Source organism: Salvia hispanica, chromosome 2 (assembly GCF_029641045.1).
Source record: "Salvia hispanica isolate PSC_SH4W2 chromosome 2, Shi_PSC_v1, whole genome shotgun sequence".
Classification (NCBI taxonomy): Eukaryota; Viridiplantae; Streptophyta; class Magnoliopsida; order Lamiales; family Lamiaceae; genus Salvia; species Salvia hispanica.
Window position 1 is genome coordinate 32,597,940 of NC_142693.1, and position 121,896 is coordinate 32,719,835.

The 121,896-nt window shown below is 37.4% G+C and overlaps 12 protein-coding genes and 2 pseudogenes across 18 annotated transcripts in view; 4 read left to right on the forward strand and 10 right to left on the reverse strand.

Moving 5' to 3' along the window:
• The window catches only part of BGAL10 (beta-galactosidase 10), a 6,701-nt gene extending 6,025 nt beyond the window's left edge, over positions 1-676 (forward strand). The window contains exons 18-19 of the mRNA XM_048122346.2: positions 1-328; positions 410-676. The exon at positions 1-328 is cut by the window's left edge and continues 9 nt beyond it. Of these exons, the coding sequence (XP_047978303.1) occupies positions 1-328; positions 410-520 (439 nt within the window). The 3' untranslated portion in view covers positions 521-676. The remainder of the gene's footprint in view (positions 329-409) is intronic.
• Positions 677-750: 74 nt separating this feature from the next.
• On the reverse strand, positions 751-3,398 carry LOC125220219 (Quinone reductase family protein). The gene is made up of 2 exons (XM_048122385.2): positions 2,724-3,398; positions 751-1,285 (listed from the first exon to the last, which is right to left on the reverse strand). Exons 1-2 carry the CDS (start codon positions 3,245-3,247, stop codon positions 1,057-1,059), a joined length of 753 nt encoding a protein of 250 aa, XP_047978342.1. The 5' UTR covers positions 3,248-3,398; the 3' UTR covers positions 751-1,056.
• A 9,888-nt stretch (positions 3,399-13,286) lies between these two features.
• On the forward strand, positions 13,287-14,402 carry LOC125201614 (homeobox-leucine zipper protein ATHB-40-like). Its single transcript, XM_048099798.2, has 3 exons — positions 13,287-13,422; positions 13,522-13,853; positions 13,996-14,402. Exons 1-3 carry the CDS (start codon positions 13,350-13,352, stop codon positions 14,203-14,205), a joined length of 615 nt encoding a protein of 204 aa, XP_047955755.1. The 5' UTR covers positions 13,287-13,349; the 3' UTR covers positions 14,206-14,402.
• Positions 14,403-44,955: 30,553 nt separating this feature from the next.
• LOC125201476 (G-box-binding factor 1-like) lies at positions 44,956-49,888 on the forward strand. Of its 4 annotated transcripts, XM_048099609.2 has the most exons (13): positions 44,962-45,267; positions 46,434-46,585; positions 46,974-47,030; positions 47,147-47,233; positions 47,347-47,436; positions 47,589-47,761; positions 47,898-47,955; positions 48,093-48,141; positions 48,216-48,236; positions 48,339-48,418; positions 49,094-49,174; positions 49,266-49,391; positions 49,541-49,888. In XM_048099609.2, the coding sequence occupies exons 2-13, from the start codon at positions 46,526-46,528 to the stop codon at positions 49,640-49,642; spliced, it is 984 nt and encodes a 327-aa protein (XP_047955566.1). In that variant the 5' UTR covers positions 44,962-45,267; positions 46,434-46,525; the 3' UTR covers positions 49,643-49,888. The 4 variants fall into 4 exon arrangements, 3 of the variants coding, with proteins under 3 accessions (XP_047955566.1, XP_047955564.1, XP_047955568.1); XM_048099607.2 differs by having other exon boundaries at positions 48,216-48,418; XM_048099611.2 differs by lacking the exon at positions 48,216-48,236.
• A 618-nt stretch (positions 49,889-50,506) lies between these two features.
• Positions 50,507-52,352, reverse strand: LOC125216138 (scarecrow-like protein 15 pseudogene; annotated as a pseudogene).
• Positions 52,353-62,376: 10,024 nt separating this feature from the next.
• On the reverse strand, positions 62,377-65,184 carry LOC125202466 (zinc finger protein GAI-ASSOCIATED FACTOR 1-like). The gene is made up of 4 exons (XM_048100863.2): positions 64,552-65,184; positions 64,057-64,453; positions 63,786-63,982; positions 62,377-63,464 (listed from the first exon to the last, which is right to left on the reverse strand). Exons 1-4 carry the CDS (start codon positions 64,652-64,654, stop codon positions 62,773-62,775), a joined length of 1,389 nt encoding a protein of 462 aa, XP_047956820.1. The 5' UTR covers positions 64,655-65,184; the 3' UTR covers positions 62,377-62,772.
• A 3,491-nt stretch (positions 65,185-68,675) lies between these two features.
• On the reverse strand, positions 68,676-71,259 carry LOC125201279 (zinc finger protein ENHYDROUS-like; annotated as a pseudogene). Its single transcript, XR_016135382.1, has 4 exons — positions 70,716-71,259; positions 70,220-70,616; positions 69,896-70,140; positions 68,676-69,578 (listed from the first exon to the last, which is right to left on the reverse strand). The product of XR_016135382.1 is annotated as a zinc finger protein ENHYDROUS-like (transcript).
• Positions 71,260-77,492: 6,233 nt separating this feature from the next.
• On the reverse strand, positions 77,493-82,549 carry PHIP1 (phragmoplastin interacting protein 1). The gene is made up of 5 exons (XM_089066097.1): positions 82,433-82,549; positions 80,878-81,570; positions 80,046-80,214; positions 79,094-79,140; positions 77,493-79,017 (listed from the first exon to the last, which is right to left on the reverse strand). The coding sequence occupies exons 2-5, from the start codon at positions 81,528-81,530 to the stop codon at positions 77,742-77,744; spliced, it is 2,145 nt and encodes a 714-aa protein (XP_088922223.1). The 5' UTR covers positions 81,531-81,570; positions 82,433-82,549; the 3' UTR covers positions 77,493-77,741.
• Positions 82,550-82,716: 167 nt separating this feature from the next.
• Positions 82,717-87,653, forward strand: LOC125192958 (uncharacterized). Its single transcript, XM_089063837.1, has 10 exons — positions 82,717-82,862; positions 83,410-83,458; positions 83,577-83,665; positions 83,756-83,812; positions 83,955-84,017; positions 84,166-84,231; positions 84,862-84,948; positions 86,074-86,167; positions 86,265-86,773; positions 87,357-87,653. Exons 1-9 carry the CDS (start codon positions 82,758-82,760, stop codon positions 86,732-86,734), a joined length of 1,080 nt encoding a protein of 359 aa, XP_088919963.1. The 5' UTR covers positions 82,717-82,757; the 3' UTR covers positions 86,735-86,773; positions 87,357-87,653.
• Positions 87,654-96,565: 8,912 nt separating this feature from the next.
• On the reverse strand, positions 96,566-97,433 carry LOC125192968 (transcription repressor OFP7-like). Its single transcript, XM_048090656.2, has one exon. The coding sequence runs from the start codon at positions 97,431-97,433 to the stop codon at positions 96,645-96,647; it is 789 nt and encodes a 262-aa protein (XP_047946613.2). The 3' UTR covers positions 96,566-96,644.
• Positions 97,434-100,701: 3,268 nt separating this feature from the next.
• On the reverse strand, positions 100,702-102,884 carry LOC125202082 (uncharacterized). The gene is made up of 5 exons (XM_048100406.2): positions 102,650-102,884; positions 102,108-102,286; positions 101,586-101,660; positions 101,304-101,355; positions 100,702-101,123 (listed from the first exon to the last, which is right to left on the reverse strand). The coding sequence occupies exons 1-5, from the start codon at positions 102,798-102,800 to the stop codon at positions 101,026-101,028; spliced, it is 555 nt and encodes a 184-aa protein (XP_047956363.1). The 5' UTR covers positions 102,801-102,884; the 3' UTR covers positions 100,702-101,025.
• A 1,124-nt stretch (positions 102,885-104,008) lies between these two features.
• Positions 104,009-106,271, reverse strand: LOC125201684 (uncharacterized). Its single transcript, XM_089064430.1, has 6 exons — positions 105,947-106,271; positions 105,462-105,633; positions 105,282-105,362; positions 104,753-104,824; positions 104,458-104,509; positions 104,009-104,281 (listed from the first exon to the last, which is right to left on the reverse strand). The coding sequence occupies exons 1-6, from the start codon at positions 106,090-106,092 to the stop codon at positions 104,166-104,168; spliced, it is 639 nt and encodes a 212-aa protein (XP_088920556.1). The 5' UTR covers positions 106,093-106,271; the 3' UTR covers positions 104,009-104,165.
• Positions 106,272-111,029: 4,758 nt separating this feature from the next.
• Positions 111,030-113,491, reverse strand: LOC125201771 (uncharacterized). 3 transcript variants are annotated; one of them, XM_048100016.2, is made up of 5 exons: positions 113,240-113,491; positions 112,505-112,686; positions 111,913-111,984; positions 111,573-111,624; positions 111,030-111,315 (listed from the first exon to the last, which is right to left on the reverse strand). In XM_048100016.2, exons 1-5 carry the CDS (start codon positions 113,370-113,372, stop codon positions 111,293-111,295), a joined length of 462 nt encoding a protein of 153 aa, XP_047955973.1. In that variant the 5' UTR covers positions 113,373-113,491; the 3' UTR covers positions 111,030-111,292. The 3 variants fall into 3 exon arrangements, with proteins under 3 accessions (XP_047955973.1, XP_047955972.1, XP_047955974.1); XM_048100015.2 differs by having other exon boundaries at positions 111,030-111,388; positions 113,240-113,486; XM_048100017.2 differs by having other exon boundaries at positions 111,269-111,388; positions 111,545-111,624.
• Positions 113,492-117,704: 4,213 nt separating this feature from the next.
• On the reverse strand, positions 117,705-119,965 carry LOC125201766 (uncharacterized). Its single transcript, XM_089064518.1, has 6 exons — positions 119,733-119,965; positions 119,262-119,436; positions 119,077-119,163; positions 118,508-118,570; positions 118,196-118,247; positions 117,705-118,018 (listed from the first exon to the last, which is right to left on the reverse strand). Exons 1-6 carry the CDS (start codon positions 119,870-119,872, stop codon positions 117,927-117,929), a joined length of 609 nt encoding a protein of 202 aa, XP_088920644.1. The 5' UTR covers positions 119,873-119,965; the 3' UTR covers positions 117,705-117,926.
• Positions 119,966-121,896: the final 1,931 nt, after the last annotated feature.

Sequence of the window (121,896 nt, forward strand, 5' to 3'; positions counted from 1 at the left end):
GCCAAGATCTTGGTTCAAACCATCAGGTAATGTGTTGGTGATCTTTGAGGAAAAAGGCGGAGACCCTTCAAAGATTCGTTTCTCAACAAGAAAAGTCTCAAGTCTGTGCTCGCATATTGCTGAAGATCATCCTTCGTTCGACATGGAACACTTGCAGATAAGCTCAATGGAGGAGTACAAAAAGAAAGCAACTGTCAGTTTGAAATGCCCGACGAGCACAAAAATCTCTGTTGTGAAATTCGCAAGTTTTGGAGATCCAGTAGGAAGCTGTGGAACATATGCTGTGGGAGGATGCCATGATCCTAATTCTGAATCCGTCGTGCAGAGGGTAAAATCGGTTCACCCCACACCGTCTGTATCTGTGCTATAGTATGTTATATGACGATAAGTGCATCGATGATTTTTGCAGGTTTGCTTGAACAAGGAGGAGTGCGAATTGGAATTAAGCCAAAAGAATTTTGATGTCAACTTATGTCCCAATGTGGCTAAGAGGCTTGCTGTTGAGGTGCTCTGTAGCTGATGATGGAATCTTTTATTTACTAAATTTATCAAAGATTCCATAATCAAACAATGTTATTTCTTACAATCTTGTTGAAAGGAAATGAAATGCAAAGGTTTCAAAAACATTAAAATTTTCAAATTTTGTTGGTAGAATAAATTTTTGATGTTGCTTCGAGATATTTGATATTTCCTCTTAATGCTCTTCATGATATATGCAATATCATACATCTCCATTAAACACATCACACCTAATTCAACAAATTATCTCAATTAAAAGAGGAAGAAAATATCTAGTATATATACGATATTATACACTACGAAGAAATCCAAACGCACCACACCTTATTACACAGCAATCGACCAGAAATGTAAACACATATACACTTCATAACCATTCACCAAAAATAATTGAATTGGCAAACAAATCTTAAATGAAGACGACAAAAAAAAAACAATGGATAATGGGGCAGGAACTTCAATAGTTCACAATCAAGAATTGAATGAGCAATACCTATCATGAAACACGATACTCAAGGACTGAAAATTTTGATGCTGTCAGGGATTAGCTAGCCGCTTGACTATGCCAGCCATGTAGTTGCCTTGGTGCTCTGCGAGAGCCAGCTCCGTTTCACTTGGCTCCCTTGTGCCATCACCTGCGAAAACCCCAGCTCCATATGGAGTACCCCCTCTAATGGAATCCATTCTGAACATGCCCGCACCAAATGTGTATCCAATCGGAACAAATAGCATCCCATGATGAGCTAATTGGGTGATCGCTGTCCACCTGCCAATTTGGACAACCTCCATCAAGCACACTTTCTTGTTTCTCTATGAAGTCTTAACATATTATTTACTACAAACAGAATACAAATTTCTACAAAATTATAACAAGATACTACTCCAGATTAATTCAACTGAATCACCCTCACCCAACAATTTTACTGTCAGTCAACTTCGTTTCCAGATTAATTCAATAAAATCACATAAGCAAACAAAAATGCAGTCAAACTAAGAAATGAAAGAGGAATCTAATACAGACGCAGTTGCAGCCAGCTGATAAATGCACTAAAAGTAATACTACTATTATAGTTCAAAAATGAAGAACAGTACCAAATTTCTATATGCAATGGTAAGGACTTCAGATATTTTTTATAAGATTCCAGACTTTCCATCATTTCTTTTTGTGGAAGCAACAAAATCCCATTTTATTCTAGCATTAAGCCAAGTGGCAGTCAGACCTTCTTCCATGTTTTAGAACTTAATGGCCGGACATCATTATGTTAGCATTAAGAGCAAACACAGCAGCAGTCAAGTTGCTAATGCATGTGCCAGTTTTTTAAAAAGCAACTTACTATGTTGCCAATCCAGTTAATTATACGAGATGTTGCACAGATTTGAGTTATGATACAATGTTACAGGATAAAACAATCCTGGCATCATTGATCATAGTAGCCACGATATGTCCCTACTTCTGGGATTTGCCCCAAATTTAGCATCGGTTTAATAACACAATGTTGTCAGGACTTCTGACAATGAAAAGAACTTAATACACAAAATTGCAGTTTCTATATCAGAACATTCGAAATTAACTTTTCAGCTACAATACTACTCCGTGCTTGGTGCATCTCTAAACTCTCACTTTTTCAAAAAGAGAGATTTTTCCATAAAGTTCCTACGAATATACACATTTGTGATTTGTCAAGTTCCAACACACCAAGTGAGAGTTTTATGTCACAGAGTTCACTTGTGTCTAAAGTGATCTTCCTAAGTAGAATTTTTCTAAGAAAACTGATTCATGAATCATGATTGGCTGTCTTGTTCTTCTAGAACTTAACCTCACATACCACACATGGAGTCAGGAATTTTTCAGTCAATTTTCAGACAGAAGCTAGTCAGCACTATTGTTCCGAAATTTCACGAACACAGATACGAGAAGTACTCCAAAAGTTCCATCCAATAATTCAGTAACTACAAGTGAACAAAGATCTAATGAATCAAACACCACCATTAATCTGCATTTTGTTAGAGTAAGGCAACATTTTCAAAATTGCAGTATACATAAGTAAAACAAACAATTGCATACGCATTTCCACATCAATTTGAAAAATCCAAAGCATCAAAAACAAGCAATTCGATCCCTGTCCATCAAAATATCTTCCAACATCATTGAAACAAGCCACATTATCATAATAAATGAATACAAGAGTAAAATTGAAGCTTACGCAGTGGTCTCTTGTCCGCCTCCTTGAGTCCCGGTGCTGACAAAGAATCCGGCAGGCTTCCCAGCCAGCTTCTGCTCCTTCCACAATTGAGAAGTCGAATCGAAGAACGCCTTCATCTGCGCCGCCATTGAGCCGTATCTCGTGGGGAAACCGAACAAAAATCCATCGGCGGCTGCCAAATCGGCGGGCGATCCGATCTCTGGGATCGAATCGTCCTTGGGCGGGGCCTGCATTTTGGCGAGGACGTCGTCGGTCAAGGTCTCCGGGACTCTGTAGAGCTCGGCCTCGACGCCGGCGACGGAGTCGGCGCCCTGCTTCATCCGGCGCGCGAGGCCCTCCACGTGGCCGTACATCGAGTAGTAGACTATGAAGAGCCTCAGATTCCGCGGAGGGATGGCGGATTCGTCGGCGGCGATTTCGGTGGGGGTGGACTCGGGGAGTTCATGGTCGTCCTCGGCGGCGGCGGCGGTGGTGTGATTGGGGAACTTTTTCTTGCTAGGGACACAGCCCCCGCCTTTTCCCATCGAGAAATCAAGGAAATGGAAGAGGCGGCGGCGGCGGCGGAGGGGAGATGGGGAGGCGAAGTGAGGCGGAGCTGACTAAACGGTGGCGTTTTGTTCTACCAACTATCTTGGTCAATAAAGCCACTATTCTTTATTCGGAATAATACATGAAATTTTTTGTTTCTTTTCTTATTTTATTATACCTTATGAGTTATGAGATTATATCCCAAGTCGATTAGTGACATGGCTTCATTTAATTGAAAAACTAATCTAAATAGAATAACACCACTTTACTATTTTAGAATATTAACAAAAATAGTCTCGTTTTTAAATTAATTGAATATACTAAAATTTAACTAATTTTAGGTTATTTAGTAATTTGATCCAATTAACCGATGCGCAAATATAATATACTTTTCTAATAGGGAATTTCATCACTGCAACGCATTAATTGAAAAAGTTCAAAACCAAAAAAGCTAAGAAGAAGACTTGATTATTTTGTGAGACCTAATTAATAAACATCTACTATTGGGGAGTATATTTTTATTCTTCATCTTGGCAAAAATCACACCATTTGGGCCTCTTAATAACACAATTTATTCAACAAGACTAAAAGTTTGTTTTAATACCCACCAAAATGAAATTGCATGCAGCCCATTTAACTTTAACCAAATGTAGTCTCATTATTCAGATTACCAGCCCAACTTCAAAAGTGTTTAACTTGAAAATGAGTTTCTTAATTATTTGAGGGAATGGGATTATGGAAGTGGTGGGAAATCTTGAGACTTGTTTTCCTTTTTTAGATTGAATCAAAAAAATTAAAGTGACTTTAATGGTTCCAAATATCTTGATTTTATGGTTTAAATTAATAACTAATTCTCATCCGATAAGTTTAGTCATTATATGAATTGTGATATTTATGATGCCGAGGCACATATATGTATTACTCCTACATAACATTGAATTATTTATTTATTTTGTCATTCTCTCATATTAATGAAAAAAGATTAGGATGTAGTCTATATCATGGTGAGAAATGTCGAATAATGCACTTTAGTGTTATGATTTAGTTTATAGTAGTATAGTTGGTTGTTTATGTGTTTTGTTTTTGTATTGTTTTCTTACTTTTAATTTGCTTGGCTATGTGTTTTATGAATGTCGCGATTGGTACTTTTATTTCAATTTAGAGTTTGTCCAAGTACTTTATTTCTTTTATGATTTTGGCTATAGAGTTCACTTTTAACTATATGATTATTTGTACTCTAATTTTTATTGTTTGTTTCTATTTTGTACAACTACTTTGCTAGTCATCATCTTTTTAAATTAAGAATTTTGCAACATATTAAGAAACTATTGCCATGAACAAAAGCAAATACTGTCATAGTAAGTAGGGTAGCCAAAATATTTATATGATTATTAGAGAGATTCCCTTCAAATCCACCTTATATCATCCCATATCTTCATCAATGGTTGGATCTCAAGACACCTGAAAGATTCTTGACCACTTGTCTCTATTTATATCCTAATCACACACACAAAAATACACAATTAGTGGTATTCATGTGCCTTCGTACAACTTTCTATAATTTTACTTGGAAAACTTGTTGCGTGTCTGATTTTGATATCAAATGGATATAACATTCATTAAGCAAGATTAAGTAATCATTCATACCCCACCCTTTGTGCAATCAACATATATATAGTGTAGAAGTGATTGTAACGGCTAAATAGTCTTTTATTGGAACCAAATTTTGAATTAATAAATTTATACTACTTTTTTTGCTTGCAATCGAATGTTGATATGTTTTGACAATATTTACATAACAATTACACATAAGTAGTAGTTTTAATTCGATATATATACTATATTCGTCCACATATAATAGTTCTATTTTTCTTCTATTTTAGCTTTCTATTTTTAATAATTTTTTGTGGTAATTGGTCCCATTTTTTTATTGACAGACATGCTTAGTTACTTTTTCTCAATATCTCCTTTCTATTTATTAATTTTATACTTCCCATCGCCTAAAAATAGAAACATTTAAAATGATACGAGTTTTAATGCAAAATTGGTAAGTAAGAGATAAAAGAAACGCGTGTTAGCAGAAAATGGGTCTCACCTTAATAGAGAGTAAGAAATTTTCTAAAAAGCAAGTACTAGTATCTATTTTTAAGGGACTAATCAAAAGGAAAGAATTTTTATTTTAGAGGAAGGATAGAGTAGACATGCCCACGGTTCGTAAACCAACCGCCGGTTCCGGTTCGGAACCGCCGGTTTCGGTTTCGAGAAATGTGGAATCGGAACTGAACCGTGAGGCTATTCCACGGTTCCGGTTTCGGTTCAAAAACCGGCAGTTCCGGTTTGGAACCGCCGATTTTCGGGCGATTTTTTACGGTTTTTCACGGTTCCGAACCGCTGGTTTCCGGCGGTTTTTCGCGATTCCGACTCGGTTTCACGATTTTTCGACGATTTTTCACGGTTCCGGCATGGTTTCGGTTCGTAAAATTTGAAACCGGAACCGGCCCACGGTTCAAAATATGACGGTTCCGGTTCAAGAAAAAAGTCATGGTTCTGGTTCGGAACCGGAACCGGCGGTTACGATTCCGCGGTTAACTGCCGGAGCCGAAAACCTTGGGCATCTCTAGGATAGAGGGGCGATAGAGTACTAAATTTACACGAGTCCACTATCACTAGTTCAACACTATGGGTAATATAAGTTGACGAAATACTTTGACTATTAATTACAATGTGTAGGAGTATTAATTACATATTATATCACTAGAGTTAGAACCTCAACCTTAAAGTAAGAGCTTTATCGGAGCTCTTAGTATAAAATAATTACCTAGGCTAATCCCTAACTTAAGGCGTAAATTGAGGGTTATATATTGAACTATAAAATTAGTGGTGGTAATTTTTAATTTAAAACATCGAAAAATGTGAATATTTCTATTGTAAGGGAAGCGGGAAACATGGAACTATTATGTCTATATTAATCATATATTATCTGAATTAGTCACAATAAGTTGAAAATTAATCGGATTTTCAATAACTTGATTTTCCATAACCACAATTTGATCAGCAGTATTTATTTATGGTGACGCCTATATGCGTGTCATTTTGTATGTGACACGTTTGAATGTATAGATTCAAATCATTGTCCTAACTCTTAAGATAATACTAGTATTATTGAAGGTAGTGTTCTTTTCCAAAAATTATAGGTATTTTGGTTACATTAAATACTTTTCAGTTGCTCCAAAATGAGAAAACTAATTAACACAAAGTAGCCTTGATTTTGTTTATAATCAACAACATATATAGTATGGATATGGAAGCCACTTTAATTGATTATATTTTACTTGATAAGTGAAGCTCTATCTAATCAAGGAATTTAGAGTAAACAAAATATTATCAAATCTGTCACTAAATAAGGAATAATTAACCTTTTGTAGTAACCATTTACCCTGCATATCCACTATATATGGTCCACAAATAATTATTGCTAAAACATTGGAAAATCATTCATCTATCTTTAGAGAAAAGACATTTACTTTGAGTAATATGATTAATTAATAAAAATAATCTAAGTTAATTTATTATTTACTTTAGTATGCATGTATTGATTAATCCTTTAAATACTCAATTCATTTTTTTTTTTATCATATATTTGAAGTCGCTATATATAATACCAAGATTAGTGAGAAGATTATTAGTCTTATCCAATCACAACAAGTACAAATTGGTTTAGCTAAGAAATAATGATGACCACGTGTAATATAACTGATGCAGGACCACTCCCAATTGCGATTAGTACTAATACACCAATATAAAATACAATTAATAAAGTTAATGACACTATGCCCAATCAATGTGCTTTAAAAAGATGAAAATAACAATTAGATAAGCATAAACAATTCAGGAATATTCGGAAAGATTCAATGTGATTAGCCACTAATCATCTCTTAATTAAACACCTCGGAATCTGGGATGTGATTAGCTGTTAAGCATGTAGCCGGTAAGTTGGGAGATGGGAAGCAAGAGCTAAGGCTGTCGGGATAAACATAACAGTGGATTAAATATTAATTACTTTAGTTAATCAAGGATTAAGAGTTGAATAAATCCAAATTAAGCCCATTGAGAAACAAGTCATGCACAATCAAAAGCAAAAAGGAATCATCTAGCCTCTCCTTTTTTGCATTTTCAATGGGAAAAGATGGGCGATTAGTTGCCTAATTTGTCAGCTTTTGGAGAATCTCTCTTTGATTAGTTGCTAAGATATTGATTAAAAGAGGAACCTTCGTATTAAAGAGTGAATTATTGAAGAGTTTTGTTAATTTCACTTTCTAATAAGTATTATATTTTTATTTTCATGATTTATATTTTACAACTAGAAAAAAAAAACAAAAAGTCATGTATTTATCCGTTTTTTTAATAACCACATTTAATACCTAAAATGACCATTTGTGAGTTTTAGTTGATTTTTTTTTCATGATTTATGTTTTTCATTTATTTATATATATTTTTTTCATATAACCACAATAAAAATATCTAATATGAGCATTTATTGAAAATTAACTTATATATATAGTCATTCAGATTTAAATTGAAAAAGGTGATTCCATCACCTCAGGGCCTTTACACCCTAGCTCGATAAGAGTAGTGAGGAAATAAATTACGATAAATCTCAGCTTGTTTTTCAAGAAAAAGACCATGTTATCAGAGCGCACAAGAAGCTATCACAATGGATGAAACTTGCCGTCTTCCGTGAATTGAACCTAATTAATATCTTAATTTATAGATAAAAATGCAACCAAAGTTTTAACTATTGTATACGCCGTCCATACTAGTAATTACTTGCTCGGAATCAACAATTACGGTGCCTAAGAACATTATACTATAAGATTTAAAAATGGTTTAATTGTTAAAGAAAATGCCATCTTTATATTTGCTCCATCTTAAGTTATAGTCCAAATCTTACTATTAGTTTAAGTTTTCTTAGCTCCAACTTCTAGTGTAAAACAAAAGCTATACACTAAATAAAGAATTGGGTTTCATCCTTATCCATTCCTACCACCTTTGACTACATTCATCTTCTCTTGTCCTTGTAGTAAATCCCTAGAAATAATGCAGTCTTATCCCACTTTGATTATGATGCTTTCCATAAATATAGCTCGCTATATTGCTAAAAATGGAAATAAATAAAGAGAAAAATAAAGACATGAGAAATAGTCGGTAAAATGTCGACCTAGTCACAAAGACTTATATTGAGCCCACATGTCATTTGCCAAATATCATATCGCAAAATTTATTTATTTTTTTCGACTAGTAATGGAAAAAGTTCATTTACATGTCATGCTACACAAAATAATGTCTGTCGAAAGTAGTATTACTTTTTAAGATTTATAGCCTAATTGTAAATGATTCTTGATATCTTTACTTAAGTAATTACGTTCAGGTTGAGTAAGATATAGTAATAGGAATAGATTGGTGCTATACATATCTAATCATATTTACAAGTTTTTAATTGAGTTAACGGAAAAATAGTTGTGACATATGATACTATGTTATGAAATAAGATATATACCACTACTAGAATATAGTTGAAGTGGCTAAGTATAGTACATATTCAAATAATTTGAATATATTCTACGTATACTACATTTTTAGTTATGGAGACCATCCCGAACTTCTAGATAGTACTTCGCTTTCCGTCTTGTTTTTCGTCGGTTGTTGTTGATGCTTGGTTGGATGTTTTGTTTGTGCTGTTGTTTTTTTATAAAATTTCTTTATTTCCTTTTGTGAGAGTATATTATTGTTCTGTTACAATAGACACTCTTGTTGTATTTAGTGATCTTTGATGATTGCAAACTCGCATAGTCACATGTAATATAAATATTTTTCTCTCTTATAAAAAAAGCAGGTGCATTGTCCCAACTTACAGGGCTTAATTTGAAGTTTGAATCTATTGATTCTTTGTTTCATTTCTTTTTTAATATTCATATATCTAATGAAAATTATCCACCACTATCTGGTTGAAGGTTCACTATCCAGTCTAGAGGGGCTGAATATGGTACAAAATTTCCTTTATTTGAAAAATGCCATTTAGATTTTAGACAATGTCACATATCTCTTTCCCTAACTCACTCACACTTGCCCTTTATTGCCTACAATTTCAGGATTCATGAACTGAATTCTGGGCCTACTATATTCCAAAGTTATTTCCAAAATTAGGATTCTTCTAGAAGAGTATAAGTGAATACTTTCATTTCAAGAAGCAAATAGCGCCTACCATGCATGTGGAATTTACTTATAACAAACACGCAATATGTTACATAAAAACAAAGCTAAAATATTGCATCCATACATGTTATTCATTTCTATGAAACAAAACAGATTACTTACTTACTTGGAAAACTGCATGCCCCCTTTTTCTTGTATATCATGATCATGTGTCTAATTACTACATCATACGATGTTTGTAAGTCTATACCACTTTTAAAATTTCATTAATTGAACTAGTTTGAAATTCCCATTGAGAGTTTGAAAGATTTGTTTCAAAGATTAGTGACGGTCGCACAAGTGGGGTCGTCTTCTTGCATTCGTGCAACAGTTCAATTTATTAAAGTACTGTTGCATGAATGAAATTTATAGTACTAGTTGTGTAAGAAACTAAGAACACATTTGATGTATGATTATATGATTTTAATATGCTCAGAGTTTTTTTTCAAGATGCAACAATACATATTGTGTGAAATATAAGTATTTAAAACAAAGAATTATACTCGAGTATATCCTTCTTTGTTTTCTTTTTCATGCACACTTAGTACTTTATTTAATAAGCACACAACCTATAGCTAGGTCGTATCAACAAAGCTACCTCGAGTTAGAGAAAGGGATTCATTTGCTTTTGGTTTTGTTAGTATTTAAATTTAATGCTCGTCCAATAAAACTCTGAGTGGAGTTTGGGATTCCTTTTATTAAATAAAAAAAAGAACATAAAAACCAAAAAAGCTGCAACAATAAATTTCTTTTAATTATTACCAATATAACAATTTTTAAGATTTAATTTTCAGTGTAAAAATATACTTATCATGTGTTTCGCTTAATATAAAAAAATACTAGTACTAATAAACATCATTCCAAACAGCTTATCTTGTGTAACTTATCCAAAGAAAGCAACGTGAGTATTAGAAATATGATTTGACTTACTTTAAAAGTCGAGTTTACTTTTAAAACAACATATCATATAATACAAAAACAGTAATATTTGGATTAAAAGAATAGTGGCACCATATGAAATATTTTCTCTCTGTCTCTCTCACACACAAATAGTTTCAAACTGCAAAATCAATTGATGGAAAATAAAAATAAAATAAAACAAAACTACTTGGTCAAACACTCATGTGTAAAAGATATTTAATTGTGTTAAAAGATGATATATAACAAGACAACTATCTCTATATTATATAAATGTGTTAACAAAGAATATGTTAATTATATCTATATGGGCATGATTAAGCGTGATTAAGTATAACTGGTGACGCCAGAGCTTACGCATTGTTTTTTCGTCCTATTATCGTTAGCCAAGTCTTGTTGAGCTCGAGTCTTTTGCTCGATTCCTTTTTGTTTTTGTTTTTTCTCACAAAAAGCAAATTTAATATTATACTTTATTCCAATCCTACCAACTCAAATGAGGTGTTTTTTTTAAGAAATAACGTTATATTGTGACCACTAACTATTATCACGACTCCAATAGGTACCTTAGGAATGTGCAACATATGCCAAATTAAAACACAATAATAATTTATTTGTGAATTACAATCTTAGAATATTTTTGCAAAAGTTTGACGGACGTCACCGCGAGCACATTGTTTTTACTAGTACTCCACTATTTAAACAACCTAGTTTTGTTGGATAAAAAAAATTGGGAATGTTTCAATGGCAAAAAAAAGAAAAAGAAAAATAAATGTTATGCCTTTTGGGATTATGTATTCTTTTATTTACGACAGCTAAACTGAAATTATCATGCATTTGTTATTACTATTAGCAATAAATCATTTTTCATGATATATTACGTTAAGTCGTTAACAAACAATTTGAGATTAAACAACTCAAAATGAAATGCAAAGTGTCTATAAACATGTCACAAGCAATCTCATTTCCTCATTGATTTATTAAATGATTGCTGAGTTTTCATCAATTTTTGGATTGTCGTATTATTTGATGTGATAGGAAAAGGCAAGTGAAGTATGAAATGCGTCTGACTTATTCTCGAATTTTCTTTAAGACAGTATTTATATGTTTCATTGAACAAGAGATTTCTTTGTCAAGAAAAAGATAGTGAGAAAATGGATTCCTCTTATTTTACTCCGTGCGCTTTACAAATTGAAATTAAGTAGGTCTAACTGTTGTATGCATGTTGCCTAATATTAGAGTGGTTAATATCTGAGGCTAAAGGTCTCAAATTCAAAATTTATCACCTCGTCAGTTCATCGTCGGAGAAATTTCTTCAACAATATTTATATTTAGAAAGATTTATAATTGTTTAGTGTAGAATAGTAATCTCCCTTCCACGATTAAATGCCCCAAATTTCTTTTTTTCATTGGTCCATGATTAAATGCCTCATTTACTTTTACTACTTTTAGTAATAAACTTTATATTTTACTAACTTATCCCACTCACGTTGTATTATAAAAATAATAGCCATATAAATCCGAGTCGGATAAATTTATGTCACTTAATAGCGAACAAAGAGTAATTAAATTGATGGAGTACTTAGGTTAGTTAGAATCCCAACTTTATCCAAAGATGTTGGGCATAAGATGACAAATAACGTTGAGTCACAAAAATAAAATTTTCATACACTAATTTGTTCGTTGTCATCCACTTGGCCTAATTTGAGGTATCTTAGTTGGGTCTTGTTGGTTGGTGAGAGAAATTAAGCCAAAAATACACGTGTTAATGAAAAAAGTGTTTAAGAAACTAGTATGCTTATAAAAAAAAATTCAAGTGGCAAATTAATTAAAAAAAATTAAACAACACAATATTGTTTTAATTAATTGAAATTAAATACCCGAAGTAAGATTTAAAGTATGATAGTAATTAAATGATACACAAATATATTTTAATTTATATAAGAAAGTAGCATACTTTGATTTGAGTGGATAACTTTTATTCACATGATGGCCAATCCCATTCTATTGCCTTCATTCAATGTGGTTTCCAAATATGGCGAAACGTACTATAATGGGATTCTTCACCAAAGGCGCAACTAGTTTTTTTAGAAACCAATAGTCATGTTATTATTATGTATTTATTATAAAATATTTGTACGTAGTACTTATCATAACATAATATCTTTATCCAAATCCAAATTTTAATCCATAATATGAACATCGTTATAATGGCTAATATCTAACGCGTGAGAGCTGGTCTCGCACAAAATTCACGTTTATATAATTATAATTGAAGTAAATTGTCAGAAAAATTTTGATATTTGATCAATTTTTAGTCTTTCGTGTCCCACAATTTTAAAAATTAGTCGAAAAATCATGAAATTTCGATATGCTTGTAGTCGTCTGACGACGAACTTTTTTGATGACATTGTATTTGAGAGGCAAACTAACATAAATTTTGGTAGAAATTTGTTATGTCTCGCAACCAAAAAAACCAGTTGATAAAACAAGTTGAGATTTGTCGCATTATGTCACTATCGATGAGTTATATGATATTGTCTATTTATAAATAAAACAAAATCATTTGGTTAATTCCATCCATAATATATTATAGTGACTGAATTTTTTCTACTACATATAATTGCGAACAAATCCCAACAAATTTTAACCATAAGTATGATTTTTTGCCTCTTATATTTATTTATAATGTTAATAGACTCGTAGATCATGCCATCAAAGGAAGTGCTAAAGAAATCACTCTTAAGATTAGTTTATGTCTTAATGATTAAGAGCAAAAGGGGCATTCTTGTAAATTCGCGTAAAGAGGATGTCCAATTAGAAGATTTAGCAGTATAAATACAAGTTGAAGAGTGAGCAACATGCTTAGCAAAAAAAAAGAAAAAGAAAGAACTCTATCTCTTCTTCCTTAACCAATCAGTCAGAGTTAGAATGAGCCACGAATTCAGTGACATGTCTGAATACTATCCTGTCGGAATAATCAGCCAGTTTGCCCCAGATCAAGGTAACCAGCCACTTGTTATCACTATTAATTAGAATTAAACACCAACGTTTAATTAAATTATAATTTGAATTTGAAAAAAAATGTTTGATCTCTGTGTAGGGATGGTGGTGGAGAAGGCAAAGACACGGCGGAGGCGGAGGAAAGGGAAAGGCGGCGACAACGACAACGAGGGAGATGTGATGATGAGGAAGAGGAAGCTGAGCGAGGAGCAGCTGAGCATGCTCGAGCTGAGCTTCGGCAGCGAGCACAAGCTTGAGACGGAGAGGAAGGAGAAGCTCGCGGCCGAGCTGGGCCTGGACCCGCGCCAGGTGGCGGTGTGGTTCCAGAACCGCCGCGCTCGGTGGAAGACCAAGAAGCTCGAGGAGGAGTTCTCCAAGCTCCGCTCCCACCACGACTCCACTCTTGTAGAGAAATGCCGCCTTCAGACTGAGGTCGCTCACTTCTCTCTTATTTTATTAATTAGTATCCTCGATTGCATATTAGTCTGATATTATTATTTGCTTATATTTAGTTTGACTGCATATTAATTTGATATTGTGTGGTTATATAATTTTGGATGATTGATGGATGCAGGTGTTGAGAATGAAGGAGCTGCTGAGTGAAGCGGAGACGGAGATCGGGAGGCTGCGGGAGAGGGTGAGGAGCAGCGACAGCCCGGCGGGCTCGTCGGGTCAGTCGATGGAACAGGGCTTTGTTGGCGGTGGTGAATTTGGGATGGAGGGTTTAGAGAGCGTGTTTTGCGGCCACGCTTTTCAGTGGGAGGATCATGTTTATTATATGTAGTTGGTTGATGTTGATTAATTAGGGTCTCATCTAATGTAGATAATCACGATTAGTGTAATATGTATGTAAATTACTTCTCCATTTATGGGTAGTTGTGTTGTGTTTATTGCTGACCAGCAGCCAAGATTAGTGCAATGTAAATTGATTTCCAAAGCCCCACTTGGTTTAGTAATACGGCTCTCCGATTTATAGTACTACCTCCGTCCCCCAAAATTTGCTACACTTTGACCCGACACGGGTTTTAATAAATATAATGGAAAGTGAGTTGAAAAAGTTGGTGGGATGTGGGTCCTACTTTTAAAGTATTAGTTTTATAATAAAATGTGAGTAGGAATGAGTTAGTGGAATATGGGGTCCACTACCAAAAATGGTAAAAGTGAAGTGTATCAAATTTTCAGGGACGGACCAAAATGGTAATATGTATCAAATTTTCAGGAACAGAGGTAGTATAAATTAATCTCGTTTTAGGCCACGAGATATCGAGGTGCGAAAACATCATTTTACGGTTTTCAATTTAACAAATTTAATTTCTTTGAACTATTGTATCGTTAGATCATTCTTGAGTTTTAATTGAGATTAATCTAAATTGCAAATAAATTTCCATGTACATATAATATATGCATACATAAATTAAACTGATTCAATTTTAACTTATTTATCTTTATCTGTCTAATACGTAGTAGTATATTTTTATGTGTGTAATAAATGGTTATCAACTTTTCATATACATTTCTGATTCTTTACATTCAATATTTTGTTTCAATTCAGTTATTTAATTGAAAGTGTGAAATTAGTGCAAAGAAAATAAAATCGGTTGTGCGTCGCACGGAGTTAGCACTAGATTTAAAAGTCAAATTTCAAACTATTTTATTGGCAATAACCAAATAACTAGAGAAATTCAAACAATACACTATCTACCCGCGTGTGATGCACCATGCACAATCCAAATTACTTTTCGAGTACTAACTAGAACAAGGAATAATATCATAGCTATAATCTCAGCTCAATTTAATCCAATGAAGTGATGATTTAAAGTATGGACCCCAGTGTAAAAATTAATAAGAGACCCGTGTGTTGTTATACTAAATGAGTGAATAGGGTGTCTGTGAGTAGCCAAGTGGTAGAGAGGTTAATAATGTCTGAAGTTAAATGTCTTTGGTTCGAGTTCTCCGTAGCGCGATCTTTAAATTTATATTCATTTAACCATAAAAAAGGTGAATAGAATGCTAATCTTCATATTCAAACTAAATAATAGGATTATAATTTTTATGTATTTTTTTTGTTATCAAACTAAGAGTATCATTAGTGGGTCTAGTTACTATTCCCGTGCTGATTTAGACATCTCGAAGGATAGGATAGCTGGTCCAAGTTACTTCATATCCAAAGACAGAGATCAATCCTTGATAAGGCTAATTTCATGCATCGGTTATATAGTGAAAAACATTACATTTTGCTGGGTCTAACACGTTTTTTGAGCCAGGTGTGTGACAGAATCGCTAGATCCAGGAGATGCTGAAGGAAACAGTCTAACGAAGGAATGAAGTACAAGTGAGCAGAATCTAAGGAAAAAGAAGGCTTGAAGAAGGGAGTCAATAGCTGAGGGCAACAAAGTCTATCTATACCTCGCTGGGCCCCACTTCAACGCCTATAAATAGAGGAGCATGCAACACACAAGATATCACTCTTTTTTCGCTCACTCTTAGCTCACACACAACACACACTTGAGAAATGGGAGTTCTGGGGTAGTTTTCGGTTTCAAGGGGTAAATTCTTCAGAAAATTTCAGTCGTAACACAGTCCGCGTGAGGGCGAAGATACAATCTCTTTATTTTCAGTTTGTTTTGCACTCTTTCGTTTGAACTTCACTTTTGGAAGTCGATTTGGTTGTTGATGCTACTGATTATCTATGCACTTCTTTTAGTCTTCGTATTATTTGTGTTATTTCAAGTTGATTTACGTTGATCCTGCTGTTGAGAGTTTTTATTTCGGCAAGTTGTATGTTGATCTCTGTTTTTGTTACTTTGGTGCTCGATCTGGGAATTTGGCTGTAGATCTGCGGTGTTATGGTTGATCGGAGGTTGTTGGTTAAATCTGAAGTTATGAAATGTTTCTTTGGGCTGGAGTTTGTGTCGGACGTCTGGATCCGGAGTGGATTTAGCGTTCGAGGTTGGATCTGAACAGGGGAAGTCGAGTTATGCATGGATTTTGAGTTTTCTGCTTGCTTTCTGTTTTACTTCGTCTAGCATCCGTAGATCTGTTTAGTTCTTAATTGTTACTCATTAAAATTGTTTAAATCCAGCCTGCTCTGTTCCGATTCCGCTCATGCTGCTTTCTTCTGAGTTTTTTTTATGCAATTTGGTTTGGAGAAGATGATGTCGCTGTTAGTTAGTACCTTAGTTAGTTGTTTTTCCAGCTTTTCGTCCGTACTCTGTTTTTTTTCAGTTATGGTCCCCACCGTCAGTTTGCTTCCCAGATCTAGGTAATTAGAGTAGTTTCTTAGATCTAGTGATTGTTCGGTTTAGTTTCCGTGCATGCTTTTGTTGTTCCGCCTAGATCTAGCTATTAGCGTAGCAGTTTAAAATCCCAAGTTAAGTTTAATTTTCCTCAACCCAAAAAATGCGTGGCTGCAGCCAACCCAAAAACAATTCCCAAATCCTTGAGCATGATTATTACGCATCCATCTCTGTGGGATCGATCCCTACTTCCCTGTGCTAGGTTTTAGTAAAGTGGTTGAGGGTTTTCTTGAAGGAGTGCTCTGTGTGTCCGACGACCAGGATTTTCCGACGACCAACAAGTTCCTAGACCGTGTGATCTAGCGGATTTGTTGGACCTAAGAAACATGTTATTTTCTTTCTGTACACACAGTGACTACCCCCATCTACTAGTGTGTCTAGTAGATCTTGAAATGGCGCCGTTGCCGGGGAAGGATGGCGTTTATTGTTATTGCGTTTAAGGATTTGGTGTAAATATTTTAATTTCTGTTATTTTCTTTCTCCTTGACAGTTTATGAACGCATGCTTCCACTCTGGAAGTTGGGCGAGCTCATCTGGGTCAGAGAGTGGCCAATACAAGTGGCGAGTCAAGGAATCTACGTCTACCATCACCACCAGGTCAGGTTTAAGGACGAGAGACCCATTTCCGTTCGAATCAGAAAGTGAGAAGGAGTGGAACTCATCAGGAGAAGAGGACCCGAAATCGTCCACCGAAACAGAGCAATCCGAGACTGAGGAAGATGAGGACGTGAATATGGCACACGTAGTGGACCCCGATCCGAAAATAGGTTCGCTCACCGCGCATCTAGACGGCGAGCCGGCCCATGACATAGTCTCAAACCCGCGTAGGAGGTCTATTGATATCAAGACAAATGTGCTCGGAGTTTTGCCCACATTCTTTGGACGAAGGAACGAATGTCCTTACGAATTCCTAAACGAGTTCAGTAAGTTGTGCAGCATTCAAAAGAGACCTAACGAGGCGACTGAGGAGGACTACCGTTTACGTGCAGTCCCGTTTGCCCTAAAAGGGGAAGCCAATACTTGGTTACTAAGGCTTCCACCAGACTCGATTAACACATGGAAAGATTTCAAGCTGGAATTCTTGGATTATTTTTTCCCTTCCAACAAGACGAATGCCTTGAAGAAGGAGATTCAGGAGTGCAAACAGGAATATGATGAGTCTCTGAGTTCTTATTGGTCCCGGTTCAAGGGGTTGCTGGATGCTTGTCCGAACCACAGGATGATAGAAGCGGAGACCTACTATCTGTTCTACGAAGGTGCAAATCCTGAATCAAAGGACTTGATGAATTCCTCGAGCGGGGGAAACTTTACCAAGAACAAAGCAAGTGAAGCCAGAGAAACTTTGGGAAGGCTGATCGAGGCGAAGAAGGCCTATGATAACCCGCGAAGCATATTGAGGAGAGGGTCAGCCAATGCAATGGCGGAACAAGATGACAAGAAGGTGGAAGATAGGATCGATAAACTGGAGAAAGCATTGCTGAATGCAATTGAGAAATACAATCCGCATGCTCCAGTAGAAATTGAGAAACCCCCTGGTCCAGAGGAAAGACAACTTCAGCCGTATTACAGTCAGCCCTGTGAAGGGGAGTGCCAAGCTCAGGCAAATTCGATGGGAAGTTGGAATCCCGATGGAAGTTGGAATCAAGGAAGACAGAGGGATGCTCCATGGAGGACTCACCCAAACTTTAGGTGGACTGACCATGATCAAGGCCAGCCACCCCCACTTTATCTCACGAATTATGCACTTTGATAAGGCTAATTTCATGCATCGGTTATATGTGAAAAATGTTATAATTTGTTGGGTCTAACACGTTTCCTAAGCCAGGTGTGTGAAGAAAAATCGCTAGATCGAGGAAATGCTGAAGGAGATGGTCTAGCGAAGGAAAGGAACGAAGTGAGCAGGATTTAAAAGTAAAGAAGGCGTGACGGAGGAGTCAATAGCTGAGGGCAACAAAGTCTTATCTATACCTCGCTGGGCCCCACTCCAACGCCTATATATAGAAGAGCATGCAACGCACATCATATCACTTTTTTTCACTCTTCTTAGCTCACACACATTACACACACTTGGGAATGGGAGATCTGGGGTAGTCGGGTACGAAGGGTTATTTTCTTTAGAAGTTTCGCATTTGCAACACCGTCCGAGTGTGGACGAAGATACAATTTCTCTTAATTTCAGCTGTTTACTCGTTTTTGCTGTCGAACTTCACTTTTGGGAGTCGACTTGGTTGTTGAAGATACTTATTACCTTTTCGCTTTGGTTGATTTGCGCTCAGTAGTTGAAATTCAAGTTGATTTACGTAGATCTCTCTGCTGGAAGTTTATTTTTACAAGTATTATGTCGATCTCTGTTTTATTTTGATATTGTGGTGTTTGATATGGGAATTTGGTGATAGATCTGTGGTTTATTGACCTTTTGGAGGTTGTTGCTTGAATCTGAAGTGATGAAGTGTTTCTGTTGGTTGGAGTTCGTGTTGGACGCTTGGATCCAGAGTGGATTTAGCGTCTGAGGTTGGATTCGTAGTGAGAAAAGGAAGTTGTTAGATGGATTTGAGTTTTCTTCTTGTTTTCTGTTTTGCTTCGTCTAGTGTCTGCAGATCTGTCAGTTCTTCGTTGTTTATGCATTTATTTGATTTAGAATTAGTTTACTCGGTTTTGATTTCGTTCATGTTGATTTTCTTATGAGTTTTACGCAATTTGGTTGTAGAAGATGATGTCGCTGTTAGTTAGTACGAGAGTTAGTTATTTTACCAGCTTTTCGTTCGTACTCTGCTTTTTCAATCATGGTCCCCACAGTCAGTTTGTTTCCTAGGTCTAGTAAGTAAAGTAGTTTTCTTAGATCAAGTGTTGAGCAGTTTATTTCCTTGCAACGTTCTCTTATAATTTCACCTAGGTCTAGCTGTTAGCTTAGGAGTTTTAAAGATTCCCAAGTCAAGTTTAATTTTTTTTTCCTCAACCCAAAAAATGCGTGGCAGCAGCCAACAACAAAAACACACCCAAATCTTTGAACATGAGTATTACGCATCCTTCTCTGTGGGATCGATCCCTACTTCCCTATACTAGGTTTAGTAAAGTGGTTAAGGGTTTTTGAAAGAAGTGCTCTGTGTGTCCGACGACCGGGATTTCCTGCGACCAACGAGTTCCTAGACCGCGTGATCTAATGGATTTGCTGGACCGAGGGAACCTGTTATTTCCTTTTGAACACACTGTAGAAACTAAAGACCTTTCAAATGGCGCCGTTGCCGGGGATGGATGGCGTTTGTTGTTATTTCGTTTAAGGATTTGGAGTAAATATTTTAATTTCTGTTATTTCCTTTCTCCTTGACAGTTTATGAAAGCAGGCTTCCAATCTGGAAATTGGGCAAGCTCATCTGGATCAGGGAGTGGCCAATACAAGTGCCGAATCAAGGAATCTACATCTATCATCACCACCAGATCAGGATTGAGGACGGAGGATCCATTCCCGTTCGATTCAGAAAGTGAAAAGGAGTGGAATTCGTCGACAGAGGAGAACCCAGGGTCGTCAACAGAACCAGAGCATTCCGAGACCGAGGAGGAGGAGGACCCAAATATGGCTCATCTGCTAGATCCCGATCCGGAAATAGGGTCGCTCACCGCACATCTTGACGGTGAACCCGCTCATGCTATAGTCTCGAACCCACGACGGAGGTCGATCGACATCAAGACGAATGTACTTGGAGTTCTACCTACTTTCTCTGGGCGTAGGAACGAATGCCCATATGAATTTTTGAACGAGTTCAGTAAACTATGCAGCATTCAAAAGCGACCCAATGAGGCAACAGAGGAGGACTACCGTCTTCGAGCAATTCCGTTTGCTCTCAAAGGGGAGGCGAACACTTGGCTGCTAAGGCTTCCACCGGACTCGATCAACACGTGGAAGGATTTTAAACTGGAATTTCTGGATTACTTTTTTCCATCCAACAAGACGAATGCCTTGAAGAAGGAGATTCAGGAGTGCAAACAAGAATACGATGAGTCTCTGAGTTCTTATTGGTCCCGTTTCAAGGGGCTGCTGGATGCTTGTCCGAACCACAGGATGATAGAAGCGGAGACTTACTATCTGTTCTACGAAGGTGCAAACCCTGAATCAAAGGACTTGATGAACTCCTCGAGCGGGGGAAATTTTACCAAGAATAAGGCAAGTGAAGCTCGGAAAACCTTGGGAAGACTGATCGAGGCAAAGAAGGCCTATGATAACCCACGAAGCATATTGAGGAGAGGATCAGCTAATGCAGTAATGGAACAAGAAGACAAGAAGGTGGAAGATAGGATCGATAAACTGGAAAAGGCCTTGCTAAATGCAATTGAGAAATACAATCCGCATGCTCCAGCGGAAATTGAGAAACCCCCTGGTCAAGAGGAAAGACAACTTCAACCATACTACAGTCAGCCCTGCGAAGGGGAGTGTCAAGCTCAGGCAAATTCAATGGGAAGTTGGAATCCCGATGGAAGTTGGAATCAAGGAAGACAGAGGGACCCTCCATGGAGGACTCACCCAAACTTCAGATGGACTGACCATGATCAAGGCCAGCCACCCCCACTTTAGCTCACGAATTATGCACACCCTCCGGAGAGGCAGTCCAACTGGTTAGGGAAAGGTTAAGAGGGACAGTTGCAGCTGGGGTACAGGAATCAAGATCAGACTAATTGGGGAAACAGAAATCAGAACAATTCAGAGAGTTCCTATGTGCCACCTCATCAGATAAATAATCAAGGAAACTACCAGAATTCCCAACCAAATCATCAAGGGAATCAAGGGTCTGGTAGCCAGTACAATAATCATCAGGGAAATCAAGGGTCGAATAACCAATACAACAATCATCAAGGCAACTATCGTCAGAACCAAGGTCAAGGATCAAATTCTGGCCAATTCAACTCTAGACCACAGCGGAGTTTGGATGACATGGTCCATGATCTAATGAATTCACAGCAGTTCATGCAAGAAATATGGTGTTCACCATAGAGTGTCGACTCCGTACCACCCTCAGTCTAATGGCCAGACAGAGATTTCTAATCGCGAGATCAAGGCGATATTGGAGAAAACAGTTAATCCGTCAAGGAAGGACTGGAGCAAGAGACTCGGGGACGCATTGTGGGCCTACAGAACTGCTTTTAAAACGCCTATTGGAATGTCGCCTTACAGACTTGTGTTTGGCAAGATGTGTCACTTACCTGTTGGTATTGAGCACAAGGCGTACTGGGCAGTGAAAGAAATGAACATGAAGCCGATAGCTTGCGAAGAAGAAAGGAAATTACAATTGCAAGAATTGGAGGAACTTCGGCTGGAGTCGTTTGAGTCTGCCATGTGGTACAAAGAAAGAACGAAGTTATGGCATGATAAGAATCTCCGGGTCAAGGAACTTCATGTGGGACAGAAGGTGCTCCTTTTTCAGTCTCGGCTCAAGCTAATGCCAGGGAAACTGAAGTCTAAATGGATCGGCCCATATACCATCGTCGGCATCCGAGCAAACGGAGCAGTGGAGGTCCAGGGAAGTGCTCCAAACTCTGTTCCTTTCCTTGTAAATGGTCATAGAGTGAAAGTCTATAGGGATAATTCCGAGTTGTGTGTTGTGGACGAAGTTCCACTACATGCACTCCCTACAATCGCCTAAACGGACGGGGGATATTTCCGATGAATTCCTGGGTCAAGGAGTAAGTTGACAACTTTGAAAATACAAACTGAACCAGGGAATCTCGGAAATACAAAAGTGTGTAAATAGTTTAATTGCTTTTAAACTTAGAAAAATCCAAAAATATTTTTGAAGCACCAGACTCCAAAGGGAACCGATATTTTATACTCTAACCTTGACCTAGGAGTCTGGAACCTTCATTTCTTTGTTATGTAGAACATGGTCGAGGGAATTAGCTAGAGAAGAACCTGAGGGAAGAAGTCAAGGGAAGTCTGGAGGAAGGAATCGAGGAGGGAAAAAAGGTATTTTGAATTTTAAAATCTGGCCGATAATTATGGAAGTTGTACGGTTGCTTACATCATGCCTGCAACCGCACCATCTTTTCATCAGAAAAGCAACCGTCGTCCTTCTCTCTCCAATTATCCCCAAATCGACGAAAATCTGATTCACTCTCCCTTCTCTCTACTCTTGCTCTCTCTCTCTAGAAACTAAACCCTAACCAAATTCGACCAGTTTTTCTCTCATTTTTCAGATCTGCACCGATGGATTCTACCCAAAGCACTGTGTACGACCCAACCTTGCTGGCAGAATTGACGCAGAAAGTGGGGAGCGTCGAGAAAGCAAAGGAGGTGTATGCCCTATTCGCCGCTAGCCTGATGCCGTCTGCGCCGGTCGTACCACCGCTGACGATTCCGGCAGACTCGGCTGCACAACCGGCGAATCTTCCTGAAGAAGGACCGCGAGATTCTACATCTCAACATGCAGAAACCGCTTCACAAAAAGCGGAGGAAGAGGGGGCACCACACGAACGGCCGGAGGGTGATGAACAGACTCACAACGAGACCATGGTGGAGACAGGAAAGCAAGAAACTGGGAACCCTAATCTTGAGGGTAGGGAAGTTTGTGAGGGGGAAACCCCTATTTCTGATGAAGTTCGTAATGGGGAAACCCCTGTGTTAGATGAAATTGCGGAAGGGGTAACCCCTATGGCGGATAGTGTGATTGAGGGGGAAACCCCTGTGTTAGAGAAAGTTGCTGAGGGGAAAACCCCTATTTCAGAGAAAGTTGCTGAGGGGGAAACCCCCTATGGAGACGGGGGATGAGACCACGGTTGATTTCAGGGGTGCGACCCCTGAGTTCGTGGAAGAGGGGGCAACCCCAGGAGATGTCAGGGGGGAGAACCCCATTTATATTGAGGGGGCAACCCCGATGTTGGTTGGTGAGGGGGAACCCCGGAAAAACTTTTAGAGGAATCAGATCTACCTACGACTGGAGTACCGGAGCCCGAGGGAGGGCTGAAACTGATAGTGGACCTGGTTGATGACCAGGAGGAAAATGTGCCAAAGGTTGATGAGAGGGCAGAAAGGAGGCGCACTAGGAGGAGCCTCTTTGATGAAGTCGATGACTTAGTTCCCGACGCAACAGAGACAGAGGAGCGCCGCTTGGCCAAGGAGAAGGCGAGGAAAGAAAAGGCGGCGACGACCTCATCCACCCGGTCTAGGAAAGCTCCCTCCATCCAGGAGGTCGAGGAGATCCTTTCCCCTGTAACCGAGGAACCCTCTGTCGAGGAACAAGACGAGACCATCCCTGAACCCAGCTATGACTCTGAGGAAGCTGAAGAAGAGCCGATTCCAGGACGTCCGGAAATCTGGCTGACTAAAAAATTGCTAGAGGAGATGAGGCAGTTCGACGACCAAAAGAGGATTGCAGTGTACAAGGAGAGGTGTAGCGCCGGGAAGATGGCCAAGTCAGGAAAGCAGTATAGCTCGAGGGAGCTTAAAATGATTGCATGTGATAAGGAATTCCGCGCCTGTATCCAAGCGATAGGATTTGAGTGGCTGTTGCAGCACAGTCAGGAGAGGGTGCCAGTGGATCTAGCAAGGGAGTTTTTCTCCACTTTTCGTTTACAGAATACCACTGATCTCGACGCGGATTCTATCACGTTCAGGCTTTTTAATCAAGAGTATGAGATGAGCATTAGGGAGTGGTCTCTGCGGATGGGGTTGTTTACCCAGGCCGAGGATGAAGAGGGGGCGTGGAATGATAGGATGGTTGGAGTGCCGAAGAACACGCCTGGTTTCAAAGTACAGACGGCATGGGAACTGGTCACGCACCCCAAGTCGGGGACGTTTAAGTCCAGCTACTCCAAGGCCTCCCACATTGAAGACCGGATTCTCCGCTTTGCTCAAACGTTTGTCAGCTATAATTTGATGGGTAGCGCGAATTCAGCTCTCACCACTACCGACCTCTACTTCACATGGTGCATGGCGAAGGGTGTAAAGGTGCACCTCGGATATTGGCTGGCGCAGGCGTGCCACCAAATGACGAGCAACCCTGGGCGTCATATGTACACCTGCCACCTTATCGGCGCTTACCTCCAGAGAAACATAGAAATGAAAATTGCCAAGACCGCTCTGTTGGTAGTCATGTGCGAACCCCCAGAGGTGTTTAGTGTTGATTATTTCTTCAACAAGGGGTTGCTGCAGACTCAAGGCACCAAGACTCTCTTCTATTCGTTGGGAGACAAGGTGAAGGCAGAGCCGGAGGAAGCCGATGAAGCCATGCCAAGTGAAGAGTTTGAAGAGCTACGCAAGGAAGTCCAGGACGTGAAGAAGGAAATGCAGTTGATGAGGAGAGAAATGATCAAGGAGCTTGGTGGGATAAGGAATGAATTGATGGGGAATCAGGAGGAAGTACAGAACCTGAGGGGCAACATTGCTGATTTGGCGGTGAAGTGCACCAAACAGAATGAGCGAATGACAGAAGCGGTGGAGCTTTCATTGAAGATGTTAAAGTGGATGCAACAGACGCTCCCCTTGACCCAGTCGAGGACAACTCCTGGGTCCAACAGTGAAGTCAGGCAGCCCACTCAGAGCAGTCCCTCCGTCAGGCAGTCGCAACAATCGCTCAAGCAGTTGATCCCCCCGGCCGTTCCCATGCAAGTTCCAGTCCCACCTAAACCGAAGTCTATAGTGAGGAAGCCAGTACCCGAACAAGCAGCACAGGAGGAAGAAGAGCTGGAGCAGCTAGCAAAGAAGAAAGTAAAAGTGACCCGACCCGGAATCCCGCCCCAGTCTGGCTCTCGAGGGAGCCAGCCCCAGAAGTGAACCACCATCTCTTGACCAAGTAACTTTTATTTTTCGTTCCTTTAGTTTTTTTATTTTATTTTATTTTATTTTTATTCATGTTATCTACGTGTGTCTTATAATTGTTGTGTCTTCTCCCACTTAGCCCACTTCGTGGTCTAAGTGTGAGAAGTTTGTATTTTCTGTTTTGTTGTGTTTTTCTTGAGTTTTCTGTTTTATTGTGTTTCTTCTTCCACTTAGCCCATCGCTTGGTCTAAGTGTGAGAAGTTTGTGTTTTATAATCTGTTTTGTTATTTTGCATTGATCTCTCTGTTCCCCCCTTCACGACGATGGCTTGGGGACAAGCTTGAGTGAAGTGGGAGGGGGAGAGGAGTCAATGCATTACCTTTGTTTGCATGTTAAGAGTCTGTAAGTCTTAAGTGTTGTCGCATGAGCCAGTGGATACAATACGGCATGATTCCCTTAGTGAAAGTAATTGAAGATAGGAGGCATTTCAACTTAGAAGCTTTTTCTCTAAATAAACCTAGTTAATCTAAGTGAAGCGAGAACGATGGAGTATGCCTCTACTTACTTAGTTGTGAAGCCCTACTATAATAGTGAGTTATAAGCCTTAATTAACTTCGAGCTAACACATGATTAAGGGCCACCACTGAATGCTTAGGGAGAAGAGCTGTGAAGGAGAAAAAAAAATGGGAATTGGGTTATGAAGGTATAAGCTGGACGAAGTCCAGGGTAAGGCGTTATAAGCTGGACGAAGTCCAGAAGAGAGGAGAAATGGAGGAATAAGCTGGACGAAGTCCAGAGAGAAAAAAAAAAAAAAAAAAAAGAGAAAAAAAATGTGTATAAAAAGGAAAAAATATATAAAAGAGGAGGAATAAGCTGGACGAAGTCCAGGGGGAAATGGTCTAGAAGGCAGGAATGATAATAGCCTGACCCAGGAAGGAGGAACTCTCATAACCCGACGCTTCAATGGTGTAGCATTAACCTAAGAGAGAATCGATCCTAACATCCCCGGTGAGGAATGAGTGATCGAGTGAATCCAACAATCGGGTAAGTAGAAGGCTATCTTGACAAGCTGATAGATTGGCTAGGTAAAGGAAGGGGAAAGGGCCTATTTGGAGGAGTGCAACCTATTGAATTGACCTTAATCTTGTGGGGACGGATGCCTAAAAGTTGAAGCTAGCTCATGTATATGTGTTTATATATTTGTATGTTTTTCTTAAATTTTTTTTAGTGTTTCTTTGTCTAGGTCTAGGAGTCGGTCAAGAGATAACCTTGCTTGAAATTCGCCTTATTCTTTTTCTTTTCTTGTCTTTATACTTGAGGACAAGTATGGTTTAAGTGTGAGCAGTTTGATAAGGCTAATTTCATGCATCGGTTATATGTGAAAAATGTTATAATTTGTTGGGTCTAACACGTTTCCTAAGCCAGGTGTGTGAAGAAAAATCGCTAGATCGAGGAAATGCTGAAGGAGATGGTCTAGCGAAGGAAAGGAACGAAGTAAGCAGGATTTAAAAGTAAAGAAGGCGTGACGGAGGAGTCAATAGCTAAGGGCAACAAAGTCTTATCTATACCTCGCTGGGCCCCACTCCAACGCCTATATATACAAGAGCATGCAACGCACATCATATCACTTTTTTCACTCTCTTCTTAGCTCACACACATTACACACACTTGGGAATGGGAGATCTGGGGTAGTCGGGTACGAAAGGTTATTTTCTTTAGAAGTTTCGCGTTTGCAACACCGTCCGAGTGTGGACGAAGATACAATTTCTCTTAATTTCAGTTGTTTACTCGTTTTTGCTGTCGAACTTCACTTTTGGGAGTCGACTTGGTTGTTGAAGATACTTATTACCTTTTCGCTTTGGTTGATTTGCGCTCAGTAGTTGAAATTCAAGTTGATTTACGTAGATCTCTCTGCTGGAAGTTTATTTTTACAAGTATTATGTCGATCTCTGTTTTATTTTGATATTGTGGTGTTTGATATGGGAATTTGGTGATAGATCTGTGGTTTATTGACTTTTTGGAGGTTGTTGCTTGAATCTGAAGTTATGAAGTGTTTCTGTTGGTTGGAGTTCGTGTTGGACGCTTGGATCCGGAGTGGATTTAGCGTCTGAGGTTGGATTCGAAGTGAGAAAAGGAAGTTGTTAGATGGATTTGAGTTTTCTTCTTGTTTTCTGTTTTGCTTCGTCTAGTGTCTGCAGATCTGTTCAGTTCTTCGTTGTTTATGCATTTATTTGATTTAGAATTAGTTTGCTCTATTTTGATTTCGTTCATGTTGATTTTCTTGTGAGTTTTACGCAATTTGGTTGTAGAAGATGATGTCGCAATTTGGTTGCTCTATTTTGCCAGCTTTTCGTTCGTACTCTGCTTTTTCAGTCATGGTCCCCACAGTCAGTTTGTTTCCTAGGTCTAGTAAGTAAAGTAGTTTTCTTAGATCAAGTGTTGAGCAGTTTATTTCCTTGCAACGTTCTCTTATAATTTCACCTAGGTCTAGCTGTTAGCTTAGGAGTTTTAAAGATTCCCAAGTCAAGTTTAATTTGTTTTTCCTCAACCCAAAAAATGCGTGGCAGCAGCCAACAACAAAAACACACCCAAATCTTTGAACATGAGTATTACGCATCCTTCTCTGTGGGATCGATCCCTACTTCCCTATACTAGGTTTAGTAAAGTGATTGAGGGTTTTTGAAAGAAGTGCTCTGTGTGTCCGACGACCGGGATTTCCTGCGACCAACGAGTTCCTAGACCGCGTGATCTAGTGGATTTGCTGGACCGAGGGAACCTGTTATTTCCTTTTGAACACACTGTAGAAACTAAAGACCTTTCACACACCCTCCGGAGAGGCAGTCCAACTGGTCAGGGAAAAGTCAAGATGGGCAATTGCAACTGGGGTACAGGAATCAGGACCATACCAATTGGGGAAATAGGAATCAGAACAATCCAGGGAGCTCCTATGTGCCACCCCATCAGAGATATAACTAGGGGAACTACCAGAATTCCCAACCGAATCATCAAGGGAATCAAGGGTCTAGTAACCAGTACAACAACCATCAGGGGAATCAAGGGTCTAGCAACCAATACAACAATCATCAAGGGAACTATCGTCAGAACCAAGGTCAATCACCAAATTCTAATCAATTCAACTCCAGGCCACAGAGGAGTTTGGACGACATGGTTCATGACCTAGTGAATTCACAACAGTTCATGCAGAATAACCTGCACTCCAACAATGACGTGGTGCACAAATTGCAAGACGCTCAGTCTGAACATAAAGCCGCCATGGATATGATGGCAAAGCAACTGTCCCAGATTGCAGTTTCCTTGAATGAGATGCGGGGAAATGAAGGGAAACTTCCTGCCACAGTCAAACCACCGGACCGAGCAAACATTAGTCAAATCACCTTGAGATCTGGGCGGGGTTATGAAGGACCGACTTTGGAAATTGACGAGGAAGTACCTATGCAAGTTAGTGAAGAAAAAAAAAGTCAGATGCATCAAGGGGATAGCCCTAGACCCAGGGAAATCTTTGTTCAGAATGACCTCCAGAGGGGAGATTTAGAGGGATCCCTACCTCGACCGAGCGACCCATTCTTCCTAGACTCAGAACCTGAAGAAGTAAGCAAGGAAGGAAACAGGGGAGTTGATGAAATCCAGGCTAGGACTTCCACAAATGCAGTAAAGCGAACAAAGCCATTTCCATACCGAGGGGAAGCAAAGAAAAAGAAGAATGATACAGAGGATCTCATGGAGATTTTTAGCAAGTTGGAAATCAACCTGCCATTCTTGCAAGCCCTGAAAATGCCTACTTTCAGCAAGTTCATCAAGGAATTCATTGCAGGGAAGACCAAGCCAGACGGGAAGATTGTTATCGGGGAGAATGTGTCTGTTGTAATACAAAAGAGAAGGATGCCCTCAAAATGCACCGACCCAGGTATGTTCACATTACCCATCTCTCTAGGGAACATCAGGGTCGAGCATGCTATGTGTGATCTAGGGGCGTCCATTAATGTTTTACCGCTTTCGATCTATAAGAAATTGACTGGAGTAAGGATGGTTGCTACCAAGGTAGTGATCCAGTTAGCAGATAGAACTTGCATTTGTCCTGAAGGGGTGTTGGAAAATGTCATAGTCAAAGTGCATGATTTTCTATATCCTGCTGATTTTTATGTGATCAAGATGAATGATAATGAGTCTGCTGAGTCTAGTGGCGTGCTTTTAGGGAGACCTTTTCTGCGTACTGCCAAGACCATTATCGATGTCTTCGATGGAACAATTTGCTTGGATTATAATGGGGAAAAATATACTTTTAGCATAGATGAGGGGATGAAAAGGCCTTTAGATGTTGAGAATCTCTATGCTATTGATGTTATTAACCCCCTGGTCCAAGAATATCTTGAGACGGAATTGATACAGGAACAAATTGACAATTCAGAGTTGAGCCATTCAATTGACAGAGAAGTTGTAGGATGGTGTGCAGTAATGAACACAACAGAATTGACAGATGAGGAACTCACGGAGGCCATCATGGAGTTTTGCAGAAGTCCCGAGTCAGCCAAATCTAAGGGATCGACTCACGTGGCTAGTCTGGAGAATTCTCCTGGGTCTGGGAAGGAGGCATTACCAGAAATTGCAGATAAAAATCCCTTGCCCCAGGAGACGAATGGAGCAAAGAAGGAACTGAAGACACTTCCACCAGGCCTCAAGTACGCTTAATGGGAGGAGAATGAGACATTCCCGGTAATAGTCAACAGTAACCTGACCAAGGAGCAAGAGAAGGGATTGTTGGAAGTCATCAAAAGAAACAAGAAAGCAATAGGGTGGACTCTCTCGGATTTGGTAGGAATAAGTCCGGATCTTTGTATGCACCACATTCGTCTGGAAGAAGGCGCGAAGGCTCATCGAGATGCACAACGGAAATTGAATCCGAACATGCGAGAGGAGGTCCTAAAGGAGGTGTTAAAATTGCTTGCTCTAGGAATCATCTACTCCATTCCGGACAGCGAGTGGGTCAGTCCTGTCCATATGGTACCCAAAAAATCTGGAATACAGGTTGTTAAGAATGAAAAGAATGAGTTGGTGCCCACTAGACTAGTAACGGGGTGGAGGATGTGCATCGACTACAGGAAGCTGAACGAAGCCACGAAGAAGGATCATTTCCCCTACTTTTCATTGATCAGATGCTAGAAAGACTGGCTGGCAAGCAGTACTTTTGTTTCCTTGATGGATACAGTGGCTATTTCCAAATCTACGTTAACCCAGAGGACCAAGGGAAAACCACGTTCACGTGCCCCTTTGGTACCTATGCATACCGAAGAATGTCGTTCGGATTGTGTAATGCACCAGGAACTTTCCAGCGGTGTATGATGAGCATTTTTTTGGATCTGCTTTCCAGCGGTGACTGAAGGCATTGTCCTGGGTCACGTGGTTTCTGAGAGAGGGATACAAGTAGACAAAGCGAAGGTAGATGTGATATCAAAGTTACCGTACCCTACGAATCAAAAAGAGGTGAGAGGCTTCCTAGGTCATGCAGGGTTTTATAGGAGGTTTATCAAGGATTTCGCAAAAATCGCGCAACCACTCACTTGTTTGTTACACAATGATGTGGAATTCGTCTTTTACGAAGGATGCAAAAAGGCATTTCAGTTGCTCAAGGACAGGTTAGTGTCAGCACCAATTATCAGGGCGCCAGACTGGAATCATCCTTTTGAGATAATGTGCGACGCGAGTGATTTTGCTGTGGGAGCTGTCCTAGGACAGAAAATTGATGGAAAAAGCTATGTGATCTTCTATGCTTCCAAGACGCTGAATCAGGCTCAGAAGAATTATGACACCACGGAGAAGGAAATGTTGGCTGTCGTATACTCGTTTGAAAATTTCCGACCCTACCTCCTTGGGTCGAGGGTTATAGTCTTCACGGATCACGCAGCAATAAAGTACTTACTGGCTAAAAAGGAGTCTAAGCCAAGATTAATCCGTTGGGTGTTACTCTTGCAAGAGTTTGATTGGGAAGTAAGAGACAAAAGAGGAACGGAGAATAGAGTAGCCGATCACTTGAGCAGAATATATCAAGGGGAAACAGAAGAGGCCATACCCGATGCCTTCCCTGAGGAGCATTTGTACTTTCTGGAGAAATTTCCTAGACCAATTAACTGGGAAGCAGTTTTGGCTTTAACCGGTCTAGGGGAATCGGATAAAGGGAAGCGCACACTGAACGCAGAACCGTGGTTTGCGGACTTAGCCAACTACTTGGTCACGGGAGAGGTGCCAAGTTCAGACGAAGTTTCCCGGGCCCAGAGGATGAAAATTAAAAGCGAAGCCAAATATTACTTTTGGGACGACCCCTACCTGTGGAAAATGTGCTCAGATCAAGTGATTAGACGCTGCATTCCCGAATGGGAACAAAAAGATGTGTTAATTCATTGTCACACTTTGGCATGTGGAGGTCACTTTGGACCAAGGAAGACAGCAAGGAAGGTTCTGGACAGCGGTTTTTATTGGCCGACGTTAAATAGGGATGCCTTTGAGTTTTGTCAATGTTGCGAGAGGTGCCAACAGACGGGGGGAATTTCAAGGAGAGACGAGATGCCTCAGGTCCCGGTGTTCGTGTACGAAATTTTTGATGTGTGGGGAATGGACTTTATGGGACCATTCCCATCATCCCGTGGGAATACTTATATATTGGTTGCAGTAGACTATGTGTCTAAGTGGATAGAAGCTAAGGCCATCACAACATGTGAATCAAAGGAGGTGGCAAAATTTTTGAAGGCCAATATTTTCAACAAATATGGAGTTCCCCGGGCCATCGTCTCAGATCAGGGAACTCATTTATGTAATCGCACCATCGAGGCTCTGATGAAGAAATATGGTGTTCACCATAGAGTGTCGACTCCGTACCACCCTCAGTCTAATGGCCAAGCGGAGATTTCTAACCGCGAGATCAAGGCGATATTGGAGAAGACAGTTAATCCGTCAAGGAAGGACTGGAGCAAGAGGCTCGGTGACGCATTGTGGGCCTACAGAACTGCTTTCAAAATGCCTATTGGAATGTCGCACTACAGGATTGTGTTTGGCAAAATGTGCCACTTACCTGTGGGTATTGAGCACAAGGCGTACTGGGCAGTGAAAGAGTTGAACATGAAACCTATAGCTTGCGAAGAAGAGAGGAAGTTACAATTACAAGAACTGGAGGAACTTAGGCTGGAGTCTTTTGAGTCTGCCATGTGGTACAAAGAAAGGACGAAGTTATGGCATGACAAGAATCTCCGGGTCAAGGAACTTCATGTGGGACAGAAGGTGCTCCTTTTCCAATCCCGGCTCAAGCTAATGCTAGGGAAATTGAAGTCTAAATGGATCGGCCCATATACCATCGTCGGCATCCGCGCAAACGGAGCAGTGGAGATCCAGGGAAGTGCTTCTAACTCTGTCCCTTTTCTTGTCAATGGTCATAGAGTGAAAGTCTATAGGGATAATTCCGAGTTGTGTGTGGTGGACGAAGTTCCACTACACGCACTCTATACTATCACCTAGACGGACGAGGAGGTATTCTCGATGAATTCCTGGGTCAGGTAGTAGGTTGACATTTTTGAAAATACGAACTGAACCAGGGAATCTCGGGAATACTCTTAAGAAATGTGTAAATAGTTTAATTATTTTTCAAACTAAAGAAAATTCAAAAATATTTTCGAAGCACCAGACTCTGAAGGAAACCGATGCTTTATACTCTAACCTTGAATTGGGAGTTTGGAACCTTCAGTTTTTTTTAAGTATAGGGTCATGGTCAGGGAAATCAGCTAGAGAAGAATCTGAAGAAAGAAGTCAAGGAAAGCTTGGAGGAAGAGGTCAAGGAAGGATGGAGATAATTTGAATTTCAAAATCTGGCCGATATTTATGAGAGTTGTACGGTTGCTTACATCATGCCTGCAACCGCACCATCCTTTCATTAGAAAAGCAACCGTCGCTTCTCTCTCTCCAATAATCCCAAATCAACGGAAAAACCGAATTTACTCTCCCTTCTCTCTACCTTCGTTCTCTCTCTAGAATACAAACCCTAACCAAAATTCGGCCCAGTTTTTTTTTTGTCTAATTTCAGATCTGCAATGATGGATTCGACCCAACTCACCGGAAGTTCGCAGCAAACGGTGTACGACCCAGCCATGTTGGCAGAATTGACGCAGAAATTGGGGAGCGTCGAGAAAGCAAAGGCAGTATACGCCCTGTTCTTCGCTAGCCTAATGACGTCCGCGCCGGTCATACCACCACTGACGATTCCGGCAGATTCGGCGGCACAACCGGCAGTTCTTCGTGAAGAAAGGCCGTGAGACTCTGGATCTCAACATGCAGAAACCGCTTCACAGGAGGCGGAGAAAGAAGAGGCGGTGCACGAACGGCCGAAGGATGGTGGACCGACGAACAGCGGAACAGAGGTGGAGACCGAGAAGCAAGGTGACGAAAACCCTAGTTCTGAGGGTAAGGAAGATGGTGAGGGGGAAACCCTTGTTATGGATGACGTTGTGGAGGGGGAAACCCCTATTGTAGACAGTACGATTGAGGGGAAAACTCATGTTGTGAAAGATGTTGCTGAGGGGGAAGCCCCTATGGAAACTGGGGATGAGACCCCAACTGATTTTAGGGGTGCGAACCCTCAACCCATGGAAGAGGGGGCGACCCCAAGTGGTGTCTGGGGGAAGAACCCCATTTATATTGAGGGGGCAACCCCGATAGTGGACAACGAGGGGGAAACCCCGGAAAATTTGATGGAAGAAACAGATCTACCTGCGACTGGAGTACCGGAGCCCGCCAAAGGAGGGCTGAACTTGATTGTGGACCTGGTGGATGACCAGGAGAAAGACGAACCCCAGATAGACGAGAGGGCAGAGAGGAGACGAACCAGGAGGAGTCTGCTCGATGAAGTTGATGACTTAGTTCCTGATGCTGCAGAGGCAGAGGAACGTCGCCTGGCCAAGGAAAGGACGAGGAAAGGAAAGGCGGCGGCGACCTCATCTACTCGGTCAAGGAAAGCTCCCTCCGTCAAGGAGGTTGAGGAGACCCTTTCCCCAGTGACCGAGGATCCCTCTGCCGAGGAACAAGACGAGCCTACCCCTGAGCCCGACTACGAATCTGAAGAAGCTGAAGAAGAGCCTATTCCAGGACGTCCGGAAGTCTGGCTGACTAAAGAGCTGCTAGAGGAGATGAGGCAGTTCGACGATCAGAAGAGGACCACGGTGTACAAGGAAAGATGTAGCGCCGGGAAGATGGCTAAATCTGGGAAGCAGTACAGCCCCAAAGAGCTTAAAATGATTGCATGTGACAAGGACTTCCGTGCTTGTATCTATTCGATCAGATTTGAGTGGTTACTGAAGCACAGCCAGGAGAGGGTGCCGGTGGACCTAGCAAGGGAGTTTTTCTCCACTTTTTTGATTGGAAAACACCACTGATCTTGACGCGGACTCCATAACGTTCCGGCTTTTTAATGAAGAATATGAGATGAGCATCCGGGAATGGTCTTTGCGAATGGGATTGTTCGCCCAAGCCGAGGATGATGAGGGGGTATGGAATGAGAGGATGATCGGTGTGCCGAAGAATACGCCGGGTTTCAAAGTGCAAACTGCATGCGAACTGATCACCCACTCCAAGGCGGGAACGTTTAAGTCCAGCTACTCCAAAGCCTCTCACATCGAAGACCGAATCCTCCGCTTTGCTCAGACGTTTATCAGCTACAACTTGATGGGAACCGCTAATTCAGCTCTTACAACTACCGACCTTTACTTCACTTGGTGCATGGCGAATGGCGTGAAGGTGCACCTAGGTTATTGGCTGGCTCAGGCATGCCACCAAATGGCTAGCAACCCTGCGCGTCATATGTATACCTGCCACCTCCTCAGCGCCTACCTCCAACAGAACATAGAAATGAAGATTGCCAAGGCCGCTCCTTTGGTAGTCATGTGCGACCCCCCGGAGGTTTTCAGTGTTGATTATTTTTTCAACAAGGGGTTGCTACAGACTCATGGCGCCAAGACCCTCTTCTACTCGTTAGGAGACAAGGTAAAAGCAGAGCCTGGAGAAGCCGAGGAAGCCATGCCAAGTGAAGATGTTGAAGAGCTACGTAAGGATGTCCAGGATATGAGAAAGGAGATGCAATTGTTAAGGAAGGAAATGGTGAAGAAACTTGGTGGGATCAGAAAGGAATTGAACGGGAATCGGGAGGAAGTGAAGACCCTGAGGGGCAATATTGCAGATTTGGTGGTGAAGTGCGCCAAACAATATGAGCGGATGACGGAAGCGGTGGAGCTTTCAATGAAGATGTTGAAGTGGTTGCAGCAGACACTCCCCTTGACCCAGTCGAAGGTAACTCCTGGGTCCAGCAGTGAGGTCAAGCAGCCCATCCAGAGCAGTCCCTCCGTCCAGCTACTGCAGCAATCGCTCAAGCAGTTGATCTCCCCACCCGTTCCCAAGCAAGTTTCAGCCCCAACCAAATCAAAGTCTCTAATGAAGAAGCCAGTACCCGAACAGGAAGAAGAAGAGCTGGAGCAGCCAGCAAAGAAGAAAGTGAAGATGAACCGACCCGGAATCCCACCCCACTCTGGCTCTCGAGGGAGCCAGCCCCAGAAGTGAATAACCTCCATGACCAAGTAACTTTTATTTTTTCTTGCTTTCAGTTATTTGTTTTTGTTTTTGTTGCTTATTTGTGTTTTGTATTTGTATGTGTTTTCTCCCACTTAGCCCACTGCTTGGTCTAAGTGTGAGAAGTTTGTACTTTCTGTTTTGTTGTGTTTTTCACCCACTTAGTCCAATGCTTGGTCTAAGTGTGAGAAGTTTTTGTTTTTATATAAACTGTTGTTGTTGTTGCATTGATCTCTCTGTTTCCCCCCTTCACGACGATGGCTTGGGGACAAGCTTAAGTGAAGTGGGAGGGGAAGAGGAGTCAATGCATGAATTTGTCTGCATGATAAGAGTTTTTTTTAGGTCTAGTTTTGTTGTGTCCCATGAGCCAGTGAATATAATACGGCATGATCCCCTTAGTGAAAGTAATTGAAAATAGGAGGTATTTCAACTTAGAAGCCTTTTCTTTTAATAAGCCAAGTCAATCTGAGTGAAGCGAGAACGATAGAGGATGCCTTTACTTACTTAGTTGTGAAGCCCTACTATAATAGCGAGTTATAAGCCTTAAATAACTTCGAGCTAACACATGTTAAAGGGCCGCCACTGAATGCTTAGGGAGAAGAGTTGTGAAGAAGAAAAAATAGGGGAATTGGATTATGAAGGTATAAGCTGGACGAAGTCCAGAGAAATATATATATATATATATAGAGTCCCATTATTCACAAATCCAGTCTTAAAGACCGAACTAGAGATCAAATTTGGGCCCTTAGATCTAGTTTTTAATGGATGAGATTAGACAATGCTTTATTAATTTCGCTCCTTCATTAGGTAGACAAATTACTTCAACATAGGGGTATTTATGTCATTTTATAATTAGGGTAAAAAATTAGAATTCAATATCTCAAAAAATTCACTCATTCACATTCTCGTCTCTCTGTCTCTTCTTCTCTCAAAACCTCTCTGAAATACTAGCTGAAAAATCATCGATCATCTCTAGCTAATTCAACTGAAATCGACGACAATCATCCATCATTCAGCATTTCCATTGGTCAATTCAGCATCACCATCGGTCGCTCAGCATCTCCATCGATCATCTCCAGCCGATTCAATTGAAATCGATGACAACCATCCCCGATTCAAAATCTCCATCAGCCGATTCGGCATCTCCATCTGCCTAGTTCGACAACTCTTCAGCCTAACCCGAAATCGGACGTTAATTCGTAATGGTTGACACTCACAAATAGTCCACCGAAGGTGAACGACACCTATTGCTTTATTGTTTTTACTTTTATTGTTTTTCCATTCTCATCCATCATTACTTGTTTGGTACCAGCCACAAAGTGCGAATATTCCTTCAATTTGCTCTAACAAATGTGGGCGTATGTATGTATAGATAAGTGATTAAATTCGTTGCAGTATCTGTGGGGTTTCAATTGTGATTCAAGCATAAAGAGACATAGTAGAGGAGGAAAACAGTTTGAGGTGAGAGATGGTTGCTTGGAGTTGTGCCTTTGATGTGTTTGTAGAAATGTTTCAAAGAATATAGAGGTTTGATGATTAAGTTGTGTGTTTTTTTGTTATTTATGTCGGTCGTTCTAACTCTCCAATATAATGAAAAAATAGCTAAATATTAAGCCTAAAGTTTATGTTTTTGGTGATAATAAAGTGGACACAGAGAGTGAAGAAGATGATATAGCCTATCAATCATGTTTCTTGCTTCATCACTTTGTGAGCTTAGCTTTTGTTTCTGACTTGACTACTGTTTTGGAAAGCTTGCACTTGTAAAGATGAATATATTATGCTTGATGATAATGTCGACTCGATTAGGGGATTTGAATATGCTTGCTCAACCAAAACTACAGATGGTCTAATTTTAAACTGATCATTATTAATTAATTCATAGATAGTGAAAACGTACGGAAACTTTGCTTTACGAATGTATATAGCATTTGTTTGATCAAATGCTGGAATGAAGTAAACCCGTAGTCCAATGAAGTAATAATGGTTTTGAATGAAGTAAAATCCTACTGGAATGAAGTAAATATCTATTCATTCTCAATATTACATATTTGTGTTTATTATGATTTTTGACTAACAATATTTAGTTTTTATGTTTTATACCAGTGTCTTGTTTTATTTTCTAAATAGAGTATATGTCCAAGCCTGGTCGTAGATATGCCATATGAAGAAATAAAGAATTTGTCCAAGCTTGGTCGTAGATGTGCCAAATGCCACATAGGTGGTTGGCATGATTCAAGGAATTGCGACAAAACATATGAGAAGAAGCAAATATAAGTGAAGAGTTGTTTTAGTGATATTCTTTTGTTAGCATTTTGATTTTCTGAAAATGTTGTGATACATTTATTTGATTGTATTTATTACTTCATTCCAATAGATTTGATACTTCATTCCAGTAGTTAATCATTTCGGTACTTTATTACTTCATTCCACTTTGAATTTGAACCTGTTTAAACTTTTTGCAAACTTTAAAGTGAATAGACTGTATGAATTATTTTAACAATGAAGTACTTTATCTTTATTATAATGTATTCATATGTTCATGCTGAACCTATTCATTTAAAGATAACTATATGTGCATGCATTATTAAGGTATTTCCACATCCTCGTTATTTATTATGATATATTCATTTAGTTTGTTGTCGTTTAAATTTTTGGAGGTAAAATAAAATCTCATTTCAAAAGCACATAATTCTACTAATGAAATACTTTTTTTTGCGTTTCGTTTTATTATTTATTAACCTTTCAATCTCTTACCAAACAAAATATATAACATATGATTAAGATTATCGTGATAAATGTTCTGTTGGACAATCACTTATCAATAGTTATTGTCTTGTTTTATGTTGATTCAAAGTAATTAACGAACGAAATGAACTAGTAAATCATTTACGTGATGAAGTTTACGAAAGAGTGATCACTACTTCATACGTACGCGCATTTACTTCATTCAACAAATATATCACTTCATTACAATAGCTTTTTACTTCATCAAACTTCAAGTGAGTTATTACTTCAGTTCACTACCTTATTAAATACAATTAAGTCCATATTACTTTATTACATGTGGTTATAACTTTATCGAGTATGTTATTTAGTTTATTACAATTATAATTCTTCGCAAACTATGCATACAACACAATTCAGTTCATATTATTTCATTACTTAAGGTTATAACTTCATCAAGTGCGTTATTTAGTTCATTACAATTATAATTCTTCGTAATCTATGCATACGATACAGTTCAGTTTATATTAGTTCATTCTTTGAGGTTATAACTTCATCATGTGTGTTATTTGGTTCATTACAAAATTAATTCTTCGCAAACTATACATATAACACAGTCTCTATCTGTTCTTTTCCACTCTGAAAAATTCCTTCAATCTACCACGACGATTTCCCCCAGAAATCCTTCAAAATCAAACTTGATGACTACAAATTATTCTCGAAGCTTCTCTAGCCCGAATGAAGCAATATATGCATTTCTTTTTGTGAAGTTTATTTATTATCATAGACCCACTATTGTTGGTATATATGTACGAGTTTATGACTTTCTTCATTTCTTAAAAATGAAGTTATGACCTAGTCATAATGAAATTGTAAATTCATACGATGAAGTTAACTGTGTTGTATGCATTTTGGTGAAGAAATAACAATTGAATGAACTAAATAACCTACGTGATGAAGTAATAACCTCATGAAATGAAGAATATAAACTGACCTGCTTTGTATGCATATTTTGTTAGAAATTACATTGAATGAACAAACTAACCTACTTGATGAAGTAACAATCTCATGAAATGAAGTAATATAAATTCACTGCTTTGTATGCATATTTTGCTAGAAATTACATTGAATGAACAAACTAACCTACTTGATGAAGTAACGATCTCATGAAATGAAGTAATATAAATTCACTGTTTTGTATGCATATTTTGCTAAGAAATTACATTGAATGAACTAAATAACTTAATTAGTGAAGTAATAACCTCATGGAATGAAGTAATATAAATTGACCTGTTTTGTATGCATATTTTGATGTAAAGTATGTTTGTAATGAACTAAAGAACCTAAATGATGAAGTTACAAACTATTTTACTGAGGTAATATAAACTATGTTTCAAATGTTGAATTGTTGTTATGTGTTTCTTGTATATAGGTGAACAAAATGTTGGGGAAAATCCTCTAGCTCACAGCTGAATGAGAAATCAAATCGGGGGAGGGGATGAACAGTTTCTGGAGATGTAGTTGAGGCATTATTGATGAGGACATTTGTGCAGTCGCTGAATGGGCTATCCCCAAGCCTAACAAAGGGGCGATGGCCATAATCATGGCTCATCCTATTGAGATGCGTTGGTGTTTCATTTTTGGATGATTTATTGTATTGGAAAAGTTTGTGTTTTTCTTTTTTGTAATTGAGATTTTGTATTTGGTTATGGGATTTATATAGTGAGCATGGCGTGGTTTACCAACTTTCTCCTACTGTGGAAATAGTTGGCTATTTTGGAGAAAATTCAAATAATTTTAGTTCACGCACACTATTAAATTACTGGAATGAAGTAATAAACTAATGGAATGAAGTAATAAACTACGACAATGAAGTATTGAACATATAAGCATGATTAATAGGCAGGTGCAGTCTTAGCATACAAATACATCATTATAAAGAATAAATACTTCATTAATAAAACACTTCATATAGTCTATTTGATTTAATGTGTGCCAAAATTTAAATAAATGCAAATTCAAAGTATAGTGAAGTAATAAACAATTAGAATGAAGTAATAAACAACTGGAATGAAGTAAATAACTACATGAATGAAGTACGAAACCTACTGGAATGAATAATTTACTATAAGGAAATAAACTCATCAGTTCTTCTTCTTCTTCTTCTTCTTCTTCTTCTTCTTCTTCTTCTTCTTCTTCTTCTTCTCCTTCTTCTCCTCCTCCTCCTCCTTCTTCTCCTCCTCACTATCTTGTCGCAATTCCTTGAATCAAGCCGACCAACCTCGCCACATTTGACACATTAACAGTCAGGCTTGGACATATTCTTTATTTCTTTCTCAAGTCGTGAAACTTTCTGACTACTTCAAAATGAAGTAATAACCTAGTCAAATGAAGTAATAACCTAGGTGAATGAAGTAATAATCTAACTGAAAGAAGTTATAACCTATGTGTTTGAAGTAATATATAAATCTAAATAATGACAATTTCCATACTTTCTTCTCCACTCAGAAATGCATCCAATCAATCGCAACGACTGAAGTAGGTGACGCTGCTCTGCAGCTTCTTCCTCTTCTCAACCACTGACGACAACTCGTCCAGCATCCCCTCCTGCCCATTCTCCTAACCTCATCAATTATCTTCTTATGCACCACCTACACTATGCTGAACAGCAAGTGCAACACCATGTTATCTACCATCCTCCCCATCACCACCACCCATTACGCCGACATCATCATATTCAGATCGTACGCTACTTGCACCACATCCGTGTTCACGCCCCATAGATGTGTGATGCAGCGAGAAACTAGCGCGAATCTGTTCCATGAATCGGTTCTGCTCCGCCATTAGCTTGTTCCACGACGCTATATGCCTCGTTCCATGTGTAGTCGGTGAGCTTTTCCATCTCCACCAGATCGAAGATCCACTCCGCAGAGTGGTGTTTCTTCCTCAACTCGGATGCGGTGGGGCGGGGGAGGCCATGGAGGTAGTTGCGCCGGGGATAGGTGAGAGAGAAACATAGAGAGAGAGAAGTGGATTGGATTTAGAGAGAGAGAAGTGGATTGGATTTGGGAAGGGAAGAGGTGTATACACGTAGCTGCATCATTTTGGTTCTTCCAAAACTACCCTTGTGTCAATTTAACAAAATAAAAAAATCAGCTAATGTGTAATTATTAATAACCATTAGATGTGATTAATGGATGGATGAGATTTGGTCTCTAGTTCGGTCTTTAAGAATGGTTCGACATTGATCACAACTCTATATATATATATATATATATATATATATATAAAGAAGGAGGTATAAGTTGGACGAAGTCCAGGGGGAAGGTGTTTTAAGGGCAGAAGCAATAATAACCTGACCCAGGAAAATGAGGAACTCTCATAACCCGACGCTTCAGTGGTGTGGCAATGACTTAAGAGAGAATCGATCCTAACATCCCTGGTGAGGAATGAGTGATCGAGTGAATCCAACAATTGGGTAAGTGAAAGGCTATCTTGACGAACTGACAGATTGGCTAGGTAGAGGAAGGGGAAGGGCCTATTTGGAGGAGTGCAGCCTGTTGGATTGACTTTAATCTTGTGGGGACGGTTGCCTAAAAGTTGAAGCTGCTCATTCATATGTGTTTATGTGTTTGTATGTTTTTCTTTAATTGTTTAGTTTCAAATTATGTCTAGGTCTAGGAGTCTGTCTAGAGTCTAAAGAGTCGGTTAGGGGATAACCTTGCTTGAAAATCGCCTTATTCTTTTTTTTTTCTTGTCTTTTTACTTGAGGACAAGTATGGTTTAAGTGTGAGCAGTTTGATAAGGCTAATTTCATGCATCGGTTATATAGTGAAAAACATTACATTTTGCTGGGTCTAACACGTTTTTTAAACCAGGTGTGTGACAGAATCGCTAGATCCAGGAGATGCTGAAGGAAACAGTCTAGCGAAGGAATGAAGTAGAAGTGAGCAGAATCTAAGGAAAAAGAAGGCTTGAAGAAGGGAGTCAATAGCTGAGGGCAACAAAGTCTATCTATACCTCGCTGGGCCCCACTTCAACGCCTATAAATAGAGATGCATGCAACACACAAGATATCACTCTTTTTCGCTCACTCTTAGCTCACACACAACACACACTTGGGAAATGGGAGTTCTGGGGTAGTTTTCGGTTTCAAGGGGTAAATTCTTCAGAAAATTTCAGTCGTAACACAGTCCGCGTGAGGGCGAAGATACAATCTCTTTATTTTCAGTTTGTTTTGCACTCTTTCGTTCGAACTTCACTTTTGGAAGTCGATTTGGTTGTTGATGCTACTGATTATCTATGCACTTCTTTTAGTCTTCTTATTATTTGTGTTATTTCAAGTTGATTTACGTTGATCCTGCTGTTGAGAGTTTTTATTTCGGCAAGTTGTATGTTAATCTCTGTTTTTGTTACTTTGGTGCTCGATCTGGGAATTTTGGCTGTAGATCTGCGGTGTTATGGTTGATCGGAGGTTGTTGGTTAAATCTGAAGTTATGAAATGTTTCTTTGGGCTGGAGTTTGTGTCGGACGCTTGGATCCGGAGTGGATTTAGCGTTCGAGGTTGGATCTGAACAGGGGAAGTCGAGTTATGCATGGATTTTGAGTTTTCTGCTTGCTTTCTGTTTTACTTCGTCTAGCATCCGTAGATCTGTTTAGTTCTTAATTGTTACTCATTAAAATTGTTTAAATCCAGCCTGCTCTGTTCCGATTCCGCTCATGCTGCTTTCTTCTGAGTTTTTTTTACGCAATTTGGTTGGAGAAGATGATGTCGCTGTTAGTTAGTACCTTAGTTAGTTGTTTTTCCAGCTTTTCGTCCGTACTCTGTTTTTTTTCAGTTATGGTCCCCACCGTCAGTTTGCTTCCCAGATCTAGGTAATTAGAGTAGTTTCTTAGATCTAGTGATTGTTCGGTTTAGTTTCCGTGCATGCTTTTGTTGTTCCGCCTAGATCTAGCTATTAGCGTAGCAGTTTAAAATCCCAAGTTAAGTTTAATTTTCCTCAACCCAAAAAATGCGTGGCAGCAGCCAACCCAAAAACAATTCCCAAATCCTTGAGCATGATTATTACGCATCCATCTATGTGGAATCGATCCCTACTTCCCTGTGCTAGGTTTTAGTAAAGTGGTTGAGGGTTTTTTTGAAGGAGTGCTCTGTGTGTCCGACGACCAACAAGTTCCTAGACCGTGTGATCTAGCGGATTTGCTGGACCTAGGAAACCTGTTATTTTCTTTCTGTGCACACAGTGACTACCCCCATCTACTAGTGTGTCTAGTAGATCTTCAATCCTCAAATCAATTGATTAATTAAAGATGAACGAGATTTATGCCATTCAAGTTCAACCACACCCATTAAGTTAATTTTTATGTAATTTATTAAAGTAATGTGAATAATAGTTTGTACTATCATAGTCTAACTTGTTAAATTTCAAGCTGGGGCCATACTTACAAATCGTCTCACGAATTTTTAAAAGTTTCATATTCAATTTTCCTTCTATGCAAACTTTTATTTTGTTTTATTTTCTGAAATCATTATATCCTTCTCATCTTTCAGAGATAGCTACCATACCCTCACTCTTGGGCCATCTAGGCAGGTGGAATTGGGCCTTTACCAACACTCTCGAATGGGCTTTATAATTTATTGCCCCCCACAGATATACTACCTCACAAAAATGAGATAATGGTGAAAATTCAATAAAAAATTATAAACATAATAGTACTTCATTATAACTAGTCGTCACTAAATAAATATAAATGTCACTTTAAGAACATTGTTTCAAAGTTGAAAATTAAAACATAAATTGGAAATTTTTTCGTTGCATTGAAAGCTATTATAATTATTAAAAAGTAAGTAAATTAAACATAAGACTTGATATGTACTTATTTTGCCTCTAAAATTACAAAAAGATAAAGAATAAAAGAAAACTGAAATAGGAGAGATAATTTGCTTAAATAAGGAGAAAAATCTTACGGTAAAATATATAGATATATATGTGAATAAAAATATCCGTAAATAGGAGAATAAAAAAAGGAAAACAAAAACAAAAAGGTGGGCATGAGTCATCGCCAACACATCATGTTTATCCAATCAGTTTCCACCACGTGGCCCCTCACGTGTCACCCTCCAAAACCCTACTCTACCCACCCATTCCGCAACCGTGCTCCACCACCTCCACCCACCACCACCAGTTAGTTACTTGACTACCTGATTTCATTACTCTTCGATTCTTCCGCGATACTTTAATTTTTCACTGCTTCGTCAATTGCGCAGCAACAGAGTTTTTTCGGAATTTTCCACATCTCTTATTTTTTTTAGGGGGGTTTTGGTGGTACAATCTTAATTTTGCTACCGTTGGATCTCAGGGAGATTCACAGCTGTCTTTCTGGTGTATTTTTTTTTCGTTTTTTTGACAACAGCAACCAACAACAGAAGTTGAGCTTTTCGCGCGCCCGAATTGGACCTCCATACAAGGTAAATCGCCTCGTCTTGTTTCTCTTTATTGCTATTTTTTCAATAGATTCATACTAGCTAGATGTCCGCTGTCGAATTCAGTTAAGGGAATTGGAATATGACTTTGAATTTGATGCGTTTAATTGGAATTTGATTTTATCTTGACGAAGTTCAGTTTGAAGTGCCTGCTTGAGATCAATCTTTTTAGTGCAAGTGCTCAATAAGTTGTGGAGTTACCACTATGTTTGCATAATCATAGGGTTCGATTAACTCATACAGCTTATTATCATTGTTGAGTACTGTGCATTATTAATTTGGATCATTATAGTCAACTGCACTGTGTTCTTCTCATGAGCTCAATTGTGAACTTATTTTTGTTCCCTATGCATCCGGAAGATCTTTTGATCGTGATTACTATCTTATTTCCTGACATTCTGCCATTCTGAGGCTTTTTAAAACTTAGAAAATGATTTCTTATTTGCTTTGATCAGATTGGTTCTAGATTGCATTATCCATATTTACAAAATTTTCACTGAGCTACAACGATATTTCCATAAGCTAGAAACATATAGGGATGGATGTTTGCAGTCTACATTGATTTGTGATGGTAGTGGCAAGAATATTTGCATACTCTCATAGGGTATGTAGCACAATGTATTGATGTAAGACAGTTAGAAACTTAGAGAAGTTGGCTATATTTCTGTGTTAGTCATTATCCAAGTTTTTGTGCATTAGTGTGGGACAACTTACTAAACTACCCTTCATCTGCTAAAGGAAAGAAAGACTTGTGAAAACTTAGAATATGTATGGACTGATCACTTCTGTTGAGTATAATATTTACTGATTTATGTGAATGAATTTTGGCATCTAGGTCTAAGATGCATTAATGGTTTCATGTGATAGCCAACAACTAGATTTAAAAATATTGTTATGCTATATATTAAGTTTCTCGCAGGTTTTTTATTAAATGAAGTTCCTACAAGATGCTAAACTGTAGGTCAGAATATCTATATGCATTTGGTACTAGGTGCTCAGACAGCTTTGCTGGATGCCCATTGTGGTATCTTATCCGTTCTATTTCTTGAAATCTACAATCAAGAATGTTGGCTTCTTTCATTCATTGCCTTGCCACCCTGTGTCAAGATTTTGACTATTTTTACCTTAATGCAAATATGCAATTTCTCCAGGTTCTATTTTTGATTGAAAAATACCAAGATCCTTTAAAAGAATCACCAGAACTCAGGTTTAGAAATTTTGGGCACAATTTGCTGCTGCTCTAATGGAGACTGGGGAAGAAAGCACTCCATCAAAATCATCCAAACCTGCATCGTCAGCGCAGGTCCTAAATTGTCCCACCTTTAAATATGGAGTATATGTATTCCTTTTGGGTTTATTGCCACAAATAAAACAACATTACAGTTTTAACACGTTTTCTAAACTGCTGCAAATGCAACATTCGCTTATGACCTTTTGCATTTATGACATTCTCAATTTTTTATAAGTTTGTGCACTACTACCCCTGATTAATTAAGGATATTGCAATTCAAAAAACTGAAAGTGGTGTTGTAATTGCAACTTCTCAAAATTATGTAAAAGTTGAAAATTTGGGGAAAGGGTGTGCATTAGCAGCAAGTAACCTTGTGCTCTCTCTTATTTTTTTGGTATTAATAAATACTAGCTAAACTTTTCCTAAATTAATATCACTGTGCTTGGTGATTGAATTCCAGGAAGCACCTGTTACACCAACAACGCCTGTGTATCCTGATTGGCCAAGTTCTATGCAGGTCTAATATATCTGTCTTGTCTTTCATTTCTTATGATGTTTTAAGTTTTTTCTTTTGTTAGATTGAAGAAATACCATCCTCTTTTTAAAGCGCATTTGGGATTTTCTTCTTTCCAGGGTTTTTATGGTGCTGGAGCAGCTCAACCTTTCTTTGCTTCAACGGTGGCTTCTCCCACAACCCATCCTTACATGTGGGGAGGCCAGGTGAGGATTCTGGAATTTCTAGCTTCATCTATTACCATGGTTTATAAAAATTACGTTTCAGATCGGCAATCCTCATGTTTTTTTCTTTTATTTTCTTTCACTCGCTTTTTCAGCATCCTATGATGCCGCCTTATGGGAACCCAGTTCCATATCCAGCTTTATATCCTCCTGGGGGAATGTATGCTCATCCTAATATGGCTATGGTAATATAAATATCTCAGCCTTAGTGTCTAATAGATTTGAGGGAACTCTAACACCTTTTTCTTAAGGTTTTCTACCATATTGTTTGTCAATATAATTTCACAGGTCTTTCAAAAGCATCACATGACCTCTTTCTTCATTGTTGATCTTACAGCCACCAGGTTTTGTACATGGAACTGCAGAATCAGAAAGGAAAGGAACTGAAGGGAAGGATCGTCCGTCAAGCAAAAAGTCCAAGGGGCCTTCAGCCAATCATGGAATGATCGGTGGGAAGAGCAGAGGTGGTGGGAAAACAGCCTCTGGCTCTGGAAACGATGGTACCCACAGGTGATCTGACGCATATTTGATGCTGCAACATTCATTATGCATATTCTGTAAATTTTGTCTTCTATGATCAAAAGCATGTAGACATGTAGTACCATTTGATGTTCTGTTTCTGATTGTTAAATTTGTCCATGAGTAGTGCTGAAAGCAGTAGTGATGAAGGTTCATCAGATGCTAGCCATGAAAACAACAACCAGGTCAATGTTTCAACCTGTACGGAGTATAGATGTTCTATCCTATGTATATATTCTAGAGTTCAATGGCTACATTAAAATTCTTTGGCATATGTAGTGAACGTTTGTTATTGAAGCATACATTTTTACACATTTTCTAGGACTTCTCTGCATCCAAGAAAGGAAGCTTTAACCAGATGCTTGCTGATGGTTAGGATTCTCAAATGCCCATCAACATTATTTTGCAACTTCTTTGGATTGATGAGATTATGCTTTTATATCAGGGGCTAACGCACAGAACAATGGTGTCCCTACTAATTTCCCTAATTCTGTACCTGGCAATCCTGTAGTATCTGTCCCTGCAACTAACTTGAATATTGGCATGGATTTGTGGAATACTACTGCAGCTGGTTCAGGGCCCATGAAACTGCGACCAAATTCAGCTGGTGTTGCTCCATCTGGCATGATGAATGATCAGTGGATTCAAGTATACATACTTTCCTTTGAATTGCTACTAGTCTTGTTTGATTTCATTTATCCAGGCTTCCACGTTGTTGTGGCGACTTTGTTAAGTCCTATATAGGTAGGTTATGCACTTGCTTTTCTGATAATTTGTTCCTTAAAACACCTTTGTGGCACATCATCCATTTGCTTTAATGACTTCACCTTCATGGTGGGAGATTTCTATCCTACATATCCCCTATATGCTTACATAGATAACTGGGTTGACTAATTTTCTAAGCTCGTACCAGTTTCTTCATTAGCATGAAGTTTGAGCAGGATAAAAGTACATGTAGAACAGCGTAGCTCTATCCCTGATATGGATCTTTACTCCCAAGCAAAGAAAATTATGTTTTGTTTTAACCACTAATCTTTTTCTAAAGAAATTCTAGCGGATCTCTACTTAGGAATTGTAATAACTAGGACTATGATACAATAGTGGCTTTAAGGTTATTTACTTTTCTTTCTTTCTTGAGTTTTATATGCTTCTCTTTGTCTCTAGTTTGTCTTAGAAGTACTAACAGTTGTGTGTTTTTATATTTTTCGTTGTTCAAGAACTGGCTCTCATTCTCATCCTTCAAACAAAAGTAACAATGACAGAGAAAGAATGCCCTTAAAATTAGTCATCCATACTGAGAAAAAAAATTTGAATTCTTTCCAGCAGGAAGAACGTGAAATAAAAAAGCAGAAGAGAAAGCAATCTAATCGTGAGTCTGCTCGGAGGTCAAGATTACGTAAGCAGGTATGTCCATTTCTTTTGTTCAATGCGCCTTTTGCTACTGCATAGCGAACCTTTTGTGGTCCTGAAAATCCTCTTGTATTTTTATTGGTAGGCTGAGTGTGAAGATCTACAACACAGGGTGGACTTATTAAATGGTGAGAATCGTGGTCTCACAGACGAGTTGCAAAGGCTCTCTGAGGAATGCGGGAAACTTGTATCAGAGAATAACTCTATAAAGGTGCATTCTCGTTTTCCCCCGTGTTTTACCAGGGTCGTGTAACGTTTTTGTGTTACATATTTACAATAATATAGAGCTATAGGTGTGATGTTTGAGTTATATGATGATGAAACTTGGAGATGAGTGTCTGTTATTCTGGTGGTGAACAGGACGAGTTGATTAAGATGTTTGGGGCCGATGCCGTAAGTGAACTAGAGAATGGCAATTCCAATATGCATGAGGGTGGCGGAGACGAAGAAGGTGACTGTTAGGGATAAATTGACAATCTGTGTAGGATTTTCTTTTGTTAGTTTGTAGTCAATACAGTTGTTTTGTAATACTCAGTTTACTTCAGTTATACCAGAGGTGTAAGGATCCCATGTTTTTGAAGTTAGTATTGGACTAGTTTTTTGCTTCAAACCAAATGTATTACTTACTGTATTTCTTTTTCTTGAGCATCCACGATGTAATTCTTTTTTTTTGGGATTGTTAAATAAACAGAAATTTTAAAGACGTGACACACTGGTCTCGGGCATTATCAATTCTACCACTAGATCAAAGCATGCATACGGCGATGTAATTCTTTCTTCCCTTCTTGGAGACGTAATATCTACGAAAGTCTAACTATCGTCATAAATTTTATTCTCAATTCTCTTTCCCATTAAATCTTTAAAAATAATAATGGTTCGTCGTAAATTTAACTAGTTCAATATAGTATTATTTTTAAAGTGATAATAATCATTGGAATTAAGCGATAATAATCATTTGAATTAAGAAATTTAATCAAATTATTGCCAGTGTTCTAAAATTTGGTAATATAATATTCTAGTAAATCGAAAAAGTAATTTTTCTTTGTTGTTCCGTCCGAATAAAATGATATCCTATATGATGTTCTAAACGCCGATATATGTCTTTAAAATTGTAATTTAAAATACATCTTCTAAATTTAAATTTATGTCTTTAAAATTGTAATTTAAAATACATCTTCTAAATTTAAATTTGGTACGAAAACTTTGTGATTCAAAGTAATTGTCATTCATTTTTTAACTTTGAACACGGTTAATCGTCTATGTAGCAAACACCATCCGGTGTACATGTAATTGAAGGCAAAGAGGGAAGGTTTCGCGAGACTCTACTTGGCAAACAGGTCGATTATTCAGGGCGTTCCGTCATTGGCACGTAAATTCCTCAATTTCATCAAATGTTAATGCATTTAATTAATTTATTTACAAGATTTTGGAATATCACAACACTAGTGATCTGCTTAGCGAAATTGGATAAAAGAAAATGGCAGAGCAAAGTAATAGTGTACCACATGCTGTTATTAATTAGCATAGACAGGATAAGGCATGTGGATTGATTAACTTCCTAATCTGTGATTAAATTAAAACCTCCAGGCTGACGTGGCAACAAGCACCCTGTCATGCCAGCAAAGCATCATCTCCCCCTGTGTCTTGCTGACGTGGAACCCTCTCACTTGCACTCTCCTCACCAAACACTCCGCCTGAAACTCGGCAAACTGACTCATCCCCACCTTCCTCAGCCCCGCCCCCTCCATCGCCTCCCTCCACCCCATTCCCCCCATCCTCCCCACCACCCCCTCCTCTATCTTCGGGTACACCACACACTCCTCTATCTTCCTCATCCACTCCCCTCCTCCTCCGCCCGCCTCCAACGACTCCATCACCGTCGAGTAAAACTCCAGCCCCTCGATCACCGCCTGCCTATACGACACCCCCCCCAACCCCTCTCCGTCCACCTGCACCACCACCTGCGGCGCCAACCGCCGCAGATCGCTCAGAAACCCCGTCCCCACTCGCCGGAATATCGCCGGCGACAAAACCACCGCCACCTTCTCCCCATCGCGGAACTTCACGGACTTGAAATACAAGCACTCGAAATTCCTGATTGGCACGAAATCAATCTCGAAAACGACGTTCAGTTCGCGCGCGAACTGAGTTAGGTTTTCCCTAACCAGAGTCGACTCGCCGGAAAATTCCTCCGTCACCAGAGCGGAAATCCGAAGCGCGGGCTTTGCCCGTGCTTCGGACATCTCTCTGATGAAGGAGGCCCAGTGGCCGCCGAGTCCGATCTCGAAGTCGACGACGTGGACGGCGGCTGCTGCGCAGCCGTCCACGGCGTCGAGCACGGCCTGGGTGGCCGTGAACCCCGAGAACATCGGGATCGGCGATATGGCGGAGAATGTCTTCTGGGCCTTGATGGTCTGGATTAGGTCGGGGGACCGAGTCGACCCGGTGAGTAGGGTTTCGAGGGCTTCCTTGAAGTAGAAGGCGGCTCGCTGCAGCGGCTTCCCGGACGGGGACTGGAGGCGTTGGTCGAGGCGCGCCGCAATGACGTGGCCGAGTTGGAGCGAGTTCATCTCGAGGCACTCGGCGAGTCGGATCAACTCGTCCACGTAGTCGAATCCTGGGTTCCAGTCGCTGACGTCGGCCGTGTTAGGGTTTTGAGTGTAGTTGGGGATGTCGGAGAGGAGGCCGGAGTCGGTGGAGACGAAGGGAGACGAGTCGAAGGCGTTGGTGGCCGGAGGGAAGTTGGGGAGATTAGGGTTTGAGTTAGGGTTAGGGTTAGGGTTAGGGTTTGGGTCATCTTGCAAGCCCAACTCTCTCATCAAAGAATCCCACTCCTCCAATTGTGGGGTGATCAGCACATGATTCTCCAGCTCCGCAGCCGGACTAGGGCTACCTCGGAGATCGAGGACGGATTTGGGCTCGTAGGGCGGGCTGGTGGCGTAGACGGTGGCGGCGATCGATGTTGCTTTAGGGCTGTGGTTGTTTGTTGGGAAGGGTAGTTTCATTTCTTGAAAGTTGAAACAAAAGGTAAAGAAGATGAAGATGAAGATGAAGAATGAAAAAGGGGGTTTGGTTTTGATCTTTTCTTGTCTTGTTTTCTTGCAAATGTAAACTCTTTCCCAATACTCATATAGGTTTTTTTTGTTTCTTGAAAATTGGGAGTTGAGAAATGTAAGATGAGGGCTTTTTGTGGGTGATCATTGTTGCCTTTATAACTTTGCGTGCATGGGGATGGCATGGTGGTAGGACCCAGTGGGGATGAAAAAAAACAAAAACAAAATAATATTATTCCAAAGGCCAATTTCTTAGACAATACGTGATTTTATAAAGAATTGTTTCATGTGTTAAATGGAGAGAGGTAAAATAAAAATAGAAGTATTTCTATTTATAAAATAGGTCGTCTTCGTATTCGTGAGATGTATCAAAAGGGAAAATTGGTCATTTTCGTCCCGGCATAGAGAAAGAAGATTAAATTAGATGTATTTATTTGAAGCTTGTTGAAAAAGCAACAAGTAATAACGCTTTATTGTGGTGCCTTTACTTTGTTGGATTCTCATCTTTCCTTCACTAATTATTGTAGCTATTTTTCCAGCCACTTTTCACTTGTTTTAATTTCACGTTTTTGACACTTGTTCTTTAGTTAGTTTCTTAATTTATTTATACAGTAGTTTAATTTTCTCATGAAACATGGTAGAATAGATATTGTTGGAATCAAAGAAAGTTGCTTTCACATATCTTTCTCTTGAGATTAGTATAGACTATAGAGGTTGGTAGACTAATTAGATGCAAATGAATTAGTTCGTTGTACTGACATTGAATCCTTGGAATTGGTATAAAAGCATTTTGAATTCTTTTTTTCTTTTTTCTATTTCCCAATATTCAAATTCTTTATTTGACTACATCATAAAAAAAAATTGGTCGTTATGACTATGCGTGTGGATAAATGATTGAAAAGAGATGTAAGAGATTTGGAGAAATATATATGAGATTTGCTTTTGTAATTTTTAAGTTTTATCGTGAACCACGCTGGATTAATATATGTTCCGATTAATATTACTACGTATTTTGTAAGGTATTGATGCACAAGGGAGGGAGTTACAAGTTAACTTTTAGCATTGTGGTTAAATTTAGATAGGGGTTAGGTTAGATAAATTAACCAATATAATGTTAGGATGATCTATATATCATGTAATTTTGGGATCCATTGATTAACTTTAAATTTATTTTACATTTGAAAAATATAATTAAATATAAATAATTATATCTATTTAATTTTTTAGAAAATAAGAGTTGCATTATAAAATTTAATTTTAGCATTACAAAAGTCAATTAGATTTCAATATAATAGGTTTTATGAATATAATTTTAGCTCAAATGAAATTTTGTTGGGATATATGCTGATTTCTTCATGACATAGCTCAAAGAATATAGAATATGAAGAACTATATTTATATGGTTAAAAAACCTTTTGCCTAAAGGTCAAACACATATTTCAAGTCGTGCACACGAGTATCTAAGTATATACCAGTATTTTTTTTCGCATTTTGATGCTGAAATACATAAATAAAAAAAATTCCAGTTTTGTACTTGGCCAAAGTATCAAATGACATCAAAATCAATGCTAATAACTAATTATTCATCAATTTTCTATGGTGACAAATATTTTTATCAAGCTTCTTAACTAAGATGAAAATAGTATAAACATTAATCTTTTCGGTAACGATCAGCGAATAAAGGTGAATAAATCTTTTTGCATGTTACATAAATAAAACAATTGTCTCTAAATTCTTGATCACATAGTACTGAGAAAAGGTAGAAATGCTTCCTGATCAGAATCAAAGTATTTAGGAGTTAGGACAATGGGTTAAAGGTGAAGTCACCATCTATTTCATTTCCAATGCATACAAATTTCTTTATACTTTATTATAAAATAAAGTAAGGACAAATTGCAAGAAAAATCATGAATTATTCTCAAATTTAGTTGTCTCCACAATTTTAAAATTCAACAGTCAAAACCATGAATTTCTAAACATTTTTCTCAATTTTCGTACGAACCAACTGATTTTAAAAATTCATGATTTTTACAGCTGATTTTTAAAGTTACACGACGTATCAGAATTTGTATAAAAAGCATGACATTTACTAATAAAATTTACACTAGGACATATATGTCATCTTACTCAATCATTAATAAAAATGACATTCTCAATGATTTCCATCAATTCATGAAATGATATTGGTAGTCATATATACATATTTATCTTAACTAAAAATGCACTTGTGATTAACCTAAAAACTATAAACCACTTGATGGATAAAGTAACTAATAATAACGTCATTGAGTAATCATGGTCTTGTGTTCTAATCCCATAGAGCCCAATTCACAATAATTTATAAAACTATGAAAGTGCAATTTTACTTTATATATACGTTAATTGCAATTACTTTATATATATGTCAAACAGAATTTCAACGGTAGTCAATGATTGATGTTGTGTTGACATTAAAATCTTGAAATTTTACACTGTATTGAAATTGTGTGTAATTATTTAATTTTTTTTTTATTAAAAAGTGGCTCAAAATTAGTTATCTCATGGTACAATTTAGCTTTTATTCCATCCGTCCGCCATTAGGAGTCCTGGTCACTTTTGCGCACTCGCTTTGTAAAAATTTCATGGAAATCCCTAGAAGAAACATCTGTGGAAAAGCTAAGATTCAAGAAATTGATTGGATGATCAAGATGCATAGACAGACAGCATCCCAAAATTTTCATCTTTTCAAGATGAGAGAAGATATAGTTTGTGATATATACTCAATCATCATAAGGATTCTAATATTCGAACAAGGCAATTCCACTACTATTACAAAAAAAATTTTATTGATCGATAATTCTTTTGTGCTACATTTTAAAAAATGTTTAGAAAAAATACTACTTCATCCATATCAAAAAAATAGATCTAAATCCATATATCATAACGCATAAAATTAAATTTCCAAAACTCAAATTATGTCGTTTTTAAAAATTTAAAATGTACTCCGTATATATATTTCCATAAAGCTCGGAACACTATGTTAACATGCATGCATGATGAGGACCACAAATTGATTGAGAAGAAAAGGGCTATATTTTGATAACATAACATCATTTTTATGAAATTTGGAATCTATTTTTCAAAAATGTTTGGAACTTTTAACGTGTGATTTTAGCTATAGGTCAACTATTAAAACAAAGTGATAGTAATTGAGTGGAGGAGGTGGGTGCATTGCATGGTTTTATCACTTTCACTAGGACCACTTTAAGTATAAAGATATATTATTATAATACATATACATGCCTATATCACAATATAATATGGCTTTAAAAAACATTTCAATGTAGAAATTTACAATCAACTTTATTGGGAAAAAATTTCTTCCACTCAATTATACACCGTCCATAATGGTTCAAAATCTTCCCCAAAGTCGTTACTTTCGTTGGTAACTTTTAACATGTTGGAGTGGACTATACAAATTTATTACAAGATCAAAAGGGAAATACAAAAAAAGATTATGCTTTCAAGTTTCATATGATTGATTATTTATATACATAAAATTATTTTTATAAATTGAATTAATTTCGGTTCATCTTTAACAAAATTAGAAACTCGAACTCAATGTACAACTCAACTCAACTTAAGTTAAAAATAATGTAGGAGAACTCAACCTAAGTTACAAAATAAAGTTTGGTGATCAAATGTTGTTTGTCCCGCAATTTTAAAAATCAACAGAAAAAACTATTAAATTTGAACTTGTTCACAATCATCCCATGACAAATTTTATTGGTAAAATTGTATTTGATATAATAGTCGTGCAATAATAATACTTCGACGTCATTGCAAATGAAGTAAACAATGTCAACTATTCATATAAGACAACACTATCGTTTAAAAACATCCACAATATATTACACGTAGATGACCTGATTTTCCACCTAGGATAATTGTGAACAAAGTTACACTTCATGTTTTTCCAGCTAATTTTTAAAGTTGTGGGTTGAATCAAAATTTTACTAATATTCTTATTTTTCCAATAATTTATCCTATTTATTTTAATATTCTTATTTTAATCATCATCGTTGAATATCGTCCAACTAAAACATTTTTTTCCATAGAAATAGTGGAAGATATATACTTAAACTTTCATCATTTCAAACTCAACCGAAATTCACAAAATAAAATTTGTAGTTTCAATTATTCCACAACATTATATGTGTGTAATTGGGTAAGGAAATGTCATCTGCCTGATGAAAGCAACTGAAGTAGAAGAATATATGCTTCTGCAATTATAATACCAAAAGGAAATACACTAAGGAAATTGGTCTTCCTCTCCCCCACCCCTACCTTTAATTTGTTTTCCACCTTCAACTTTAGTGGTAAAAGCATTCACCTTTTTAAAGGTGTTTTTGTCCACTTTTTTTCTCCTAATTATATTAAGGAAAACACACATGCGTTCATACCAAAATCTATATTTTTTACTTAGAAAAGACGGTGAAATTTGATTTCTAGGGTATAATTTATTAAAGAATTCCGGCCTACTTTCTTTTCAGTAAATGCAAATATGATTTGTTGTGAACTTGCTTTAGTGTTCCACATTGGTAATGAGTTTGATTTTCCATTAATAAATCTTGTCCAACAAGCATCTTTAGGGTGATAATTGATTTTTATATGCCACAAGTTTATAGTACTATTAATTAATTTATTTAATAACATTAAAACCGTACACATGTATCATTGACATTAAATTTACGTATGAAAAAAGTGGAATATTATGTTTCTCTTTGTATAAGATTTCTTGAACCTTTTAAAGTTTAAACTCCTCAATCATATCAATAATAATACCCTTTTTTATAATGCTTTTATAAATCGTAAAAACTATTCTTAATTATTTAGTTTAAACTTTTATTCATAAAACAATAATTTGTCATATATATCAATGTTTTTTCAACATACTCCTATAATAATACTTTTTTTATATTAATATTTTGCACTATATTACATAAATACATCCTTTTATAACAACTGTGCGTGTTTTTGTTTTTGTAGTATTTTCTTCCTTAGTTGTCTTTAGTTCATATATGTGTCATCAAGGAACCCTGTTAAACTGCTGCAATTTACCACATCTCGATGAGATCAACCAGTGTCACCCTGAGAAAGGTCAATCAAGGGCGAGACAATACATAACAGTGGAGTCAAAGCCTTTTTTAGTCTCGTTGTCGCACCCTTAGGCACACCGATGCTTAATCATACACCTGATAAATTGACTAAATCTTTTTCGCCATTAATTCAATTACTACTAATTATTTCATTCAAGTTACAAGTAGCGTGTAAATGTAATATATTGGCTTACTTTATTTAAAGTTTGACTCTATCTATTAGTATTACCTCTTTTTGAGCATATAAAAGCCCCACGCCACGTTTCGAAAAATTCAGTGCCGTAGTTTTATTGTTTTTACATCTTTTAATGGACCATACATAGTTGTAAAACAACTTCACATAATTGACAACTTCTTTACAATTATTGGAAAAGTTTGAGCTCTGAAGAAAGGTAAGAAAAAAAAAAGTTGCAGTTAAAATGGTGGAGACAACGATGCATGTATTGCTAAATCAATTTTGGAGAAAGCGGCGTCGTTTCATTCAGCCATAGTGCCACTTCACATCTTTCTTTTCGAATATTTTCCAAAAATCAAGTCACTCTTAGTTAACTGACATAAAAAGTTTTTTTCAATTCCTAAACATTTTCTCGTTAATAAAACTATACTATTTCACATTATGATGCAAAATGTGTCATGAAAATGACCGAACTGATAGATAAATCTTAATGTCTTGAAGTTGAATATATTACTAACGATTGAAATTGATTGTGGAACAACGAAAACCACTATTTATAAGTGGTTAATTTGAAATTTCTAGGAACTCAAGAAAAATAAAATAAATTAATTATGATAATTATATGAAAACCACTCCAAAAAAATAATAGAATGACGATTTTACCCCTTAACGTTAACGATATCAGATGCCTGAAATCCTTTGTAGGTCATGGCAAAGGCTTATATTTGTTTGAGTTTAATTACACCTCTAAATTGTTAATCAACGTGTCTTAACTCATAAATTATAAATTGAAGGGTCTTAATCAAATCGATTTGCCGGCGATTTTATTCACATAATATGATGATGATGATGATGATTAATTTACAGACATACAATTAACTTTAAACTATATTTAAAATATATAGTAGTAGTATAATATTATGGAGACAAAAGCAATGGTTAAGTGATGTACTTAGGAGCTAAGTTTTGTTTATACGTACACACACGGAAAATAAATAAATAAATTAGGCAAAAGAAAAAAGAAAGAAGAGTCTTGAAGCATACAAAAGAAAAGGGGTTGAGATTCTGACTAATACAATTCGTAAAAAGGATTAATAGCCAACTCTCAAAAGCAAAGACACAATGTATTGTTTAGGTGTGGAAAAACAGTGGATATAAATTGGCCATGACAATTAAAGAAAGTATATATGGATCTTTAATAATATTAATGTTATCTTATAGTAAATGTGGACACTAAAATGTACACGTAAAAGTATAATTATTTGAAGTTGATTTGTCATCCATCGAGATCTTACTAAACGTATAATATCCATTATAGTTGAGATATATATAATGTGTGATTGAAGCTAATCTAAAATGTTATCGTGATTGATGAAAGTTCAATAATGGTAAAAATAATCGCATATTGTTTACATTTCTTAAAACTCGTACTGGCAAAGAAAAAGTAAGACTCTTGTTTATAGATGGGAGTGCGATTATATTTTTTTTTACTCGGTGGTCCAAAGTATAATTTTAACTACATAAAGACTACCATCCTTAGATTTTTGTAGTATATGTGATTAATTCGATCCCAAAAAATACCCTATGATTCATGGACTTTTTTCCTATGATTCGATTCCTTCATTGATTTCTTAAAAGTGGACCCAATTCCTATCAATCTAGCTAGGCAAAGAAAACATTGTGTCGTTTAATATTATTACAAAAACTTTTGAACATTATCATGTTTAAAAAGATATCACATGATGACTAGTTATAAAATCTACCAAATGTTTATTTGCTCTTATTTGGGCTGCCAGCTATCTGAAATATTTCGAAATGGGCTTTTCCGACATAAGGAATTCTATCAATTTAACCGTTGTAATTTAGATTTAAAAAATATTCCACTCGTCCAAAAAAAAATAGACTAGTTTTATCATTTTGGGTGTCACTCAAAATTAGACAAGGTCTAAATATGAAATTTTTTTAACCAATTAAACACCATGACACCACTAATAAAGTTGGTCCACAATCCACTAACACTATTTCTACTACTTTTTTTCCCTTTGAGCACTCCCAATGGAGTTCCCTAAAAACTCCCTTATTTCTCCCTAACTCCTGCCACATCAGCGCCACATCAGCACCAAAATTTATCCCCAGTTTTTAGCCAAGTGCTACATTGGTTTCTCCCTTATTTCTCCCTTATTTCTCCCTAACTCAACATTTCATTTTTACATCATTATTTTTTATATTATTTAATTTTCCCTACAAATGTATTTAATAAATAGACTAATAATGAACAATTCATCGTTGTATTAATCATTGGAAAATATAATACAACGAGAAAAAAAAAACTACAAATAAAAAACGCAAATAAACAAAGATTTAAAAAAAAAAAATCTAAGACGGAGGGGCCGGAGGGGCGTCGGGATCGAGCCCCAGCGTACTCTGCAGGTGTTGGATGCATTTCCAGAGGGCCGCCTTTTCTTCAGGGGTCCCGCCGCCGGTGAAGTACAGCGTGTACATCTGGGTCAGATTGGCGACATTGCTCGAATAAGTGGCTTTTTCTAAGTCGATGACGGATTCCGACGCGACTTCCGACGTTGCGCCCTTCCCCTTCCGCCTCCCCTTCGCCTTCTTCACTCCCTCCGGGCGCTCGTGCGGACCATCCCCACTCAAGTCGATGTGGGCCGCGCTCCCCTCGCTCTCCGAAACGCTAAGTCGCGAGCGCACCGATTTCCCGTGCAGCGCGTCGTGCATTCCCGTCCGGAATTTGGGGAGATCCTTCAGCTTATCGTAGATGTTCCAATACTTGAAGCCCTTCGTCGACAAGTACTGGCTACTATACATCCGGATGGCCTCATCTCGGACCATGTGCTCGTTCTGGCCACTCGTCATGTGAGTCATCAAGTTAGAATAAATACCGTTGAAGTGCCCGCAGTCCCTCATGAGGCGCTCCCAATGCCGACGGATCGCCTCGCTGCCATGGTCCTTCATTGAGGCAGTCTTGTGGCTCCTGTACTTCGCGGCAATCCGCTCCCAGAATATGATCTCAGTCTGGTAGTTGCTGCGCTCCGCGTCCTGTGACGTGTCCGCCCAGCAGTCGGCTATCAGCTCGGACTCTTGCAGAGTGTAAGTAGTCCTTACCCGCTTCGGCCTCTCATCGGAACCCGTATCAGTCGCAGCCGACGACGCCGGCGCCTTCCCCCTCCCGCTCCTAGAAGGCGGCTCGGTGGGCGTTTCTTCCACCTCGAAGTCCTCCGCGCTCAGTGTCGCGGCCTGAGATTCTTGGTCGCCTGGGGTTGATCCGGGGGTGTCGAACTGGGGCCGATACACATCGTCGGCTGGAAAGGGCATTCTGCCGGCAGAGTTGAAGTACGGAGAAAGTCTCCGCGCCGGAGGAGTCTGCAAAGGAGACGGACCCCCGTATGGAAGTTGGCCGGGAGGAGAACCCATCGCCAACAACGACTGCATCCACTGCTCGTTTGCTTCATCCGTGTTGGGAATTTGTGAACTCGACTCTTTCCCCTTACCCTTATCCTTACCCGATCGGGAACTTTTCTTCCAAAAGCTCATAATTTTGATGAAAATTGAAGATTGGGAGAAGAGATTGAAAATGGAGAGAATGAAGATTGTGGGTGATGAATGGAGGAAGTGGAGGAAATATTTATAGGGGTGGAATGTAAAATAGCCGTTGGGTTCAAAAAAAAAAAAAAAAAATTTTAATTATCGCCGATTATCGCCGAGCGTCGCCACAGTGGCCGGCGATCGCTCGGCGATAATCCGGCGTTAGAACGCCACTCGGCGAAGCAACGGCAACATTATCGCCGAATTATCGCCGACTTCGCCACAATGGCCGGCGATAATTCGGCGATAACCGGCGATTTATCGCCGAGAATTCGCCACCTCCATTGGGAATGCTCTTTCTCTTCTTACTTTACCAATTGCACATTAAAACTCGTACCATGTACAAGTTTGCCTATATTTTGGGGACGGAAGAAGTATCAGTTAGTAGTAAGTACATTTTCTAATGGAATGGGAGTCGAACAAAGGTTGGACCCAAGAGCTTGAGGCACGCGTCCCAAACATCACTAGTTTTGAACGGGAACCAGTGGTTACCGATTCAAAACTGGAACCATTAAGTTACTTGTGAGGCCGGTTATGATTTCTCACTTTCCATGAAACCATAACCATCCGTTGCAGATCAGAGCCGGCGACATCCTTAGTTTACTTTGGCCTCTTGACCTTATGGTGGACAAGTGACTAGTTACTCGTATGATTTATTTTAATTTTTTTTACTCGTATGAGTGCTTAAATAATTTGATTTGATGCCCAATCGAAAAAAGAATGGTACAAGTATTTTCAAGGATTCAAATTTCTTCCGGAAACCATCATCCATATAATTGTGTAAATGTAAGTTGTATCCTAGTGTAAAATCATATACTACTATAAACCATCATGTAATTATGAACAAATCTGACGTAAAGATACATGCTTTCAAGCCCATCATTTGATATTTTTGAACTCATATATAATGGTAGCAACTTGCCGGCCTCACACTTTGACCAATACTAATATATTGACAAGTCTAATGATTCCCAATTCATGTCATTTTCATGATGTCACACCACTATAATCATAGTCTTATTGCATTATTTTGCTACAAATCAATCCAATTGTACATTACACAAAATTTCACTTGTGATTGAGCAAGATATCATCATCTTCTAAACTTTCTTGCTACGCTTCTCACTTCATTTTTATTTGGATAAGACCTAATTTATTGACTGACATTTGCCCCACAACCACCCATCATGTTTAAACATCACTCACCTAAACTCGTCTTTCCAGTGCTTAATAAACAAGATTTTTTCAGCCAAACATAAAAAGGGAATCCACAAACACAAGCTACAATCATTATTACATATGTTTATCTAACTAATTTAATGTGACAAAATATATACACAAAGCGTTGTAGCATGTGAGTTTAATACCTAGACTCATAATTGGTTCATATCTCATATCGAACCCGAGCTCGTACCTGGACGTATGATCACCCGATGAGACGAAGTATGGTGGCCGCCTACTCCACCTTCGATTTGAAACTGGAAAAAGAAAAACACAAATACTAACAGTAATTCTCTTTTCATCAAAGGCCTTAGGCCAATGAAATGCAAAATGGTTGCATCTCATCCAAAACTTTAAAACTCAGGATTTTTCACTACAATCAACAGCATTGTTTGTTGAGCTTCATCTTATATCTTGGCCACTGAAGTCTCTACCAACGTCGAGACCACCGTTCATCAGAACTGATAGTCCGCTAGTGGAGCCGCCAGTGGCGGCCATCCCCAAGCCAAGAAGGTCTAGGGTAGTATGCTTAGGCCCAAAAATTGAAGGAGTTCCCAACATTAGTTCCTTGAGACCAGAGCCACTATCACAGGCCAGCCCGAGACCAGCTAATGATGGCCCGTCGTGAGAAACACTAGGAGACGAGGACGAGGATGCAATTCCGAGACCCCTCAGTAACGACGTGTTTGATGCTGCAGCGCCCATCTGAGCGGCCTTTTGTAGCAATGCCGTTGCTGAGAGAGATGGCGGTGGTGCTGCTGGAGGATACTGCATATGGTCCTGCCCGGCTGTTCCGAAAATTGACGACCCTTGATTCACTGCAAGGCCGAGAGCTACTGGCTCTGAAGATGAAGACGGGGCAATAGCAGGCGTAGGGTCAGGACAAGCAATTGAACGGAATATATTTGAGAAGCCGGCTGTTTGAGATTGGAAGCTTCCAGAAGATGTGGATGAAGCAAACAGAGTGGCAAAGACATTACTACTAGAGCTTCCATTACTGCTAGAGCCACCCGTCAAGTTTGTCATCGCGGGTGTCTCCTCCAACATCCGGCCATTGGTCGAATCAGGTTTTGCACTTTCCAGCATCTCCGTAACTACAAGAAATTAAAATGAAGATAAAAAAAAAATCAACTAAAACAACAAAAGAAGCTATAACTTTTCCTTATAAATGATTCTATGCATAAAGTGAAACCATGCTTCCACTTCTTGGATCTTAATGCTTGTTTGCTTTACATAAAGTAAGTAATTTTTTAAATCAATCTCCCACTAATCTGTCCATTAATATCTAGTTCTTGCAATAAAAAAACAGCTAATCCAAAACCATATGCAGAGAGCAACAAAAACCATAAACTGACAAAACAGAATCCAAGATTCAAAGGCAACAGAAAAGGACAAATCAGGATTTAGCAAACTACCATGATTGTTGTTATCTGGTAAGGCCAAAGATACCACATCAGTTTGAGTAGAATCTTCATGCTCCGATGGCAATGGCAACGGTGGTGGAGGCGATGAGGCCGGTGAAGGTGGCGATGGCGGTGAAACAGAGGCTGGCTTCGATGTTTCCTCTGCTAAAGCATCACAAAATGCCCTGTGTGTGATAAAGCTATCCTTCCTACACACCACAAAATCACAATCAAGAAAAAGAGGCGAAATTCAATTCGATTTCGAAACCAAACCAAATTCAACCTGTTGAACAGAGTCCCACAGTCGCATTTGTACTCCTTCGTTCCACAAATCTTCGAATGCGCCTTCCAATCGGATTGAACCGCGTATTTCTTGGAGCATTTGTCGCATTTCCACTTCTTCTCGCCGTGCTTCCGGCAGAAATGCTTCTTGATCCCGGTGAGATCCCCGAGCGCCCGAGACGGCTCGTGGTGGACGCAGCTCGGCTCGGGGCAGACGTAGACGCGCTTCTTCACATCCTTGCTTGATCTCTGCCGCAGCTTCCATGGCAGATTGTGGCCACGCCGGTGCAGCTGCAGATTCTGATCGCGCTGAAACCCCTTTTTGCATACCTCGCAGACGAATCTGTTCGTCGCCATTAACGTCTTCGGTGATAAAGCGATCACCTCCGCGTCAGGATCTGATCAAATTAAATAATCCCCAAATCAATTGAATTGCATATTTTGAACTACACAGTGATAAAAAAAAAAAAAAAGGTGTGATAAATTCAATTCTCACCGGGCATGCCGGGGAGATTCCGCTTCTTTTTCGCAATTGCTTTCTGCGGCGGCGCTGCATGATTTCCGGAAGAATCATCGCCGGAGGCGGTGGAGTCATTCATTTTTTATCTTCTATTTGAGCCCTTACTAATTTTATCTAACGAAATTGATTCAGAAACCGGAAAAAATGCGTGCCCTAAAAAAGGCGGCGGCGGCGATTTTGCAAACTCCGGTAAAATGGCGGCAAAATAGAGCGGTAAAGAAGTAAAATTTACGAGTTTGCGGAAATGGGGTGTGGATAAAAACGGAGGAAATCAGGTGGGTGTTGAGATTTGACCAAAATTATAGAGGTTGGAATGGGAAAAGTTACAGAGATTGGCGGCTACTGTGTTGAAATGAAGGAGTGGAGTGGGGGAGGTTGTACACAGAGCTTAATTTGTTGCACCTTTTCAGATGAACTCTGCGGTTCAGAGCTGCCGGCGAGGTGGAAGGGCGGTGGCTTTTTTGAGTCGGCGGCTGAGAGAGAGAGAGAACAAGTCTTCTTTTTTGGGTCTTCAAAAAAATTATTTGTTGAAACATTATTAATGAAAGTTATTAATGTAACTGAATAAGTATACTAATTACTAGTAGTACTATACTATAATTATTATTTTCCATTTTCTATACGTAAATACCTGAACCTGAGGTGTCGGAAGCTTTGTATACTAAAAAAAAGTAAATCTTACAAACTAATAATAGTATCATATCGTAGTACTATAACTATTGTTTAATTTATGGGACATCATATTTTAGAGAGGTGATGACATTTTGGCCTCGGCCACAACCACAACCACAACCCATTATTAGTGCAAAGTATTTTAATGCATGCTACAAAATTAAAAATTAAATTAAACAAATTTTGAAAAGTTTCGATCTCATTTTATCACTTGCTATATTTTAATCCCTCCGTTCCATAGTAATAAAGTCTTTTTTTCAGCAAGGAGATTAAGAAAAATTATTTTAGGTGAGTTAAGTGAACAGAGAATAAAGTGGAAAATGAGAAAGGTAGAGAAATGAATATAGAAAAAAATAAGAGAAAGTAAAATAAGTGTAGAAAAATGTATTAACATTTAGTACTAAAAAGGAAAATGACTCTATTACTATGGAACGTACCAAAATGGCAAAATGACAATATTACTGTGGAACGGAGGGAGTAAGGCCATCTACAACGCCGTCTCTTATCCATCTCTTAACCCCCTCATCTCTTCACTATTCATGGACCCCACTGTACTTTTTCACTCCATATCTTAATTAAGAGACATCACCTACATGGCTACATCCCTCCATCTAGGCCTGCTTATTCGGCCGGTTTCGGTTCTAACCGGACCGGTTGACCGGTTAACCGGTTTTAAATTTTCATAAATTCAAGAACCGGAACCGGAACCGATCGATTCCGGTTTGGAACCGGCCAGTTAAGAACCGGTCGATTCCGGTTCCGAACCGGAACCGATGTGTAATTTTAATCCGAATTTATTTATAATTTTAAATAGTTCAATACTAAAAAAATAATAATCCAACATCTAGAATTATAACAAATAATACCTAAAAATTAAAATAAATACCCAAAATACAAACCAACAATACAATAATATTCATATATGGATAAGAGTGATGCCAAGTGTAGTAGGTCGGGTCGATCTAGTTTATGTTAGCAATTTTTTACTAATACAAAAATAGGAGTTCTAAACTTTAGCAATTTTTTAAAAAAATTGAATTTTAAAATTGAATTTCATTTTCCCTTTTTTGGCTAAACATAGTATTCATTGGAATTTTCAATACTAATTGATATTGTTGTGACTATTTGGTTTATACCGGAACGCTTAATAAATAATTCACAAATATGTTAAAATTGTATGTTAAATGAATTGTTACATAAATTTGTAATAAATATATCATATGAAATGATATTGTATTTGTATAAGTTCTTTTGAAAACTAAAAACAAACTTATGATGTTCTATTCATTGTAGTTAGTTCATAAAAAATGGATTAGGGAAATAATTGTAGATTCAAAGTATCACAGATTAAACATTTAAATCTAAAAATCACTCAATGTTTCAAACTATTTTACTTTAATTCAAAATTAATTCAATAAATTAGATTTTTTAGTATATTAAATTATAAAAAAATAAATTTGAATTATAATCCGGTTCCCGGTTAGGAACCGGTCGGTTCCGGTTCCGAACCGGAACCGGTGTTATTTAAAAAGTTGGAACCGGTACCGGAACTGGATTTTCCGGTTCCGATTCCTCAATTAACCGGTCGGTTCCGGTTTCGATTCCGGTTAACCGAGAACCGGAGAACCGTTTAAGCACCCCTACCTCCATCTCTTAACCATCTCATCTCTTAACTATTCATTCAATTTTATTTTTTAATTTTATTTTCAACAAATCCAATTAATAAAAAACACACTTCATTAAATAAAATAAAATTACAATTTAAAATCTTAAAAAATATAAAAAACACATAATTAAAATCCTAAAAAATATAAAAACACTTAATTAAAATCATAAAAAAAATATAAAAAGATTTGTATTTTTTGAATTTTATACTATATTTTTTTTAATTTTTGAATTTTTTCTGAATTTAAAAAAAAATCAATTTTAACGGATATAAACGACGTCCATTCGTGGGCGTCACGCACGAACCACGGCTCGCCACGTCGCCAAGGCGCGTGGCTAGACGTCTCACCAGCTGCCTCTTCGGAAGGAGACACGGGACGCGACGGAGACGAGATGGCGACGAGACGGAGTTTGCATCGCTGTCTCACTGTCATCTCGTCGCGGACGTCTCTCTGCGACGAGATGGAGACACCCACGCGATAATATTTAGCAATTATACCAATTAAACCGTGATATTTTATCAATGAGTAGTGTATCTTTATTTTAAAATCTGTATCTATTGTAGTATTGCGTACCCATCAACTAAAAAATAAAAGGAAATATTAATGCGTAGAATTTATTTTTCATAGCAAAATATTTGGCATAATTTGGAACCGTGACTTTACAGATGACAAAAATTTCCGATAGTAAATTGGAACAATTAAAAAATTGTGATACTTAAGAATTAATGGTAGAGTTTTTATTCATACATTTAGTAATGTTATCAATTTCATCTTAATCTTCTAAACTTGTCAATTTTATCCAAAATTTCAGTTATTATAATTAGTCTACTCCAATTTTTTGAACTTGTCAATTCTATTACAATATTTTCAACTTAAAACTTGCAAATAATTTAGAAATTGAAACTAACATAATTTTATCATTTTCAGTCTCTAACTTGTGATATTTTTTCTAAACATATAGACTACTCTCTACACCCACGACAAAATTGTCATATTGTGAATGACATTATAATATTGGTAAAATGATTGATAGTGGTGTGAATAGCACAAGTTTCTCACTCTAACTAAAGGTGTACATCATTAACAAACATTGTAAATAATGGCTACGCAAGGTAATAAAATAGTGAGTTATGTCGATCCCCACTTATACAAATGGCCGTACCAAAATTTTCGGATCCAAAAAGAAATTGTGGCAAATATTTAGTAAACTAAAGTGTTCACTAATAAGACATGATATTACCCCGAGATTAAATATTTAGATCTTATTTATTCAATCAGATAACATTCATAAAACTTGTAGTAGTATATTAAATCGAACATCAATATTTTCTTATAGCACGTCTCTCTCACACACCTAGAAACAGATACAGAACCTATCCTGATAATCAAGTGGGATTATGGCAAATCAAGATGATATAAAGACAAGTCAGTACTAACCTTAAATGATTTGCTTAATTTGTTCCAACCCACACCAATCAAACACCCACTAGGATTCAACATCACATTATCCTCATCCTAATTAAGTTTTAAAAGATAAAACATGTTGTGTGAGAGATGATGCTTCAATCAAGCACACCACTATCATGACATAAATATTCACCTAAAAACTTTTATTCATCTGTCCCTATCAAATTTGACTCATCCCTAATCTAAGATAGTTTTAAATTAGCATTATTTCATTACTTCATCTGCTTCACCTTCTACTACTCACATTGGCCCAACCTAGTCATTATTAGATAAACAATTTGTGCACAGCAGATGTGATCACTAAAGTAATTCAACTTCTAATTATTTATATATTTGACTATCCAACATACTGTTCTACTTAGTAAAATTACATATTTGAACTATACTAATCAGTAATCACATATCACAACTGCTACTAGCATTTCTGGAGAGAAAGATAAATATGGGTGCACCAACAAACCTTCAAACAGACAAATCTTATGCTGCTGCAGAAACGTCGACACCATCATTAAAGTTGATACCCTGCCGTTGAGCCACCATTAGCAGCCATCCCCAGCCCGAGAAGGTCGAGAGTAGTGTACTTTGGGCCGAAAACGGATGGAGTTCCCAACATTAATTCCTTCAAACCAGACCCACTATCACAGCCTAGTCCGAGCCCGAGCCCGGAAGCTAATGATCCCCCACTTGTCTCCATTTTCTGCTGACTCCACTCCTCGGTAGAATTGGGAGATGAGGAAGACGAAACTATCCCAAGACCCCTCAGCAATGACATGTTTGGTGCAGCAGCGCCTATCTGAGCAGCCTTCTGCAGCAATGCTGTTGCTGAGAGAGCGGGTGGTGGCGCTGGAGGATACTGCCTGCGCTCCTGTCCTGCATTTCCGAAGATTGATGAGCCTTGATTGACAGCCAGACAGAGAGCTACAGGTTCTGACGATGAAGAGGGTGCGGCATCAGGGGTATAATCAGGGCGAGCAACGGATTGAAATAAGTTGGTGAATCCAGTTGTTTGCGGTTGCAAGCTTGCTGAAGATGTGGATGAAGCGAATAGGCTGGCAAATACATTACTGCTTGAGCTCCCACTACTGCCAGAGCAACTGCTACTGCTGCATCTCGCGGCTAAGCTTGTGGCGTTAGGCGACTCTTCCAAAATCTGGCTGCTACTGGGATTGGCAATGGTGCTATCCAGCAACTCCGTCACTAAACAATATCAAGAAACAAACAGAAAATACTTACTACTTATAGAAACAAAGAAGCAGTAACAGATAACAAGCAACTTCAAGATTATATGCAGATAACAACAGAAACCAACAACTTCTTTTATACTATTATATAGTTCTTGAACATAGTCCAAATAATATGCAGATAACAACAGAAACCAGTAACAGACAAAACTTCAAGATCAAAGACAAGTAGATAACAAATGTTATTGTATTTTGTCCAAATCAACAAATGTGTAGAGGAAAAGACAACTAATAGAATAAAACAACAAACAAATCCAAGTTGTATTAATATACCATGATTACTATTATCATCACTGCTGTTATCAGGTACTATACTGGAAGCAACATCAGCTGCAGCTTGAGGAGGATCTTCAGGTGTAGAGGCTTGCTGCTGCTGCGATGGTGGCAGCGCCGACGAAACCCTAGTTTCAAGATCTTTAGCCGCATCAGCAGCAGGCTCGGCTGCCAAAGGAGCTTTTTTTGCACCTTCATCTGCCAAAGCATCACAGAATGCCCTGTGAGTGATATAACTGTCCCTCCTGCAATCAAAACCAGATTAATAAGCCGTCAATTCCACTTCAAGACTTGAGTTTCCATGGAACTGAAGCCACTCCCCACCTCGAAAACACGACTCCACATTGACATTTGTACTCTTTCGTTCCGCAAATCTTCGAATGCGCCTTCCAGTCGGATTGAACTGCGTATTTCTTAGAGCACTTGTCGCATTTCCACTTCTTCTCGCCGTGCTTCCTGCAGAAATGCTTCTTGATCCCGGTCAGATCGCCCAGCGCCCGCGCCGCCTCGTGGTGGACGCAGCTCGGCTCGGGGCAGACGTAGACACGCTTCTTCACATCCGTGCTCGATCTCTGCCGCAGCTTCCACGGCAGATTGTGGCCCCTCCGATGCAGCTGCAGATTCTGATCCCTTTGGAAGCCTTTGTTACAGACTTCGCACACAAATCGATTCGTCGCCATCAGCGTCTTCGGCGATAGGGCAATCACCTCGGCATCAGGATCTGATCCAATCACACACAAATTCTCACCTCTATGATTCAAAATTACTCACAAAAATTAACAAAATCAACTCTCGAAGCTTCTATTCCACTTCCACATACCTGGAGTTCCAGGCAGATTGCGTTTCTTCTTCGCAGCTGGTTTCGGAGAGATCGTTTGATTACCAGAAGAAGAGTCGCCAGAAGCTGCCGACTCATTCATGGCGCTGAGATTTCTCTAAACCAGTAAAATAACGATTCTATTGATCTTCAAGCGCATAAAATTAGTGCTGAGGAAATTTGAGCGCTTCAAAACTTTTCCTATTTCAGCTACAGAAATTCAGCAAATTGAGGTCAAAAATGTCGCCGCGTAATCACCTCCGGTGAGGATAGGTGTGAAAACATTGAATATCAAAATTGCAAGTCCACAAAAATGGATTGGGGACAAAAACCATTTTATTATTCACTTCGGCCAAAATTAAATTACTGAAGCTGAAATCTACCTAGCGTGAGATGTAGAGCTAGACAGCGAGGTTGATTCCGCTGCAGCGCGCCGTTCGCCGACTGGAGAAGGTCGGCGGCGGGTCAGAATTAGAGAGAGAGAGAGAGAGAGAGAGAGAATTCGGTAGAGAGAGAGAGTGTGTGTGTCCAAAAAGTCTTCGTTGTTACCTTTTCGGTCTTCATATCTTAGGCTTATCTGCTTTTATTTACCATTTTTGGATTTTCTTTTCTATTTCCATTTTGAATTTTTGTACACAGATTATCTAATTACAGTTTGTATAAAGAAAATTTAAAAAGGTAATTACGAATTAATTTACTACTAGTATAAATATTGGTCTCAAATAAATTGAAATTAAAACTGTCTCTCAACGAAATTTAATTAGAGATTGCGTAAAGAAAATTATTATCGGAAGGTCATTTATGTGTCGATCTACGACATAACATTGGGTTGGGGCTACATAAGGGTTCTCATTTTCTATTTGAAAAATATAAAAATTTAACTTAATTATTGTATGTTTTTATATTTTGGACAAAAGAATCTTTTTCATGACAACATTAAGCTAGTAGTAATTTTATTTGGGATGTATTGAATTATATAGTACAACGTTAATTTTCTACTTCCAGTTTATTCAGAATCTCAAATAGTTGTAGTCAATAGTGCATAAAAATGGTAAAGTTTATAATGTCGATATTCACTATGAATAGATAGTAACCATTAATAAACTTAAAAATAAAGAAAAAATGATAGTACTGATTAGTTCAATCCGCAAAATATACTATGATAGTATGATACTAATTAATTATCCATTCATATATAATGGCACAAGTGGGGTTGAGGGCAACGACAGACCCATGATATATAACTCGTGGGATCGGATATACCGAATACTTAATGTATGGAGTATAATATTTAAATAATAATTATTTAAAAATATAGATAATATTTAAATACTAGTACTATCTCTGTCCACGAAAATTTGTCTCATTTTTCCATTTCCGTCCGTCTCCCAAAATTTGTCCCATTTCACTTTTACCATTTTTGGTAGTGGATCTTATATTCCACTAACTCATTCCTACTCACATTTTATTATAAAACTAATACATAAAGTAGGATCCACAATCCACTAACTTTTTCAACTCACTTTCCATTACATTTCTTAAAACTCGTGCCCGGTCAAACCGGGACGAATTTTCGTGGACGGAGGTAGTAATATTTTTGAAAAAATGCATTACAATTCTTTTAGTATCTACTAAGTGGAGTACTAATTAAATAAGCTAATAAAGTCCCATTTCATTTTGAAGAACAAAATTTTTATTCACCACACAATAATATTGCACAAACTACGATGCGTCTTCATCACCACATTTCTACGCAGAGTTATCTTGGTTCTGCTCTCTTTTTCTTTCATCGATCTCTCCTCTCAATTTTAATCACTATCGATAACTTAATTGTATATCTACTCTCTCTCTCTCTCTCTATTTCTCTAAATCCCAGTTTTCAACACTTTTTCGTTTAACTTTCGTGGAGCGGTGGAGGCGTTGGCCGTGGGGTCGGAGGTGGGCTGTTGCGGGATCGGCCGACGAATTCTCGTATATTCCGGTGGCATTCATGGACCCGCGGTGGGGTCGGCCGACCCCACCTAGGTCCGTCTCTGGTTGAGGGATGACCAATTCCACTGTCTGAGGGTCAGAAAACTCCATTAAATTCAGTCTTTAATGTTGTAGTCGACAACATGGTGCAATAACCTCTTTTGTAACTGTGACTTACTTTCGTTATTCGTTCGCCATGTATTGCCAGTGGTGTTCATCGCACTGCCTCTACCTTCCGAAGCTAGCGACAACCTTATTCATTGTGTCTAATTCCATGATAAGATTTGTCATTATTTATATACATATACTAGTTTTCTCCTAATCAAATTAACAAAATGAAGATTTTTTACAGCATAAAAGTTTAGAGATCTCAAATTATGCATGATTGCAAATTTGTCGGTTGATGATAGTTGAAACTTGATAGGTAGTATGACCGTATATTTAGGGGTGGTAAATCGTGCGTGTTGTGTCGTTATCGTGTCGACACGATAACGACACGGCACGATAACGACACGACACGATAACAACAAATACGAACACGACCCGTTAAGAAAACTCCAAACACGAACACGAACACGACCCGCTACCCTCAGACACGAACACGACACGAACCACTTCGGGTCAACACGACACGATAACAACACATATACGACACAACACGATAACAACAATATAATAATAATATTATAATATATTAATATTATTTCTAATATAAAAATTTTAATTTTAATTTTAATTTTTAAAATTTTAAAATAAATAAAAATAAAATTAATATTATATATACTTAACGTGTAACACGAACACGACACGAAATAATATTATAGTATACTTAACGTGTAACACGAACACGACACGAACCCAATAAGCTTTGACACATACCCATTAATTTCGTGCGGGTTCGTGTCGTGTTATCGTGTCGTGCCAAAAATTGTCATCCCTACGTATATTACATGAAAGAGACCTAAGCTTTTAATTAAATTCGATCCACCATTCACATCAATATCAACAATATATATTGTGGAATTCAATAAATATTTATAGTGAAATTCTCATGTAAAATCATATGCCGCAACTACAATATTAGAGTATGGTGTCCGAATTTTTCATTTTTTCCATATCCATGATTCATATATGTTGAGTGACATAAGGATGGATCCATGGACTTCAGTAAAGAAATGACGAGATGAATCGATGTTGATACTAATTTATTGTTTGTTTCTGTTATACGAAGAAAATACTTGGTGTGGGAATCCTGTCCAATTATTTTTATCAACGGATTTAGTTACTTATTCATTCGTTAATTGTAGATTCTTTCGTGAACGAGATAACGCATTTAAAGGTTTAAAATTATTTATGAAGAAATTAAAAGTATGGAAGCCAACAAAATTTCTTTTTGATTAAGGCCTACTCTGTTTGACTCTTTTGTCCCATTCGCAATTTGTCCTCTTCTTTTGGTTGTATCTTAGTTGTCTCAGAATTTCCTTTAATTATGTTAATTGACTATGCTTCAATTCCACAAACTAGTGACAGAACTTGGACTTTTCATAAATTACAAGTTTTATTTATAAGACCAAATTTGTTCTTGCCAAAAGCATTTGATTAAGCCGTAAATAATTTTTTAATTGTATCTAGGCATTCATTGGTATGTATGTGGCGTGTACGTCTAATTAGTATTATTATATGAACTTTCTAGTTATCTTTTGATGACTATTGCTTTCAAGTGTATCACTATCAATGCACAAAAAATATGAAAAAGATAAGTAAAAATTAATGAGCTACTTTATTTTTGTAAGGTAGTGGAGGAACAATAATAGTAGGCAAAAGATAGAGTGAGATTTTATATATTAGTATGATACATAAATAAAATGTTTTCGTGCACGAAAGTGAGACCGTACCACCTCAGCGCACGTGATGTTGTAATACTTGATAGGAACATAATCTCACCATCCTTCCATGTACCATATATACAAATAATGCACCTTTGAGGATCCAGATTTTGACATTGAGACTAGGGGTGGCTAAATGGGTTGTCTGCGGGTATCCGCACCCGACAAGTCGGGTACTCATACCCATTTTAGCCAAATTTGATGTCACAATACCCGTCCCGCGGCATACCGGGATTATCCGATACCCGTGTCGGATATCCCGTACCCGACATTGCGGGTACCCGTACCCGACCCAAAAGCCTAATAAAAAATTTGAAAATCATAATAACCGCCAACATTCCCTAATTTACTTTATTAATATCGATGGTAATGTTGAATAGATTGAGAATAAAAGTGAGGGGACACTTTATAGCTAATTCCGGTGAGTTTTCAATTGTATGTTCGTTGGAATATAAAATGTTTTAAAAGAACTCTTAGATTATATAAAGTACTTCCATTATTTCCCCTTAATAGAGGCATTTCAATTTTTTCACTCATTTTAGAAATTTAATAATAGAAATACTCTTCTATACATTATTATCTCTCTAACTTTATTTTTTCTCCATTCTAACTATTTATTTTTAATTTTTCAAAATGAGTACGTATATGGCTATTAAGTAAGTATTATTTAACTATTTACTTTTTTTCTCCACTTTAACTATTTAAACACCTTTATTAATATGGAACGGAGAGAGTGTTAAAAGATAGAATATGACTAATACTAATAATAACAGGTATTATCAGGACTAACGGGTATACCCGCTACCTGTAAAACTCTAAAACACACTACCCGATCCCGCCCCGTTTCCCGTTATCGTCGGGTGGCGGGTACCCAATACCCCGCGGGTAGCGGATCGAGATGGGAATTACCCATTACCCGCTACCCATTTTGCCACCCCTAATTGAGACTAAGGCCATCCGCATCCCTGTCTCTTATCCGTCTCTTAACTGTCTCATCTCTTCACTATTTATGGGCATCACTGTACTTTTCACCTCATCTCTTAACTAAGAGACAGCACCTGCATCCCTCCATCTCTTAACCATCTCATCCCTTAACTATTCATTCAATTTCATTTTTTATTTTTATTTCCAACAAATTCAATTAATATTTCATTGAAATATTAAATTAATACTAATAATTCATTAAATCATTAAAAACCACAAAAATTACAACATCCGAAAATACGAAAAATACATAATTGAAATCCTATGGAGTATTTTTAATTTTTTAATTTTCAATTTTTATTACAATATTGAAAAATACAAAAATTAAAAATTACAATATTTTAATTTAATTTATTTTCGAATTTTCTTGATTTTTAAAAAAAAAAAACAAAAAAAAACATTTTAAACGGATATAAACGACGCCCACTCGCGGGCCGGCGAGTGGGCGTCACGCACGAACCGGAGCACGCCACATCGCCAAGGCGCGTGTCTCACCAGCTCGAGGCCGGCCTCTTCGGGACACGTCACGCGACGAGACGGCTCGTCTCTTCGGGACGAGATGCATGCCGCATCGCCGTCTCGATGAGACGAGATAGGGACCGCATCGAGACGCGATGCGGATGCCCTCATAGAAAGTGTAGTACTAGTAGTAGTTAATTTGGCTTTGCCACTATTAGTATAGAGCATGGTATTTTTTTATGTTGGCGATGCTAGAAATATATGTGGCATTGACGGTAGGGAACTACGAGAGAGATGGATAATGAGAAAGAAAGAATTAGAGAACAAGCAAGAAAAGTTAGGGAAATACATATGATTGTTGTCAGTAGAATAAACATCGGCGTTGATAGAACGACGACGTTGGAAAAGCTGCACCGGCACCGTGGGCCATAAGTCTCAGCCGGCCTAAACTCACTTAATAGTTGAGATGGTCATGGGCCTAGGCCGAGCTGTATGTGAGCTGAGTTTTTAGTGGTCTTGGGTCTGGGCTGGACCTGAGTTTAAAAATGGACCAATTATGCCCACTTTAGGCAATGAGTTTAGCCCATTTAGTTTCACTGATGAGCTGGTAAGGACGTAAGGTCAATCCGACTCGATTAACAACTTTAAACTTAGAGATTTAAACCACAGCTCTAAATTGCAAAGAGTGAAACATACTAAGTTCATTATTAGTGTGGAATTGTTTGCATCTATGACCCAAAAGACAATCTGGCATCACTTCTACACTAATTTGACTATAAATGTCAAACAAATAACAACAAATTAATTAGCATAGAAAAATGTATTTCGGGTAGTTATAAGAAAAAAAAGTGTTTGACCATAAATTATTCGTCCTATTTACATATTCTTGTCAAAAAAATAATTTCGGCCATAAATCAAACTGTGGAGCAAAGTCCGAGCTATTTAATAAATTATTAAGATTATAATAAAAATGACTTTGGCTTAAAATTGAGGCAATACAATATGATTAATCATATTCTTCTTTCATTGATAAGGTTGTGTGGTGGATTTGTGACTACGAAATTTCAGTGGCTCCACAACTGGCCGACAATTAAATTAATGACTTCCAAATCAACTATGCCTAGCACCACCTACCTCATATACTACATTTCTTTCTTTTTAAGAAACAGAATCATTTTATTTCAAAATGCTGGATGTCAACGACTTTAATTAAAAAAGTTGAATATATATCTACAATATTCCTATTAATTTAACACAGGCATGTGATTTTGTCTGGAGCCTTTTGATTATTTTGTCAACTTCAAATTTAAAATTGATTATACTTTGCTAGAATATAGTTACAAAATACTACATATTTCTGACGACAACAAGGCAGCAATGTTCACTGTATTTGGCTCGAATTATTCTTCGATCTCATTCACAGTTGGTTTAAGTGATTAAACAAACTGAAATAAAAGAATACATTGCACGACTGAGAAAATAGACAGAAAATCAAAGTCAATCTCTAACCTTGTGTCATGTTTTTTTGTGGATAAAACAACTGCATGATACTATAACAACAATTTTGCATGAAAGCTAGAAGTACAATGGGAGCAAAAATGAAAGAAGCACAAGCTTCCCTCTCATTGTCAATTCATTCTCAATATTCAAATGTATAAATTAAAAAGCCTCCTCTCCTTTTTCTCCAGAGTTGTCGCCGACTACATGGTGTGGCATTCTGAATACTGGACTATGCTGTACCTGGAGTTGTAGGACCAGCAGCTTGTACCTTCGGGCAATCCGATGAAAGATGGCCCTTTTCTCCACATTCGTAACATGTTCGCCTCCGTATCTTTGAACTCATAGCGGCCGAGACACTGCTAGGAACTTGCTTTTCAACTTCTACACTAGCATTATAATGGTTGACTTGATAGTTCTCTTGTGGCACCTTCAAACTGGCAGCAGCAGGTACCAGCAGTTGTGTACCTGGATTTGTAGGAGTAGCAGCTTGTATCTTCGGGCAAGCTGATGAAAGATGCCCTTTTTCTCCACATTCGTAACATGTTCTCCTCCGTATCTTTGAACTAACATCAGCTGTGACACTGCTTGTAACTTGCTTTTCAACTTCTACACTAGTATTATAATAGTCGACTTGATAGTCTTCTTGTGGCACCTTTAAACTGGCAGCAGCAGGTAACTGCGGTTGTGTACCTGGATTTGTAGGAGCAGCAGCTTGTATCTTCGGGCAAACAGATGAAAGATGGCCTTTTTCTCCACATTCGTAACATGTTCGCCTCCGTATCTTTGAACTAACATCAGTTGTCACACTGCTAGTATTATAATGGTCGACTTGATAGTCTTCTGGTGGCACCGTTAAACTGGCAGCAGCAGGTAACAGCGGTTGTGTACCTGGATTTGTAGGAGCAGCAGCTTGTATCTTCGGGCAAGCTGATGAAAGATGACCTTTTTCTCCACATTCGTAACATGTTCGCCTCCGTATCTTTGAACCAACATCAGTTGTGACACTGCTAGTATTATAATGGTCGACTTGATAGTCTTCTGGTGGCACCTTTAAACTGGCAGCAGCAGCTACCGCATTGACTTGATAGTCTTTAGGTGGAGCCTTCAAACTGGCAGCAGCGACCCCCTTGCCATTCTCGACTTGATTATCTTTTCGAATTGGTTTCGACTCAAAAGCAGTACCTTTCTTCACGGCACAGCTTATTTTAATAGGCCTCCCACAGACTACGGTTTGATCCAAGTTCAAAGCTGTTTTTAGAGAGAGGCTGTCATCGAAATCGACATGGGCATATCCCTTGAACTCCCCCGTCTCTTTATCTTGACCAAACCGAATAGATTTAATTGCGCAGCCAACAAGAGTATTTTTCAAATCATCCTCGGTTATATCCCATGCCAGATTACCCACATATATCCTATTGTAGCCCTCCTCAACAGATGGTGCAAAATTGGGCAACTTGTTTTCTTTAGTTGGCTTGAAAGGCTGGATTTTAAGGAAAAATCCACCCCTGGAAAATAGTAGAAATTCAGATCAAGACAAAGTGAACAGGAACTTCGAGTGTTACAATATTACTATAAGCTTACATGTCGGAACCATCAAGTGCCAATGCTCTCTTAGCTGCAGCTTCGGTCTACAAGAAAAAAAGCACAAATTAACATAATGAAAGTGACCATGCCTCTCCATCAACTTGATACAGTGATTTAATAGAAAAATTTATGGTCCTAGCTACACAACGGGCTCGAACTATCATCAAATAGAGGTACAATGATGGTTATCTTTGCCTCTCAAGGCAAACATGCCATGATGGAACGCAAAATCTCCAGGACCATATCAGAAAGACATGCAATCATTATTTCCATCTCATAATTTAAGCAAAAACCCACATTATTGTGAAAATGTTGAAGTTGGGATATTATGAAAAAGCATAATGGGACACAAACTGATATTTCCCCTTTTAAAATATATGATCTTATTACTTGTAAGCTCCAATTCCAAAAATAACTTTTAACCTAGGAGCTCAATCTATAAAATAAGCTTAGTTAACATGGTACTATAAGATTGATTTACTTTATTGAATTTCAGAAAGTGTGATTCAACAGCTAGCTGAAATGCAGCAATAACATAAATAAGATAACTAATCTAATAGAATTCCCGTTCTCTGTCATATCTGTTGTACTTGTATTGCATGCATTATACTCCCTTCGTCCACGAATAAGAGTCCCGTTCACTTTTTTGCACTTGTTTTGTAAAAATGATAATAAATAGTTAAAGTGGAGAAATGATAAAGTAAGATAGAGAATAATGTAGATACGAGTCTTATTTACATTATTCTCTATCTTACTTTATCATTTCTACACTTTAACTATTTATTATCATTTTTACAAAATAAGTGCAAAAAAGTGAACGGGACTCTTATTCGTGGACGGAGGGAGTAGCGTTTTAGATTGGTTCCACGTCGTCCTAAAAAATAACACTAACCGCGGAATGTACGAACAAATCATACAAATTCATCCTCTATCCAGTCAGAGAATCTACCTTGAAAGTGATAAATGCTATTCCTCGGAACTTCCCAGTGTCAGGAAATGTCATACAATCAATGAAAGTAATGGTTCCACAACCTTCAAAGTAACTTCTAATATCATCCTCATTGGAGTAGTATGGAATGCCTCCAACGTACACTTTTTGAGAACTCTCTAAATTAATTCTGCAGGATAAAGCAAGATGTGATGAGTGAAACTATTCAGAGCTAATCAAACATATGAGGAGTTTTAAAAGTTTCAAAATGTAAAGCAACCCTGTTGCAAAAACTCAAGACAAAATTACAGCCTACAGCTGCGCAATGTAAGTGTTGAAGCAAAAAGGCATTGCATTTATCATGCTAAATTTTCACAAGAATCATGTTACTAGCCGTCCATTGAAAAGCTAAAAACAGCTAGGAGAAGGCAAAGAGGAAGGATAACTATGTCTAGGTTGGTCAAGTACTCTTTGTGCATAAGTGAACACAAGAAGGGTTGCTAGTCTTGCTCTTTTGGCGAGTTATGAGGTCTTCTGATAAGTTCCATCCAAATATTAAAGTTAAGAAAGTATGAGTTAACATGCTACTCATGCAATTTGACATAGTTCTAAGCAATGAGCCACAATAAAGTAGAGCTACATATCAAAAGCTTAGCTCATTAAACAAAATAGCAATATTGAAAAAAGTTTACCATATAACCTTCAAATGAGAAAATTAAACAATTACTGTTCAGCCTTCACGTATATTATCTGATTGGTAAATAAAAATATACTACTACCAAACAAGGTCTATTTACAAGTAAAGTCCACGACAAATAAACCATCCAATAGAATAAAGTCCGGAATGGCATACCTATCATTATCAATGCTCACATCAGGATTTGCCACAATTTTCTCCGTAGTGGATCCATTTTCATTGTGGTTAACTTCTTCCTTGACTGCCCCATCTTCTGCCTCCTCATTTTTTTTATCTTCATTCTTTCTCTTCTTTATCATCCACCACTGTCGTGGCCTCTTCTTCTTCTTGTTGCTTTTCTTCTTCACTTTAACTGAAGCCTCACTTTCATCTTTCTGCTTCTTCTCCACATTCTCTGATGTCTCACTTACATCTCTCTTCTTCCTTTTCTTCGTTACGTTCTCTGATGCCCCACTTTCATCATTCTTCCTTTTCTTCACCTTCTTTTCCTGCTTAGTATCTGAATTCAGCCCATCTTGTTGCTTTAGCACCACATCACCACTTGTTCCTCCATTTTTCGTAATGTCTGCATTCTCAGACAGTGCCTTTTGCTTTGGTTTTACTCTTTTAGGTCTTTCTCTTTTAGATGATTTGGACTTTTGTGCCTCTAGATTCTGTATAACCCTCAAGGAATCCGAGGCTTTAGAAGAAATAGCCTGGGATTTCTCATGATTTTTGTCTGCTAAGTTATTCTGACCTCCTGAGATTGTGATTACTGTGGCTTTAGCAGCTCGTAGCTTCTCCTTCAGCTTCTTGTTTGATAATACCATTCTTATTCTTCTTCTCTCTGATCTTAGCAATCCAACATATCTAGCACCAGAGACATACATATAAACATTACAAGCAGTTCAAATTTTCAGCAAACCACCAAACTCATCAAACTCCATAAGAGAAGCACAATCCAAGAGTTCTGCGCTATATAATACTGAACAAGTTTTTGTTTACATCCACAAGCTTTAGTGGCTTGTGGTATTCATCCTCCCCTCTGCTAGGATGACAGACCCCGATACAAATCACAACCCCCCAACTTAGAAAAAGAGCATTTAGGGAAAAAAACAAAGAAGCAACAGTGGGATCATCCAACTGGTTTTTCTACAAATAAAATTCCCAACTTAGTAACAAATATGCAGTTAGATACATCCTCCGTGAGATTATGCCAGAGAGCTATAGCAATTATTGCAACGCGACAACATGGAAACGTCGGGAATTACGAAAGGACTCAAACAACATTCATGAATCATGATATTCCGACAGTACCACCCCCCATAGAAAAAGAGGGAAAAACACATAGCACACGAATACAACAAGTTGAGAACAATTGCATCAAGCTCTAAGATTTCATGCTCTTAAATTGGCCACAGTTTGCCAAGGTTCCTTCTTTCTACTCGCTATTCAAGTTACAAACCTAAAAAAATCGAAACTTCAGAAACAGACAACAAATAGGGATTCAGCTAATGCAGTATTTACCTCGATTGTTCTTTCACAAGTTAATTCTTTACAATCCAGCATTTCACAAAACACAACATGACAGAACAATAGCTACGAATTAAAGCACAATAATTTACTCGCATAGACAAATATGTATGCTGACAGTAGAGCAAAGTTGAATATGCGTAGTAGCTCCTAAAGAAAATGAGAAGAGGAAAAACAAATGGGAAAAATATCAGCTTACCAGTTTTTTCAAATAGCCACACGCCGCGGATTCTCCCTGTGGCCGCGAAATAAATCGGAATGAAGTTGGCGGAACGGAGCCGTGCGGCGGCGAAAGGTTTTATTTGGGGTTTTACCATTTTTCTTTTATTAGCTTCCACCTCGCAAGATTTTCAATTTAACAAAGTAACCCCTTTTAATTGTAACCTCCCACCCGAAGCCCCCCAAATTTCTCATAATTACATTTTGGTTTGTTATTTATTCTTTTTCCTTATTTTTAATTCTGGAAAAATAATTAGATATAAACCTCTCTAAAAGCTTCACATTTGCTGCTAGTGGAAGTGTAGATGACGACCAGAATAGCGCCGGGCGTCGGAGCAAATCTTCTCGGCCAGCACTCCGCCGAGCGCAACCAAGACGCCACCGTATACGTCGGCAATCTCGAAAATAAGGTGCTGTTTACTTGTTACCTCATTTTCCTGTGCTATCAATTTGACCTAGGGTTTTAGTCTGTTTGCTTAGTTTTAAGCTGGCTTAAGAGTTCTGTGGTTACGAGGGAACTCAAACGAGTAAAGTAAAGCTCCATTAGCTGGTACATCTAGTAATGATGTTAATGGAGTTTGGTGCATTTAGTTATTGATACTGCAATGTTGGAAAATGTTTTCGATGTCAGATTTAAGGAATTTTTTTGAAGGATTCTTGGTAACGGCCTTGAAGTTCTAATGACTTGGGTGGTTATAGTTTACTACGAAATAGGTTTTGCATTTTAGATCCAAGGTCGCTTATGTTCATTCTGCATTGCTTTATACATCCTTGGTTTTAGAATTCTGAGTGGCTGTTTTGTATTTGTGTCCAACTACTCATCGTATTTTGTTTATTCCAAGAGTTTAGCCTTATGCTGCCAGTTTTATAGTGTGCACCAAGCCACCAACCAACATATGATGTATGTTTCCCTTGGTATCTGAAGACTTATGGTTTATCTTTTATGTGGACATACAGGCAGGTGAAGAGCTATTATGGGAGCTGTTTGTGCAAGCAGGTCCAGTTGGTACGTCTCTGCTTTTTTTATAGACCTTATTCTGTAAACCTAAGTAACTTTGTAGATTTTGTTGCTTCGCTACGCACTCTTTCCTTTATATTTATCTTTCTGTTTTTGCTTGTTCCAGTTAATGTATATGTGCCCAAGGACAGGGTTACAAGTGCTCATCAAGGCTATGGATTTGTGGAGTTTAGAAGTGAAGAAGATGCCGATTATGTAATCTTTTTCACTTCCAACATTATCATTACCACAATTTTCATTTCCTTATCTCATTTCATGTGTTTTGATCATCAATTCCTTTTGCAGGCAATCAAAGTTCTTAATATGATTAAGTTGTTTGGAAAACCTATTCGAGTAAATAAGGTATGTTCTATGCATTTATGTTTTCGTTCAGCCAATTGCATTTCTTCCACTGTTCTATTTGGTTATGACATATCTTACTGGGTTTATATAACAATTGCTGGTTTATAAGAGCCTGATTGCATGGTCGTTATTTGGGCTGTAGGCTTCACAAGATAAGAAAAGTGTCGATGTTGGAGCTAACCTGTTTATCGGAAACCTTGATCCTGTAAGAATTATTTTACTTTCTCTGTCAATCGCTCTATGTTCTATAAAAGTATTTATTTAAACTGGTGTAATGTTCTAGACATATTTATTTGAGGTGAATATCTTTCAGATTTTGGTTGATCCACAGCTGAATGGTTTTATATATGCAGGATGTTGATGAAAAGCTTCTTTATGACACTTTCAGTGCTTTTGGTGTTATTGTTGCAAATCCAAAGGTTTGGCCTCTGTCATCTCTTGGACTTATCCATTTATTCTTGTTGTTTTTGTATGCTCTCTGTGAAGAATTGGAATATATGTTTTTGTACTATAAGACAATGAAACAGTATAAGTCTGCTGGGCACTTTCTCTCTACAATGGCCTATCGTGACCTGGGGTGCATACTTTTCCTTGAGAAATGGGGATAGTTACACTTCTATGTGCCATTGAGATATATCTTTCCTTAATGCTAGTTGCTACCATTCTAGATTTCATGGTCCCTGCCTCTTTATTTATTGTTGAAGTTTATTTGTTAGTTAATAGTAGTAATTTCTTTCCTTTTCATTTTTGTATTACCATTTGCAGTAATTATTTTTTCCTCTTCTTCATTGTTTACTTGTTCATAAATATTAAATACTGATGTTCATAAACCTCCTACTGCCTCAGGTTGAATATTTCACTGATTAAAAGTCCATCTGTAGTTAGGATTAATATCTGTGTGTTCTTGCCCATTACCCTTCATTAATCTTTTGTTTTTGCCATGTTTAATGCCTCATGATGAATGAGATCATCTTTTTCCAAGTGTCATCTGTGAGAGTGTATTTTGGCTTTCATTTGCTGCTTGTTTTAAGTTTTAGTCCCATTTGCAGATAATGAGAGATCCTGAAACTGGAAATTCTCGCGGTTTTGGTTTTATTAGCTATGATTCATTTGAGGCATCTGATGCCTCTATTGAGGTAATATTTTCTGTCTAATCCTGTGCTTGTGCTGCCTGTGTATATTGGGGTGGGGGGGAGAACTATATCTATATATATAACATAGCACCTTTACCAAATATAGAAGCCCCTCTGAAATTTTATGTGAAATATTAAACATTATAATAATTGAAGTTTTAAACAATTATTCACAATTATTCATTATCAATGGTTAATCTAATTAAAAAAGGGATATTGGCATCTAATATCATAAAACTTTCAAAAAGTTGGGTTTTTCCCACGAATTTCAAAATTGGCAAATAATATCACGAACTTTACCCCGGGTTTGTTTTTTCCCACGAATGAAAAAATTCCCACAAATAATATTATGATACAGTTTTTTTCATAATTTCTCGACAACAATTTTGAGAGCTTCAAGTTTTTCAATCTTTGAAGATAGTTTTTCTTGAAGTACACCCTCCAAAATTGTTCTTCAATCTATTAAAATAACATGATTTTTTTTTCATTCGTGGGAAAAAACAAACCCAGGGTAAAGTTCGCGATATTATTTGCCAATTTTAAAGTTCGTGGGAAAAACCCAACTTTTTGAAAGTTTCATGATATTAGATGCCAATATCCCTTAAAAAAATTAAGTGAATGAACATAACAGATTAGGTATTTCAGAATAGATTTTGGTTATGCATTTTGTTTAACAAATTATATTTCCATATGATTTTGTAAATATTTTATAAAATTTGTGGAAATCTTTGCAATATATATTTGTCAGTATTGTTTCTAATATATTTTTTTTAAGTATTAGTATTATTATAACATGTTAGCATCCTAAATTAATAGCTTGAACCTTGAGGGTCATCATCATGCTGTGGTGTGTCTGTCTTCAGTCTTGTGTGATGCCAGTCAGCCAGTGTTTAATGTTAGTTAAACACTGATTTTGTGGTCTCACAATAGATTCTTTGACGTATTGGTGCTATGAAAATGATTGATTCTCTCCTAGGAGGATGGGGTATATGCTTGTACTTGAATTAAGTTATTCTCCGACTGATAATTTATAGATAATTGGGAAGTTCAAAACAAAATGTTTCTTCTCTGTTTCAAATGGCTCATATATTTGCAAATTTGAATATCCTAATATTCTTCATCCCACAGACGATGAATGGGCAGTATCTCTGCAATCGTCAGATAACAGTGTCGTATGCGTACAAGAAAGATACGAAAGGAGAGCGCCATGGCACCCCTGCAGGTGAGTTCTGCTTAAGACTTTGAAGGTCCTAGTTCTTGCCACTAAAGCCTAATAGTCATTCATTACTGAAGCAGTTTTGCCCCATTACAAATTGCAGAAAGAGTTCTTGCTGCTAGTAATCCTACTACCATAAGAAGTCGGCCCCACACCATGTTTGCAAGTGGACCTCCAACAATACCTCAGCAAAACGGTGGTGTCAGCGCCCCAGTCGCACCAAGGCCCTTCACAAACGGCCCTGTTCCTCCCCCTCCGATCCCAGCACTCAGTGTGCCACCCCCACAGAACATGTATCAGCCTATGCAGATGCAAGCGCCATCTTGGCAGGGTCAGCCCCCGCAACCTGGTCACACTGGCATTCCTCCACCAATGCAGCAGTTCAGAAGCATGCCGCCACCACCTCCACAAATGGCCCCAGCTCCTATGAGACCTCCACCGCCTCCATCTGGAATGGCTGCTCCACCTGGTTGGCGACCACCACCGCCCCCTCAGCATCTCGTGGGTGGAACCCATCCCATGCAGCATATGTCCATGCCTCCACCTCAGCATATGCATATGCCGCCGCAGTAAATTTGACACTCGAGTTGTCGTATGCCTCTTTAGAAATTGGTACTGTTCTAACCTGCTTCTCATTATGACATGTTCAAGTAGTTGCACAATATATTCTTGTTTAACTTCTTTTGCTGATGATTATACAGTTAGAAGTTCGTATATGCTTTCACCTTCAATTTTGAAATAACTTAGTTTATTATGATATCTGGATTTGCAAAATAAATGCTTTATCTTTAAGCTTGGTCTGTTAGTGAAGCATGCATGCATATGCTACGATCATGATACTCTTGCATCAAGATCTACTTTTCAGTCTCTCTCTCTCTCTCTCTCTCTCTCTCTCTCTCTCTCACACACACACAGCATTATTGTCATTGTCTTGTCTAGCTCCTTGAAACTAAATTCTTTCCCCAACAACCAATAAAGCTTATCCATTCAACAATTAGTAGTTACTATATGTTTGTCTCCTCCACATCAACTACTATTCATCTAGGATTTACCAGTACTGTCTTTGTTTCCTTCCCAGTTTTTTCTATTTCTCTATGCTAAATTATGCATTTTGTTTATCTGCACTTCTCTTTTGTGATCCTTTTCTTTTTCTTTTTATACACTAATAGAATTTATACGCATGTGAATTTTTCAGTTGTGTCCTTTCTGATGGATTTATGTTGTGGCCAAGTTACTACAACTATTCATCAATCACTTTACTTTCAAGAAAGACAGGTTAAAGTGACATTACTGAAGCTCATATTTTAGGAATTTGGAAATACTTGTCCTTTTCTTTTTAAGTCCTAATTACTAGTACTAAATATTTTCTCTTATTGTAAGTTGTTATTAAGAGAGGTTCATTTAGACATTTCCACACTTCTTGCTTATGCATAGTATATGGCTCCGTTCGGTTTCCACTTTTGTTCATGATTAGAGGTTGTGTTTATTTTTATCTCTTATTCGGTTGCCATTTTTCTCAAAATCTTGACATGTGACAATGTATCTTGGCATATTGTCTGGTGCTAAGATTACAATGTATCTCACGATTATCTATCAGACCACACTCCTATAACTAATTTAATCCAGGATAAAGTCTATTATGGCTTATGTTATATAGTAATGGAAGTGCAATAGTTGATGTCTATAAGTAGCAACCACAAATATTTTTGGCTGTATTATTAAATTATTCCTGTTCATTGAGTAGTAGAAACAGTGCCCTAAAGTCAGAAATTAGATTGAATACTATGTGAGAGATACTGAGAGATTGCATATGTAAATGGATAGATCTGGGAAAGAGGATAAAGAGGTAAAAGAATCTCTGATAGCGTGAGAAAAGAAGCGTTCTGTTAAGTCTTTTCCATTTGTAGCAAACTGAATTTTCATCAATATTGAAGATAGCAAACAAAGTGAAAATCTAATTTAAAAAGAAGAGAAAGTATACATATGTGAGGTAATCAGAATCTGCATCTCGACTTCTCATCTTCAATAGTTCCAAATTTGAGAAACGTCCACACTCATACTGTTGTCTTAACATAGTTTATGTACAAATTATGCACTCTATGTGAGACTTGTCAGCTTTCAAACATCAACCAAAGCCCATAATTAAATAAATGGCAAGTTCACAAAAAAGGAACTTGTGAGTCCAACACTGTAATTAGTGGCGTTGCAAGGCAGAGGCGGTGTGATAGTAGTTGCGAACAATGAATACGACGACGGAAAATGAAAGTGAACAAGGATGGAGTGGAGCTTCGACAGCTCCGAATACCAAATTTAATGGAATTTTCAGTCTCGATGGATCGATGGTAGGATCGGTCGAACCACTGACCCCATCTGGAAATGCCATTAAATTCAATGTAGACAGTGTTATAATATCAAATAGTATAATAGAACAAAACAAAAGGACCAGGGAATCATTTCATAAAGCTTCAACGATAGCAAGAATCGGAATGATCACATAGCTAATTAATCTCAAGAAAATGAGACTGATACTATAGTTGAATGATGATTGTGTAATTCATTGTCGTTGACTGATATTAGGTCAAAATAAGTACTAGCTACTACTATGTTTTAGACATAGAAGAAAGAAAGGAATAAGATTATCAACACAAGAAACATCAACGATGGTATAGCACATTGCCTTGAAGTTTGTTTAGAACAGTAGGTTAAATAGAACGAAATAAAAAAGAGTAATGTATTTGGCCATATTATGGCTAATCATAAATATTTATGAGAATGTGCACAAGAATTTATATGTAAATGTAATTAGTATATTATTTCAAATTCAATATTTATATGTCTAAAAAAGTAATTTGTTTTATATGGTTCGATGAAATTTGAACTCTTTACTTTTTTATTCTTGGTCTCAAAAGTTGGTATACATAGTCAACCTGATGTTACACAAATAGTACTATTGTAGTGACAAATAGGCAACAAAAAAGATTATGGTAATAATGAAAATGATTTCCATAACATGTGCAGTGGTTGATTATCATTCAAAGGACATAAAAAGAGGTTGACGATCAAATCTTAACCAAAGCTAGGTTTGATATAAAAAAGAATATTGTACGTCGATTAAATAGATAGTATCGATATTTAGTTTTGAAATAATACTATCACTTATAATACGTTTTGATTTATAAGACTTGGTCTTTCCTCTCAAACACTCCTAAGAGTATGCAATGTAACTTTCCAATAATATTGAGAATTACTACTATCTTCGTTTCTTGTCAAGTGAATCGTTTTTTTATCCAGCAAAAGGTTTAACAAAGTGTTTGGTTAGATATATGGAATAATAAAATATGAAAAAGAATAAAGTAGGAGTATGACATATATAAATTAAAGTAAGAAACATATTTTTGCAAAAAAGTAAAATAACTCAATTATGTTTGAACATTTTAAAGAGAAATACTACGATTATGGAAAGATGATTTTGCATAATTGAGTCGGTGTGACATCCATGCATGGTAGGTGTCTATTTCATTCAAATCGACTCTTTTCCATCGCATTTTTTATTGAGTAATGATAAACAACCAAATTTTGTACAACCAAAATAAAGTAATATTAATATTTAATGTATTAATTATATATTAAAATTATAAATATAGTAAGTGGATAAGTTAAAAAGACTTATTAGCATTTAACCTCATTTTTATTTTTATATTTGAATTTTTTTTCTATTATTTTTAAATTTTGAATTAAAGTATGCACTAAATAAAATTAATGGTTCCAAAAAATTAAAAAAAATATACATAAATCATAAATATATGACCATAATATTATACACTTTCCATGTACTATATATGCATCCATATATTTTAATAAAATGCATAAATAAACCTATTTTTATACAAATAAACTAGTTTTTGGTTGTACAAAATTTGGTCACATAGATTTGTTGTTTTTTATTTCCTTACCAAAAATTTAGGCACGTCTTCAGAAGGAGAGACATTACTTCTCAAATCGGTGGTCAGATCTAAATCAGTTGATTGCACACCAATTTTCTCGATTTTGCAAACGCTAATCCATCTTTCACGTACAAACGCTAATCCATCTTTTCCTAAATCTTGTGATCAAATTTTTGCTAATCCATCTTGTTGTAAACTAAAGAAAATTTTGTATAGAGGTAACTGGTTCACGAATTGTCAATTTTGATTTGGAGTCAATGGATATATTAGAATTATAACCAATTCGGTGGGCAAGAATCCCTCGTTGTGCACAGCTGGGCCAATACATGCACATACAACATATTATTCTATAATAAAATATATTAATATTATAATTTTAAATTAAAATAATGGGATGGGTGTAACAGCATCCCCTGGTATGCTATCAGCCAAAGCATGGTGAAGAAAATGGTTCGCCCTCTATTACTTCCACCTTTGTCATTTTCATTTGCCCCCTTAATTAATTGTTTACTTTCACTTTTTTTTTATCATAAGCCTCATATTGCACTAATCCATTTCATTCACATTTTATTATATCAGGAATATAAAAGTAGGATTCATATTACACTAATTTTTTCAATTTAATTTTCTTTACATTTCTTAGAACTCGTACCGGAGCCAAAATGGATAATTATTGGGAGACGTAGGGAGTACTATTTTAGTGTCTTTGATTTCCCATTTTTTTAACTCTATGATTTTTTTAGTGTCTTCGATTTCCCATTTTTTTTAACTCTATGATTTTTTTAGTTGCATCACAATTAGACGATTAACCTAGTGTTCCAATATTTTTAGAGCCTAAATCGGGCAACTAAGACCAATAGAATGGATTTGGTTCAACTCATAAGACATGAATACAATTTGAAAATGGAACCGTCACTTATATTGATCCAATCGACAATTTTAATTTAACCATGCACTACAAAAAGGAAGAATATGGGCATGTTGCAGGCAAGGTTAGACAAATAATATGAGTTAAATAAAAACATTAAAGAAACAATACATTAACAGATTAACTAAATACCCCAAAATTCATTTTATACTACCAATATATATATATATATATATATATATATATATATATATATGGTTTTGATCTATGAAGACTAGATTTAAATACAGAAACGCAGAACAAGATCATACGTAGGGCATTTTTAGGTCATAGTTAGTCTGTTTTTATGTCATGCTAACAAAGCATGACTTAAAATGATCTTAACATGACATAAACCCGAATCTTATAATATGACCTAAAACTACTTAATTATGACCTTCCGTATTTTAGGTGAATTATTGACCATTAGATCATCTAATCATATGGCCCAGATTTGGGCTGCATTTCTGGATTTAAATGCATACTTATTTTGATCATCTCCCTATATATATATATAGAGAGAGAGAGAGTCCCATTATCCACAAATCCACTCTTAAAGACCAAACCACCGAACCCTACCAAATTAGGGCTTTTAGATCTAGTTTTTTATGGATAAGATACATAAATTAATAAATTATTTTCGCCTTCATCACGAGCCTATTTTAATTCATCCGATGGTAAATAAGTCATACTAACATGCTACGAAGATTTCTCTTCGTTCCAGAATATATTACTTCATTCTAGTAGGTTTTTACTTCATTCCAGTAAGTTTTTACTTCATTCCAGTAGGTTTTTACTTCATTCCAGTACGTAAATGTGGTTTCGCCGTCGCGTGCCGTTCTTTCTCTCTACAATATCTATCACCAACGCCATGGCGCTAATATGGTTTAATAAACACATGGAATAATGTAATAAATTATTGGAATGAAGTATGTGTGGAAGCATTTGAAGTCCTACGAGAATGAAGTAAAAATCTTATCCAATGAAGTAATAACGTTTCTGAATGAAGTAATAAACTCACTTGAATAAATTGCATTTTTAAATGTTAATCAAGCAAAAACCCACGTCAATGAATTTGAATGAAGCATATGTTGAATCATTTCAAAACCTATTGGAAGTAAGTAAAAACATGTTGTAGTTTCAAGGTATTACGTACAGAATGAAGTAATAAACCTATATAATGAAATAAAATGGGCTTGTAATGAAGCCGAAAAATTTTTCACAGCAGCACATCTCATCAAAAAAACTAGATCTAATGGCTCAGATTTGGTCTCTAGTTCGGTCTTTAAAATTGGTTCGACATTGATCACAACTCTCTATATATATATATAGAGTAGTGATATGGGGAAAGTGCCCCTTAAGTATATAACTAGAGAATAAATCACAGCCACAAGATCAAGAAAATCAAGGGCTAGTTTTAACACATGAGATTTTCAAATTTGAAGGAGAAATCAGTTCACTCTATCACAGATTTACTTCACTATACAAGACGGGGGTATAATGGACATTTCACTAATAAAATTAGGGTTAACAATTGAATTAATTTCTCATTTGCAGAATTCATCTCCCGCCATCACTGCTCTTCCCGTTGCCTCCATCCATCGTCGCCGTCGCTTCCATCCACCGTCGCCGTCGCTTCCATCCATCGTCGCCATCGCTTCCATCCATTGTCGCTGCAATCGCTGTCGCCTCCATCCATAGTCGAACAATGAATCGAAATGAGAAAGATTTTTCAAAATGTAAGTTGTTCTACTAGTTTCTGATTTAGATTTCTCATTCTTATTTAGATTTAGTTTTGAGAATTCTGCAAATTCAAACGTCGAGAGTTTTTAATAAGTGAGATATGCAGTAGTTTATTATGGAATCCAAATTGAATAGAATAGACGTTAGCTTACAGTTAATTACTACAGTTAACTACTTCTATGTTTTCTGTAGGTTTTGATCGACAGAAAAAAAAGAAAAACAACAACCGTAGACTCTGATCGTGAGTAACAACTACCTGCTTTGTTTTTCATTTAGTGAAGTATTACATTATTAGAGTGAAGTGTTTGTGATCTATGCTTATTCTGCTCTATTTTTTCATTGGTTTGAAGTAAAACAGTGCTAAAGTGAAGTGTCTGTCATCTATGCTTGTAGTGCTTTGTTTTTCCAATTCAATGAAGTAAAACATGCTTACAGTGAAGTATTCCAGTGTTAGAGTGAAGTGTCTGTCATCTATGCTTGTAGTGCTTTGTTTTTCCATTTCAGTGAAGTAAAACATACCTACAGTGAAGTATTCCAGTGTTATAGTGAAGTGTCTGTGATCTATGCTTGTAGTGCTTTGTTTTTCCATTTCAGTGAAGTAAAACATGGTTAGAGTGAAGTATTCCAGTGTTAGAGTGAAGTGTCTGTGATCTATGCTTGTAGTGCTTTGTTTTTCCATTTCAGTGAAGTAAACATGGTTAGAGTGAAGTATTCCAGTGTTAGAGTGAAGTGTCTGTGATCTATGCTTGTAGTGCTTTGTTTTTCCATTTCAGTGAAGTAAAACAGTGTTAGAGTGAAGTATTCCAGTGTTAGAGTGAAGTGTCTGTGATCTATGGTTGTAGTGCTTTGTTTTTCCATTTCAGTGAAATAAAACATGGTTAGAGTGAAGTATTTCAGTGTTAGAGTGAAGTGTCTGTGATCTATTCTTGTAGTGCTTTGTTTTTCCAATTCAGTGAAGTAAAACATGTTTAGAGTGAAGTATTCCAGTGTTAGAGTGAAGTGTCTGTCATCTATTCATGTAGTGCTTTGTTTTTCCATTTCAGTGAAGTAAAACAATGTTAGAGTGAAGTATTCCAGTGTTAGAGTGAAGTGTCTATCATCTATGCTTGTAGTGCTTTGTTTTTCCATTTCAGTGAAGTAAAACAGTGTTAGAGTGAAGTGTCTGTGATCTATGCTTGTAGTGCTTTGTTTTTCCATTTCAGTGAAGTAAAACAGTGTTAGAGTGAAGTATTACAGTGTTAGAGTGAAGTGTCTGTGATCTATGCTTGTAGTGCTTTGTTCTTCCATTTCAGTGAAGTAAAAAATGGTTAGAGTGAAGTATTTCAGTGTTAGAGTGAAGTGTCTATCATCTATGCTTGTAGTGCTTTGTTTTTCCATTTCAGTGAAGTAAAACATGGTTAGAGTGAAGTATTCCAGTGTTAGAGTGAAGTGTCTGTGATCTATGCTTGTAGTGCTTTGTTTTTCCATTTCAGTGAAGTAAAACATGGTTAGAGTGAAGTATTCCAGTGTTAGAGTGAAGTGTCTGTGATCTATGCTTGTAGTGCTTTGTTTTTCCAATTCAGTGAAGTAAAACATGGTTAGAGTGAAGTATTCCAGTGTTAGAGTGAAGTGTCTGTGATCTATGCATGAATTAATAGTAAACAAATAACAATGCTACTAATATGAAGGCTTCGAATTCTTGTTATGATATGATGATTGTATGTATAGCTGATTGTTAGTATAATAATACTTGTATATGAAATACTATGGTGCTTCTATATACAAATGTATTCTTAACAAAGGTGAAAATTTTAGTAATCATTGCTAATGTTATCTTTCTTCTATTGATTTCAGTAACACTGCACCATATATAGATTCAAGAAGCTGCATTGCACCTTAGAGTGAAGTATATGATGACTGTTACTATGGCGAGCGGGAACACGATTGAAAATGTATTGCCTAAAAGAAGCAGCAAGTGAATACTCCAAAGGCTAAGAACAAAGTATTGCAGCTCATTAATATTGTCGGAAACAGACCATGAGTCATTGAATAACTTGGCGACAACATCAAAGCATTATCAAGAATGTAGCAACAACATGGAGATAAATGTGGAAAAATGATTGTAAACTTCAAGCGTTCATGACCATTTGTATGAAACTAGTTCATAATATGTGTCATTTAGTACAATATAAAGCTTATCCGTTTCAATTAAATTCAATATTATGTTGACTATTAATTTACTTCACTGCATAGCATATTTGCTTCACTATAGAGCAGTTTTACATCACTGTACACAACAGTTACTACACTATATAGTATTTCAACTTCACTGCAAGTATATGTTCACAATAAATGAACCAAAACATGTAATTGAAATAAAAATCACTCAAAAGTGTACTAAAAATGAGTCATAAGTGCTCTACAAAGTGAACTATTTATGTCCAAATCCTCACTGCCTATGTTTTGCCTTCTCATTCCCCTTTTTGCAATTCCCCAATCAATGCTCTCTTTTGTGTGGAAGACAGGACAACACCTTCTGCAAGAAGATGCTTCTTACCTGGGACAGAAGGGCAACAACAAATGTCAAATGGTGACCATGATTATCCTTACCCGTAAAAGGAGCAAATATCATACAGTAGCTACATATTAAAACCTTCATATAAGTACACTATAAAGCAACTTTAATTAACTATAAGTAATATAAACTTCACTATAAAGCATGCAAAATATATTTCATTATAAGCATATACTAGTTCACTATATACTCAATATACTTCACTTTATGAAATATTCACAATAAATCACTGTTTGTATAAAAAGGCAATGTTATACTTCATTGTTTGTTATATATACTTCACTATATGAAATATACACATCAGTGTAAACATTAAATCACTAGTGTATAAAAAACCAAAGTTATACTTCACTCTATGAAATATTTACATCACTATAAATGATAAATACTTCACTCCAACGTAATATAAGTAGTTTTAGAGCTAATCATGTTGTGCAATTCACAAAACGCGTACACTTCCATTTAAAGCATATATACCTCACTCTGACATCTTTTTTCGCATCATACACACACTAATCATGCTATAAGAACAAACACATAGACTTCATCTTCATCACTTTAACTGATAATAATTGATAATTACCTTTAGATTCTTCTTCTTCTTCTTCTTCTTCTTCTTCTTCTTCTCCTCCTCCTCCTGATGAAGGGGAATCTGAATCAGAATAATCTGCCAACGATGGTTACGGAATTGAATCCATGCGATCAGAAATTCAAATGTCGTTGATCAATCTCGCTGGAGAAATGAATCAGAAAGAAATCGAGCTACAGTATTGAATCGTGGCTGACCAATCGCGATGAGGAATGAATCGAGATGAATAAATCAGGAATCGTTGAATTGTGATGGAGAAAATTCGTAAATCATGACTGATCAATTCACAAATTTGGACGATTCACGATGAACAAATCAGAAATCTGGATGATTCAGGAAAAACGCGATTTGATTAGGAAGATCAAATAAGAAATCTGGACGGAAGATGGACAATTTTGAATCTATGGAAGAAATCATAAGCTGAATTTGGTTCAGATTGTACAAATCGCTACACACAATTCACGTTAATCTTATGAGTTCCGAAAATGCCCTTGGGCTTTTATTTTGAGAAAAATCTGAAAGATTATTTAATCCATAGGATTAATTTGGAGTAATAAGATATGTGGCTGAGATTTAGTCTCTAGTTATACACTTAAAATTAGTTAGACCTTGATCACTCCTCTATATATATATATATATATATATATATATATATATATATATAATATATCTAAAATATCTTACATTAGCCGTAGAGAGTGATAGCGACATACAACCCGTAAAACAGAATTACAAATTCAAATAATCTAAAACGACGAAGCCACTCGCGACACCCGCCGCCGGCGCCGGTAATTCCCCATCGGAGGCGGCGCAAACATCTCCGCCCAAATCTCCGAGAAAGCCTCGACGATAACCCCATGGTAACTCCTCGAATTCAAGGACAGGAAGCACTGCAGCAGCTGCTCCAAATCCTTCTTCTCATACATCTGCTTCTCCACGATCATATCCATCATCGACCTCCTGAAATCCCCCAGCGGATCCTCCGATTTCTTCACGATCGCGAAGCTCTCCTTCACCTTCCCCTCCACCGTGCACGGAATCAGCTTCTTCAGCATCGACAGCCGCGCCGGCGCCGGCGGAGGCGAATTCCCCTCCGCCGCCGCTCGATTCGACGATCGAGATGATCTCCTGCTCCGGCGGCGGGGAATTCTATGCGATTCTCCGATTGGGGAGGAGGATAGCGGAGATGAGGAAACTAGGGTTTCGATTTCCTCGGTGCTGAACCAGCCGCTGTCGGCGGAGGAAGTGCTGAGGCGGAGGCGGCTGGGGACGTATCGTTTCTTCTTCTTCGAGCGGCGGCGGATCTTCTCCGGCGGTGGCGGCGCGGGGATTTCAGCGACGACGTGCCATTTTTCTTCTTTTTGCCAATTGAATTGCGGCGAGTGGTTATTGGCAGCGTGAGGTTGGGGGACATCGGAGGAGTGTGAGAGTGAAGGGACGGGATCTGTTGGGAGATCGGAAGGATGTTTGGAGAGGCAGGATTGCAGAGTGGTGGCGATGGCTCTGCAAATTCTGAGCTTGAAATGCTTCGCCATTGCTTTTTTAAGCTGTGTAAAAGGCTTTATATATACAAGAGGGAGAGGGAATTCATTGTCTTTTTGTAACTACTATTTTCTGTTTTCTACTTTTATCTTATTTGGTGGAGTAACATTTCATGGACATGTGTCGGTCACCCATTGGCTGACGGATTTGCATGCATCCGCGCGGAATGGAACGTGCTAAGGGTAGTCTCGTGCTTAGTGGCTAAGCACGCGGCAAACGTGCTTAGAGTAGCCACTAAGTACGCTGTTATTGATGCTTTGATAATCTAAAGGTACAAAGGAACGGCAGATTGTTTCTTTCGTCATATCATATATACAAACGTAGAAACAATGTAAAAACTATGTATACATCAATTGATAAAACTTTATTATATAAACACGTAGAACAATTTCTTATTATATGGGTCGTTCGGCTACCATGTATACTTATGACTTAAGGGCATGTCTAATCTTATATCTTGTTCGGATGTCTTTCTAAAAAAAAGCTTGGCTCGTGATACTATATCTTGGTTCGTGAAAACAATATCAAGATTACGTTGTATCTCATGATTATTTATCTCAGCTCTATTTCATAAAACTATTTTAGTCATAAACAAATATCGATTTTAGTTTATCACATCAGTGTTATATCTCATTGTTAATTTGTGAACCGAGCACCACTACTAGACGTAGAGAACGAAAGAAAGAGTAGGCAAATTTAGGAGAAAAGGACCTTCCAAAAAATTTAATCATTAGTATTGTAAAAACGTAGAAGAATTCTTTCTATTTATATTAATGAAACAAAGAGTTGGTAAATTGAAGAGAAAAGGAATCTTCGCCGTATGTATTATGGTTTTGACAAATGTAGACAAGAATTAAAGCTTCCATGCTTCTATTTCCATATAATCATTTTGTATTATGTGATGCAATATAAAAATGAGTCATTCACATCGTAAAAGAATAACAGACCTCATAAGAGGACACGTCTATCTGAACTTACATAGACGAGATATGATGATCATTACTAAGTCGATCGAACAACAAGAAATATGGAGTAGTATAATGTCAAGTATAGTACTTATTAAAAAACTACTATTCATAAATTACAATAAATGTAATTGTGGCTAAGTTCACTATTCAAATTTCGGCAAAACTCTAATGCACGTACGTTGGCATTGATTGGTTTGAAAATTTGATGTGAACTATTGAGTGAACGTAGATATGTACACACTTACCTTCATAATTTTACAAATTCAAACTACAAAATGACTTCAAGTTTAAACTTCGGACTATAATTTAAGGATAACCCTAAAAATTACGCTATAACATGCATGCTCGTATTTGACTAAGTAGGGAGGCGAACTCATGTGCAAACGTTCGTACGGTGAAGACAGATCCAATATTAACATTTTTATATGTTAGCACGATGCATCCGTTCGCACGGATTTTGTTCATTACAAGTTGTCCATGGGCCACATTTTGCCGTCTCCAATATTTTAAATTGTTGATTAGTCAATTTTATGTATGTCCCAACAACAATACTAGTACTACTATTTATATATTCTTCAATTTGATTTTGGAACAATGTTGTTTTTGTACCTTTTCACTATATTGGTAAAGAGTTAATGTATGCAGATAGATTTACTCTCTTTTTTGTTGGTTATTATAAATGCTAACCACATAGAATCTTACGATTCGAAATCATGTTCAAACATTTCAATCCGGAGTTACCGTATTCACTATGTATCAAAATAAGTTAAACTAACCCAAGGGGAGTGGTCGAGTGGCATGAGACTCGTCCATCCTTAACCAAATGGTCCTTTGAGTATGAAGTAGCTTTAAATCCTTGGGCCAATTATCTCACCCATTGAAGTCAGTAGTCAATCACTGGGCCTGGCGATAGATACCCTTGGTAATTAAAAAAAAAAAGTTTAACTAAAAGTAATTTTGAACTAATCAAAATTTATATATTGATTAAAAAAATAACCAAACATCTTATATATTGTCTTTCCTTTTTGCTCTCTTTTCTATATATGTGGATTAAAATTAAGTCTAACCATTTACACATTTGTAGAAGCAACATTGAATGCTTCCATTACCTGTAAACAGTCTCCTGTTTGGTGCAATAACATGAAAATTTGACTTTTGCTTCTGTTTTTCATTTAATTAGGTCCATTTTTAGGAACTTAGGTTTATATACTTGTCTTATCTCATCAATTAAATATGCTTGAAAGTACATATTGTGTATGTTCTGATAATTACAAGAAATTGAAATTCTTCATATCTTATTATTCAAATTAGTTGCAAGTAAATGATATGAAATGGTTAAGTGACTAACAACTACCTAAACTAACAAAGCCAAATGATATATTGATGAAATCTAAATTAAGAGAAACTTCTTCTAAGTCATGACATGCATTGTTGAGGAGATAATGTTATTGCATTTGATATATTGGTGAGGAAAAGCTCGAAATGACGAGTTGCAGCTAGACAAGACTAAAAATGAACCGGAACTCTTATTCGCGGACGGACTAAAATGGAAAAATGGGACTCCTATTCGCGGACGGAGGGAGTAGTTGAGGTGAAACTTTTGGGCTCGGAGTCTTAGAAAGGAATGTTGAGTGCGTTAAATAAATAGATAAAAAAAAGTAAGAGAAAGAATAAAGTAGAAAGTGAATAAAGTAAGAGAGAGTAAAGTAAGAGAAAGAAAAAAGTTATTACGAAATGACTCAACTATGAGAGAATTTTCCGAAATGAAAAAATGACTAAACTATGAGGGAACGGAAGGAGTACTAGTTTTATAATATAAGTTGAGTAGAATAATTTAGTGGAATGTTGGACTACGTAATATGTATAGTAAGAGTTACCTGAAACTCCAATTGCAGACGGATAATAATGAAAAATCGAGACACCTAATCGTGTATACTAAGGGATACTATTATTGTATCGATATGGGTCTATTCAGTGTCCTGATTTTGTCAAGAAAATTCTTATAAACACAAAATATAGTTTTAAAATTTACACATTGTAACTTGTTATATCAAGTCAGGCAAATCAAACAATACATAAATAAAAACTCATCCATGTATCGATATAGTTGGATTTGTGTAACAAAGTGAAGTGGAGTATTAGTGCCGATTCTTGATAAACTATCCCATTAAATATAATTCAAAAGATTTTCCCAAAAAAAAGGACAAAAGTTTACATATAACGCAACAAAAATATGTGAGAAACTGCTAAATTAAAAGTCAAATTACGAGTATAGTGGTGAATGGATATGAGCTACTACTACTAAAATATTTCAAATTAATTGCAAGTATATAGTGTGAAATAGTTGAGTAACAACTAACTAAACTAACCCATATCATACTACTTATCAATTAAGAAGCTGCAAACAGTCGAAATTGATCAATACGGATAAAAGGAAAGATCAAGAGAGCTTCAATGAAGTAGCTAGAGCTTTTCATAACTGTATATGTATATGATTTTCATTCTTCATCAGCATAGCTTCACAAAAACATAGCATCCTTCCGGAAATCTTGCTCAAACTCACATTTTCCTGTCCATTATCGATCTCCATTCTATTCCCCGCCAAATGCCTCAAATTCTATCTCCTTAGCCGCCTATTCATCCAAATATTAAACCAAATAAAAAGTGCACACAGGGCACATCTCAGCATTTGAACTAGTCGGAATTCAGTCCCTTCTGTCAAACAAAAGAAGCTGTGAGTAGCCAAACAACCAACTTGCTATTTCAACATGCAGCTTACACTAAACTATACAACAAGACTATACTAAAGTTGATGCTTCATGCTTTTCGCATAGGAAACAAAGAAACAAGAATCATAATGATATATAGTGTAAACTGAAGCGAAGAGGAACATACCAGTCAGCCAAAAACGGAAGTCATATATTGCGTAGGCAGTTTGGATCAGCAGCTGCAAACAAGGATTAGAAGGAAAGCAAATGCATAAGCAAAAAAACATTTTTCTTTGTAGTGATACTGAAACAAGTTAGAGGGGTGAAATGCTATCAAACGAATGACTGCATTTCAGTAGATATTTGAACACTCGTGCACTAAGACTTGTATACCGGCATAGATCATGAATTGTATATGCGCGTAACAATGAGTTAGAGGAGAAAAGTAAACTCATAGAGACGAACTTACATAAGATAACGGCATATTTTCAAATATCAAGTAGTACAAGGTTCCTTTAATGCACTGGAGCAGATTCACCTCTTTCTGCAGAGTAAATTGAAACATGGAACATAGTTAACTTTTGCCAAATTGTCTTGAAATAGCAGGAAAGAATCAGATCAAAGTTGAACTAGTAGATATATATATATAACTGGAATCACAGGGAATTATACAACAGTTTTAGAAACTGGAGTTCTAGAATTTGTATGAATGAGACAAAACCAAGGCACATCCTCACACAGCACATACAATTCAATTCAATGCAGTTTCATATGCAAGAAAGAAAATCATTGGACAGAAGTAGTTCTTCTCAAAGTAAAAGAAACAGCAGCATAAGACAAAGAAACTTACAAAAGCATGTAAAAAAGCAAAGATACTTCTATTAGCAGATAATCAGATTAGTAGCACTATAACAGTTAGAACTAATTCGATTCAAATATATCCATCTCGAAGAAATATGTCATATAGTGAACAAAAGCAAAACCAGCCGACCTTATGTGCACGATTAAATAGCAGGATCTGTCCGAGGACCTCAGCAACTTCTTTTCCTGGCTGAACCATTACAGGTGAATGTGGAACAAGATTATATACCTGGGATTCACACATAACCTTAGGACACTTGAACTTTCGGAAATCATCGATGAGTCTCCAAAATCGAAGAACGCAGGTACCTGTAGCCACATATGTAGGTGTTGTTGAGGATGAAATGATGATATTTAAACAATACAATGAACCAATTGGAAAGTGAGCAGAACATAAGAAGCACAAATTGGGTAAAACAGAGTCACATTAAAGTTATCACAACAGCACGCTTCAAGTAGCTCAATCATATACTATGATTTCTTCATCTAGATTCTTGATTAAGAAACACATAAAACCTAATTCAATTCCTCCCACATTTAACTCAACTGCGTATCTTATTTTAGAAACTAAAACCCTAAAATTAAAAATTCCAATTTCTTCAATTCAAGTAAGTTGAAGCAGAAAAAAAGGAAGGAGGAAAGAAACGAAGCGAGAGAGAGGGAGAGACTTGCCGCAAAGCCAATGGCCACAGTTAGTCCGGCAAGGAAAGTGGAAGTCATTAAAGCAGAGGTCGCAGCGCGAATGTTCCCGCGGCTTATCCTTGGTATATTGTAAGCCCAAATTCTTGCGTTTTCTGAACCAACCCAGGCCCAGCATCGTCATCTTCTCTTCTCTTCCGTTTCAACAATTTCTCAGGCTGATAATTTGTGAATATTTCCCATTTTGCGATCATGATTTTTTCAGTATATATGTATTGATGATCATATATTCTGCCATGGCAGAAGCAGAACGCGGGTGATCATTTCTGTTGAAGTACCAAAATACCCTTCCGTATAAATTCCTTACTGTACGAAAATACCCCTACTCTATTTTGTTTATTCTCTCTACTAAGATCGTAGAATAAATACGCCACTACCTCTTAAAATAAGAGCATACACTTATTTATAGCCAATTATTTGTACATGTTGACGAATAATAAGTTGTCATGTGGCAAAAAAAAAAATTAAAAAAGACTGCTAGCAATATGTTGTACACTATACAGCAATTTTTCTTGGACAGCAATATCCAACACGCTAGAAAACAATATTTCTTGGACAACAATATTCAACACGCTGAAAACCAGACTGGTTCCAAAACCTATACAATTGTCTTTTCTGTTGCTTGAACTATTTACACATTTTTATGGGCAACATTCAAATTTTTTATTACGTGTAACAGCTCTCTTTGTGGTATGGAAATATCACTATCAAACATAAATAATGGGAAAATAAAAATGGAGGAAGTTTCGGTTTTAGCTCCCGTGTCTCAATTAATTACTACTAGTACTGATGTTTTCCACTTGTAGGAAATTGCTAATTAGGCTTATATACTTAGCTCCCCCATCTAAAGGTTGTCTCATTAATTTCATTATTGAATAAATTGAAAAAAAAATATAATGTTGAATATTAAAGGTTGTTTTTTTTATTCAAATTGTGTTTTATCTACTCTTATTTTGATTAATTTCATACTCCACTTATGTCTTAATAATTCACATGATTTAGTCCTAAAAATGATAAGTGTTAAGATACTTGTGATTTTTACAGGGGCCTAGAACTTTGCTATGGCTTTTTTTTTCAGTCACAACAATAACGACACCAATAAGAGCATATTGGCGTTAAACCGTTAAATTATAAATTAAATTACAAGTACAAAGTGTGAAATGGAAACTAACTAAACTAGCCCATGATCACATCTATATGCATATGTTTTTCATCCTTCATTAGCATAGCACACCATTTCACAAAAACATGGTTCGACCAATCATATTCTATTGCATTTTATAAATTGATGAGATCTAAATTGCGAGTAAGTAGTAACTTAAAATTCATGCATTATCTGAGAAGATAAGGCTATTGCATTTGATATATTGATGAAACCAGTGAATAATAGTAAGGTCCAAATGATGAGTTGCAGCCAGACAAAGAAAATCACTATCCACACCAAGCATTTGAATTTTCACAAAAACACATTTTCCTACAACGGAATCCATTATCGATCTCCATTCCATTCAGGCAAGCGATCCCGCAACCATCGCCTATTCATCCAAATAGTAAGTAGAGACAGAGCACATCTCACCATGTAAACTAGTCGGAATTCAATCCCTTCTGTCAAACAAATTAAGCTGTGAGTAGCCAAACAACCAACTTGCTCTTTCAACATGTAGCTTACACTAAACTATACAAGAGTCGAATAAAGTTGATGCTTCATCCTTTTCGCATAGGAAACAAAGAAACAAGAACCATAATACGATCGGTCTAAACTGAATCAAAGAGGAGCATACCATTTGGCCACAAACGGAGGTCATATATTGTGTAGACAATGGGCATCAGCAGCTGCAAACAAGGATTAGAAGGAAAGTAAATGTAGTAGCAACAGGATCAAAAAACATTTACTACTTTTTAGTGATACACTGATACTGTAAGAAGTTAGAGGGGCGACACACTATCAAAATTTGCAGAGAGGTATTTGAACAGTATTTTATACCACGCACTAACACTGATATACCAGCATAGATCATGAATCGTAAATGTGCGTGACAATGAGTCAGAGAAGTATGCTCATGGAAATGAACTTACAGTAATAAACCGTATTGTGCTAATTATAGTATCCATCACTACTTCCATGCGATCAATCAGATCTCCATATTTCTGCCGAATAAATTGAACCCAGAAATTAGTTAAACTGTTGCCAAAAAATTGTATTGAAATAGCAGGAAAGAGGCATATCAAAATTCACTTCATGGAGGCCTTGATTATGAATGATTGAAAACCAAGCCACATGCTCATACACCACATTAACATACAACTCATTTTCATATGCAAGAGAGAAATCCATTGGACAGAAAGAGACACTGGCATAAGACAAGTAAACTTCCGAAAGCACGTAAAATGGCAATGAGACTTGTATTAGCAGATAACAGATTAGATTATGTATAACAGTTAGCAATGAAATTTTCATTCAATCAGGATAACATGTCAAGGCATGGCATACAGTCAAGAATTCTCTCGTCTTCCCTATTCCCCCATTCTCTGAAAAAGCAGCATATGTCAATATTTAATAAGCAAAAGAACTTGAAATAACTATAGCTTCAGCAAAAGAACATACCGTGAAGAAGCTAACCCCAACCTTGCGTTGGCGATCATATTGCTTCATCCCTCCGAGTAACTCACCAGCTTCTCTTCTCAGCTGAATCAGTACAGGTGAATGGGGAACAAGATTATATATCAATGGTTGAAACTTGAAACAATTAAAGTAGCAGCAAAAGAACAAGCTAAACCACCTGACCTCGTTTTCACGATTATATTGCTCGATCTCCCCGAGGATTTCACCAACCTCTTCTCTTCCTGGCTGAATCATTACAGGCGTATAGGGAACAAGATTATATATCCAGGATTGACACATAGGGCACTTGCACAGTTGGAAATTTGCCATGAACTTCGAAAATCGAACAAGGCAGCTGCCTGTAATCAATAAGTAGGTGTTGTTGAGGATGAAATTATGACATTTAAGCAATACAATAAACCAATTGCAAAGGAATGTGCAAAACAGAGTCTCACTAAAGCTATCACAACATCATGCTTTTCAAGTTTTCCTGATCAAACATATCCAATGTAACAATATGCATATCATTTCCTCCCACATTCAACTGCTTAACCTTTTTATAGACAAAGGAAACAACCAAAACCCTAAAATTTTGAAATCACAACTTCTTCATTTAAAGTTGAAATTGAAAACCAAAAGAGTTAAAAAAGGAATGCAGAGAGAGAAACATGCCGCAAAACCAATGGTCGCAGTTAGTGCGGCATGGAACGTGGAAGTCATCGAAGCAAATTGGGCAGCAGTCATCTTCCGGCGGCCTATCCTTCCTGTATCCTCCTCCGCCCAAATTCTTGCCCTTTCTGAACCAACTCAGCATCTTTGTCTCTTCCGTGTGATCAATTTCTTATATTTGTCGATTGTAAATTCTCATTTATTGATCACGATTCACGATGCTATTTTCTGTGTATACGTTCAGCAGTCCCACTCTCACCGCCATGACAGAACGAGCTGAAGCTTATGTGGATGTACGAAAATACCCCTCGCCTTTCCACATTAACTCATTTCGTACATAAGTCTTGGAAATTACATATACCAGAGATAATGTTTAATTTTACTTTTGAATTACATATACGAAAATGCCCCTACGCATTACTCACATTAATATAGGCCGATGGGGCCGAAATATATTTCATCATATTTTACAGGAATAGAGTCATTTTACTACTCCCTCCGTCCGAACTAAATTGATACAAAATTATTGGATATGAAGATTAGAAAATTGTGTTCAATAAGTTAAATTAAAGTAAAATAAAATAGGAAAGAGAATAAAATAGGAGAGATATAAAGAGAATAAAATAGATGATGAAATAAAGTAAGAGTGATTGGATATTTTGTTTTTGGTCAAAAAGGGAAATGACTCAACTTTGTTTGGACGTTCCAAAAAGGAATACGACTCAACTTAGTTGGGACCGATGGAGTAGTATTTTGGTACTTTTCATATCAGTGAAATCATTTCTCTTTTTAGTAAAATTCGGCGCATTTCTTTTCACTTACTTTAATCTCTCTTACTACTTTATACTTTCTTCATCTCTTTACCTTTTTCCTTTCCTACTTTATTCTTCATTTACTTAACTTATCTAACACAAATTTTTTTAATCTTCGTGTCGGAAATAAATATCTTTACTGCTATAGAACGGAGGGAGTATAATTGGTAATTATATACTAAGATTCACTTATAAATGAAATAATTTTAAAAAACACTGTATTTAACATACAATGCTACCAGCCTTATTTTTAAATTTTATTTTGTAATTATTAATTAATTTATAAAATTACAACTAGCAAAATTATTTCATTAAAATCATGAAATGAAATGTGTCTGTATTTATAGAGTATAAAAATTACAAATACCAATAAATAGCATTAATAAAATTCTTGAAAATTACATTTACCAAAAATTATGAAATTTAAATTTCTAAATTATTTTAGACTTAAATAATAAATAAATTGTTTATTATATAATTAGAGGTGTGTGGTTTGAAGTTTGAACTGGACCGACAATTAACTATCAGTTTGAAATGAAAGTGACCTACAAGAATCAACCATTAGAGCATCTCCAATGGTCGGCTAGCGACCGGCTAGCCGATTCTTGGCGCTGGCCGATCGGCTAGCCGAACCATTGGAGGCGGCCAGCCGGAAATCGGCGAGCGGGTCGGCGTGGGCTGGCCGATCGTTCGGCGCTGGCCGATCGGTTGGCCGCCATTGTGGCGGCCCGATCGGCCAGCGCCTAATTTTGTTTTTTTTTAAAAAAAAAAAAAACCTATATAAACGCGATTTTAGTTTCATTTTCATTTGCACCACTTGTTTTAACGAGTTTTCTCTCTCTCTAACTTTCTGTAGAAGAGCATCATCGAGCGATGGATCACAACAACGAGTCCAGTCCAGCGACGAGTGGATCTCAGACTCCCACGGTACCTGTGGGATCTGGATGGGGCCAGATGGGCGGGCAGATGGGCCCGGGGTTTAACGTCCCTTGAGGGCAGTTGATGGGGATGATGGCCGGTGCGCCGGGGGGGATGCAGGGGGGGAACTAGGGGGGTATGACGTGGGGGATGCCGGGCGGGGGGCAGGGGAGCGGCGGGCAATCAACGCCGGGGTGGGGAGGTATGCCCCAGATGCAGCAGCAGATGCTGCAGCAGATGATGGGGATGATGTGGCAGGGAGGGATGCAGGGGGGATGCAGCACGGTATGCAGGGGTCACCGGGAGGGGACACGGTATATCGTCCCTCGCTTGATTTTTTGACGGCTTCGTGTCACACGAAGACCCCAGTGGAGACGCAGTTCACTGGCGATGACCTTCTGTCATTGCATGATATGAGGATCGATCTCGGGGATCCGGATACTCCCGTTCCAGCGAGGCAGGCCGCGCCGAAGAAGAAAACGAAGGGGAAGGCCAAGGCGGTCGGTGAGTCGTCGCAGCCCGCTGTTGACGATACCCCCGCCCGGAGGAAGTGGACGGAGGATGAGTACGCCGGGGTGGCCAGGGGGTGGTTGGAGGTGTGCGACGATCCGCTGGTTGCGAACAACCAGCGGGTCATCAACATGTGGGCGAAGATCAGAGCTGCCTATAGGAGGCACTGCCCGCACGGGAAGGACTTCAGCGGGGAGGAGGTCCGGAAGGGGTGGGAGCGCATCAGGGCCGCGGTGGGCCGTTTTTCGTCGTTGTACGCCAACGCCCTCCGCCAGCTCAGTAGTGGGCAGAATGAGGACGCCCGGAGGATAGCCGAGAGTCAGTTCCTCGTGGAGGGGAAGTATAAGGAGTTCAACTTCTGGGAGTGCTTTTTGTTGCTGAAGGACTCCGAGAAGTTCCAGGCGGGGTGCGACGCTGGGTGGCCGAAGAAGCAGAGGCTGAACTATTTCGGCGACTACAGCGGCAGCAGCGGCGGATCCCACGACCTCCCCCCGGATGCTGAGGAGTTTCCATCCCCTCCTTCATTTGCTGGTCGCCCTCGCCCGGTTGGACAGAAGCGGGCGCAACGGGTTGCGAGGGGAGGATCCCCCCTATCGCCCCGGGAGGTCCAGTCCTCCGCCCTCCCACCCGCCCCACCCGAGTACACTCTCCATTCGCGTAACCATACGCGGGATCAGATGTACACGGTCTTCCAAGAATGGAGGACCGCCACTGACCCCACGGAGAAGATGCTTCTTCACTCGATGCTCGAGAGCATGCGGGTTGATTTGGAAATCGCGAGGGCACGACTAGCGGGTTCCGACGTGGGCTCAGATACCACGGGTGGCGGCAGCGGCGGCGGCGACGGCGAGGACGGCGGCGACAGCGACGAGGAGTAGAGAGTGGCGGGGCTCGTGTGTGGAAACCCTTTTTTTAATATAAAATCATGTATATTTTTTTAAAATCTTTATACTTTTTTTTAATGAAATGAATTAATTTTCTCGTATATGTGTCGTAAATTTAATTCCGTAATTTAATCGTAATTTTAATTCCGTAAATGTAGTATTTTTTGAATTATTTTTTGCGGCTGGCCTATGGCTGACCTAAATCTGATGTTGCAGGTGTATTTTTAGTGCTGCTGACGTGGCAGGGAGGGAGAATGACTGGCCTATTGCTGGCCTATTTAGCATTGGAGATGCTCTTAGACCATGTTTATCGGTCATTTATGATCGACCTCCATGTCACCAAGTAATTAAAAAAAAGAAAATTATATAAAATAAAGTCTCAATCTCTCTCCTTGGCCATGGTTTCATGGAATGCAACCACAGACCGGTGGTTGCTCCATCTCATTTCACAATACAGCCAATAAGATTGTGCCACAATCTCATTTGTTGCTAAATATATTTTTCAAAATTTGTATATCTTTAATATATTATATTAAAAAATTATAAAAATTATATTAAAATTCATAATTTTTAATTCTCTATAAATAGAGACCACATTTGATATAGTTTTTCAAAAAAAAAAAAATCTCATCTTTTCTCCTTGTATAATTATTTTTATTTCAATGTCTAATTTTCCTCTTCTGTTGGTTCATCAAGGTATTACTACAATTTTTATAATTTATATTTTTTATAATGTTTAGTTTTTTTATTTATTGTGTTTTTTATTAATAAATTTAGTTTTTTTATTTATTATGTTTTTTATTAATAAATTTATTCTGCAATGATAAAAATTTCATGTAATAATATTATTATTAAAAGGTAATATAAAAATAAATATTATAATAGTGTAGTTGGGTGGTCATTGATAAACCATGACAAAAATTGTGGTTGGGTTGGATGAATATTGATGATGTGGAAGAGATAGAAATGAATTAAATATTGAAAAAGTAGATGGTTGGGTTGGGTTGTTTGGTTGCTGATAAACATAGTCTTACGTGATCACAATTCATCTCGGTCATCTATGGTTCAAAGCATTTTGGAACTAAAGTGTAAGTTATCATACAATTTTAACATTTAAGTAGCAGTTAAAATATATTAAAAAATTATTTTGAAATTTATATATATAAAAAATAATCTTATTTAGAAAATTCAATTTCTAAAATAAATTAAATTAATTTTATAATGATCCTTATTTATATTTAGTCTCGTAAAATAGAAGCATATTTGTAAAAAGAAGAATGATCCTTTTGAAATACTTCCTCCAACCCACTTAAAATTGTCACATTATTTAATAGCTTGTAAATTTGGATGAAGTAGTTGAGTGTGATTAGAAAGTGATTGAATATATCATGTGAAAAGAGGAGATAAATTTATTTCCCAATATGAAAAATTGAAATTTTGAATGAAATAAACTAAATAAGAAAGATAATCATCTTGAATGGGACGGACGAAGTATATTCTTAAATTTTTCGTTCTTTCTCAATACAAATTCTTCTTCGTCTTTTACTTTTTCTTTATTTTACTTAGGGGCAAATTAAAAAAAAAAAAACATGAAATTTGATCAACTCTAGCCAATCTCGTAATTTTTCATCAATTTAGATTTGGGGAAAATTTTGTATGATTTAAAAGTAAGAATACTTTAGCATTTAAATTCTTATAATTTTTCATACTAATCAATGACTTTTGTGAGTCAGGTACAAATTTGCAACAAAATCACAAATTTCGAATTTCAAAATTATAGCGAACATAATTTCCTCCAAATACAAATAAATGGGACAATTCAGAATAATACACCTATTAATTGAGAATTTTTTATAATTCGCCCTATATTTAGCTCTAACTCTTTTATCTTTGTGTGGTTATGAATTCATTAACTACTCCTAAACAACATAATTTGAAATGGTTGAGTAACTAACAACTAATTAAACTAATCCTTGATCATATATATTAATCAAGAAGCTGTAAACAGTCGAAACTGATCAATACAGATAAAAAGAAAGATCAAGAGAGCTTCAATAAAGTAGCTAGAGCTTTTGATAATTGTATATGGTTTTCATTCTCCATCAGCATAGCAAGACATTTCACAAAAACATAGGTAGCATCCTTCTGGAAATCTTGCTCAAAAACACATTTTCCAGCAACAGAATCCATTACCGATCTCCATTCTATCCCGTCAAATGCCTCAAATATTCCCGTATACGCCGCCTATACATGAAAACAGTACCAGATACAAGCAGAGCACATCTCAGCATTTGAACTAGACGGAATTCAATCCCTTCTGTCAAACAAATTAAGCTGTAAGTAGCCAAACAACCAACTTGCTCTTTCAACATGTAGCTTACACTAAACTATACAAGAGTCGAACAAAGTTGATGCTTCATCCTTTTCGCATAGGAAACAAAGAAACAAGAACCATAATACGATACGGTCTAACCTCAGTCCTCAAGCAAAGAGGAACATACCATTTGGCCACAAACGGAAGTCATATACTGTGTCAGCATATTGTATCAGCGTCTGTACACAAGGATTAGAAGGAAAGCAAAATGCATTAGCAAAAAACAGTTTATTTGTAGTCATACATTATCAAACTTTGCAGATAATGTGCTTTTAAATTCTCACAAATGCATGCCTGCATTTCAGTATATATTTTAACAGTATCGTATACTGTATTGTATGTATAATTCAATTGTATACTATTTGGCAGTCATGCACGGATACTTATATACCGGCATAGATCATGAATTGTAAATGAGCGTAACAATGAGTTAGAGAAGCAAAATAAGCTCATAGAGAAGAACTTACATAAACAGAATGCAAATTGTCAAACATAAAATCCGGCATTCCTCTCAAGGTCTGGAGCAGATCTACCTCTTTCTGCAGAATAAATTGAAACAAAGAACGTAGTTAACTTTTGCCAATTTTAGTCTTGAAATAGCAGGAACGAAGCAGATCAAAGTTGACTTCATGGAGTCCCCAATCCAATAGTTATATACTCCATATAGTTGAGTCACAGGGAATGATACAACAGTTTAGAAACTAGAGTTCTAGAATCTGTATGAATGAGAGAAAACCAAGGCACATCCTCACACATCACATATAATTCAATTCAGTGCAGTTTCATACACAAGAAAGAAAACTGTTTGGACAGAAGTAGCTCTTCCTAAAGTAAAAGTGACAGCAACATAGGACAAAGAAACTTACAAATGCATGTAAAATGGCAATGATTCTTCTATTAGCAGATAATCAAAGCAGTAACACTATAACAGTAAGCTTTGGATATATATATATCTTGAAGAAACATGTCATATTGTGAACAATTGTCTTGTATGAGAGACTAAACAGAAGCACTGAAATAATTAAATGAACATGCCATGAAGAAGCAAAACCACCCGACCTTATGTTCACGATTAAATTGCAGGATCTCTCCGAGGACCTCAGCAACTCCTCTTCCTGGTTGAGTCAGCACAGGTGAATGGGGAACAAGATTATATACCTGGGATTCACACATAACCGTAGGACACTTGAATTTTCGGAAATCATCCATGAGTAGTATCGAATGTCGAAGAACACAGGTGCCTGCAAAAGGGAAAATATCTCATGTTTATAATGTCTCCATAAGTAGGTTTTCTCGTGGATGTAATGATCACATTTAAGCAAAACAATAAACCAAGTGGAAAGTAAGAAGCAAACATTGTGCAAAACAGTCTCACAACAGCATGTTTCAGTTTCAACTAGCTCAATCTTGTATGATCTATCATTATTCTCCATACTGATTCAGGATAGACAGCAATTTGGCCAAGAAACACATAAAACCTGATTCATTTCCTCTCACATTCTGCTAAACCCTAAAATTGAAAATTCCAATTTCACATTGTGCAAAACAGAGTCTCACAAAAGTTATCACAGCAGCATGTTTCAAGTAGCTCAATAATCTATCATTCCTCTCCATCTTGTTCTTAATTGACAGCAAATTGACGAAGAAACACATAAAACCTAATTCATTTCCTCCCACATTCAACTCAACTGCTAAACCCTAAAATTAAAAATTCCAATTTCTTCAATTCAAGTAAGTTGAAGCAGAAAAAAAAGGAAGGAGGAAAGAAACGAAGAGAGAGAAGGAGAGACTTGCCGCAAAGCCAATGGCCACAGTTAGTCCGGCATGGAAAGTGGAAGTCATGATAGCAGAGGTCGCAGCGGGAATGTTCCGGCGGCTTATCCTTGGTAAATCTCAAATTGTTGCGGTTTCTGAACCAACCCAGCATCGTCGTCTCTTCTCTTCTCTTCCGTTTGAACAATTTCTCAGGCTGTTGAAGTTGTGTATATTTTGAATTTATTGATCATGCTTTTTTCAGTATATACGATTTGAGATGATCATCTGTCCTGCCATGGCAGAACGCCACCTTTCTATTGGTGTACGAAAATACCCCTCCGCATTTCCTCAAACACCTATTATGTTACGAAAATACCCCTACCCTATTTTGTTACTCAGCTTAATGCCTTAATCCATTTGTCCTCGTCCATGCAAGTCCAACTCCATTATCATTAATTGTCGTCGCATAATAATGACTTTAATTATTTTTATAATTGATAAATAATTTTCATTCATTCTATAATTTATTATTATTTTATAATTTTATTAATTAATTATGTTTAATTATTAATAAAATATATTAGTTAGACTTGTTATTTAATAAACTTTGATAGTAATATCACACTAAATTGAATATTGTCATATATATATATTTAATTAAAAATAAGTTTAATATATAAGGTATATATTTATACAATTATATTTATATTTCACTAAAATTTAATTATATTTATCCTCAATTAAGCTTAATAAGATTTTATTATTCACTAAATTTGATCAAAACTACATTTTATTATATATAATATACAGTAGTATTTAAGTATTTATATAATATACTCCATCCGTCCCAAGATAAGCGACGCACATTCCTTCTTAGGACGTCCCAAGATAAGTGAATCATTTACTTTTTTGGTATTCTCTCTCTTATTTTGTAGCTCTACTTTATCAACTTTCTTACTTTATTTACTTTCTACTTTACTAACAAAACCTCATTTCCTTAAATCTCATGCCGAAAAGTTTGTGCTCACTTATCTTTGGATGAAGGGGGTATTTAATTATATATGCTACAATAAAACAACCCAACCAGTGATTAGACCTGCCGGACCAGTTGAACTGTGATCCAATAGTTCCGCCAGTTCGCTTACCGGTCCGGTTCTTAAAACATTTTGTCTTCTATTCAAGTGGGTCAATGGTCAACTTACATCCATATTACAGAGTCGGAGTAATATTTTTCTCAATTTACATACTATTTCCAGTTTTGGAAAACTATTTAAATATTTAATTCTATTTTGTCTTTCTTTCTTACGTTTTGCATCAAATATACATAACGTGTGTCAGTGGAATAACAATGATTTAATTTATTTTTATCTTTCTTTCTGACAATTTGCAACAAATAGTCAAATATCCATAACGTGTGTAACTGAATAACAATAATGATATGATAAAAATGTTCCATACTATTTTTTGTTTTGAGGTATATAAATTGTAGTAATACTCCCTCCGTCCACGAATAAGAGTCCCGTTTTTCCATTTTTGTCCGTCCACGAATAAGAGTCCCGGTTCATAATTACCATAAATAGTAAAGAGACCCCACATTCCACTAACTCATTCCACTCACATATCATTTAAAATTAATATATACAAGTGGGACCCCTATTCCACTAACTTTCTTCCACCCACTTTTCTTAACATTTTTTAAAACCCGTGTCATTTAGAAATGGGACTTTTAATCGTGGACGGAGGAAGTATCGTCTATTGTGCACCCAAGATATTGCTTGACATAAAAGAATAATTATAAAAGAACAACATTCCACAATGAAAAGAAAAAAAAAACTTAAAGATAAAAAACCTTTAAATATACATCTTTTCAATTCATTGTAAAATTCATGATCCTAATTTTAGGGATAAACTATTAACTTTTATAAAAAAATTGATTTTATAAACAAAATAATTTGGTAAAAAAAAAAGAAAAAAGAAATGGCGAAACCAGAAAATCGGTTCTTAACCGCTAAAATCAGCATAAGAGCATCTCCAATGGTCGGCTAGCGACCGGCTAGCCGATTCTTCGCGCTAGCCGATCGGCTAGCCGAACCATTGGAGGCGGCGAGCGGCTAACCGGCGAGCCGATCGGCGTGGGCTGGCCGATTGGTGGGCGCTGGCCGCCATTGTGGCGGCCCGATCGGCCAGCGCCGAATATTCTTTTTTTTTTTTTTTTTTTATAAAAAAAACCTATATATAAACGCGATTTTAGTTTCATTTTCATTTGCACTACTTGTTTTAACGAGTTTTCTCTCTTTCTAACTTTCTGTACAAGAGCATCATCGAGCGATGAGTAACGCGGGTGGTAGCGGTGGTGGTAGTGGTGGTAGTGGTGGGGATGCTGAGGAGTACGAACGGAGGATGAACGAGGCTATGAATGCCTACATGAACCGCGGGATGGAGCGGTACATGCGTAGGGTGGAACAGCAGGCGATACCTCGCCCTCCACGGGTTATCCACCGCCGAGCAGTGATTGATCGGGATCACGCCGCTGCACATCAGCGGCTGTACGACGACTACTTTTCAGAGAACCCGCGGTTTCCCGCCAACATGTTCCGGCGGCGTTTTAGAATGCGCAGGGAGTTGTTTATGCACATCGTTGGCGCATTAGAGCGTCGATATCTGTGTTTCCGCTTTAGGCACGATGCGGCTTGCAGACCCGGCCACACCCCTATTCAAAAGTGCACGGCGGCAATCAGACAGTTGGCCTACGGAGGTGCGGCAGACATGTAGGATGAGTACCTCCACATCGGTGAGTCGACAGCCCTGGAATGTCTGAAGGATTTCTGTGGGGGCGTGATAAACGTTTTCGGTGAGCAGTACCTTCGAAGCCCTACTCCCGAAGATTGTCAGAATTTGATGCAGATGCACGGGGAGAAGCATGGGTTCCCCGGGATGTTAGGCAGCATAGATTGTATGCATTGGGAGTAGCTGATTACCGGCTACAAGTCAAAGAATCCCACGTTGATCCTCGAGGCCGTAGCTGATTATCGGCTGTGGATCTGGCATGCGTATTTTGGGGTAGCCGGGTCGAACAACGACCTCAACGTCCTGAACTCGTCTCCCCTCTTCAAAGAGAAGTGCTAGGGCGTCGGTCCAGCCGTCTCATTTGTGGCCAACGGCAACCGGCATGATATGAGCTACTACTTGGCGGATGGTATATACCCTCGATGGCCGGTCTTTGTGAAGACGATCAGGCAAACAGGTGATGAAAGGAAGGCCTACTTTGCGGAATGACAGGAGTCGGCGCGCAAGGACGTGGAGCGCGCATTTGGTGTGCTCCAGTCTCGATGGGCGGCAATTAAGGGTCCAACGCATTTGTGGGATGTCGGATGTGTTTCCCAGATAATGTACGCTTGCATTATCCTGCATAACATGATCGTCGAAGACGAAGGCGTACAACTGACTAGTTGAGCCAATGATGATGAAGCCGGTCCAAGCCACGGAACGGCCACCCCTAGTGTACGATGTGGGGTACCTCTCGATGAAGCCGGCCGCCTCAAGGAATTTGCCAACATGCGTCAAGTGGATGCTCATATTCAACTCCAAAAGGATATAATTGAAGAGTTGTGGGCACGGAGGATTGCACGACGATAGTTATGTACCTTTTTAAATGTAATTTTTTTTTATCTATGTACCTTTTTTAAATGCAATTAATGAATTTTCCCGTATATGTCTCGTAAATTTAATTCCGTAATTTAACTGTAATTTTAATTCCGTAAATGTAGTATTTTTTGAATTATTTTTATTGCGGCTGGCCTATGGCTGACCTAAATCTGATGTGGCAGGTGGATTTTTAGTGCTGCTGACGTGGCAGGGGGAGAAATTGCTGGCCGATTTCTTGCCGAAGTACCATTGGAGATGCTCTAAAACCGTCTATTCAAAACTAAAACCGGACTTGCAGTTCCAAAACTATGGGCTCATCTTTATACAATTGTATTTTCTATTGCTCTATTTGCTACCTATATGGATTGAAATACAGGCTAAACTATTTACACTTTTTTAGGCTCCTCTTTATGGTATGTAAATCTCACTATCAAACATAAATAATGGGAAAAAGTTATCTTGTGAGTGAAAAATAAAGAAAGTTTCGTTTTAAGCTTCTGTGTTTCATTTAATTCTATGTTCTCCACTTCAGGAAATAAAGGTTGTCTCATCTCATCTATCTACCAACTATTGATATTTATCAAGAAAGTGGAATTCCTCTATGCTTTGTTATTCAAATGGTGTTTCATCATCTACTTATTTTGATTAATTTTCATATTCTACTAGTGTCTTTTACTAATTCACATGATTTAATCCTAAAAAGGATAAATGTTAAGATACTTTTGGTTTTTACAGGGAAATTATTTGGTATGGCTCTTTTTATCACAACAACAATAACAACACAAATATGAGCCCACCCGCGTTACACAATTTCAACTAAGCATATATTATTGCATTTGATATATTGATGATATCTAAATTAAGAGTAACTCAAAATTCATGCATTATAGAGAAGATAAGTCTATTACATTTGATTATTGATGAAATCAATTAACAAAAGCTCCAAATGATAAGTTGCTGTTGGACAAGAGAGACAGAAAAGCACTATCCACGGCAAGCATTTGAATGTTCACAAAAACACATTTCCCTGCAACAGAATCCGTTGTCGATCTCCATTCTATTCTGCCAAATGCATCAAATTCTATCCCCATATATGTCGCCCAACCATCCAAATCAAACCAAGTACGAAAATAGCGCATCTCAGCGTTTGACACAGTCGGAATGCAGTCCCTTCTGTCAAACAGATGAAGCTGTAAGTAGCCAAACAACCAACTTGATCTTTCAACATGTAGCTTACATTAAACTATACAAGACTAAAATAAAGTTGATGCTTCATGCTTTTCACATAGGAAACAAAGAAACAAGAACCATAATACGATGCAATCTAAACTGAAACGAAGAGGAACATACCATTTGGCCACAAACGGAAGTCATTTATTATGTCGACAACTTGCTTCAGCACCTGCAAACAAGGATTAGAAGGAAAGCAAAAGGATCAAAAAACATTTTCTTTGTAGTGATACTGGAACACGTTGGAGGGGCGAAACTCTATCAAATTTTGCAGAAATTTTGCATTTAAAATCTTACAAATGCATGCCCTCATTTCAGTGATCACTATTTTAAACTGCTATTGTATGCATAACACTTATATACTGATATAGATCATGAATTGTAAGTGTGCATAACAAAGAATTTAGAGAAGTAAAATAGATATGAACTTACAATGAAAAACAATAATAGAACAACTAGAGCTTTTGACACGACCTCAATCTGATCTCCATATTTCTGCAGAATGAATTGAAACACAGAAATTAGTTTAACTGCAGCCAAAAAATGTTTTGAAATAGCAGGAAAGAGGCAGATCAAAGTTGACTTCACGGAGGCCTCAAACAAATAGATTATATATATATATATCTGGAATTTGTATGAATGATTGAAAACCAAGCCACAAGCTCATACATCACATTAACATACAACTCAATTCAATTCAGTTTCATATGCAAGAGAGAAACCCGTTGGAAAAGCACGTAAAATGGCAACGAGAATTGTATTAGCAGATGACAAGATTAGATGCAGTATAACAGTTAGCAGGGAACTATTCCATTCAATTTCGATACATCCATCTTGAAGAAACTTGCCAAGGCATGGCATATAGTGAAGAATAATAATTCTCCATTTTATAGAAACGAAGGAGTTCTAAGAGTGAAGCATATGTCTGGAAAATCAGCATACACCAATATATACTAAGCAAAAGAAGTTGAAATAATTAAAGCTTCAGCAAAAGAACGCACCATGAAGATGCGAAACAAAATCGAGTCTTCTCGATTTTGCTTCTGCTCTCTGAGGAGCTCATCGAGCTCACCAAATTGTCTTCTTAGCTGATATAAGTGAATGGGGAACAAGATTAAATATGAATGGTTGAAATCATTATAGCTTAAGCAAGAGAACATGCCATGAAGAAGCGAAACCACCAGACCTCGTCTTCAGTATTAAATTGCTCGATCTCCCCGAGGATCTCACTAGCTTCTTCTTCTCTTCCTGGCTGAACCAGTGCAGGTAAAAGGGGGACAAGTTTATATACTGAGCATTCACACACAGGGCACTTGCAACGGTGGTAATTCACCCCGGATCTCAAATGCCCAAGAAGGCAGCTGCCTGCAAAAGCACAAAGATCTCATGTAATCCCATGACATTTAAGCAATACAACAAACCAATTGCAAAGAAAAACATGAGAAGTGCAAAACAGAGTCTCACTAAAGCTATCACAACATCATGCTTTTCAAGTTTTACTGACTAAACATATCCAATTGAACAATATGTAGATATCATTACCTCTCACATTCAAAAGGCAACAACCCAAACCCTAAAATTTGAAATCACAATTTCTTCATTTAAAGTTGAAATTGAAAGCAGAAAGAGGGAAAGAAAGGAATGCAGAGAGAGAAACTTGCCGCAAAACCAATGGCCGCAGTTAGTCCGGCATGGAACGTGGAATTCATTGAAGCAAATGGGGCAGCATTCATCTTCCGGCGGCCTATCACCTCCGCCCTCTTTCTTCTTGCCTTTTCTGAACCAACTCAACATCATCGTCTCTTCCGTTTGATCAATTTATTAAGCTGTTGATTCTATCTGTGGATTGGAACTTCCCATTTATTGATCACGATGCTTTTTGCAGTGTATACGTACAGCAGTCTCACCGCCATGACAGAAAGAGATGAATCTTTATTGGATGTACGAAAATACCCCTACGCAATTCCACATCACCTCGTTTCCTTACGAAAATACCCCTACTTTGTCTCATTCGAATTAGCTGAATTAAATCCGTAATTTTTATTTTTATTTTTTTGATTACTCTCTCTGTCCGCGTAATAGTTTGTTGTAGTTTTGTGTTATTATTCAAATTGTGTGTGTTCTATCATCTATTCTTATTTTGATTAATTTTTATATTCCATTGGTGTCTTTTATTACTCTCTCCGTTCCATAAAGATTGTCCCATTTTTTATTTTGGTCCGTCCCACAAATTTTATCCCATTTCACTTTTTATCATTTTTAGTGGTAGACCTCATATTCCACTAACTCATTCATACTCACATTTTATTATAAAACTAATATATAAAAGTAGGACCTACGTTCCATTAACTTTTTCAATTCACTTTTCAATACATTTCTTAAAACCTGTGCTCGGTCAAAATGGAACAATCTTTGTTGGACGGAGGCAGTGGCGGACGTAAGATTTTGAAGTTGGGGGGGTCCAATTATCTTATAACAATCGTAAAATATTATTTGATGTCGTTGAAGCCGAAAGTTGCGATATTATTATGATGCGAGGGAAATGAGTAATGTGATAGATTTAATTAGATGATATAGAAACTAGATATGTATATATTTAATATTATTAATCATGAATAAATTTTGAAATAAGTTATAATGAAGTATATAACAAGAAAATTTTTGTGTATAATATTGTAGAAAAAAAAAACATCACAAAAAAATACTACTAGCTTAAAGAAAATTTGAAATGATTAATTTTAAATATATTAATTAATGAAGTACATAAACATGAATTTTTGTGTATAATTGTGTAAGAAATAGTATAAATAAACATCAGAAAAATAGTAAAAATACAATTGAAACTGAAAAATACCAAAATGGTCCAGATGAGGCTTGAACACAGGATGGGGAGATGGTAGGCGTGTATTCTTACCAACTGAACTAAGTTGGTATAACTCCCTTCGTCCCGGCTAAGATGATACATTGCTTAGCTGGCACGGGGTTTTAAGAGTTATTGGTTAAAGTGTTTAAATTGGAGAGAGAGAAGGTGGGTGTAAGTATTAAAGTAGAGAGATAAAGAAAGATGTATATTTTAATAGAAGTGAGAAAAAGTGGTTGAGTGTATTAATTGGAGAGAGAAAGTTACCAAAAAAGGAAATGTGTCATCTTAGTTGGGACAAACTAAAAAGGAAAACGTGTCATCTTAAGCGGGACGGAGGGAGTAGTTTTTAGGAATATATAATTATACTAATATTCGAAATTAATGGGGGTTCCATGGGTCCCCCAAACCCCATGTAGGTCCGCCACACGGAGGGAGTAATTCACATGATTTAATCCTAAAAATTAAAAAGGGATGAATGTTAAGATACTTCTGATTTTTGTAGTGGCATATTTGATATGGCTTTTTTTTTTATCACAACAACAATAACGTCATGCATGAGCATATGTGCGTTACACAACTAAAATATGTGAGAAAACTGTTAAATTAGTATTACAACCTACAAGTGTATATAGCAATATATGGTAATGAACTCGCTACTCAAAAAATTCATATTAACTGCAAGTGTAAAGTGTGAAATGGCCAATTAACTAACAACTATACCTAAACAAACCCATGATAATATCCAAAAATTGTATTCACATATATGTTTATCATAATTCATTGTCATAGCACACCATTTTCACTCAATTTTAACCAATCATATTCTATTGCATTTGAGATATAGATGAGATCTAAACTAAAAGTAAATTCAAATTCATGCATTATTGAGAAGATAAGGCTAGTGCATTTGATATATATTGATGAGCTCCAATGAGTTGCTGTTGGACACAGCAAGCAT

Bases quoted from the DNA above. Each gene is read 5' to 3' on its own strand.
- LOC125220219 (XM_048122385.2), bottom strand. From the start codon at position 3,247: ATGGGAAAAGGCGGGGGCTGTGTCCCTAGCAAGAAAAAGTTCCCCAAT. The intron at 1,286-2,723 runs GTAAGCTTCAAT...CCAAATTGGCAG, and splicing joins GGCGGACAAGAGACCACTGC to GTGGACAGCGATCACCCAAT.
- LOC125201614 (XM_048099798.2), top strand. From the start codon at position 13,350: ATGAGCCACGAATTCAGTGACATGTCTGAATACTATCCTGTCGGAATA. The intron at 13,423-13,521 runs GTAACCAGCCAC...ATCTCTGTGTAG, and splicing joins CCAGTTTGCCCCAGATCAAG to GGATGGTGGTGGAGAAGGCA. The intron at 13,854-13,995 runs GTCGCTCACTTC...TGATGGATGCAG, and splicing joins AATGCCGCCTTCAGACTGAG to GTGTTGAGAATGAAGGAGCT.
- LOC125201476 (XM_048099607.2), top strand. From the start codon at position 46,526: ATGGAGACTGGGGAAGAAAGCACTCCATCAAAATCATCCAAACCTGCA. The intron at 47,762-47,897 runs GTGATCTGACGC...GTCCATGAGTAG, and splicing joins GGAAACGATGGTACCCACAG to TGCTGAAAGCAGTAGTGATG. The intron at 47,956-48,092 runs GTCAATGTTTCA...CACATTTTCTAG, and splicing joins GCCATGAAAACAACAACCAG to GACTTCTCTGCATCCAAGAA.
- LOC125202466 (XM_048100863.2), bottom strand. From the start codon at position 64,654: ATGAATGACTCCACCGCCTCCGGCGATGATTCTTCCGGAAATCATGCA. The intron at 64,454-64,551 runs GTGAGAATTGAA...TAATTTGATCAG, and splicing joins GAATCTCCCCGGCATGCCCG to ATCCTGACGCGGAGGTGATC. The intron at 63,983-64,056 runs GTTGAATTTGGT...TGTGGTGTGTAG, and splicing joins TGTGGGACTCTGTTCAACAG to GAAGGATAGCTTTATCACAC.
- PHIP1 (XM_089066097.1), bottom strand. From the start codon at position 81,530: ATGGTATTATCAAACAAGAAGCTGAAGGAGAAGCTACGAGCTGCTAAA. The intron at 80,215-80,877 runs GTATGCCATTCC...TTTATCCTGCAG, and splicing joins GTGAGCATTGATAATGATAG to AATTAATTTAGAGAGTTCTC. The intron at 79,018-79,093 runs GTAAGCTTATAG...ACTATTTTCCAG, and splicing joins GCACTTGATGGTTCCGACAT to GGGTGGATTTTTCCTTAAAA.
- LOC125192958 (XM_089063837.1), top strand. From the start codon at position 82,758: ATGACGACCAGAATAGCGCCGGGCGTCGGAGCAAATCTTCTCGGCCAG. The intron at 82,863-83,409 runs GTGCTGTTTACT...GTGGACATACAG, and splicing joins TCGGCAATCTCGAAAATAAG to GCAGGTGAAGAGCTATTATG. The intron at 86,168-86,264 runs GTGAGTTCTGCT...TACAAATTGCAG, and splicing joins GCGCCATGGCACCCCTGCAG to AAAGAGTTCTTGCTGCTAGT.
- LOC125192968 (XM_048090656.2), bottom strand. From the start codon at position 97,433: ATGGCGAAGCATTTCAAGCTCAGAATTTGCAGAGCCATCGCCACCACT.
- LOC125202082 (XM_048100406.2), bottom strand. From the start codon at position 102,800: ATGACGATGCTGGGCCTGGGTTGGTTCAGAAAACGCAAGAATTTGGGC. The intron at 102,287-102,649 runs GCAAGTCTCTCC...ATGTGGCTACAG, and splicing joins CTGTGGCCATTGGCTTTGCG to GTACCTGCGTTCTTCGATTT. The intron at 101,124-101,303 runs GTATGTTCCTCT...TTTGTTTGACAG, and splicing joins CTTCCGTTTTTGGCTGACTG to AAGGGACTGAATTCCGACTA.
- LOC125201684 (XM_089064430.1), bottom strand. From the start codon at position 106,092: ATGCTGAGTTGGTTCAGAAAGGGCAAGAATTTGGGCGGAGGAGGATAC. The intron at 105,634-105,946 runs GTTTCTCTCTCT...GATTACAGGCAG, and splicing joins GACCATTGGTTTTGCGGCAT to CTGCCTTGTTCGATTTTCGA. The intron at 104,510-104,752 runs GTAAGTTCATTT...CCTTGTTTGCAG, and splicing joins GCACAATACGGTTTATTACT to CTGCTGATGCCCATTGTCTA.
- LOC125201771 (XM_048100015.2), bottom strand. From the start codon at position 113,372: ATGCTGGGTTGGTTCAGAAACCGCAACAATTTGAGATTTACCAAGGAT. The intron at 112,687-113,239 runs GCAAGTCTCTCC...TCCCTTTTGCAG, and splicing joins CTGTGGCCATTGGCTTTGCG to GCACCTGTGTTCTTCGACAT. The intron at 111,389-111,572 runs GTATGTTCCTCT...TTTGTTTGACAG, and splicing joins CTTCCGTTTGTGGCCAAATG to AAGGGATTGAATTCCGTCTA.
- LOC125201766 (XM_089064518.1), bottom strand. From the start codon at position 119,872: ATGATGTTGAGTTGGTTCAGAAAAGGCAAGAAGAAAGAGGGCGGAGGT. The intron at 119,164-119,261 runs GTCTGGTGGTTT...CACTTATATCAG, and splicing joins AATTTAATACTGAAGACGAG to CTAAGAAGACAATTTGGTGA. The intron at 118,571-119,076 runs GTGCGTTCTTTT...TTCATTCTGCAG, and splicing joins TTTTGTTTCGCATCTTCATG to AAATATGGAGATCAGATTGA.